The 144,179-nt window shown below is 43.2% G+C and overlaps 5 protein-coding genes across 30 annotated transcripts in view; all 5 read right to left on the minus strand.

Moving 5' to 3' along the window:
* Positions 1-4,441, minus strand: part of LOC118372217 (potassium voltage-gated channel subfamily KQT member 4) — a 152,677-nt gene extending 148,236 nt beyond the window's left edge. The window contains exon 1 of the mRNA XM_052472568.1: positions 4,236-4,441. Coding sequence (XP_052328528.1) covers positions 4,236-4,435 — 200 coding nt within the window. The 5' untranslated portion in view covers positions 4,436-4,441. The remainder of the gene's footprint in view (positions 1-4,235) is intronic.
* Positions 4,442-22,386: 17,945 nt separating this feature from the next.
* Positions 22,387-71,800, minus strand: LOC118399606 (nuclear transcription factor Y subunit gamma-like). 23 transcript variants are annotated; one of them, XM_052472583.1, is made up of 12 exons: positions 71,682-71,800; positions 43,095-43,198; positions 42,880-42,951; positions 38,437-38,550; positions 34,684-34,779; positions 31,620-31,778; positions 27,446-27,517; positions 24,850-25,002; positions 24,464-24,574; positions 24,085-24,138; positions 23,902-24,006; positions 22,387-23,565 (listed from the first exon to the last, which is right to left on the minus strand). In XM_052472583.1, exons 2-12 carry the CDS (start codon positions 43,191-43,193, stop codon positions 23,539-23,541), a joined length of 1,062 nt encoding a protein of 353 aa, XP_052328543.1. In that variant the 5' UTR covers positions 43,194-43,198; positions 71,682-71,800; the 3' UTR covers positions 22,387-23,538. The 23 variants fall into 23 exon arrangements, with proteins under 23 accessions (XP_052328543.1, XP_052328540.1, XP_052328539.1 ...); XM_052472580.1 differs by having other exon boundaries at positions 42,880-42,948; positions 71,644-71,800; XM_052472579.1 differs by having other exon boundaries at positions 71,644-71,800.
* A 1,932-nt stretch (positions 71,801-73,732) lies between these two features.
* LOC118399608 (uncharacterized) lies at positions 73,733-85,379 on the minus strand. 3 transcript variants are annotated; one of them, XM_035795831.1, is made up of 13 exons: positions 85,061-85,379; positions 84,859-84,927; positions 82,271-82,295; positions 78,179-78,265; positions 77,922-78,067; positions 77,660-77,779; positions 77,323-77,368; positions 75,960-77,154; positions 75,779-75,827; positions 75,187-75,264; positions 74,924-75,037; positions 74,529-74,769; positions 73,733-74,409 (listed from the first exon to the last, which is right to left on the minus strand). In XM_035795831.1, the coding sequence occupies exons 1-13, from the start codon at positions 85,118-85,120 to the stop codon at positions 74,159-74,161; spliced, it is 2,481 nt and encodes an 826-aa protein (XP_035651724.1). In that variant the 5' UTR covers positions 85,121-85,379; the 3' UTR covers positions 73,733-74,158. The 3 variants fall into 3 exon arrangements, with proteins under 3 accessions (XP_035651724.1, XP_035651727.1, XP_035651726.1); XM_035795834.1 differs by lacking the exon at positions 82,271-82,295 and having other exon boundaries at positions 85,155-85,379; XM_035795833.2 differs by lacking the exon at positions 82,271-82,295.
* A 223-nt stretch (positions 85,380-85,602) lies between these two features.
* LOC118399609 (regulation of nuclear pre-mRNA domain-containing protein 1A-like) lies at positions 85,603-100,357 on the minus strand. Of its 2 annotated transcripts, none has more exons than XM_035795835.2 (7): positions 99,924-100,357; positions 96,459-96,588; positions 96,063-96,169; positions 94,281-94,372; positions 93,846-93,972; positions 89,441-89,616; positions 85,603-87,164 (listed from the first exon to the last, which is right to left on the minus strand). In XM_035795835.2, exons 1-7 carry the CDS (start codon positions 100,072-100,074, stop codon positions 87,009-87,011), a joined length of 939 nt encoding a protein of 312 aa, XP_035651728.1. In that variant the 5' UTR covers positions 100,075-100,357; the 3' UTR covers positions 85,603-87,008. The 2 variants fall into 2 exon arrangements, with proteins under 2 accessions (XP_035651728.1, XP_035651729.1); XM_035795836.2 differs by lacking the exon at positions 85,603-87,164 and adding an exon at positions 88,794-88,878 and having other exon boundaries at positions 99,924-100,356.
* An 18,729-nt stretch (positions 100,358-119,086) lies between these two features.
* Positions 119,087-144,179, minus strand: part of grinaa (glutamate receptor, ionotropic, N-methyl D-aspartate-associated protein 1a (glutamate binding)) — a 26,426-nt gene continuing 1,333 nt past the window's right edge. Inside the window, exons 2-7 of the mRNA XM_052472587.1 lie at positions 130,380-130,769; positions 129,712-129,824; positions 128,822-129,022; positions 128,297-128,425; positions 124,690-124,833; positions 119,087-121,429 (exon numbers count right to left, since the gene is read on the minus strand). Coding sequence (XP_052328547.1) covers positions 121,280-121,429; positions 124,690-124,833; positions 128,297-128,425; positions 128,822-129,022; positions 129,712-129,824; positions 130,380-130,746 — 1,104 coding nt within the window. The 5' untranslated portion in view covers positions 130,747-130,769 and the 3' untranslated portion in view covers positions 119,087-121,279. The remainder of the gene's footprint in view (positions 121,430-124,689; positions 124,834-128,296; positions 128,426-128,821; positions 129,023-129,711; positions 129,825-130,379; positions 130,770-144,179) is intronic.

Below are 144,179 nucleotides of genomic sequence, written 5' to 3' on the forward strand. Positions count from 1 at the left end.
TGATGCTCCTGGTCCATCTCTACTCTCCCTTCTGTTCTGATGCTCCAGGCCCATCTCTACTCTCCCTTCTGTTCTGATGCTCCAGGCCCATCTCTACACTCCCTTCTGTTCTGATGCTCCTGGACCATCTCTACTCTCCCTTCTGTTCTGTTGCTCCTGGTCCATCTCTACACTCCCTTCTGTTCTGTTGCTCCTAGACCATCTCTACACTCCCTTATGTTCTGTTGCTCCTGGACCATCTCTACTCTCCCTTCTGTTCCCATGCTCCAGGCCCATCTCTACTCTCCCTTCTGTTCTGTTGCTCCTGGACCATCTCTACACTCCCTTATGTACTGTTGCTCCTGGACCATCTCTACTCTCCCTTCTGTTCCTTTAGCACAAAGACATCAATAATAGATGACTGGTGTATTTTCACCCTCCACCCTCCATGGAGTTAATCAATCACTCCCTCTGGTCAGTCCTGTCTCTGGCTCGCCTGCTTTTCCCGTCCCACACCGGACGGGAACATTGTGCTCATTGGTCTATGGTCCCCCCCCCCTCCCCCGCATCTCTGAGCCCCTAGCTAAAAAGATCAAGATATTGTTGCCTAACAGCCCCGGTCTGGGCCGTGGACTGGCATTCACTTGGCACCGACTGGTACATACAGTCCAGTCCGACCGCCAACAATAGAGCCACCCGCTTTTAGACTGTGGTCTGCGTCCCAAATGCCACCTTCATCCCTATTTCGGGCACTTATTTTAGGGTTCTAGTCAAAAGTGCCCTCTACAGGGAATAGGGTGCCTTTTGGGACACGAACAGAGTCCCCTGACCCTGCTGGTCCCCCTGTAGGAGGGCTGAGCTACAGGGACGAGACCATGTGAAACAACTATATGTGGCACGGGTGGGAATGGGTGAGGGGTCAAAGGTCAGGTGGAACGTAGCTGCGTGAACCTGATCCAGCTGAATGCCAGGCATCTGACGGATTGACACCACGCACACACTGTTTACCAAGGTCCCTGTGCTCCTAAGTAGCATCACATGCACACACACTCTTCTTACAACCCCCCCCCCCCTGAAGGGCAACAAAGAGGTTTCAGGATTTTATGTAAGTGGAGCTCCTGTTTTAAAATGTGGTACTTAACACAAACTTTCTCCGCGACATTTAAACGAAAAGCTCGTCGGACGTAAGGCCGTGTGTCTTAGCAACGGTTCAGGTTGGTGAGCACAGGAATTTGTTAGGACAACGTTGTCAGGAAGAGCAGCAGCACTTCACGGACTCAGTCTGCATCCCAAATGGCACTCTATCTATTCCCTATGTAGAGCACTACTTTGACCAGGGCCCGTAGGGATGCAGGCTGAGGCTATGTTTCAATGACTCTCCTTATTCTCCCAGGTTCTCACAGGGCACAAAGCGTTTAGTTCAGCCTCTCCCTCAGTCATCACCCAGGGCTCAGCCAGTTCTCTAGTCAAAACATCACCATTCTGGAATCAAGAGTGTGTGTACGTGCGTGTGTGTATGACCAGGTGCTGAAACCAGGGGAAGCCCCGTGAATGGTGCTGTGTGTCTCTGTATCTCTGGTTCAGCGGTTGTTCGACAGAAGCTTGTGAGAGGAGCCGAAGTGGGTGTCCAAGTTGAACGGTTTGGATAGAAGTTCTGGGATCAGCTTACCCGCTTGCAAATTCTAATCTCAAATATGAAAAGAAAGTAAAGCTGACCTTTGATCAGTCTTTAGGGAACTCGCCCTACTGAATGATGAGCCTCCATTTGACTTCCTTTTCCTATACATGTGACCCTGCCATGCAACTCTGCAACGTAACTCTGCCATGTGACCCTGCCACATAACCCTGCCATGCAACTCTGCCATGTAACCCTCCCTTTCTAGGAATGACACATCTGCACCAGCTGCCTGTCCGTGTTCGGAGCCCAGGCCTAATTAAACGATCTAGGGATATTAGCACTCGATGTGTACTCTATCTCCCCACGCAGCACTGTGTGGCTCGATTCAATTATGATAGATAGATTAACCATGTCTTAATGAGGCTCTCTAATAAAGCACTGATCCTGTACACAGCAATACTGTAGTTATTCTCATGCTACGTGACTATTGTAATTAATCACAAGAAATGCATAGCTCAGGTATAATAATATTGAGGAGGAAATGTGCTCAGGTAAGCACAAGTGTGGCTAATGGCATTACATGAGAGTTCATCCAACAACCCAAAGTGCACACACACACACAAACATGTAGGCAATTGTAGGGATGCGTGTTGTAGAGCAGAGCACATCAACCTTGGCTAACAGATTAATGCATATGTGCATGCGCGTGCGTGCGTGCGTGCGTGCGTGTGTGTGTGTGTGTGCGTGTGTGTGTTAAAAACACAGGAGTTGGGAAAGCGGTGTGATGACTTTAGTCTTAGTGCCTGGCAGAGAGGGAGAGAGAGAGACGGACAACCCCCTCTCTCCCGTCCATAAGAACAGTCCGTGAGAGTCTCAGACGGCCTGGCATCTGAAACATGAGCCCAGCAACTTAGCACTCTGCCCACCACTCTGAGGGAGAAAGAACAACAATAGAACTGCCAACATCCTCTCTCTCTCTCCCTCTCCCTCTCAGCTCTGAGATAGGCTCCAGAAATGCCATAGGGATAGCACCAGTACTGCCTGAGCACCAGTGAAGAAGGATCTTTAATGGGGGAAAGCCAGGGTTGTGATGGATTCAGAGTGCTGGTGGATAACCTCATCATTCACAGTGTTAATAGGAGATAAATGATTGGATTGGATAGAGCTATGTAGCCAATATATTGTATACACTTAGGGGCATATGTGCAATAGGACCCCGAAGCAATGAGCGATGAAGTCGGAACTCACAGTTAGCAGAAGTTTATTGTGGTACCATAGGAATACTGTGGAATATTGTGGTACCATAGGAATACTGTGGAATATTGTGGTGCCATAGGAATACTGTGGAATATTGTGGTACCATAGGAATACTGTGGAATATTGTGGTACCATAGGAATACTGTGGAATATTGTGTTCATACATACATACATACATACATACATACATACATACATACATACATACATACATACATACATACATACATACCATACATTTTGGTAATTACATTCTGTTTTGTATCATTTACCTCGACTGTCACCAAAACGCTGCTGTAAATTACATTTGTTCAGAGGAAATGTTTTCTTCTTTACACAATTGGCCCTCCAATGGTCCCTCTAACACACATGACAACTTGGGGATGCTGTATGTACCATGTAAACCAGCCATAATCCACATTCCCATCCACCACTTAATTTTAAATCATTGTTTTGGTCAACTGACAGTGAGCAAAACGTGCTAAAAGACTAGATAAATGTTCTCTAATTCTTGCAAAAATGTTTCAGATGGACAAGATATTTATTCATTAGATAGTTCTCACATCGATCGGGTTCCCACCTACAGAAATCTGGGCATTTGGATTGATTTTATGTTTAAAAAACATACAGAATGAACAAGTTAAAAAGCTAAGATTTAAAGTGGGTTTCTTTTTTAGAAATAGATGTTGCACCTCCCTAAATAGCAGAGGGACTTCAAGAGTTAAGGCGTCAGCATGCTTCAATTTAAGCACTGAAGAAGGGGCTTGCCTCCAGAAAAAAATGTGTGCCTGAACAGTTGAAAAAAAAGTTTAAAATGAACAAAAACGTCACAAATGTCATCATAATGTACAAACTCTACCGAACTGTTTCGGCTGGGAAGCACCTTTAACCAACCCTGCCACCTGGTGAGGTTAGCATAGGACTAACCCAACGGGCGGCAGGTAGCCTGTCCATAACGTCAATGACAAATGTCTCTGTAGTTACCGAGGATGTTTAGTGAGAGACTTTGAAAAAGGTCTGATAATTTACAGTTGGTTTTGGACAAAATCAATTTGAAAGCAAAGATCGAACTGTGATTTAATCAAGCGATGAAGGACAAAAATTGAGTGTGAGGCCCCATGTTGTATGTCGAATGTGTGAGTTAATTGCCAAATAAGCAACTCCACTGACTCCACCTGGCTAATTAGAAAACTACTCCGAGGAAAGCTTGGCTGTTGCGTTATTCAAGATACAACATGAAATGTTTCAATGCAAAGAAGTTAACAATGACGTAAAAACAAATAAAAATGTATGTAAATAAAAATAAGCCAACGTAAAGATGTACTTTCAGCAAATGTGATGACACTAGTAGCCTTCACTGTATTGAAAAACAATTACTTACATGAACGCATGGTAGATGAATGCCCATCCTCGTGGTCTCTCCAGTACGTTGTACAAGAAGTTCTGAAACTTTCTGTAGCGCTTGCTGGAGGCTGAGGTGGTCGCCCGTGTTCCAGGACGCCCCGGCAGCGGGGTACCGAGGAGCCCGGTGCGGTGAGAGGGGTGCGCGCGCTCTGGGGTCGATGGTTCGCTCCTCTCCATATGAACTGCGGTAAGAGCCACAAATTCAACCCGCCTTTCGTCGTTGGTTGCCGGGGGCACCAACATTCTAATGCCGCCGTTATTTGATGGGCTCCCTAACATGGTTAGCCAATATAGGCCTACCGATAGAAGTAGGCCTATTAAATACAATGGAATACAGTTTAAATCACCTATTTAACAGTGATCCCATATCTACGTTTGTGATTTAGCCAACTGAAATCGAAGTCATGATCAACTTGTCCGCGTTGAATAATAATTAGCCTACTTGGACTAGGTCATAATTTAATTCCTCCAATGTCAGGGTCTACTTCGAATTTCGTAAATAAGTGATCTATAAATCAAGTCACGACCACAAAAGAAAATGCTCATGGCATTTTGACATGTGCGGTATGTCAAATGCAAATTGAAGAAAATGTTAAATTGGTAATAAGATAATCCCAATTACCGTTAAACCTTTAACGTGAGGGTCCATCGAATAATATTATTACAATATCATTTGACAGCGGCAACAGTAACTTTGTAACCTATCCTATACTTTCGCTAATTTGCATTGTCGTCATCATAAATGAGCTTTTTGCTCGAAATTATTAAGAAAACATTTAAAGCGCGCAATTGAAAGCATCAAAAGTTTAGTGGACAAGCGTATTTATTATAGGTTTACGGTTAAATTATGTAAAGAACTGTCGATTCGTGATCCCTCTGCTCATTCCTCAAGATTTATGTTGGTATTAATATTTTCTTAATCGTATATCTGAGGTTCGCGGCTGTACAAAATGCCCACAGAACTGCCTCCTTTCCTGTGCGTCTCGCTGGTCCAGTGCGCTAGTGGTGAGGAGCGAAGAAGACCGTTCGAGGATAGCTAAAATCAAAGTCAACTCTAAACTTCAGTTATATGAGCGAGGACTCATGGGTAACACGCAGCAGGCTTGTCAGATGGTCCAGAGAGAAACGAGAGGTACAGCCCTACGGACGACTTCGAAGTTCTCACGCGCCAACCAAAAGCATCCGGTTAGCTTGAACACACGGGTTTGGACGCAATAAAGTGACAGAGAGAGTGGAATTGCGCACGGTGATATTGGGTGTGTAGCTAGCTCAGTGGTACGAGCAAGTTGTAATATATCAGAGCTAAGCATTCATACATTTGATGAGGCTGACAACTTAGAAATGAGGATGCAAACCTCACAATTACAGGGAAACGGTAAGCCTATATCATAGTATTTGGACCTTTACAAAGCTGTTTTGGGGGGAGCGCCACATTGATAGACATGGTTGTCACATGTACTGTATGTCATGCCTTTATCAGCGGTGACCAAATCAATTGTTTCAAGTAAGTATTTTTTAATGACTAAGGAGGCATGGGCACTGTAGGCCAATACAGAATCTCGATGAAAATGCCATGTCGCCGATTTTATTTTTTACATTTTATTTATCCGTTATTTTACCAGGTAAGTTGACTGAGAACACGTTCTCATTTACAGTAACGACCTGGGGAATAGTTACAGGTTTGAGGGCCAAATTGGGAATTTAGCCAGGACACTGGGGTTAATACCCCTACTCTTACGATAAGTGCCATAGGATCTTTAATGACCTCAGAGAGTCATATCTATGCTTAACGTCTGACAGCTGTCTAGTAACACTGGGCAGGGGTTACCAGATAAGAGGCACAGATAGTGGCCTGACAATAGATCACAGAACAGTGTTATGACCATAGAAATAGTATAGGAATTCCGGTTATGACACAGTGGGACAATAAGAATATAATAGGAATTATGGGAATGACACAGTGGGACAACAGGAATATAATAGGAATTATGGTAATGACACAGTGGGACAACAGGAATATAATAGGAATTATGGGAATGACACAGTGGGACAACAGGAATATAATAGGAATTATGGTAATGACAAAGTGGGACAACAGGAATATAATAGGAATTATGGGAATGACACAGTGGGACAATAAGAATATAATAGGAATGATGGTTATGACACAGTGGGACAATAGGAATATAATAGGAATTCTGGGAATGACACAGTGGGACAACAGGAATATAATAGGAATTCTGGGAATGACACAGTGGGACAATAAGAATATAATAGGAATTATGGGAATGACACAGTGGGACAACAGGAATATAATAGGAATTATGGGAATGACACAGTGGGACAATAAGAATATAATAGGAATGATGGTTATGACACAGTGGGACAACAGGAATAGAATGGACATTCTGATTATGACACAGTGGGACAATAGGAATAGAATGGACATTCTGATTATGACACAGTGGGACAATAGGAATAGAATGGGAATCCTAGTTCTATGGTATTGAGAGAAAAAGAGAGAAAGAGGAAACAGATCAAGCCAACCTGGAAACCAAGCACGCAAAATGGATCCAACATCAATGGTTTAAAGCAGCGTTTCTCAACTGGTGGGAGGTTTGAGTAAAACATTTATTTTATATGATGACAGTAGATTCAATATAGCACTATTAGCAACTCTAATTGGTTGATTTTGTGGTTTCAAAACAATTAGCAAGAATCAAGAATTTAGCAATATGGAATTATTGACAACGAAAATGTATTACAGTGGCTTGCGAAAGTATTCACTCCCCTTGGCATTTTTCCTATTTTGTTGCCTTACAACCTGGAATTAAAATATATTTTACACAACATGCCTACCACTTTGAAGATGCTAAATATGTTTTCTTGTGTAACAAACAAGAAATAATACAAAAAAACTGAAAACTTGAGTGTGCATAACTATTCACCCCCCCCGAAAGTCAATACTTTGTAGAGCCAACTTTTGCAGTAATTACAGCAGCAAGTCTATTGGAGTATGTCTTTATAAGCTTGTCAAATCTAGCCACTGGGATATTTGCCCATTCTTCAAGGCAAAACTGCTCCAGCTCCTCCAAGTTGGGTGGGTTCCGCTGGTGTACAGCAATCTTTAAGTCATGCCACAGATTCTCAATTGGATTGTGGTCTAGGCTTTGACAAGACCATTCCAAGACATTTAAATGCTTCCCCTTAAACCACTCAAGTGTTGCTTCAGCAGTATGCTTAGGTTCATTGTCCTGCTGGAAGGTGAACCTCCGTTCCAGTCTCAAATCTCTTTAAGGCTGAAACAAGTTTCCCTCAAGAATTTCCCTGTATTTAGCGCCATCCATAATTCCTTCAATTCTGATCAGTTTCCCAGTCCCTGCCAATGAAAAACATGGTGTTCTCGGGGTGATGAGAGGTGTTGGGTTTGCGCCAGACATAGCTCAATTTTAGTCTCATCTGACCAGAGTACCTTCTTCCATATGTTTGGGGGAAGTCTCCCACATGCCTTTTGGTGAACACCAAATTATTATTAATTATTTTTTTCTTCAAGCAATGCCTTTTTTCTGGCCACTTCTGGAAAGACCAGCTCTGTGGAGTGTACGGCTTAAAGTGGTCCTATGGACAGATACTCCAATCTCCGCTGTGGAGCTTTAACCCCTTCAGGGTTATCATTGGTCTCTTTTTTTGGCTCTCTGATTAATGCCCTCCTTGCCTGGTCTGTGAGTTTTGGGGGGCGGGACTCTCTTGGCTGGTTTGTTGTGGAGCCATATTCTTTCAAATATTTGCACCACTTTTCCATTTTTAGAATTTTTTTAAATAAGTCATTTTTTTCCATTCACTTCACCAATTTGGACTATTTTGTATATGTCCATTACATGAAATCCAAATAAAAATCCATTTAAATTACAGGTTGTAATGCAACAAAATAGGAAAAACTCCAAAGGGGATGAATACTTTTGCAAGGCACTGTACTTATCGATATAGGTTAGGAGGGAACATTTATCCCTTGTCATAATTGCTACATTTATTATCAATACAACATTATAAATAGTTTCCCCATATTGTATTTGTAGGATTTTTCCACCCTCGATTACAATATTGGGTCGTGACTGAGGCAACTTGAGGAAATTTGGGACCCAAAACAAAATCAGTTCAGAACTACTGGTTTAAAGTATAAAATCCAAGACAGGAACCCCAAAACATACACAAACTAAATTAAAGAGGTATATAACTTATGACCTTCTGTGCAGTGGCGGTTCTAGACCATTTCAACTGGGGGGGCCAAGCTGGGGCCAGTTATACTGTTAGAGGGGCCAGTTACATTAGACCTTATTGTTGTCACCATTTTCTTCACTGCATTGCAGGCATTAGCAGGCAAAAGACCATGTTCATAATCATCATCGTTGCCACTGTCTAATAACGGATGTAAAAAAAGAGCGAAAGCAAAAATCAGTTATGTAAAAATGATTTCATACACCACATTTAGGGGGTCCACAAGGGGGTCCAAAATTGTTGTCACAGGGGCACTGCTTCTGTGACTGGAAAACAAGGAATGTTTAGCCTAAGTAACCTACAATACAAGCACTCATTGTCACCGTTTTGGTATGTAGCTTAATGTACTGTGGTGCATAATATACACTCTCCTGGTCTGTGTCAGATTGTTTACATTAGTTTATGGAACATAAGTTGAGGAATTAGCAGGGGAATGCATGGTGGGGCCATTGCTGTACTGGAGTCACAAATCTTCACATTATTCCCAGACCGTCACCGCAGTGAGGACAGGGTCTGGCTCTCGACCCGAAACCTACCCCTCCGCCTGCCCTGCCGGAAGCTGGGTCCGCGGTTTGTGGGGCCATTTAAAGTCCTGAGGAGAGTGAACGAGGTATATTATAGGTTACAGCTTCCCCCCGATTACCGCATTAACCCCTCGTTCCATGTGTCTCTCCTCAGGTCGGTGGTGGCTGGCCCGCTCCAGCAGTCTGAGGTGCGGGAGGTTCCTCCACCCCCTCTGAACATCAAGGGGCCCCGGCGTACTCCGTTCCATCCATCCTGGATTCGAGACCTCGGGCGAGGGGCCTTCAGTACCTCGTGGAAAGGGAGGGGTACGGTCCGAAGGAGAGATGCTGGGTTCCGGTGGAGGACGTGTTAGATCCTTCCCTGCTGCAAGAGTTCCACCGTCTCCATCCGGATCGCCCTGCGCCTCGTCCTCTGGGTCGTCCCCGCCACGCGTCGGGGGGGTACTGTCACGACTTCTACCGAAGTCGATGCCTCTCCTTGTTCGGGCGGTGCTCGGCGGTCGACGTCACCGGTCTTCAAGCCATTATTGATCCATTTGTCATTTTCCATTGGTCTTGTCTGGTCTTCCTACACACCTGGTTCCAATCCCATTCATTACATGTTGTGTATTTACCCTCTGTTTCCCCTCATGTCCTGGTCAGAGATTGTTTGTTTGTATGTTCGTGTATTATGTATTAGTGCGCGACGGGTTCTTGTACCCACTTTTATTTATGTTGTATTTTTGATTATGTAGTTTTGTCAAGTCTATTAAACGACTCCATTTATACCAAGTTCGATTCTCCTGTGCCTGTCTTCCTTACCACCTACACACACAACATTACAGCTAAACTATACCCTAGTGGACTAAATCATCATTGGATGTCATCATTGGCTTGGTTTGACACTAGACTCCATCCATCCTGACTCTAGGGAAATATTGCACCGGTGAAGAAGGCCAGTTTGACCGAAAGCTTAGCCACAATAAAATCAGACATGCAAATGGACCCAGAGGCTCTCTGGAGGAAGATCCAGAACATTCAACAAGTGGGTCATACCCGTAGTCATAGTGGAGAGGCCATCAGCAAATCATAAACAGACCAATCTACAAACCTTCCTCTCCCTCTATCTCAACCCTTCTCGCTTTCGCTCTCCCTCTACTCGCTCTCTCTTTCCCGTCTCCCCCCTCTCCCTCTCAGCAGTCCCTCTCTGTGTGTCTTCAGGTGGCTAGGCAGTGAGTCCTGAAATCCAGCCAAGCGAGAGGAGAGAAGGTGATGATAGACAGCTTTGATCTGGGCCTGCACCAGAAGGTGATGATGGACAGCTCTGAACTGGGCCTGCACCAGGGATTAACATCAAAGTTTCACAGGGAAAAGCAACCCATGGACCCTCCACAAACCCTCCCATCTCAGCCACCCCCCATCACTACTTCCTCCATCCCTCCACGCCTCCGTCTATCTCCCACCACCCTGCTTGGACGGGGCCAAGCACTACCAGGGCTGACTCCTAGGCCGCTATAGTCTAGCTGCATGGTCTTCCTGTCTGGGTTGGTGCCCCCCCCCCTTGGGTTGTGCCGTGGCGGAGATCTTTGTAGGCTATACTCGGCCTTGTCTCAGGATGGTAAATTGGTGGTTGAAGATATCCCTCTAGTGGTGTGGGGGCTGTGCTTTGGCAAAGTGGGTGGGGTTATATTCTTCCTGTTTGGCCCTGTCCGGGGGTATCATCCGATGGGGCCACAGTGTCTCCTGACCCCTCCTGTCTCAGCCTCCAGTATTTATGCTACAGTAGTTTGTGTCGAGAGGCTAGGGTCAGTCTGTTATATCTGGAGTATTTCTCCTTTTGTATCCGGTGTCCTGTGTGAATTTAAGTATGCTCTCTCTAATTCTCTCTTTCTTTCTTTCTCTCTGAGGACCTGAGCCCTCAGGACTACCTGGCATGATGACTCCTTGCTGTCTCCAGTCCACCCTGGCCGTGCTGCTGCTCCAGTTTCAACTGTTCTGCCTGCGGCTATGGAACCCTGACCTGTTCACCGGACGTGCTACCTGTCCCAGACCTGCTGTTTTCAACTCTCTAGAGACAGCAGGAGCGATAGAGATACTCTCAATGATCGGCTATGAAAAGCCAACTGACATTTACTCCTGAGGTGCTGACTTGCTGCACCCTCGACAACTACTGTTACTATTATTATTTGACCATGCTGGTCATTTATGAACATTTGAACATCTTTGTCATGTTCTGTTATAATCTCCACCCGGCACAGCCAGAAGAAGACTGGCCAGCCCTCAAAGCCTGGTTCCTCTCTAGGTTTCTTCCTAGGTTTTGGCTTTTCTAGGGAGTTTTTCCTAGCCACCGTGCTTCTACACCTGCATTGCTTGCTGTTTGGGGTTTTAGGCTGGGTTTCTGTACATCACTTTGATATACAGTGGGGCAAAACATAATTTAGTCAGCCACCAATTGTGCAAGTTCTCCCACTTAAAAAGATGAGAGAGGCCTGTAATTTTCATCATAGGTACACTTCAACTATGACAGACAAAATTATAAAACAAATCCTGAAAATCACATTGTAGGATTTTTAATGAATTTATTTGCAAATTATGGTGGAAAATAAGTATTTGGTCACCTACAAACAAGCAAGCAATTTCTGGCTCTCAGAGACCTGTAAATTCTTCTTTAAGAGGCTACTCTGTCCTTCACTCGTTACCTGCATTAATGGCACCTGTTTGAACTTGTTATCAGTATAAAAGACATCTGTCCACAACCTCAAACAGTCACACTCCAAACTCCACTATGGTCAAGACCAAAGAGCTGTCAAAGGACACCAGAAACAAAATTGTAGACCTGCACCAGGCTGGGAAGACTGAATCTGCAATAGGTAAGCAGCTTGGTTTGAGGAAATCAACTGTGGGAGCAATTATTAGGAAATGGAAGACATACAAGACCACTGATAATCTCCCTCGATCTGGGGCTCCACGCAAGATCTCACCCCGTGGGGTCAAAATTATCACAAGAACGGTGAGCAAAAATCTCAGAACCACACGGGGGGACCTAGTGAATGACCTGCAGAGAGCTGGGACCAAAGTAACAAAGCCTACCATCAGTAACACACTACGCCGCCAAGGACTCAAATCCTGCAGTGCCAGACCCCCTGCTTAAGCCAGTACATGTCCAGGCCCGTCTGAAGTTTGCTAGAGGGCATTTGGATGATCCAGAAGAAGACTGGGAGAATGTCATATGGTCAGATGAAACCAAAATATAACTTTTTGGTAAAAACTCAACTCGTCATGTTTGGAGGACAAAGAACACCATACCTACTGTGAAGCATGGGGGTGGAAACATCATGCTTTGGGGCTGTTTTTCCTGCAAAGGGACCAGGACGACTGATCCGTGTAAAGGAAAGAATGAATGGGGCCATGTATCGTGAGATTTTGAGTGAAAACCTGCTTCCATCAGCAAGGGCTTTGAAGATGAAACGTGGCTGGGTCTTTCAGCATGACAATGATCCCAAACACACCGCCCGGGCAACGAAGGAGTGGCTTCGTAAGAAGCATTTCAAGGTCCTGGAGTGGCCTAGCGAGTCTCCAGATCTCAACCTCATAGAAAATCTTTGGAGGGAGTTGAAAGTCCATGTTGCCCAGCAACAGCCCCAAAACATCACTGCTCTAGAGGAGATCTGCATGGAGGAAGGGGCCAAAATACCAGCAACAGTGTGTGAAAACCCCATGAAGACTTACAGAAAACATTTGACCTCTGTCATTGCCAACAAAGGGAATATAACAAAGTATTGAGATAAACTTTTGTTATTGACCAAACACTTATTTTCCACCATAATTTGCAAATCAATTCATTAAAAATCCTACAATGTGATTTTCTGGATTTCCTTTTCTCATTTTGTCTGTCGTAGTTGAAGTGTACCTATGATGACAATTACAGGCCTCTCTCATATTTTTAAGTGGGAGAACTTGCACAATTGGTGGCTGATTAAATAATTTTTTGCCCCACTGTATCAGCTGATGTAAGAAGGGCTATATAAATACATTTTATTTGATTCTGACAAGACACAACAGCTAGACAAGGTCACAGTTACAACAGCAAGCACTGACTTCCTCTCTAACACACAGACATGCACGTGCACGCAGACACACTCTCTCGCTCGCTCGCTCGCACGCACACACGCACGCACGCACGCACACACACACACACACACAGAGTGGCACTAAAGAACACATTTACACACTTCATACACACCCAAACACACATGGACTCTTTCTCTCACACTCCAGTACTGTACACTTGAGAAAGCAACACAAATACACAGAGAGGCACTTGTGAACACACATATACCACAGACTGCACAACTATCCACTTTGGTATTACAAGCCAACACTCACACAATCAGAAACACTCCTTGTCTTCTTGTCTTCTTTATCTGGATGGAGTTATTTTGGGAGACACCATGTAACGTGAGGGGTCAGAGGGCACAGGTGACACCATGTAACGTGAGGGGTCAGAGGGCACAGGTGACACCATGTAACGTGAGGGGTCAGAGGGCACAGGTGACACCATGTAATGTAAGGGGTCAGAGGGCACAGGTAACACCATGTAACGTGAGGGGTGAAAAGGGACAGGTGCCAACGTGTAATGTACAGGGTCAAAGGGGATAGGCGTCAGGCTGGTATGGTTGTGCTCTCCTCTCCTCCATCCCGTTTCACTGTGCTCTCAGACCGCTATTCACTCACTCAGCCTAGCTGAGCTCCAGGAGTCGACAGCCGCACTGAGAAACTATGGGAACTTAAAAATACCCCCACATCAGCAGTACACAGTGCAGAACACTGCTCGCTCTCGCTCCGACAGACCCCACCAACCTTTTATATCGGCTGAGCAACTTGGAGCTTTACTTACGCCACTTAATGTCCTCTGCAGACCACACTATTGCTTGGTTTTATTTCACCTCTTTCTATTCCATTAATCTGCGTGCGTTTCCTTTCTACCCCAGATTCCACGTAATGGGATACATCAGAGGAAAAATGAGGGTGGGAAACACAGATGTATTTGTTGATACAGTGTGTGCTGTTGTGTTTGTTGCTTAATGTTGTGATAGACTTGGTAGTAGTCTTTGAAGAGATGCTGCTATCATTTAACCTACGTCTGAACTGGCTAAATCCACTCTAAGATTCACGTAGAGATGGAAAATGACAGACAGGCTTGAACCTCAAGATTCTATCAGTGATACACTGTTGTAACATTTATATTCATGATATTACATGGTTTTAAACAAGAACATACTAACTGAACAGTCTGTCTGTCTGCATTGGGAGGATACAGTCGGATGGGTGGAGGCCTCGCTAACTACCAACACATTCATTACTCGTGAAAAGAGTTTTTGTACCTTGCCTGCCTGCCACCCCCCCACCCCTTGCCTCTTATAAACTATGAGTAAGCAGGGCTCAGCTGTGGCAGTGTGAAGTAGTCTGCTTTCCTTTTCCTGCAAGAGAGCGTGAGAGGAAGGTTGGTTGTTCCAAAACAAATCTCACATCACTGCCTCCACTCCCCTAGCATATCTGCCACAGTCCCTAGATAGCACTGCACTATAAAAAGTCAGGCCTAACCACACACGAGCTAGGTGTGTGTGTGTGTCGGTGTCACAGCTCCAATTTAAACTCTGGACTCCAAACAATTGCCATCTGTAGAGTGACACCCCCAGACCATTTTTTACTTTTTTTAGACTAGTTTAGTACTATCTTTCTATGTATTTCACGTAAAGAGATTAAAGATAGTTACTTGCATCATGTCTAGTCTTGTTGCTCCTGATTTGACCAGAGATCCACAGCTTTGTCCAGTTACAAACAGGCCAAGTCGTCTTCAGAAGAAACTGCTTAGAAACAAATTGAGGGGATAATCTGATAATAGATAGATTAAGATTATAATTCAGGGCTTAATCTAACTATTATCAGATTATCCCCCTCAATTTATGTACATCAAGTATTTACATTATGTCCATACTATTACTGCTACATACTGAATCCTGGTTGGTTAATCATGGATTGACCCCTGACCTTCTACCTTGTAACTGTGATGCCTGAGCTCTGGATAACCACAGAATGAGCTCCATCACCTCACAGATCTCCCACACCTCAAGGAAAATAAATACCATCGAGCACATTATGATCCAGAACCCATCTAACTTAAAGTCAACTCGTCTTAATACGATCTGTGTGGTTAACTTGGTAAGAGGAGCTGGTGTGGCGGCCATATCACAAGTTACAGTGTGCGTTCCAAATGGCATCCTCTTCCCTATATAGGACACAACTTCTGACCAGATGGCATCCTCTTCCCTATATAGGACACAACTTCTGACCAGATGGCATCCTCTTCCCTATATAGGACACAACTTCTGACCAGATGGCATCCTCTTCCCTATATAGGACACAACTTCTGACCAGATGGCATCCTCTTCCCTATATAGGACACAACTTCTGACCAGATGGCATCCTCTTCCATATAGGACACAACTTCTGACCAGATGGCATCCTCTTCCCTATATAGGACACAACTTCTGACCAGATGGCATCCTCTTCCATATATAGGACACAACTTCTGACCAGATGGCATCCTCTTCCCTATATAGGACACAACTTCTGACCAGATGGCATCCTCTTCCCTATATAGGACACAACTTCTGACCAGATGGCATCCTCTTCCATATAGGACACAACTTCTGACCAGATGGCATCCTCTTCCATATAGGACACAACTTCTGACCAGATGGCATCCTCTTCCTATATAGGACACAACTTCTGACCAGATGGCATCCTCTTCCATATATAGGACACAACTTCTGACCAGATGGCATCCTCTTCCCTATATAGGACACAACTTCTGACCAGATGGCATCCTCTTCCATATAGGACACAACTTCTGACCAGATGGCATCCTCTTCCATATAGGACACAACTTCTGACCAGATGGCATCCTCTTCCCTATATAGGACACAACTTCTGACCAGATGGCATCCTCTTCCCTATATAGGACACAACTTCTGACCAGATGGCATCCTCTTCCCTATATAGGACACAACTTCTGACCAGATGGCATCCTCTTCCCTATATAGGACACAACTTCTGACCAGATGGCATCCTCTTCCCTATATAGGACACAACTTCTGACCAGATGGCATCCTCTTCCATATAGGACACAACTTCTGACCAGATGGCATCCTCTTCCCTATATAGGACACAACTTCTGACCAGATGGCATCCTCTTCCCTATATAGGACACAACTTCTGACCAGATGGCATCCTCTTCCCTATATAGGACACAACTTCTGACCAGATGGCATCCTCTTCCCTATATAGGACACAACTTCTGACCAGATGGCATCCTCTTCCCTATATAGGACACAACTTCTGACCAGATGGCATCCTCTTCCCTATATAGGACAACTTCTGACCAGATGGCATCCTCTTCCATATAGGACACAACTTCTGACCAGATGGCATCCTCTTCCATATAGGACACAACTTCTGACCAGATGGCATCCTCTTCCCTATATAGGACACAACTTCTGACCAGATGGCATCCTCTTCCATATAGGACACAACTTCTGACCAGATGGCATCCTCTTCCATATAGGACACAACTTCTGACCAGATGGCATCCTCTTCCCTATATAGGACACAACTTCTGACCAGATGGCATCCTCTTCCATATAGGACACAACTTCTGACCAGATGGCATCCTCTTCCCTATATAGGACACAACTTCTGACCAGATGGCATCCTCTTCCATATAGGACACAACTTCTGACCAGATGGCATCCTCTTCCCTATATAGGACACAACTTCTGACCAGATGGCATCCTCTTCCCTATATAGGACACAACTTCTGACCAGATGGCATCCTCTTCCCTATATAGGACACAACTTCTGACCAGATGGCATCCTCTTCCCTATATAGGACACAACTTCTGACCAGATGGCATCCTCTTCCCTATATAGGACACAACTTCTGACCAGATGGCATCCTCTTCCCTATATAGGACACAACTTCTGACCAGATGGCATCCTCTTCCATATAGGACACAACTTCTGACCAGATGGCATCCTCTTCCCTATATAGGACACAACTTCTGACCAGATGGCATCCTCTTCCATATAGGACACAACTTCTGACCAGATGGCATCCTCTTCCCTATATAGGACACAACTTCTGACCAGATGGCATCCTGACCTTCCCTATATAGGACACAACTTCTGACCAGATGGCATCCTCTTCCCTATATAGGACACAACTTCTGACCAGATGGCATCCTCTTCCCTATATAGGACACAACTTCTGACCAGATGGCATCCTATCTTCTGACCAGATGGCATATAGGACACAACTTCTGACCAGATGGCATCCTCTTCCCTATATAGGACACAACTTCTGACCAGATGGCATCCTCTTCCCTATATAGGACACAACTTCTGACCAGATGGCATCCTCTTCCCTATATAGGACACAACTTCTGACCAGATGGCATCCTCTTCCCTATATAGGACACAACTTCTGACCAGATGGCATCCTCTTCCCTATATAGGACACAACTTCTGACCAGATGGCATCCTCTTCCCTATATAGGACACAACTTCTGACCAGATGGCATCCTCTTCCCTATATAGGACAACTTCTGACCAGAGAACCATAGGAGCACTATGGGCCCTGGTCAAAAGTAGTGCACTAGATAGGGAATAGGGTGCCATTTAGGATTTAGCTCCAATGTGGAGCCAGGGCAGTCAGCCCTAATTCATCTCTCTGAGGTTCCCTTGATTCAAGAGGACGGGGCAGCAAAGAAAAATAGAGCTGGACAATCCTATTCACGCTTGACTTAAGCTCAAACATTTCTCGCAGTCCTCATTGCCCCTTATTAGACGGAGGTGAGCATGAGTCTGTACTCATTAATGCAGTTATTGTTCAGCAATTAAGTCGATTAGTGCAGGAACGCATCCCAATCCACCAGTAGGCTTACAGACCAGAATAGTGTCACTGTTTACCTGTGTCTCATAACCTAAACTGTGTCCAGCCTTAAAACTCTCACTGACCCAACCAAAGAAGGCCTAGCCCCTTAAAACCCTCACTGACCCAACCAAAGGCCTAGCCCCTTAAAACTCTCACTGACCCAACCAAAGGACTAGCCCCTTCAGAGCCTCACTGACCCAACCAAAGAAGGCCTAGCCCCTTAAAAACCTCACTGACCCAACCAAAGAAGGACTAGCCCCTTAAAAACCTCACTGACCCAACCAAAGAAGGCCTAGCCCCTTAAAACCCTCACTGACCCAACCAAAGAAGGACGAGCCCCTTAAAACCCTCACTGACCCAACCAAAGAAGGCCTAGCCCCTTAAAACCCTCACTGACCCAACCAAAGAAAGCCTAGCCCCTTAAAACCCTCACTGACCCAACCAAAGAAAGCCTAGCCCCTTCAAAGCCTGATTGACAAACATAGACCTAGCCCTGTTATTAGACAAGACAGATTTTAAATACCCACCCACAAAGATAGGGCTGGGTAAATCTTTCCATTAGCTGTAAATTAGAGTCGCCGGCCCACCTGGGGAAGAGGTTAGTAATAAGTAGAACCAGGAGTTTTTCATGGTCAGTCATGAAGACAGGAATAACTCTTGGCACTACTTATACATTACATAGATAGGGCTTGGTTGGGCCAAGTGATATTCCTGAGAAAACTCCTGGTCTTAGTAATAATAACTGATTCTTATAGGGAAATATCTGTAATATATTACAACCTTTTTTGTTGACAAGTTGCAGTTTTGGCCTGTGTGACAAAACCAATTCCTCAAGGTGTGAGGGAACTATGTGTCTCCCTAATTTTCTGTCCCAGCGTAATTACCTCTTTTCCTTTTAAGATTTAGGTCGGATAAGGAATGCTGTCTGATCTCTAAAGGGCTGAGCTGTCTCCAGCCAACTAACTAACGAACTCGTGATTCCATTGTTGCCCGCTTGCCCTTTCACAACGAACAGCCCATTCCAGAAGTAGAGAAGTGAGAAAAAAAACAGTAGGACCTACATTGTTCTGATCTTGAAGTATGGGACTCTAGGGGTAGAACTTAGATAAATGGACTTTTGCCCTAAAATACTACTGCAGTGCACTGCAAAAATGTGTTTGTTATGAAAATGTAGAAGCAACATGTAAAGTGCTGGTCCCATGTTTTAGGAGTTGAAATAAAAGATCCCAGGCTTTATTCAGACGCACAAAAAAATGCTTTTCTCTCAAATGTTGTGTACAAATTTGTTTACATCCCTGTTAGTGAGCATTTCACATTTGCCAAGATAATCCATCCACCTGACGGGTGTGGCATATCAAGAAGCTGATTAAACAGCATGATCATTACACAGGTGCACCTAGTGCAGGGGACAGAAAAGGCCACTCTAAAATGTACAATTTTGTCACCCAACACAATGCTACAGATGTCTCAAGTTGAGGGAGTTTGCAATTGACATGCTGACTGCAGTATGTCCAGCAGAGCTGGTGCCAGATCATTTAATGTTAATTACTCTACCATAAGCAGCCTCCAATGTCATTTTAGAGAATTTGGCAAAACGTCCAACCAGCCTCAAAACCTAAGACCATGTGTAACCACACCAGCCCAGGACCTCCAAATCCAGCTTCTTCACCTGCGGGACCATCTGAGACCAGCCACCTGGACAGCTGATGTACCTGTGGGTTTGCACAACTGAAGAATTTCTGCACAAACTGTCAGAAACCGTCTGAGGGAACCTCATCTGCATGCTCGTCGTCCTCACCAGGGTCTTGACCTGACTGCAGTTCCGCCGATGGACCCAACTTCAGTGGGCAAATGCTCACCTTCGATGGCCACTGGCACACTGGAGAAGAGTGCTCTTTACGGATGAATCCCCGATTTCAACTGTACATGGTGCATGGCGTTGTGTGGGCGAGCAGTTTACTGATGTCAATGTTGTGAACAGATTGCCCTATGGTGGTGGTGGGGTTATGGTATGGGCAGGCATAAGATACAGACAATGAACACAATTGCATTTTATCAATGGCAATTTGAATGCACATAGATACAGTGACGAGATCCTGAGGCGCATTGTCGTGCCATTTATCTGCTGCCATCACCTCATGTTTCAGCATGATAATGCACAGCCCCATGATGCAAGGATCTGTACACAATTCCAGGAAGCTGAACATTTTCCAATTCTTCCATGGCCTGCATACTCACCAGACCCATTGAGCATGTTCGGGATGCTCTGGATCAACGTGTACGAGAGTGTGTTCCAGTCCCTGCCAAAAATCCACATAAGTTACATGGACTCACTCTGCGTGAAATAATAAGGGTTGAAATGCTTTTTGAACGACTAACACTTCGTCTGTAAGATCCCTCAGTCAAGTATTGCAATTCAAGCATAGATTCAACTACAAAGACCAGGAAGCTTTTCGGAAGCCTCACAAAGAAGGGCAGTGATTGGTTGATGGGTAAAAAATAACAAATCAGACATTGATTATCTCTTTAAGCATGGTCAAGTTAAAACAGCTACGGAGGTCAATGGCTGTGATGGGAGTAAACTGAGGATGGATCTACATTGTAGTGACTCCACAATAATGACCTAAATGACAGTGAAAATAAAAATATAGAGAATGAAAATAGTCCAAAACATGCATCCTGTATGCAACAAGGCACTAAAGTAATACTACCAAAACACTTGTTATAGCACTGAGTAACTAGCACCACTGAGTAACTAGCACCACTGAGTAACTAGCACCACTGAGTAACTAGCACCACTGAGTAACGAGCACCACTGAGTAACTAGCACCACTGAGTAACTGCCTCCTTATTTTCCAGCATGGTGGTGACTGCATCATGGTATGGCTAAGCAAGCACAGGAAAGATCCTAGAGGAAAACCTGCTTCAGCCTGCTTACACCAGAAACTGGGAGAGGAATTCACCTTTAAGCAGGACAGTAACCTACAACAAGGCCAATCTACACTGGAGGCATTAACTAAGAAGACAGTGAATGTCTGTGAATGGCCAAGGTACAATTTTGACATAAATCTGATTGAAACATTATGGCAAGACTTGAAAATGTTTTGTCTAGCCATCATCCCCAACACCTTAACAGAGCTTAAAGAATTTTGAAAATAATAATGTGCAAATAAGAGACTTATCCAAGGAGACACAGCTGTAATCACTGCCGAAAGGTGTTTCTAACATGAATTGACTCAGAGGGCTGAATACTGATCTAAACCAAGGTATTTATTAGCATTTATTTTATAGAAATAAACACATCTTTCATTTTGACATTAGTCTATTTTTCATAGATAGTTGACAGAAAATGACAAATCCATTTTTTATTATTAACAATAAAAATATGAAGAAATTCAATAGGGTGAAAACTTAAGACACCTACTGTGTGGCCATAGAGCACTTACATTTAGGGTTGCTAAACTACTGGTAATCTAATCACCAGAATCTTCTGTCAATTTGGTAATGAACAGATAACCTATGGCAACATTAGTCAAATATATTAATATAGTATTCATTTTTTAAATCTGTGTCCATGAGTTTCTAGTGGATATACCATATGGGTCAGGAGAAAATACCAAAATGTATGAAAAAATGATCAACAATGGCATTATTTTCAATTAACACGGCAACTCTTACAATGATTGACTTCAGTCAAATAGATGTGCAATGGCTGGAGCAGAATGAGTGGAATGGTATCCAATACATCAAACACATGGTTTCCATGCGTTTGATGCCATTCCATTGGCTCCATTCCATTGGCTCCATTCCATTGGCTCCATTCCATTGGCTCCATTCCATTGGCTCCATTCCATTTGCTCCATTCCATTTGCTCCATTCCATTGGCTCCATTCCATTGGCTCCATTCCATTGGCTCCATTCCATTGGCTCCATTCCATTTGCTCCATTCCATTGGCTCCATTCCATTGGCTCCATTCCATTTGCTCCATTCCATTGGCTCCATTCCATTGGCTCCATTCCATTGGCTCCATTCCATTGGCTCCATTCCATTGGCTCCATTCCATTGATGGTTTATATTTAAGATGATATTTTAAAGCTTTGTTATTCTATTGTTATTTTAAAATGATCTTATTTAATTATTTGATATATTCTATGTGATAAGGCCGCACAGAAATCCGTAGATTATCACAGATGTCTGTAATTATCTGAAGTACCCAAAATGGCTATACGGTAAACCAATAGTTTATGAATAGATTTAAATCCTCTTACATAATCTTTTTTTATGCACACATCACAACAATACTGTTGGGGGGAAAAATGCAGAAAAACTTCTGTTGAAAAAAGATTGCATGTAATGTTTTTTATTTGCATTTTATTTTCTCACAAACCCAAAGTTTGCTTACAAAATAGAATGTCTACCCATCTATTGCATATCATGCTGGCAGTTTAAACTACATGCAAATCGACAATAATAAGAACAGCAATGATAACAATTAAACTTACTAAATAAGAAAGGGGAGGAGGGAGAGGGGTGATCATAAAAACAAATTAACATTGACAAGTTACAACAGGATTTCAAAATAAGAGTTTATAAAAAGAGGCCTTTCTCCCAGTGGAGTTGTTTTTATACAGGAGACTTCCTCAGAGCAGGCAGGAGAACCACAAACCTCTCTGGATACAGGAAACAGTAAAGGGAGAGAAAAAGAGAGAAAGAAGAGACTGCAGAGACAGAAAGGCCTAACCTCTCCCTGCTCTAACGATAGAGTGATCAGTGGAAATGAATGGAGAGACAGAGAGGGGAATAGAAGAGGAAATGGAGAAGAGGGGGCACTGAAGAGGTGAATAGGATCACTGGGCCATGGGGAAAGTATACTGCAGTAACTGCACAATATTGAATGACACACACACACACACACACACAATTCAAACTCAATCATACAGTTAGAAGCCCTTTCATCGATGGCAATGTCTCGTCAATGTGGAAAAACCTGCCAGAGACTAACATAACTTAATTGACCTATCATGGCTGGTCTCGTACAATTGACAATGATTTATTGTGAAATAAATGGGTTAGGTAAGAGTATGGCTTTATAGATTATTATTTGAAACGTCTACACATAAAAACATTACAAAGAAAGGATTTATGTTCTCTTGGCTTGTAGACAAAACAAGGGCCAAGCCTTCCATAGGATGCATCCCAATGCATTCTATTCCCTATATAGAGCACTACTTTTGACCAAAACCCTTTGGACCGTGGTCTAAATGAGTGCATTGTATAGGGAATAGGGAGCCATTTGGGACGTACCCATAGAGAACACAAGAGCCACCCATATGGTGTACTTCAGAGAGACAGAGAATATATAGAGGAGGTTTGTACATAAAGGGTTTACAGACATCGAGGATGAACAGCTGGTCACTAAAACGGAGGAGAGTTGGGTCCTGGAGGATTCAGTGTTCGGATACCCTGTGTGTAGCTCTCATGAATGGGGGCTTTTTTGGGGAACCTATCAGGTGAGAGTGGGTGCCTGGAGGAACTAACGGAGGCAGAGAGAGACAATATTAAATGGGAATGAGAGGGAGTTGTAGAGCAGTCCCTTTGGTATCTGACCCAGTATACTGAATTAAGAACTGTTGTTGTCAGACAGTTCCTTTTAAGTACTGATATCATGTCATAGACCAGTGTATTGAATGAGAGTAAGGGTACATCCCAAATGGCACCCTATATTGGGCTCTACTTTTGACCATTTTGGACGCCTCCTAGGAGGTCCCTTGGCGTTTGAGCCAGTGTTGTCCTTATGGATGGTAGCAGGTGGTGTGGTCAATGGTTTGGTGGTCAGGAGGATGCTTCCAGAGCCTCAGTCTGTGCTGACCTGTGTGGTGACCTGTCCATCAGCCGTCTGATTGGTGGACTGGATGAACAACGGCTGGCTCAGGTCCTGTCCCGCCGGCATCACCTGCTGAATCTGATACAACTGCTGTAAGGAGAGAGAGAGAGTAAAGGATGTGAGTGAGCGAGCGACAGGAGTGAGAGGTCACTGAGATGTTCCTCTTACCTGTCCATCAGTAAACTGGTTGAATTGCTGCTGGCCTTGCTCTGTCTGTGTAATCTGAGAACAAACCAGAGAGAGAGAGAGAGAGAGAGGAGTCAGTCAGTCACAGTGCTTCACACAGCCACTATTCAAACCTACACCTCTTAAAATGCAACTGAAGGAAATTAACAATATAGAAATAGATTTACAAAACAATATTGAAAACACACATTTTTAAGACGAATAATCGTATCATATTTAGAATGTTATCATATGTTACTACCTTAATGATATTTCCTAAACTAACAGTGATACGGTACCAGACACTACATTACAGAGGTGAAGTGTCTACACACATCTGATGCGATACTATGGATTTTTTTTAAAGGTCCATGTTCAGTACCTGTACCTGCTGAGTGTTACCCAGCGTCTGGATCTGTCCCTGAACCACCTGTGTGCCAGAGACAGGCTGTGCCAGCCGAATGTACTGCAACTGACCATTGTTCAGCTGCACCTGCACACAGTCACCACACGGGGGAGACACACTTTAGGATGGGAAGGTCATAGATACACAACGCAGAGGTTATCATGATCACTGAGCTAGTTAGAGCAGAGCGTCAAAATGGAGGACCGTATAAGGTTCACCAACTATAAGGAGATTTATCTCCAATATTTAACTGAAGAAAATGTTGTGTAAATATCATTAGAAAATGGAGCTTTACAATGATTATAATCTTTCCAGTAAGGTCATTCTAGGAGACTTTCCTCCTCTATATCTGTCTCTCTTACTGGTATCTGCTGGATCTCTGCGGAGTTGGTGATTATCTGCTGCATGACCTGCATGGTCTGTCCTGACTGCACCGTCTGGGTCTGGCCCTGGGACGATGCCTGTACTATCTGGACCTGCTGGTCTCCCACCTGCATGGTCATTGGAGCCCCTCCCTTCGGGGTGGAGAAGGAAGATTCATTGTTGAACGACTGAGAGTCTGGTGACTGAGACATGTAATGTGATGATTGTCCCAAAGAAAGAAGGAAAGAAATCCAGACGATCTAACGTCCCTAATAAACCAGCCGATCGGATCTAACGTCCCTAATAAACCAGCCGATCAGATCTAACGTCCCTAATAAACCAGCCGATCAGATCTAACGTCCCTAATAAACCAGCCCATCGGATCTAACGTCCCTAATAAACCAGCCCATCGGATCTAACGTCCCTAATAAACCAGCCGATCGGATCTAACGTCCCTAATAAACCAGCCGATCGGATCTAACGTCCCTAATAAACCAGCCGATCGGATCTAACGTCCCTAATAAACCAGCCGATCGGATCTAACGTCCCTAATAAACCAGCCGATCGGATCTAACGTCCCTAATAAACCAGCCGATCGGATCTAACGTCCCTAATGAGACAGCTAATCTGATCTGACTAACATCCCTAATGAGACAGCTAATCTGATCTGACTAACATCCCTAATGAGACAGCTAATCTGATCTGACTAACATCCCCAATGAGACAGCTAATCTGATCTGACTAACATCCCCAATGAGACAGCTAATCTGATCTACACTAACGTCCCTAATGAGACAGCTAATCTGATCTGACTAATGTCCCTAATGAGACAGCTAATCTGATCTGACTAACATCCCTAATGAGACAGCTAATCTGATCTGACTAACATCCCTAATGAGACAGCTAATCTGATCTGACTAACATCCCTAATGAGACAGCTAATCTGATCTGACTAACATCCCTAATGAGACAGCTAATCTGATCTGACTAATGTCCCTAATGAGACAGCTAATCTGATCTGACTAATGTCCCTAATGAGACAGCTAATCTGATCTACACTAACGTCCCTAATGAGACAGCTAATCTGATCTGACTAACATCCCCAATGAGACAGCTAATCTGATCTGACTAATGTCCCTAATGAGACAGCTAATCTGATCTGACTAATGTCCCTAATGAGACAGCTAATCTGATCTGACTAATGTCCCTAATGAGACAGCTAATCTGATCTGACTAATGTCCCTAATGAGACAGCTAATCTGATCTGACTAATGTCCCCAATGAGACAGCTAATCTGATCTGACTAACGTCCCTAATGAGACAGCTAATCTGATCTGACTAACATCCCCAATGAGACAGCTAATCTGATCTGACTAATGTCCCCAATGAGACAGCTAATCTGATCTGACTAACATCCCCAATGAGACAGCTAATCTGATCTGACTAATGTCCCCAATGAGACAGCTAATCTGATCTGACTAACATCCCCAATGAGACAGCTAATCTGATCTGACTAACATCCCCAATGAGACAGCTAATCTGATCTGACTAATGTCCCTAATGAGACAGCTAATCTGATCTGACTAACATCCCCAATGAGACAGCTAATCTGATCTGACTAACATCCCTAATGAGACAGCTAATCTGATCTGACTAATGTCCCCAATGAGACAGCTAATCTGATCTGACTAACATCCCCAATGAGACAGCTAATCTGATCTGACTAATGTCCCCAATGAGACAGCTAATCTGATCTACACTAACGTCCCTAATGAGACAGCTAATCTGATCTGACTAACGTCCCTAATGAGACAGCTAATCTGATCTGACTAACATCCCCAATGAGACAGCTAATCTGATCTGACTAACGTCCCCAATGAGACAGCTAATCTGATCTGACTAACATCCCCAATGAGACAGCTAATCTGATCTGACTAATGTCCCTAATGAGACAGCTAATCTGATCTGACTAATGTCCCTAATGAGACAGCTAATCTGATCTGACTAATGTCCCTAATGAGACAGCTAATCTGATCTGACTAATGTCCCTAATGAGACAGCTAATCTGATCTGACTAACTTCCCTAATGAGACAGCTAATCTGATGTGACTAATGTCCCTAATGAGACAGCTAATCTGACTAACATCACTAATGAGCCAGTTGATCTGACTAAAGTCCCTAATGAGACAGCTAATCTGATCTGACTAACGTCCCTAATGAGACAGCTAATCTGACTAACGTCCCTAATGAGACAGTTAATCTGATCTGACTAACATCCCTAATGAGCCAGCTGCTGCTGAGTCAAAAGTTAAACTGCAGACCTGGAGCACCAAGTGGAGATGAGATGGACAGGAGAGAAAGGAAGGCCCTCATGGGGTAAACTAACCTTCCTGATTAAATGTGGAGGGGTGCGCTCCGGGATGACATTTCCACTAGGTACAGATCTAGAATCAGCATCCCCTCTCCCAACCCTAACCTTAACTATTTAGTGGGGTAATTGCAAAACTGATCCAAGATCAGCATCTAGGAGCAACTTCACCCTACAACTAGGAGTACTGGGATGGGGAAGGGTGTTTCGGATGGGGGGGGGGTTACCGTGATAGGTGTGCCCTGTGACTGGGCTACCTGCACCTGCTGTAACTGTTGCATTGTGGTCCCCTGCAGCACCTGAAGGGGGGAAGGAAGAGAGAGGAAGAGAAAGAGGGAGCTTTACAAACATGACTACAAGCACATGCAGAGTGCAGAGTGCAGAGTGCAGAATGTAGAGTGTAGAGGAAAAAGTAGCGCACACACACACACCTGTCATCAGATCATACACACACAGTCAGACACCGGTCATCAGATCACACACACGGTCAGACACACACAGTCAGACACACACACAGTCAGACACACACAGTCAGACACCGGTCATCAGATCACACACACACACACAGTCAGACACCGGTCATCAGCTCACACACACACACACAGTCAGGCACAGGTCATCAGATCACACACACACACAGACACAGTCAGGCACCGGTCATCAGATCACATACACACACAGTCAGACACCGGTCATCAGATCACACACACACACACACAGTCAGACACACACAGTCAGACACCGGTCATCAGATCACACACACACACACACACACACACACACACACACACACACACACACACACACAGTCAGGCACCGGCCATCAGATCACACACACACACACACACAGTCAGGCACCGGTCATCAGATCACACACACACACACACAGTCAGGCACCGGCCATCAGATCACACACACACACAGTCAGACACCGGTCATCAGATCACATACACACACAGTCAGACACCGGTCATCAGAACACACACAGTCAGACACACAGTCAGACACCGCTCATCAGATCACACACAACAAACAATGAGCATGTGAACTGAATTATGGTTGGAAGAAATGCATAGAGCAGAAGGGATGCAGATTTAATGGAGAAAGAGCAGCTGTTAATGAAGATAAAGATGTATCCTACAGTAGGAAATGGGAGTTCCAATAAGACACTGTAGATGTGCAATAGAAATGGAGGTTTGGTTTCGTAACAGATCAGTCCGTTAGGGACTTTGTGGGAATGTGACAGAACTGGTGCAACAGTGACGACTAGTGACACCGAAAGCTCTTAGCAGGCAAGTCTGGCAAAGACACACACACACACACACACCTGTCATCAGATCATACACACACAGTCAGACACCGGTCATCAGATCACACACAGTCAGACACCGGTCATCAGATCACACACACACACACACAGTCAGACACCGGTCATCAGATCACACACACAGTCAGACACCGGTCATCAGATCACACACAGTCAGACACCGGTCATCAGATCACACACAGTCAGACACCGGTCATCAGATCACACACAGTCAGACACCGGTCATCAGATCACACACACACACACAGTCAGGCACCGGTCATCAGATCACACACACACACAGTCAGACACCGGTCATCAGAACACACACACACACACACACACACACACACACACACAGTCAGACACACACAGTCAGACACCGGTCATCAGATCACACACACACAGCCAGACACCGGTCATCAGATCACACACACACAGCCAGACACCGGTCATCAGATCACACACACACACAGTCAGACACCGGTCATCAGATCACACACACACACACAGTCAGGCACCGGTCATCAGATCACACACACACACACAGTCAGGCACCGGTCATCAGATCACACACACACACACACACACAGTCAGGCACCGGTCATCAGATCACACACACACACACAGTCAGGCATTCCGGTCATCAGAACACACACAGTCAGACACCGGTCATCAGATCACACACACAGTCAGGCACCGGTCATCAGATCACACACACACACACACACACAGTCAGGCACCGGTCATCAGATCACACACACACACACAGTCAGGCACCGGTCATCAGAACACACACAGTCAGACACCGGTCATCAGATCACACACAACAAACAATGAGCATGTGAACTGAATTATGGTTGGAAGAAATGCATAGAGCAGAAGGGATGCAGATTTAATGGAGAAAGAGCAGCTGTTAATGAAGATAAAGATGTATCCTACAGTAGGAAATGGGAGTTCCAATAAGACACTGTAGATGTGCAATAGAAATGGAGGTTTGGTTTCGTAACAGATCAGTCCGTTAGGGACTTTGTGGGAATGTGACAGAACTGGTGCAACAGTGACGACTAGTGACACCGAAAGCTCTTAGCAGGCAAGTCTGGCAAAGACACACACACACACACACACACACACACACACACACACACACACACACACACACACACACACACACACACACACACACACACACACACACACACACACACGAATTGAGCAATGAATTAGGACCTCATTACCCTCCTCCCTCAATCCCCAGGTATCTCACACTTTATCCATCTGTTTTTCAGATCCTTTCCCCTCTTCCATCCCACCATCCCTTTCCTCCCTGGCCTCTTAACTGTAACCCAGTAGTCTAAACTAGTCACCTATTCTAAGGTGCCAGTCATGTAGTGACCTCCCCTGCTCTGCTCGGTAACTGTGAGGGGACTGTGGTAGTAACAGGGAGCGAGAATAATGGAGCAAGAGAGGGAACACATTCAACAGGGAGCGAGAATAATGGAGCAAGAGAGGGAACACATTCAACAGGGAGCGAGAATAATGGAGCAAGAGAGGGAACACATTCAACAGGGAGCGAGAATAATGGAGCAAGAGAGGGAACACATTCAACAGGGAGCGAGAATAATGGAGCAAGAGAGGGAACACATTCAACAGGGAGCGAGAATAATGGAGCAAGAGAGAGAACACATTCAACAGGGAGCGAGAATAATGGAGCAAGAGAGGGAACACATTCAACAGGGAGCGAGAATAATGGAGCAAGAGAGGGAACACATTCAACAGGGAGCGAGAATAATGGAGCAAGAGAGGGAACACATTCAACAGGGAGCGAGAATAATGGAGCAAGAGAGAGAACACATTCAACAGGGAGCGAGAATAATGGAGCAAGAGAGGGAACACATTCAACAGGGAGCGAGAATAATGGAGCAAGAGAGAGAACACATTCAACAGGGAGCGAGAATAATGGAGCAAGAGAGGGAACACATTCAACAGGGAGCGAGAATAATGGAGCAAGAGAGAGAACACATTCAACAGGGAGCGAGAATAATGGAGCAAGAGAGGGAACACATTCAACAGGGAGCGAGAATAATGGAGCAAGAGAGGGAACACATTCAACAGGAAGCGAGAATAATGGAGCAAGAGAGGGAACACATTCAACAGGGAGCGAGAATAATGGAGCAAGAGAGGGAACACATTCAACAGGGAGCGAGAATAATGGAGCAAGAGAGAGAACACATTCAACAGGGAGCGAGAATAATGGAGCAAGAGAGGGAACACATTCAACAGGGAGCAAGAATAATGGAGCAAGAGAGGGAACACATTCAACAGGGAGCGAGAATAATGGAGCAAGAGAGGGAACACATTCAACAGGGAGCGAGAATAATGGAGCAAGAGAGGGAACACAAAAGAGAGACAGAGGGGTGCCTGGGGAACCACACTCAGAGAAGGAAAAAGACTAGGGATGAGGGGGCAACCCACCCATCTGTTTATTCATATGTTCCTCCTCTTCAGAGATAAGTACAGCTGAGTGGCAGAGAGCAGTCTCACAGGGAGTCTAGGTTACATCCCAAATGGCACCCTAATCCCTAAGGGCCCTGGTCAAAAGTAGTGCACTGAATAGGGAATAGGGTGACAGGGACTGTGTTACTGTACTGTTCTGGACATCCAGCAGAGAAGGGAGTGACTGAAGTGGGCAGATCAAATGGCCCTGTATCACTGCTTTTATAGCTGTGTGTTTGTGTGCTGGGTGTGAACGGGACATTCATCCCTGCTGGTGGGAAAGAGTGGAGGCCAGAGTGCGGTTTGTGCTTGCCAAGGATAATATCAATAAAACCCACTGTTATTACCCCATTCACACTGCTTTATAGTGGACAGGGTTGGAGAGGGTTGTTGACTGGGAGAGTGTTAGGAGAGCTGGTGATCTGCCAGGCTGTGTCACGGTGTGTGTGTGGTGTACACTACATCGTTGCCTAGGCTGACTGTTGGTAGCTTACCGGTTGTTTGTGGAGTAGTATGCTCCGTGTGTCTGGTGTGGTGCGTGTGTGTCTGCACACATGGTCTCTCCGTCTGTGTCAGTGCAGGTCTGTTCTCCAGTTTACCTGTCCTTGTTGTGGCTGTGCGATGATGATCTGTCCAGGCTGGATGGTGGTAGCCTGTTGTCCAGTGGCCTGCTGGCCCTGCACCTGGCCTGGCTGCTGAGCCAGGGTGAAGTAGTACTGAACCGGCTCTGCTGGGGCCACCGACTGACGCACCTCCTCCTGTACACATACAAAAGAGAGGGGGCAAGAAAGAGAGAGAGAGAAAAAAAGAGAGACATGGTGAGAGACAGAGCGAGAGAGATGGTGAGAGAAAGAGAGAGGGGATAACAGAAAAGCCTATCAGTCCATTACATCTCCATGAATTATTTTGCCAGTGTAATACAATAGGTAAGAGACCCAGATTAATAACTGATAGGGCCTGGATGGATGAGTAATGTGATTCTAAATAGAGGGTACATCCCAAATGGCACCATATTCCCTATTCAGTGCACTGCTTTTGACCAGAGCCCTATGGGAACCCTATGGGCCCTGGTCAAAAGTAGTGCACTACATAGGGAATAGGGTACCGATTGGGACACAGTCAGAGGATCCATTAGCACTGGAGGACCTTGATGATCCCCAGTCGACAACACTCAGGCTCAAGGCCTTATGGGTCTTCGTCAAGACAATGGGTTTTCACAACCCAACAACACTTTTCAGAACACAAGAACACTTCAGCAGACAGAAAGGGATCGTTTCCATTCATGAAAACAAGACCTTGGCACACTATTGAGAATGTTTTAATCATAAACTGTGAATGGAAAGCTCATTCAATGACACATTGGACATTTTGTCAGCCATTAACAAGCATGAAGGCTCTTTGTGTCTAGTCTGATATGGTCTAACAACTGCCAGCTAGAGCAATGCCACAGCACTACAAGCACCATGTTTCTTTGTGCTCAGAAAAGTCAACTCAAGGCCTCATCATTGTCAGAAGTACAAGGTAACAGTTCCCTAAAAGGTGTGGGTTGGTTGATCTTCCAGGGTACTGTAGGAGGTGGCAGTTTCCCCGTCACCAGAAGCGTAAACACCCCTCTCCCAGCTCGATGATGTCACAGCTGAGAGTGTAGGATGTTTACACCCCTGGCCACAGACTTGGTGAATCGGTCTATTTAGGTGGCCACAACTTAAAAAGCTTAGGAGCCACTGTTCAGCCTAACACACCATCAATCTGAGTCAGGACTGTAATGTGGTAGAGGGGGCAGCCGTTAACACAGTGGTGATTATGTTGATAGTGATTCAAATGGGGGATTGGTGGTGGTTCTGATGGAGATTAGAGGCTATGGTGGTATATTGGTGGTGGTTCTGATGGAGATTAGAGGCTATGGTGGTGGTTCTGATGGAGATTAGAGGCTATGGTGGTGTATTGGTGGTGGTTCTGATGGAGATTAGAGGCTATGGTGATGTATTGGTGGTGGTTCTGATGGAGATTAGAGGCTATGGTGGTGTTTCTGATGGAGATTAGAGGCTATGGTGGTGTATTGGTGGTGGTTCTGATGGAGATTAGAGGCTATGGTGGTGGTTCTGATGGAGATTAGAGGCTATGGTGGTGGTTCTGATGGAGATTAGAGGCTATGGTGGTGGTTCTGATGGAGATTAGAGGCTATGGTGGTGTATTGGTGGTGGTTCTGATGGAGATTAGAGGCTATGGTGGTGTATTGGTGGTGGTTCTGATGGAGATTAGAGGCTATGGTGGTGTATTGGTGGTGGTTCTGATGGAGATTAGAGGCTATGGTGGTGTTTCTGATGGAGATTAGAGGCTATGGTGATGTATTGGTGGTGGTTCTGATGGAGATTAGAGGCTATGGTGGTGTATTGGTGGTGGTTCTGATGGAGATTAGAGGCTATGGTGGTGTATTGGTGGTGGTTCTGATGGAGATTAGAGGCTATGGTGGTGTATTGGTGGTGGTTCTGATGGAGATTAGAGGCTATGGTGGTGTTTCTGATGGAGATTAGAGGCTATGGTGATGTATTGGTGGTGGTTCTGATGGAGATTAGAGGCTATGGTGGTGTATTGGTGGTGGTTCTGATGGAGATTAGAGGCTATGGTGGTGTATTGGTGGTGGTTCTGATGGAGATTAGAGGCTATGGTGGTGTATTGGTGGTGGTTCTGATGGAGATTAGAGGCTATGGTGGTGTATTGGTGGTGGTTCTGATGGAGATTAGAGGCTATTGTGGTGTATTGGTGGTGGTTCTGATGGAGATTAGAGGCTATGGTGGTGTATTGGTGGAGATTAGAGGCTATGGTGGTGGTTCTGATGGAGATTAGAGTCTATGGTGGTGTATTGGTGGTGGCTCTGATGGAGATTAGAGGCTATGGTGGTGTATTGGTGGTGGTTCTGATGGAGATTAGAGGCTATGGTGGTGGTTCTGATGGAGATTAGAGGCTATTGTGGTGTATTGGTGGTGGTTCTGATGGAGATTAGAGGCTATGGTGGTGTATTGGTGGAGATTAGAGGCTATGGTGGTGGTTCTGATGGAGATTAGAGGCTATGGTGGTGGTTCTGATGGAGATTAGAGTCTATGGTGGTGTATTGGTGGTGGCTCTGATGGAGATTAGAGGCTATGGTGGTGTATTGGTGGTGGTTCTGATGGAGATTAGAGGCTATGGTGGTGTATTGGTGGTGGTTCTGATGGAGATTAGAGGCTATTGTGGTGTATTGGTGGTGGTTCTGATGGAGATTAGAGGCTATGGTGGTGTATTGGTGGAGATTAGAGGCTATGGTGGTGGTTCTGATGGAGATTAGAGGCTATGGTGGTGTTTCTGATGGAGATTAGAGACTATGGTGATGTATTGGTGGTGGTTCTGATGGAGATTAGAGGCTATGGTGGTGTATTGGTGGAGATTAGAGGCTATGGTGGTGGTTCTGATGGAGATTAGAGGCTATGGTGGCACTGTTGGAAGTAATGGGCAGCCAGACGCTGCAAACATCCGACTGAAAGCCCTTGCTGTCCAAACCCCAGCTTCCAGTCAAGGATGTTTACAGCGTCTCTAGGCTGCCAGGAGTGGTACTCCACCCTTACGGGGTCCTGAAAGTAAATGTAGATAGACCCACACACACACACACACACACACACACACTACCTGTCGTTTGGGGGGCTTGAGCTCGTCCCGGGGCACAATGTCGATAAGGAAGTCAAACTGGTCAAACTTCGTTATCGCCATGGCAATGTCATTCCTCTGTAACACAGGAAATAAGAGTTGAGGCTGAATATTAGGCTCCTCATCAGTATGTGAAAAAACTAGGCTAAATATAAAACTGACTTTGTACTTCTGCTGCTGCTCCAAATATAGCCTTTTTGAAAGCGTTCGAAGAAAAGACTAGGTCAAACTCCAACAGCTTTGTAAACAATAGTAAAAAGGAGTTTGCTCTCAGTGGAACTGTAAAAAGCGTTGCCTACTTCAATCAACACATACCATGTAAAAACAGCAGAATTAGCCATAGAGCCATAGGCCCACTGTGAGCAGCACCAGATTAAGGACACCGGGAGTTGTGTGATGTATTCTTAGCATCACTGTCCTCCCGAGGCCCACTCCTCTAGTGTGTGTGTCATTTTCCACAGGATATTGGCATCTAAGTCCCCCCCATTGGGGCCCCCTACATATGTGTATTTATAGCGCTGTGAGATTAATATATCAGGTAACACCGGGTCACATCCACAGTTGTTATATTGATGAGCGTCGCCATGGAGACCCTGATCGGCGTGCCGTTGGCACAACGGAACCCTAGCACCGGCGAGAGCCGGAGTGTGTGTGTGTGTGTGTGTGTGTGTGTGTGTAAGAGAGATAGAATGAGTGTGATTGCAAGCAGAGCTGTCTTATTAATAAAACACATGTAACACCACCTGTGGTGTAAAAATGCAATTAACGTGAGGAACTTGAAACCAAATTGGCATTCTATTTCGAGGTTATTAAAGGGTAGGAAGCATTTGTTTTTACTCACCAAAGTAAAAACACAGTGTGGTCAAAGACTTAGTAACTTAGTTGTAGTCATGATATGGTTACCTATAACTACAAACATACTTATGTTGAGTTTTTTAAACATATTTAATAACTTATGTCCAGGGATATCTTCTAAACTACCCACAATGCACTATTTCTCAACGTTTTATGGAGAAACTACTCTGCGTTAGTTAGCTTGAGTTGGCTAACGTTAGCCACTAGCCATGCAGACAGAGTGTTGTCAGTGGTGAGATATAATCCACCAAACACAAGGCGGTGTTAAGTAAACAACCAATCAGATTTCCAACACGTGGGGGCCGCGTGATCTCCACAAAGTAGGGTACCAGAGTTTTTCAATCTTGGCTTAGTACTAGCGAGCTACCGTAGACGACTGACTGCCTGGAGTTTTCCTACGATCGCAGTCTTATTGTAGACTCTCCTCCTCATCTCCTGTGACCAATGCCGCCTCTGGATGATTGCCTCTGGAATCTTTCTTTAGATTTACCTCACTATATCGCTATTGGATTAGCAGACTCCCCCTCGGTTGGCGAAATGGCCTCTCCCTCTGAAGCACCTCTCTCCTTAGCCAACTCAGCTAGGTGATTATCATGAAACCAATGTTAAACATGTCTGCAGCAAATGGGGTTACAAAACCATGATGCATCTGCAACAATCAACAATTTTATTTATTTATTTGACCAGGCAAGTCAGTTAAGAACAAATTCTTATTTTCAATGACGGCCTGGGAACAGTGGGTTAACTGCCTGTTCAAGGGCAGAACGACAGATTTTGTACCTTGTCAGCTCGGGGATTTGAACTTGCAACCTTTCGGTTACTAGTCCAATGCTCTAACCACTAGGCTACCCAACAATCATGTTGTGTTACTTTAAATAGATTTCCACCCCAAATTCCCATTACCGAAATGCGTCTGAATTAAATTCTCTGGTAATTTTATACAATTTTACTTTAGAAAAACCTAATTTATTTGAATAAAACAAAATATCTTGCTGTAATTTGTTATTTTGATAATGTTATACTACTTTAAATTGACATTAAATTAAAATATTTATTACATAAAACCAGTGTGCGTGGTCTCATTACCGTAACACTCCAATCAGTTTTGAAATAAAGTTTAAGTTAAGTTATTCTCTTATATGCCATGCATATCGACATTTTAATAACCCAATATTACTTGTAAAGACCTTGGATAAACAGTTGCGGTAATTAACATTTTTGCGCAGGTAATTGTGGAGGGAAAATAAATCAATATATATATATATATATATATATATATATATATATATAGTGCGTTTTTGTGAAAAAATGCATAAAATCTGATCCTAATCTCAGTGAACCAAAAGGTAATTTCGTGAAAAATAACACTTGAGAATTTTGGGGTCGAATACCAGTTCCGTGAGAATGACCCAACCGTCAATCGTTAAGTCTCCGCTTTCTCTACTTCACATCTGCTGGCTTTTTTTGCGTGTGTTCAGTTGGTCCCTGCCTGTGCTAGACTAGTTGTTCTCTGGCTTACTACTTAGCTTTGTTGACGGTGGTGGTTGGCTAGATTACTTAGTTATTTTAGCCTGCTAGCTAGCCAGCTAACTTTAGCTAGCTGGCCAAGATAACTACATAAACCGGTAACATTATTTGATAACTGGTTAGATGGTTTAATTTAATACAGCTGTAAGATAGGTATTGATAGGAACTGGATGACTAATGCATTGCTAACGTAACGCTAGTCGACTAGCAACCTTGCAAATTGGAGTTGCTTACCAAGATGACATTGAACATTTCTGAGTGGCCTAGATACAGTTTTGACCTAAATTGGCTTCGAAATCTATGGCAAGACTTAAAAATGGCTGTCTAGCAAATATTGTACAATGCAGGTGTGCAAAGCTCTTAGAGACATACCCCCCAAAAAACACAGCTGTAATAGCTGTGACTCTAACATGTATTGACTATTATCTAATCAAGATATTAGTAGTTATTGTAATTTAAAAAAAAAAAAATTAAATGTTAGAATTTTTCTTTGACTTTGACAGAGTATGTTGTGTAGAAGGTTGACAAGACATTTCAATTAAATGTATTTGAATACCACTTTGTAACACAACAAAATGTGGAAAGAGTAAAGGGGTGTGAATACTTTCTGAAGGCTCTATGTGCATGGATGAAGAAGAGAGAGAACTGGGGCACTCTGCTTTAATGTTTCATTGTATGGCTGACTGGCTAGTCTGCCCTCCCTGACACACAGGTGCGACTAGCCCGGGCTTTCAAAACCACTCTGATCAACCCACTCTTTTCTCTCCCTCTCTTTTCTCTCCCTCTCTTTTCTCTCCCTCTCCCACTTTTCTCTCTCTCCCTTCCTCTTGCTTCTCTCACTCGCTCTCCCGTTCTCTTCTCTCACACTCTCTCCCCACAATCGCTTTCACTTTGTCTCTCTCTAGGTCTTCCCCATTCCCTAGCCTCACTCCAGGATCCATGTAATTCTCCTGGCTCTGGGATAAGAGAGCAAAATGGCGTTGCGAGTAAAAGTGGGTCATGGGAGCCAAGGTTTGCTTTCAGAGGGGACAGACAGAAAAGGATTTTAACAGAGCCGGTCCTCAGGGGATGGCGGTGTGGGGCCTCTACACACACACACAGGGACCAGCACAACTGCATGTGTTGTCTTTAAATGTAAAATTGGGTCAGCAGACTGCATGTGCATCTGCGTGCGCGCACAGGCGCGTGACCTCTTTACAGACTAGAGAAGATGCTTGCGTGACCTCTTTACACACTAGAGAAGATGCTTGCGTGACCTCTTTACACACTAGAGAAGATGCTTGCGTGACCTCTTTACACACTAGAGAAGATGCTTGCGTGACCTCTTTACACACTAGGGAGGGTGTAACTGACCTGTAAGGTGCGTCTCTTGTTGTCTTCAGTGTGAATCCAGGCCCTCAGCGTGAGCTCTGTGATGAAGATCTGAGCTGCCTTGGCAAACAGCACTGGAGCCTCCGCACTGATCATCTATGGAGACACAGTGATGACATGTTATAACTAGCGGGAAACAGGGAACACACACACAGAACAGACAAACTTGCACAACTAAATAGGGTTGTATAGATAGGCCGCCCGTAGCCTTTGCTACTAAAGGGAAGAGACCTAACCTAAACTTTTGAAAAGATTTCCACTGAGTGACATTTAGAAGTTGGGCATGTCGGGGAGTTCGCCCGGAAGGCAAGCAGCAGGCTACAGAGCTGCTGGGTCATGGCTAGCATAACAAACACACACACTCTGCGTCATGGCTAGCAGAAGGGTCCCTCTAGATGTGCAGCATGTCAGTGATCTGCTGATCTCCACAGCTTGGGTTATATGAAGCAACTTTCATGCAATTTTAGTTGCAAATTGCATCATCTCAAGCAACTTTGCTGTTACATGAAGGAACTCAAACGCAAATAAAATTGCATGCAACAGCCAATCATGTCACCTGCTGCCTTACATTGTGGTTTCACAAATAATTTGTTTATCCAACCGTTTGGTTATTGTAACAACACGGATATAGAACAGCCTGTACAATTTAGCTAGTTAGCCAAAATGACATCGCAAACACCAACACAGCTAGCTAGCTATGAGCTAACCAAGCTAGCAACAAACTACAATATATTTATTTTTATATTTTATATATTTTTTTGCATTACAAACAGAATCTCAAAAACACTAAAAATGTATAAAAGATCTGGCAAGTCTTGGGCGATGGTCTTCCACAGATTCAGATAAGGTGTTGTTCATGTAACCAATGTGAAATGGCTAGCTAGTTAGCAGGGTGCGTGCTAATAGCGTTTCAGTGATGTCACTCGCTCCGAGACCTTGAAGTAGTTGTTCCCCTTGCTTTGCAAAGGCCGCTGCTTTTGTGGAGCGATGGGTAATGATGCTTCGAGGGTGGCTGTTGTTGATGTGTGCAGAGGGTCCCTGGTTCGAGCCCAGGTAGGGGCGAGGAGAGGGACGGAAGCTATACTGTTACATTCAGACAAGCAGTTCAGGAAGGCTGGGCAGTAGCTTAAGAGGAGGGAGCTTCGATGGCACAGAGAGGGAGCAGTGTCAGTCAGTTACTTAGACAAGCCCAGAGATCTTCACCAGGCACCTGGTCTGTTGTCTCCTCCTCTGTAGGTAGGCTGGATAGTCCACTACTGAAGTGTAGCACCCATCTGGGTGATGCTTGGCAGCTATAAGCGCCAGAAAGACCGCTACACCTCGGCAGTAGTCAGGAAACAGTCCCCTGCGAGGCGGGCCCTCTCAACCCCTCACACTGCTGTATCAAATGGTAGGCCCATTTCAGTTGAAACTGGTAAGGGGGAAGTTTGGATTCACTTACATTTATTGACTGCTAAACCATGTACAATCATTTGTATACTTCTCCTGCTGTGCTAGTCTCTCTTCTGTCTACCCTGATTGCAGTTTGTGCAGCGCAGCACTGACAGTTGTGTTGACATGACAATTGGATCGGAATTCCGAACCTTAGAATGGATCCTGTGACAAAAGTGTCTGTTTTGATTGGCTGTTGCTTGCAACTAGTTGCACAAAGTTGAAAAGTTTCAACTGGGTGCAACCAAGTTGCAGATGAGTTGCAGAGGGGTGTTTCACGAAGCAGTCAACAAGCAACTCAGTTACAATCAACAAAAATTGCGTGCAAGTTGTAACTGCAGCCTTCAGTTCAGCTTCTTCCTCCACCCAGTTAAGCTGTTACTGCCTGTCTATTAAGCTGCTACTGCCTGTCTATTAAGCTGCTACTGCCTGTCTATTAAGCTGCTACTGCCTGTCTATTAAGCTGCTACTGCTTGTCTATTAAGCTGCTACTGCTTGTCTATTAAGCTGCTACTGCTTGTCTATTAAGCTGCTACTGCTTGTCTATTAAGCTGCTACTGCTTGTCTATTAAGCTGCTACTGCTTGTCTATTAAGCTGCTACTGCCTGTCTATTAAGCTGCTACTGCCTGTCTATTAAGCTGCTACTGCCTGTCTATTAAGCTGCTACTGCCTGTCTATTAAGCTGCTACTGCCTGTCTATTAAGCTGCTACTGCCTGTCTATTAAGCTGCTACTGCCTGTCTATTAAGCTGCTACTGCCTGTCTATTAAGCTGCTACTGCTTGTCTATTAAGCTGCTACTGCTTGTCTATTAAGCTGCTACTGCTTGTCTATTAAAACCTGTTAAGGATAGGGCTGACTACTGCTTGTCTATTAAGCTGCTACTGCTTGTCTATTAAGCTGCTACTGCTTGTCTATTAAGCTGCTACTGCTTGTCTATTAAAACCTGTTAAGGATAGGGCTGACTACTGCTTGTCTATTAAGCTGCTACTGCTTGTCTATTAAGCTGCTACTGCTTGTCTATTAAAACCTGTTAAGGATAGGGCTGACTACTGGTTGTCTATTAAGCTGCTACTGCCTGTCTATTAAGCTGCTACTGGTTGTCTATTAAGCTGCTACTGCCTGTCTATTAAGCTGCTACTGCTTGTCTATTAAAACCTGTTAAGGATAGGGCTGACTACTGCCCCCTTTGGAGGAATTGCGTGCCCATAGTAAACAGAAAAGAAATCTGTCCAAAATTGCTAGTATATGCATATAATAATTATTATTGAATAGAAAACACTCTAAAGCTTCTAAAACCGTTCAAATTATGTCTGTATGTAAAGCAGAACTCTCAGGGCAGCCATTCTCCCAAACGCTCTCTTGTCATCAGAAAAGTTGGCCCAACTTTGACGTCATCGCCCCCACCCTCCCAAGCAGCTACAGACCTGGGAACAGTTTCTATGTCTTCAGCGCGATGTCTGCTTTCAATGGGGCTTGTGAGAATCGCGCGCCCACAAGACTTTTGGCGGGCTGAAACCTTCGGGTCACGCGAAAAAACAAGTACTTTCATGCGCGCTGACGCTCCAGAGCTCTCTTTCTTCCAGGATTGACCAAACGATGTCGGTGTTTCTGTTCGTGCTAAGGATTGTTTTCCACGTTTATAACATGCTAAAGCTTGATTCTGCACTTAGTTTGACCAGTTTAGTCGACATATAATATGTAATTTTGAAGTTTTGGTGCGCATCCACTAGAATTTTGGCTGCATTTCGACCGGAATTTGTCGCGTTTGATAACCTAAAGACACAGACTTCAAAACCAAACAATGTTTTTGGTAAGTATAACTCCTTCCAGGTCTTCTGATGGAAGAACATCAAAGGTAAGGGAATATTTATGTGGTAAATTTGGGTTTCTGTGGACTCCAAGATAGAGGAGACGTAATGCTAATTTCTGAGCGCCGTCTCATATTATAGCCTAGTGAACGAATTCTGTAACGTTAAAAATAAATGTAACACAGCGGTTGTATTAAGAAGAAGTGTATCTTTCTATCTATGTGTAGAACATGTATATTTAGTTAAAGTTTATGATGTGTATTGCTTGTTATCTGACGTTATCTGACGGAGCTATCATCATTTCTCCGGACATTTGAGTAGCAATTTTGAACGTGGCGTCATTGTAAACAGAGATTTATGGATATAAATTGCATATTATTGAAAAAAACATAAATGTACTGTGTAACATGTTATATTACTGTCATCTCATGAAGATTTTCAAAAGGTTAGTGAATTATTTTAATTTTAATCCTGCGTTTGTTAATTGTATATTTTGTTCAACTTGGCTATTCAAATTAGCTGTGTCTTTGGTGGTGGTTTGACATAAATATGTGCTATGTTTTCGCCGTAAAACATTTTAGAAATCTGACTTGCTGGGTAGATGAACAAGGTGTTTATCTTTCATTTGAGCTATTGGACTTGTTAATGTGTGGAGGTTAAATATTTCTAAGAATATTTTTGCGTTCCATTGCGCCACGTTCCAGCTGAACGTGGGAGGGTTCGTTCCCAAATGGGAACCATAACCCCCTTCTGGTTAAGCTGCTACTGCTTGTCTATTAAAGCTGCTACTGCTTGTTTATTAAAGCTGCTACTGCTTGTTTATTAAGCTGCTACTGCTTGTCTATTAGCCACTACGGGATGGGTGTGTGTATTGTTGTAAATTGTTAGATATTACTGCACTGTTGGAGCTAGAAACAAGCATTTCGCTACACCCGCAATAACATCTGCTAAACACGTGTATGTGACAAATACAATTTGATGAAGTACGATTGCAAATAACATGTCTCCTCAAAGCATTTTCTACAGAATGAGCGAGTGGGTCCTGTGAATCCTCTTCATTTCAGCCAGCTGTGGACACCTCAGCTACACATTGCCATGTTTTGTAATCTGAATAGGGTGTTGATGAAGACATCAGAGTGATCACAGAGAGTGTTGACCTGTGATGTGAAAGTCCCGCCTCCTACCTTCACATCTTCATCCAGCTTCATGATTTTCTTGATTCGGGCGAGAGGCAACTCCTGCACGCGGAAATCCTTCTGAAACAGAGCCAAGGGGTGTTAGGGGCAGGTCATGTGGAAACCACTTGTGAGGTATGTATGTGTACCACAATGAAGGGTGTGTGTCTGCAACATCCATGCTTGTGTGTGTGTGTGCGTGACGGAGGGAGGGCGTGACGTACCACCGTGAGGTTCCTGATCTCTTCCATGACGCGTGGCCAGAACGACTGTAGGCTCTGCTGGGCATCGCTGCCCCCGGCGCCAAACGAATCTGCAGACATGCTCACTGCAGGGGGAGGGAGGGAGAGAGGAGGAGGAGGGAGAGACCGATAGACAGGAAGAGAGTGTGAAAGGGCAAAATATCAGATTCAGAAAAAACAACATATACACTATGATTTACTGTATGAATGAACAATGATTTACTGTATGAATGAACAATAATCTTGAGCAAAGAGTCGATCAATGAAAGGCGGATGAGTGAATCAAATCTACCAAGAACAGCACACCAGAGTTGACCGACAATGGCAGCCAAAGGCCCCACTGGCCAGAGCTCTAGCAACTCCATAGGAAAACCTTCAATTAGAATACATTGAATTTTAAATATAGGCCGGGCCGTTTCTATTTCTGTTGCCGCCCATCAATCCTTGACTTGCCTAACGACAGATCGCTGCATGGCACAACCACATTAGTAGCCTACAGCTACATCAAACTGCATCAAACAGAAGACTCTAGACTGTCATGTCACTGTGGGGTATTAGTGACCCCAAGTCTGAGGACAGGCCTGAGTGCCCCATTATTTAGACAGCAGGGATCTTGATCCTGCCATTTAGCTACTTAGCAAACTACATGCATAGCTGGAGCCCTGACTGAACATAACGTATCTGGCACATCTTAGATAGTTAACATATTATAAGCAGTGGGGTAGCACGCACCCCCCAGAGCTTTGGGACGCCCGCACATTTGCTTTTGACAAAAATCATACCGCAGGTAATTGAAAATACCCCGGTATACCGGCACAAGCCTAGCTCAGAGTACTCCACTCCCTGTAGTAATAACTCACCCCCGCACTCAATCACCAAAACACACACACCTCCATATCCACATAACTCTGCAACGTGAGGCCTGAGCCTGGCTCCCAGAAAGGGAACGCGCCAGGTTACTATGGCATGCCAGGAATTCTGCTGTGAACATTAGCCTGCCTGTCTGAGCCGGTCTACAGTGCAACCTCACCTCTCCCTCTCTTCTTTCCTGGGAATAATGGACAGGCAACAAGAGAAAAGGGAAACACTATAATAGCTGGGTGTGGTGTGTGTCCAGTCAGGGGTGTACACAGCGGAGCATCATTAACCCAACGCTGAGAAAAGGTGCCAGAGGCTGGAACAGTGGGAGGTAAGAGACAGAGAAGGAGGGAGGGAGGGTCGTTGCAGTCCGACGGCTATGCAAACCAGCTATGTGGGTCAAACATGATGATGAGAATATGAGAGAGAGAATGCAAGAGAAAGAAGAAATAATGTGAGAGAGAGCGAGAAGCATAAAAACATGACCACACAAAGACTCTAGTCCTGCCTCTCAGCCATTGGCCACAGCTTAGTCCTGCCTCTCAACCATTGGCCACAGCTGAGCTCACGTCCTCCATTAGTTCAAAACACAGACAGTATGACAATAAATCAGTTCTGAACCATGAGCATTCCTTCCTGTTATTTTCAAATAGAGAGTAAATCAATCAGAATGAAATCAGGGGGGTGGAGGGGTCGATTAATCAATCAGACCAGATATAATGGCAGGCCAGGATAGTTATTGTCCTCTAAAAGTGTTTGTGATGAGTTGGAGTGCCCAGTGTCCAGTTTCATTTCAAGGTTGATTGAAGTCCTGTTGCAAATCACTGACCCGCTTCCCCTTAGCCGACAAAACAATCCCCAGCATTCATGAGGGCACAGATGAAGATAACAATGATGGGATTTGTAGTCTTATGGTGGAGTCAGGCTAAGCCTACAATGAAGAACCAAATGCCCTTGTTTTTAGTTTACCATACCTGATCTGGTCTGAGTGGGAGAATGACAAAACAAACCATAAAGAACAGTATAATGATACGCCTTCCAGGAACACTGTTTCATTTGTCTACTTTGTACAGCTCCAAGGCAGCCCAGAGTTTTAACAGTGGCGCCAGGAGTTGATGCAGTAGGAGAGGACATCCGTGTATGCATGTACTGTATGTACACTACCGTTCAAAAGTTTGGGGTTACTTAGAAATGTCCTTGTTTCTGAAAGAAAAACACATTTTTTGTCCATTAAAATAACGTCAAATTGTTCAGAAATACAGTGTAGACATTGTTAATGTTGTAAAGCCAGTTTGCACTGTTCTGTGAAGGGAGTAGTACACAACGTTGTACGAGATCTTCAGTTTCTTGGCAAATTCTCACATGGAATAGCCTGACAAGTTTCAGAAGAAAGTCCTTTGTTTCTGGCCATTTTGAGCCTGGAATCGAACCCACAAATGCTGATGTCCAGATACTCAACTAGTCTAAAGAAGGCCAGTTTTATTGCTTCTTTAAATCAGAACAAAATATTTCAGCTTTGCTAACACAATTGCAAAAGGGTTTTCTAATGATCAATTAGCCTTTTAAAATGAAAAACTTGGATTAGCTAACACAACGTGCCATTGGAACACAGGAGTGATGGTTGCTGATAATGGACCTCTGTACGCCTCTGTAGATATTCAATGTAAAAAAAAAATATATATATATATATTTTTTTTATCTGCCGTTTCCAGCTACAACATTAACAATGTCTACACTGCATTTCTGATCAATTTGATGTTATTTTAAATGGGCAAAAAAATGTGCTTTTCTTTCAAAAACAAGGACATTTCTAAGTGACCCCAAACTTTTGTTTTTACGTATGCGTGTATGTGGGGGCAGCAGGTAGCCTAGTGGTTAGAGTGTTGGGCAAGAAACCAAAAGGTTGCTAGATCGAATTCCCGAGCTGACAAGGTAAAAATCTGTTGTTCTGCCAACTGAACAAGGCAGTTAACCCACTGTTCCCCGGTAGGTCATCATTGTAAATAAGAATTTGTTCTTAGCCGACTTGCCTAGTTAAATAAAGGTTACATTTAAATAAATAAAAAATGTGTATTCTCTCCAAATGGTAGCCAGATAAGAAATGATAATTAGACGATTCACTTAACACCATGACAGAGGACTATCTGGCTAATTACCACGGCAACAGTGGGATTTCTGTGGTGGCCCAGGGAGGAAATGGAGAGCGGGAACGGGAATTAAAAGAGCAAACACTTCAATTAATGAGTGATAAATTAATGAATTAATAAATAAATAAACAAGTAGGACCGAACCGCCACAGCTGTCTCCACTTACACACGCACACACACACACACCAAACCTCAGCTGACTGAATTAAATAGCTCCGGAGCGGGGCTTTGCTCTCTCGGGGAGAGCATGTGATACAATTATTAATCTCACTGTGTGACCCTACGACCTTCAATATACACACGACGCCCGCCACAGACCAGTTCTCACGTCAATAGACACTCTATGCATATAAGCACTGTAGGCAATAAACCAGTCTCCTTCTGCAGTCTTAGCCTAGCAGAAACCTGATCCTATATCTACGAGTGAGCCTCTCCAAATGGGGGCTGATGTCCTTGAAGAGGCAGTGACCAACACATGTTTATTTGGAGCGTCAGGCTGTGGTGTTCAGTGTGATGTAGAGGTAAAGAACAAAATAGTGCTATGTGGACATAGAGTCCAAGTAGAGAGACACACCCGTGCAGCCAAGTGTAACCAGTCACCGTTCACAATGAGTCATTTTAATAGATTTTTTATACGATAGGTGCTCACGCAAACTAAAAAAAGGTATGTAAACTGTGTTCTCTCTCCGCTACACCGCTGGTGGTGTTGACTGGTTACAGTTGGCTGCACTGGTGTGTCTCTCTACTTGGACTATATGTCCACATAGCACTGTGACATGATGTAATGTGCTGTACTGTAATGTGCTGGTCTTTGATATGTGTTCTTCTTCACTGCCATTACTCTGTTTTTTTACTGTGCTAAGCTGCACTGGCGGTGCTATGCTGCACTGTGCTGGCGGTGCTATGCTGCACTGTGCTGCACTGGCGGTGCTATGCTGCACTGTGCTGCACTGGCGGTGCTATGCTGCACTGTGCTGGCGGTGCTATGCTGCACTGGCGGTGCTATGCTGCACTGTGCTGGCGGTGCTATGCTGCACTGTGCTGGCGGTGCTATGCTGCACTGTGCTGGCGGTGCTATGCTGCACTGTGCTGGCGGTGCTATGCTGCACTGTGCTGGCGGTGCTATGCTGCACTGTGCTGGCGGTGCTATGCTGCACTGTGCTGGCGGTGCTATGCTGCATTGTGCTGCACTGTGCTAAGCTGCACTGGCGGTGCTATGCTGCACTGTGCTGACGGTGCTATGCTGCACTGTGCTGACGGTGCTATGCTGCACTGTGCTGGCGGTGCTATGCTGCACTGTGCTGGCGGTGCTATGCTGCACTGTGCTGGCGGTGTTATGCTGCACTGTGCTGACGGTGCTATGCTGCATTGTGCTGCATTGTGCTGCACTGTGCTAAGCTGCACTGGCGGTGCTATGCTGCACTGTGCTGGCGGTGCTATGCTGCACTGTGCTGGCGGTGCTATGCTGCACTGTGCTGGCGGTGCTATGCTGCACTGTGCTGGCGGTGCTATGCTGCACTGTGCTGGCGGTGCTATGCTGCACTGTGCTGGCGGTGCTATGCTGCACTGTGCTGGCGGTGCTATGCTGCACTGTGCTGGCGGTGCTATGCTGCACTGTGCTGGCGGTGCTATGCTGCACTGGCGGTGCTATGCTGCACTGTGCTGGCGGTGCTATGCTGCACTGTGCTGGCGGTGCTATGCTGCACTGTGCTGGCGGTGCTATGCTGCACTGTGCTGGCGGTGTTATGCTGCACTGTGGTGCTTTCCTCTCCTCTGCAGTTCTGTTGCCCGTCAGTGGTCAGAGAAGAGGAGATGACGGTGTACAGTTTCTCCTGACCTGCACAGTGTGCTTCGTCGGCAACACTGACCATCCGCTGCCACTTCTCCTCCTGCATCCGTGTCTCCCCTTTCTCTCCCCTCTGAGAAAGTAAAATGGTGTTCAGCAGCCGGATCTGCTGAATCAGCAGCATTGTTGTCCTGCCAAGCCCTGCCCCTCTGCTCTCCCCTGGCAGGTCGGCCACGGACACACTCACAGCAGTGTCATCAGCTTCAGGTCCAAACTGACAATGACACTCCATACCTGGGCCCTTCTGGGACTGAACTCGCCCTAGAATGTCAGAAACAACTGGATAGGGGCAAGGAAAATGGTGGAAACTCTTCATCTAGTCCTCTCAGATCTCGACTAGAGACGATATTACCATTTTGCCTGTACTGGTCCTGTTCTTGTAGATTCTGCAAGGGGAGAGTCCGAGGTGCAAGAAAGGAGTGACTTTTCAGATTGGAGTGATGCACTGCAGGTAGCTGTTTATGCATAGGGAGGTGTTCGCTGCTCAGGTAAATGCATCGCTTGACGGAAAGAAAATGAATGAGTAACACTAATGATGAACACTGAGTTCATCGCTTCCATAATGGCCTGGCTGGTGGATTTTAATGAGACAATTATGGTCATCCACAATTCCATGACAACACTAGATGGTCCTATTTCAAACCTCAAGCTTTAGAGTGCATTAACAACGTAATGCAACCACAGGGGAACTTCACAAAGGGAATAGATTTATTGACTAATGGACAATAAGTGTAGCCTAGCCTATAACCTAGCCTATAGCCAAAACTTGGCCTGAGTGAGGACAACATCCAAAAAGGTGTTTTCTAATGTATTCCAATAACATCAGTAGGATATCGATAATAGGCTTCCATGGTATGCAGTAGTCGGTATTGTTTCAAGTAAGGCTAGCATGGAGCAGGTTAAAGGATAACAATTTTGCAGTCATGGTACCATGACTCCTCCTGACTGGTTCAAAATGTTGACAGAAGTAGTTCTGGCTAACTCATTAATCCAGACTTGTGAAACTCCCCCAGGAGAGCCTGGACTGAATAACTCTGAAATGTTGAAGAAAAACAAGAATGCATTCAATGGTCAACTACATGCTCATGTGAGGGTTTATTTGGCTCTGGGCATTGTGATGTTTTAACACTAACATGATTTGACATAATGTTACTCCTGGATTATTTAGTCAACCTCTAACTGGAATGACCTTTCGGGAACAGAGGAATGTAGCCTACCCCTTTGCCTTTGGCCAACAACTAAAACATCTATTCCAAAAACAAAACATGTAGTTCACTGTTTAACAGCCTGGAACTTCTCCAGGAAATACATTCTTTGGTTACCAAATGATTACATATTCACAGATCTGTAATAGGTTGACAGGTGCTCAAAAGAGACATCTCGTGTCATTCCCACTTGCCACCTCCATTCTCCCCTCCTTGATTGTTGTGAAAATACTGAAGTGATGAGGGCAGATACAGAGTAATAGAGGTCACTAATCAGATCCTCCATCAGAGAAAGAGAGGAAAGAGAGAAAGAAAGGGAGAAAGAGAGGAAAGGGAGAAAGAGAGGAGAGAGAAAGAAACGGAGAAAGAGAGGAGAGAGAAAGAAAGGGAGAAAGAGAGGAAAGGGAGAAAGAAAGGAGAGAGAAAGAAACGGAGAAAGAGAGGAGAGAGAAAGAAAGGGAGAAAGAGAGGAAAGGGAGAAAGAGAGGCGAGAAAAGAGAGGGAGAAAGAAAGGAGAGAGAAAGAGAGGAGAGAGAAAGAAAGGAGAGAGAAAGAAAGGAGAGAGAGAGAAAGTGAGGAGAGAGAAAGAAAGGGAGAAAGAGAGAAAGAGAGGAGAGAGAAAGAAAGGAGAGAGAAAGAAAGGAGAGAGAAAGAAAGGAGAGAGAAAGAAAGGAGAGAGAGAGAAAGAGAGGAGAGAGAAAGAAAGGAGAAAGAGAGGAGAGAGAAAGAAAGGGAGAAAGAGAGGAGAGAGAAAGAAAGGGAGAAAGAGAGGAGAGAGAAAGAAAGTGAGAAAGAGAGGAGAGAGAAAGAAAGAAAGAGAGGGAGAAAGAGAGGGAGAAAGAAAGGAGAGAGAAAGAGAGGAGAGAGAAAGGGAGAAAGAGAGGAGAGAGAAAGAAAGAGAGGAGAAAGAGAGGGAGAAAGAAAGGAGAGAGAAAGAAAGGAAAGAGAAAGAGAGAAAGAGAGGAGAGAGAAAGAAAGGGAGAAAGAGAGGAGAGAGAAAGAAAGAAAGAGAGGGAGAAAGAGAGGGAGAAAGAAAGGAGAGAGAAAGAGAGGAGAGAGAAAGGGAGAAAGAGAGGAGAGAGAAAGAAAGGGAGAAAGAGAGGAGAGAAAAAGACAGAAGGAGAGAGAAGAGAAAAAGACAGAAGGAGAGAGAATTTCCTCAAAGGACTGCAACAGGATAGGATGGGAATGTTAACTTTTTGTGTTGACGGAATAAAACGATATCCTTATAATGATCATTAAGTTGAGCTACTGCAAAATGTCAGGTGCAAGAGCACACAAACTGCAGTTATTCAACCAAAGGCTATGGCTAGGCTATATAAGCTAGCTAGGCTATCAATAAATGATGTATGATAAGCCTACAGTGCAAACAGTAAGGGTACACATTGCACAAGCTGCATGCAACGTCAATAGCGGAGGTCACATTCTAGAAGGATGCCTTGGTCAACTCAAGGAAAGTCACTAAATTACAAGCCCTCTAGAAAAACACTGTCCCATTTTTGGGAATGTTATGGGGGGCAAATAAAACACAATTTCATGCTTCTTCTCCTCACGTTATGGATTGACATGGGAAGCTGAGTCAAGCTGCTTCATCCAGTGACATCAGCGGGGGAAAGACTGGGAAGAACAAGTGTGAACATGAACATTTTGAAATAAAGCATTGAAAAAAAATGTACTGACGGAAAAGAAACTGAAAAGAAAGAAATAAAACAGAAGAATCAATCATTGTTGAATCCTATTATGGGCAAAGCAGCAGCGGCATATCAAACCAAATGTACCTATATTCATTCAGGTCAGAGGTAAAAACCCAACCACACACACACACACACACACAAATAAGAGAACAGAAATTGGCAGTGTTGCAGCGTGCCGGGTAAATTATCTACTCAAGAACAAAATAGGAGCCCGGTTCTCGTTCTCAGCCAGTCAGTGAATTACAGACTAACCAAGAACACGTAGCTAGATCTGTATGAGCACGTTGTGATCAGTTTGCGGTGGATGCTGTGCTTGAAGAGAGCCGCGGCCTGTAATAATGTCTGACAGCCAGCCCTGACCTGTGTCAAAGTCGTCCATCCCACTGGCCCTGTGCTGTGCTCTGTCCCTGCAAACTTTGCCCTTGGTTCTGCTTCAAACCAACTCCAGGAAGAACTCGCTCCGCTCTGATCTCCCAAGGTCATTCAACAGAGGAGAGAGAGAAACCAGAGAGGGAGGGGGGAGAGAGAGAGCGGGAGGGGGAAAGAGAGAGGGAGGGGGAGAGAGAGAGCAGGAGGGGGAAAGAGAGAGGGAGGGGGAGCGAGAGAGCGGGAGGAGGAAAAAGAGAGGAGGGGGAGCGAGCGAGCGGGAGGGGGAAAGAGAGGGAGGGGGGTGAGAGAGCGGGAGGGGGAAAGAGAGAGGGAGGAGCGAGAGAGCGGGAGGGGGAAAGAGAGAGGGGGGGTGAGAGCGAGCAATAGAGAGAGAGCGAGACGGGGAAAGAGAGAACAGGTTTTTCAACTTTCACTGCAGCACTTGCATGGACGACCCCATTTTCATCACTTCTTTCCTTTGAGCGCAAAGAAAGACATCTCTGTCCGCAAGTCCCTTATTCCTCATCCCTCACTGTCCTTTCATCCCTCTCTCCGCTGACAGAAAGACTGCGGGAGTCAGTCTCACATTCTTGTGACCTTCATCGAACAACTAGGCCGAGGCAGCTCTGGCACCCACTGCTGCTACCTGCATATTAGCCTCAATAACATAACACCACCAGCAACCTTTACCTGGCAGTTTGGCTCATGTGTTGACAACACAAAATATTACATACACACTCAAAACTGGGCTGCCTGCAAGGGCAAAGGAATAAGGCACACAAGACCTGTGTGTAGTCACTTTAGCTGGAGAGCGTGCTTGCTGCAAGTATGTGTGTATGGTCGAGTGTGTCTGTGTGTATGTTTGGATTTTCATTTACTTTCCCAACCATTTTGCTTACGATGCAGTCCCGCTCACCTGCAAATGATATTCAAATCTCATGCAAACAGTGACGGGAGCTGGGATTTGGCAGCCAGGGCTTCAGCTCTGGAGTTATTGTCCTCCGTCTCCCCAACGGGACTTCATTTTGTCAGAGAGACAGGCACCAATAGAAACGTTCAATTAGGGAGGACAGAGCTAAAGATGTTAAAGATTCCATCTAAAGAGAGCTCACAATCCCACATCAAAAACCCCACAACTACGAGGTCTTGGATTGTCCCCCAAACATCCAGCAGTCAGCCCAGCAACCATCTTGCCCTCTCCATTGCATCACTGTCAGGCGAGTGTTAGCTACTGGCCAGAGCTGGCCCTGGTCAGCAACCGCATTCACAGCACCGCAACCATCCTGGATGACTTTGAAGTCTGTCTCCCTGTGAGTACAGTGCTGGGCCGGTCTACCACAGCGCTACAGAGTCAATAACCAACACAGCCCAGAGAGAGAGAGACTAACAGCTGCTAACGTTCTGCTGGAAAGTCCAAAGTCAAAGCACAGCAGTAGCAGGGTTTGTTCCACAGAACAAACAGCCTTATCCAATAGAACTTGTCTCAATATTAGTAGCCTACATTGTAGTGTTCATAGGAAAACATTAACATGACTCAAATCAACTGTGAAAAAAAAGATATACACATTCTCACCACTTTCAGTTCTGCAAAATGCTAACTAAAGATGTCAACAACACCGATCCTGTACTGGAGTGACAGTTGAAGGACATGAGGGTGGCCGGGCAGACTGCTGTCCGGTGCAGAAATAAACAACCAAAACACACACACACACACACACACACACACACAGATTTCTCTCAAGGAGAAAAGTAGAGGACAACAGAAGAGGAGGAGAGAGGAGAGAGGAGGTCAGAGAGAGCATCCCATCTCTGCAGAGAGAGAGAGAGAGATAGATAAAGACGAGAAGTGACAAAGTACACATGGGTAGTGGAGGAGTCCTGCTGTGGTCTAAAACACTGTGGTTACTAGTGTGTTTGAGTTGTCACACTTACCCTGTGCCCTTCATGCTGTGTAGTAGGCTGTGGAAGAGCAGGAGAGAGAAAGGCTGTACTCTACTCTGCATTGTAGAAGAGAGAGGGGTGGCTGGTTGACACACAAAATCTCTGTAGCCCTCAACTTCCTCGGGCCCCGGAACCAGGAACAGACAAAAGGCAGTCTGCCCGTCCGCTGCCTTTACAAAGCATATAGCTTGCACGACAGAGAGAAGAGCATTCACCACCACCCCTTTACCCCTCCCCCTCAAGTGAGTCTCCACCGCTCCCCCCACCACCCTCCTTCTCCTAAACACACACCCCTCTTTCCCGTTTCTCCTCTGACCAAGTCCCCTCATTTGCCCCACAGTCTCCCTCTTTTTCTATCACTCGTTTCCTCTCTCTCTCGCTCTCCAGGACAGCGACCCTTTCGTTTGTCATTCAGTTGACCCCTGCCTCAGCACACAGGAGGACAAAAAAGAAAAAAAAAAAGAGGTGAAGGAGCGACAAACGGCAGAACAGCGGCACTCCAGCGTCCCAGTTAAAAATCTCCTCCTGCCTCCTTGCCCTTTAATATTCAAAAGTAATCAATCTAGCCTGCAACATGATACTCAGACCCCGCCCCTGACCGGGCTCCTGCCCCGCTCTCAGACGATCCCCCAATGACAGGACAAAGATCTTGCTTTCTATTGGCCGAGCCACATGCTCGTAGGCTCTGACACTTTCCACGCTCCTCCCCCTTCCTCCACCCAACCACCCATTTCACCGCCAGCCAACTTCCTGTTTTAAGTTACCTTGAGCTGAAGGATAGGGGTCAAGGAAAGAAACGAGGAAGAGAGAGAAAGAAGAACCAGACAAAAAAGAAAGAAAGTTATTAAAAAAAAGTGCGTTAGAGTGAGTGAGGAAGTGGTGCGTTAGAGTGAGTGAGGAAGTGATGGAGGTAGCTTGCCTCTGCATTCTGTGTCCTCCAGTTGATCTTGCGTTTCTCATGGCTGTACGGAGAAGAAAGGAACCACTGGCTGCTCTCTCTGACAACTGTTCCCTGCTTATTTACAATGTCAAACTAAATGTCTCCCTGAGTCCCGCCTCCCCACAGCCCGGACTGGCCAGTGATGTAAGCAGCCCTGCCACCCCTGATTGGCCAAGGGGAGTGTCAGAATGGATGCCGCATGTTGAAGCCACATGATTTAAAGAGAAACGGCATATTGAGCAGACACTCCACCTGATACGTGTGCACAGGCATAAAGTGCACACCCACAGGCACACACGCCTGTCCTTTCGCTGTCACAGCAGGTAGAGAGAGAATCTCAACATCCAGGCTATCTACTACATCTTACGTCTGTTTAAGTGATAATAACACAATAACATAATTGAAAGGTATGCGTCCGTTCATTCACAAAAATGTACTAGAATAACTACTTATTACACAATGAACTTCATGTGAATTAATGAGACTACACATCCATGCTATCTGATAGTAAGATCCAGATTCAGCAATAGCTTAATGAAATACTGAATACCTAGCTCTAGGCTACTAATAAAAACAGGTTTTATTTTATTTTATAGGAGTAGTGGCTGGGAGTATATAAATGCTGTTGTTGATTAGGGGTTAAACAGACAGTCAGCCTTGCTGTTCTGTTATCTGGCCAGGAGTTAAACAGACAGTCAGCCATGCTGTTCTGTTATCTGGCCAGGAGTTAAACAGACAGTCAGCCTTGCTGTTCTGTTATCTGGCCAGGAGTTAAACAGACAGTCAGCCTTGCTGTTCTGTTATCTGGCCAGGAGTTAAACAGACAGTCAGCCTTGCTGTTCTGTTATCTGGCCAGGAGTTAAACAGACAGTCAGCCTTGCTGTTCTGTTATCTGGCCAGGAGTTAAACAGACAGTCAGCCATGCTGTTCTACAAAATAACCTTAACATTCGGATGATCAAAAGTAATGCACTATAGGAATAGGGTGCCATTTGGGATGCAAGAATGGTGTATGGAGGAGCACTGTATATGGTGTATGGAGGAGCACTGTATATGGTGTTTGGAGGAGCACTGTATATGGTGTTTGGAGGAGCACTGTATATGGTGTATGGAGGAGCACTGTATATGGTGTATGGAGGAGCACTGTATATGGTGTATGGAGGAGCACTGTATATGGTGTATGGAGGAGCACTGTATATGGTGTATGGAGGAGCACTGTATATGGTGTTTGGAGGAGCACTGTATATGGAGGAGCACTGTATATGGTGTATGGAGGAGCACTGTATATGGTGTATGGAGGAGCACTGTATATGGTGTATGGAGGAGCACTGTATATGGTGTTTGGAGGAGCACTGTATATGGTGTATGGAGGAGCACTGTATATGGTGTATGGAGGAGCACTGTATATGGTGTATGGAGGAGCACTGTATATGGTGTATGGAGGAGCACTGTATATGGTGTATGGAGGAGCACTGTATATGGTGTTTGGAGGAGCACTGTATATGGTGTATGGAGGAGCACTGTATATGGTGTTTGGAGGAGCACTGTATATGGTGTATGGAGGAGCACTGTATATGGTGTTTGGAGGAGCACTGTATATGGTGTTTGGAGGAGCACTGTATATGGTGTATGGAGGAGCACTGTATATGGTGTTTGGAGGAGCACTGTATATGGTGTATGGAGGAGCACTGTATATGGTGTATGGAGGAGCACTGTATGTGGTGTATGGAGGAGCACTGTATATGGTGTTTGGAGGAGCACTGTATATGGTGTTTGGAGGAGCACTGTATATGGTGTTTGGAGGAGCACTGTATATGGTGTTTGGAGGAGCACTGTATATGGTGTATGGAGGAGCACTGTATATGGTGTATGGAGGAGCACTGTATATGGTGTTTGGAGGAGCACTGTATATGGTGTATGGAGGAGCACTGTATATGGTGTATGGAGGAGCACTGTATATGGTGTATGGAGGAGCACTGTATATGGTGTTTGGAGGAGCACTGTATATGGTGTATGGAGGAGCACTGTATATGGTGTATGGAGGAGCACTGTATATGGTGTTTGGAGGAGCACTGTATATGGTGTATGGAGGAGCACTGTATATGGTGTTTGGAGGAGCACTGTATATGGTGTATGGAGGAGCACTGTATATGGTGTATGGAGGAGCACTGTATATGGTGTATGGAGGAGCACTGTATATGGTGTTTGGAGGAGCACTGTATATGGTGTATGGAGGAGCACTGTATATGGTGTTTGGAGGAGCACTGTATATGGTGTATGGAGGAGCACTGTATATGGTGTTTGGAGGAGCACTGTATATGGTGTATGGAGGAGCACTGTATATGGTGTTTGGAGGAGCACTGTATATGGTGTATGGAGGAGCACTGTATATGGTGTATGGAGGAGCACTGTATATGGTGTTTGGAGGAGCACTGTATATGGTGTTTGGAGGAGCACTGTATATGGTGTTTGGAGGAGCACTGTATGGCTAAAAATCTGGTTAACAACAGATTAAGAAAATATCCTGGCACTGAAGAGTGAGAGATTTTATGTGAGGGGGGGGGCAAAGCAATTTGCTGAAACAGTTGCTTTTAGCTGGCAGTCTGCACAGATGATGGTGGAATGACCTGAGGATTATCCTGCATATTACTGCTGCAAATCCCTTACTGTACTGAGAAACAAGCCAGAGAGAGAGAGAGAGAACAAACTTGCTTCATTAATGAACTAAACAGGGGGAGGGGAGGCGGAAGGAAGGACAGAGGAGAGTGTTGCTACAGGAAGTGGAGGGGTGAAGAGCGAGAGAGAGCAAACCTTCTCCAATAATTAACAATCCAGGGAAAGGGGGAGGCGGAAAGAAGGACAGAAAGGAGAGTGCTGTTACAGGATGGGAGGGATCTCTTTCATAAACCAGCTGTTTCAGAAAGGCATAGAAAAAAATAAGTAAAAAATAAAAATGTGGAAAAATAAAAGCAACCTAAAACACCTAGAGCAGGGCGGAACTAGAGCAGGGCGGACCTAGAGCAGGGCGGACCTAGAGCGGGGCGGAACTAGAGCGGGGCGGAACTAGAACGGGGCGGAACTAGGGCGGAACTAGAGCGGGGCGGAACTAGAGCGGGGCGGACCTAGAGCGGGGCGGACCTAGAGCGGGGCGGACCTAGAGCGGGGCGGACCTAAAGCGGGGCGGAACTAGAGCGGGGCGGAACTAGAGCGGGGCGGAACTAGAGCGGGGCGGAACTAGAGCGGGGCGGAACTAGAGCGGGGCGGAACTAGAGCGGGGCGGACCTAGTGCGGGGCGGACCTAGAGCGGGGCGGACCTAGAGCGGGGCGGAACTAGAGCGGGCGGACCTAGAGCGGGGCGGACCTAGAGCGGGGCGGACCTAGAGCGGGGCGGACCTAGAGCAGGGCGGAACTAGAGCAGGGCGGAACTAGAGCAGGGCGGACCTAGAGCAGGGCGGACCTAGAGCAGGGCGGACCTAGAGCAGGGCGGACCTAGAGCAGGGCGGACCTAGAGCAGGGCGGACCTAGAGCAGGGCGGAACTAGAGCAGGGCGGACCTAGAGCAGGGCGGAACTAGAGCAGGGCGGACCTAGAGCAGGGCGGACCTAGAGCAGGGCGGACCTAGAGCAGGGCAAGAAGAGAAGAAAGAAATCTGTTCCCAAGTATTCCCACGCAAAATAGAGAGACACGTGATCGTATACAAATGTAAGAAAGTTTAGAAATTATTATGTTTTAGTCAAACATATCTATTTGGGCATCTTGCGATCAATCTGCAGTCTACAAATTATTTGTATTTATATTCCTTCCCCCCGACGATCCGTGGCTGAATCTTGTTGATGATCCCTGAACTAGTGGGTCTTCACACAGACTTTTTTGCAAAGATACCATTGGCTACACAAATTACTGCAATGACACGTCTCGACTGCTACATCCGGAGTTAGAGCACGACACTAGCCTGACAGTTGCCCCCCTCTAAGCAGTGCAATGTAAATAGAATTGTCTCGTTGAGCCAACACTCAAAGTAAAAATTGTAATAGCAGAGAAATGTTTTTGAAACCGCTGAAATGTACAGACATTTACCTTGTTTTTAAAAATTATTTTATTTAGTTTTACCTGAAATTGTAGTAACAGCCCGTTACATTCTGAAATTGCCGTCGTAGCTTTAAATATCAAGTGGTATGTTTTGTTTTTCTTGACTGCACTGAGCCACCGACATCCACGTCCAGGCAAGAAGCAACTCCCAAGGGAACTACCAACGTTTTAGGTGCAATTTGCTTTCGCCTCTTATAAGGCCTAAACACTTCCATGTTATTTTTAAATAAAGCCTGGTTTGTTAATGTAACTTGAATTTGCTAAAGTTAGCATAATGTCAGCACGTTGATGTGAGAAATAAATTATTTTGTTCAGCCAGGTATCTAGCTTGCTAGCTAACGTTACCTAGCTGTGTAGCCCAGCGTTTCCATTAGCTGGCAATTGCTGGCTTTTGGTTTATAATAAAAATGAAAGTCAATAACTAAAACTGTTGCTGGCCATAATGACCCGTAGGAAAAAAAAGCTAAATAATTATTTTTATTCATTGATGGAAATAGATTGGATCGTCATGCATATCAGTCTATAAGTTATTTGCATCTAGTGGAATTCAAATTCTCACACGCACACAGCGTGTGAATGGGATTTCTCCTGCTGCTGGTTGCTGCTGAAGTAAAACATGTGCTTTTGTAAGCATTCAATGCGCAAAAATTCCAAATGCAATCATGTTAAAAACTATTTTGGTGTAAGATTAAAAAGAGCTACTATTTTTATTTCTCAACTGGTAATTGAAGCACACCTCCCATTCACCATCAAGTGCAGGCAACAGGCTGTCAGCACGTCACACAACACCTTACAATGTGAGCTGGAAGCAGTATGCATTTTGAAATCATACAGTACTTAATTGTTGTTTTATTTCATATTATGAGAAATGTCTTACTCTGCTTCAAAGTAGCCTATAGGCAAAATCCCACCATGGAAATGTGGAGGCAATTCAATTAGAAAGACTTCAAAGGCTGTCCGTGAATTTCAAGTTTATGGAAGCTTACAATTCATCCTACCATTTCTACCGTTCTGCATGCAAGTTATGATGGGCATTTTCGCAGAAAAGTTTCAATTCAATAATATGGTTTTACTTTCTCAAAATCCTTCTCACGTGGGTCATCATAAAAATCTGAATTAAAATGAGAAACATCTAAAAAAGTTTCAAAGTCAACTAATCTGAGATCACCAGCCTCTGCCATACGGACAGATTGATACACCGTGATCCATTGGCAGCTAAAGAAATGAGCGCATGGAACTCATAGCCTGTAGGAAAATGGCCAATGCAGCTATTGAACGTTTCCAACGTTGCAGGAGCGGTGTTTACTTTACTTTGTTCCGGGACAATGTGGACCGTGTTGACTTTCAATGTAGCAACTGCTTTCTTGCGGAGAACTACAGGAGCGAATTAGCTGCTCTTAGCGAGCAAGTAGCAAACCTACTGGGGAACCCACGCCCACCGACTTTTACTTTTTCTTCCACCCCAGTAGCCAGATGCTGCTCTGGTCTGGTGAAAGTTTCTCCGCCGTGTCAGCTCTCCACAGTTGAATGGCCGGTGATAGGCAGGGTTCCATCCCTGAAGGGTTCTCCCCCCTCCCTGGAGGATATCGCTGATCTCAACCCAACCAACCAGCCGTAGAAGTACGTCACTCGCCATGGAAGTCAAAGAAAGCATCCTCTGGCAACGGGGATCTCCATGGAGATGTTGAGCCCAGAACTGACACAGACCAGAAACAGCTTTGCCGCCCTGGATCCAGAGGTTCCGGCGCCTTCGTCCGTGTTGGCTTCCCAATTAAGATCGGATCCGGAGGTACCTGCGTCTTCGGTTCTGTCTCCCTCTCCGGTGGCTTCTACCTCAGGTTCAGATCCTAGGAGCTGCTTGAGAGACCGGGCCATTCAACATCACCAGCTGTCGTCATAGGCAGCTCTATGGTGAGAAAACATTTCGGAGTACAGGAAATAACAAGGCTTCTTCCGACTGTTCTACCACAGATGCCAGGAGCTGACACTGTTGTAGTCCATGTGGGGTCAAACGGCATCAGGAGGGCTAGCTCTGAACATTTGAAAATGGATTTTAAAGAACTGATTTTAGCATTTAAAGACTCCAAAAACAGCCAATCATTTCAGGTCCAGTACCATCGTTGGGCTGCGGGTGTGAAAGATTCAGCAGACTGCTGGGATTACACATCTGGCTAAAGGACTACTGTAGCTCTGCTGGAGTCACTTTTATTGATAACTTTGACACCTTCTGGAAACAGAAGATACTCTACAGGAATGTGTCCATCCAAATCATCTTGGCTCCTGGATTCGCATTGCAAGATAGAGTTGAAAAAAAATGACTGGTAAATGATCCAAGACCAGCTCAGTTAATCCCTACCACTGTGACAATGAGTTGTCATAATGCTACATCAAATGTACAGTTGAAGTCGGAAGTTTACATACACCTTTTGCCAAATACATTTAAACTCACAATTCCTGACATTTAATCAGAGTAAAAATTCCCTGTTTTAGGTCAGTTAGGATCACCACTTTATTTTAAGAATGTGAAATGTCAGAATAATATTAGATAAATATTTATTTCAGCTTTTATTTATTTCATTCCCAACGGGTCAGAAGTTTACATACACTCAATTGGCATTTGGTAGCATTGCCTTTAAATTGTTTAACTTGAGTCAAACCTGTCGGGTAGCCTTCCACAATAAGTTGGGTGAATTTTGGCCTATTCCTCCTGACAGAGCTGGTGTAACTGAGTCAGGTTTGTAGGCCTCCTTGCTCCCCCACACTTTTTCAGTTCTGCCCACAAATTTTCTATAGGATTGAGGTTAGGGCTTTGTAATGGCCACTCCAATACCCTGACTGTTGTCCTTAAGCCATTTTGCCACATCTTTGGAAGTATGCTGGGGATATTGTCCATTTGGAAGACCCATTTGCGACCAAGCTTTAACTTCCTGACTGATGTCTTGAGATGTTGCTTCAATATATCCACCATTTTCCTTCCTCATGACGCCACCTATTTTGTGAAGTGCACCAGTCCCTCCTGCAACAAAACACCCCCACAACATGATGTTGCCACGACCGTGTTTCACGGTTGGGATGGTGTTCTTCGGCTTGCAAGCCTACCTTTTTTTCCTCCAAACATAATTGTGGTCCTTATGGCCAAACAGTTGTATTTTTGTTTCATCAGACCAGAGGACATTTCTCCAAAAAGTATGATCTTTGTCCCCATGTGCAGTTGCAAACCGTAGTCTGGCTTTTTTATGACGGTTTTGGAGCAGTGACTTCTTCCTTGCTGAGCAGCCTTTCAGGTAATGTCAATATAGGACTCGTTTTACTGTGGATATAGATACTTTTGTACCTGTTTCCTCCAGCATCTTCACAAGGTCCTTTGCTGTTGTTCTGGGATTGATTTGACCTTTTTGCACCAAAGTACGTTCATCTCTAGGAGACAGAACGCGTCTCCTTCCTGAGCGGTATGACGACTGCGTGGTCCCATGGTGTTTATACTTGCGTACCATTGTTTGTACAGATGAACGTGATACCTTCAGCCATTTGGAAATTGCTCCCTGAACTAGACTTGTGGGGGTCTACAACTTTTTGGCTGATTTCTTTTGATTTTCCCATGATGTCAAGCAAAGAGGCACTGAGTTTGAAGGCAGGCCTTGAAATACATCCACAGATACACCTCCAATTGACTCAAAATGATGCCAATTAGCCTATCAGAAGCTTCTAAAGCCATGACATCATTTTCTGGAATTTTCCAAGCGGTTTAAAGGCACAGTCAAGTTGGTGTATGTAAACTTCTGACCCACTGGAATTGTAATAAAGTGAATTATAAGTGAAATAATCTGTCTATAAACAATTGTTGGAAAATTACTTGTGTCATGCACAAAGTAGATGTCCTAACCGACTTGTCAAAACTATAGTTTGTTAGTAAGACATTTGTGGAGTGGTTGAAAAACAAGTTATAATGATATAAGTGTATGTTAACTTCCAACTTCAACTGTACATGATCATAGAGGCATTGGCAAACACAATGCAAGTAATTAAATTTATTTACCCCTAATTGCACCGATAACATATGTTTATCCTACAGCTATTGTAAGCCGTAATCATGAGCCTATAAACCAGTTACACTGTTAGCACTGACCACTTTATGCAGCTCACCCTGCACTATCATCTCCAATGTAAATAACATGAGTAAGTCTATCTCTGATAAGCTTCCCAGTAATGCATTAAAAACAATCAAGCAACCCAGAAAAGTGCTTTAAAAAATGCCATATTAACATGTGTAGCCGAAGAAACAAGGTCCATGAAGTCAATAACTTGCTTGTAACAGATAGCATTCATATTCTGACTATCTCTGAAACTCACTTAGATAATACCTATGATGATAGTGGTAGCAATACATGGTTATAAAATCTATGGAAAAGACAGAAATTCCTACGGAGGCAGTGTTGCGGTCTATACTCAGATCCACATTCCTGTAAAGCTTAGAGACTATCTAATGTTAAATTCTGTTGAAGTAATATGCTTACTGGTTCATCTACCTCGCCTAAAGCCCATTCTTGTGGGAAGCTGCTATAGACCACCAAGTGCTAACAGTCAGTATCTGGATAATGTGTGTGAAATGCTTGATAATGTATGTGATATCAACAGAGAAGTATATTTTCTGGGTGATTTAAATATTGGACTGGCTATCATCAAGCAGCCCACTCAGGAAAAGACTTAAACCAGTTAGCTTCCCTCCAGAGTTCTATAAAGAATGTAGGGAGCTGTTGGTCCCCTACCTTATGGAGGTGCTTAAACAAGCCAGGGACGACAACTGCTTTCCAGAGTCTTTCTCTCAAACAGTGATTACTGTAATCCACAAGAAAGGGAAAACCCCGCTAAAGTGTGCCTCCTATAGACCAATCTCTCTCCTTAACACAGATTGTAAACTGGTCACCAATATGCTATCTAAGAGACTGGAGTCATGTTTTCCCCTGTTGGTCAACCCAGACCAGACTGGCTTCATAATTAATAGATTGTCCTCCAATAATCTCAGAAGGTTCTTTGATATAATTCACCTTGCTAACAAAAAAACAAAATACCTAGTGTCGCAGTCTCCCTCGACGCTGAAAGGCCTTTGATAGGGTTGAATGGCCATACTTCTTTCGTGTCCTGGAAAAGTTTGGTTTAGGTACCGTGTTTATAAATTTGATAAAATCACTCTACAAATCTCCTAAAGCTAGGATTGCTACCAATGGCATTACTTCCTCCTCTTTCCCTCTCTATAGGGGGAACAGACAAGGTTGCCCAATTAGCCCCCACCTCTTTGCCCTCGCCATCTGTTGGCTGAGGCTATTAGAACGTGCCCTGACATACATGGCTTTGAGGTGGGCCCGCATACCCATAAATGATCACTCTTTGCGGACGACATTATCTTATTTCTAACAAACCCAGAACACTCAATCTCTCACTTGCAGACCCTACTACAGTGTTATAGTTCTTTCTCTGGATATAAGGTCAATTTTGATAAAAGCGAAATCTTACCGTTGTCGGTATTTGACCATCATACCATCAAGCACAAGTTTTCTTTTAGATGGTCGCCTATGGGCTTCACATATTTGGGCATAATGTTGGAAGATAATCTGAACAACCTCTATAAACTCAATCTTGACAGTTTGTTGCAAAAGGTGGAGGGTGACCTTTGTAAATGGATGGACTTGCCTCTCACTCTACGGGGTAGAATCAATGGAACTAAAATGAATGTTCTGCCCAGATTTCTATATTTGTTTCAATCTCTCCCTATCCCTGTTCCCGCAGCATTCTTTTCCTCTATCGACAAGCTGATCAGACGGTTTATCTGGCACTTGATTACGGTCAAGGGGGCTTAAACCTACCCAATTTTAGAATGTACTACTGGGCTGCACAGTCTAGGTTTCTGGCTCAGAGGTTTGACAATGGTCCCTCTCCCTCATGGTTGAACATTGAAAAGCTAGAGGTAAATGATGACACTGGGGCAGAGTTGTTTTACAAATGGGACAGAAAATCTATAAAAACCATCACAGACAACCCTTTAATCATACATTCTGTCCTGGCCAGCCGTAGAAAAATGCTTCTTGAAATTCTCGATTATATTGGATTTATCGGTGGTGACATTGTTTCCTAGCCTCAGTGCAGTGGGCAGCTGGGAGGAGGTGACCATGTTCTCCATGGACTTTACAGTGTCCCAAAACTTTTTTGAGTTCGTGCTACAGGATGCAAATTTCTGCTTGAAAAACCTAGCCTTAGTTTTCCTAACTGCCTGTGTATATTGGTTTCTAACTTACCTGAAAAGTTGCATATTACGGGGGCTATTCGATGCTAATGCAGAACGACACAGGATGTTTTTGTGCTGGTAAAGGGCAGTCAGGTCTGGAGAGAACCAAGGGCTATATCTGTTCCTGGTTCTACATTTTTTGAAAGGGGCATGCTTATTTAAAATGGTGAGGAAGGCACTTTTAAAAGAATGACCAGGCATCCTCTACTGACAGGATACCCGGGCCAGGTCGATTAGAAAGGCCCGCTCGCTGAATTGCTTTGGGGAGCATGTGACAGTGATGATGGGTGGTCGTTTGACTGTGGACCCATTACGGATGCAGGCAGTGATCGCTGAGATCTTGGTTGAAAACAGCAGAGGTGTATTTGGAGGGCAAGTTAATTAGGATGATATCTATGAGGCTGCCCATGTTTACAGATTTGGGGATGTACCTGGTGGGTTCATTGATAATTTGTTTGAGATTGAGGGCATCAAGCTTGGATTGTAGGATGGCCGGGGTGTTAAGCATGTCCCAGTTTAGGTCACCTAGCAGCACAAGCTCTGAAGATAGATGGGGGGCAATCAGTTCACATATGGTGTCCAGGGCACAGCTGGGTGCAGAGGGTGGCCTATAGCAAACGTCAACGATGAGAGAGTTTCTGGAAAGGTGGATTTTTAAAAGTAGAAGCTCTAATTTATTGGGTACAGACCTGCATAGTAAGTCAGAACTCTGCAGGCTATCTCTGCAGTAGATTGCAACTCCACCCCCTTTGGCAGTTCTATCTTGTCGGAAAATGTTGTAGTTAGGGATGGAAATTTCAGTGTTTTTGGTTGTCTTCCTGAGCCAGGATTCAGACACGGCTAGGGCATCCGGGTTGGCAGTGTGGTAAAGCAGTGAATAAAACAAACGTAGGGAGGAGGCTTCTAATGTTAACATGCATGACACCAAGGCTTTTACAGAAGTCAACAAAGGAGAGCGCCTGGGGAATAGGAGTGGAGCTAGGCACTGCAGGGCTTGGGTTAACCTCCACATCACCAGAGGAACAGAGGAGGAGTAGGATAAGGGTACGGCTAAAGACTAAAAGAACTGGTCGCCTAGTATGTTCATAACAGAGAGTAAAAAGAACATATTTCTGGGCGAGGTAGAATAGATTCAAGGCATAATGTACAGACAATGGTATGGTAGGATGTGTATACAGTGGGGGTAAACCTGTGCATAGAGTGACGATGAAGGAGATATTGTCTCTAGGAATATAATTTAAACTAGGTGATGTCACTGAATGTATTAGAGGTGGAATTAAAGTGTTCACTAAGGTGTATTGAGCAGAGCTAGATGCTCTACTGTGAAATAAGGCAATAAATACTAACTAAAACAGTAATGGACAAGGCATATTGACGTTAGGGAGAGGCGTGCGTAGTCGAGTAATCATGGGAAGGGCCTTTGAAGAACGTTGCAACGGAAGAAAGTCTGTTGTGGCCCTCTCGGGCTGAACATGTTGGCAGACGGATCAGCAGGGCTCTGTGTGGTAAACCAAGCCAATTGGCAAAATAGGTATAGGGCTGAAGAATTTGTCCAGTGGGCCTCTTAAGCTAACAGTCCGGTGTGCTCTAGACAGCTAACGTTAGCGGGCCGCGGCTATCAGTGCCGCAGAGCCAGTTTTGAGGACCCACTCAAGCAGATGTCGTCGGTAGTTCAGTCGTGAAAGATCGGCAGGGTTCCGTGCCCCGTACCGGCAGTAGAAGGGGGTCCGGGCCAGTTGGCAAAAAGGGTATTATAGCCCAGGAGTGGCTGTTGGGCTTCTTCTGCTAGCCTGGATATGGGCCTAGCATGGGCTAGCGACAGGCTAATTGGTACTAGCTTCGGGACAGGGACGTGACGTTAAACCAGGAATAGTCACTCCGATTGCAGCTAGCTAGCTGTGGTGATCCAGGTGAAAAGGTTCAGAGCTTGAGGTAGGAATCTAGGTATATGGAAAGAAAATAGGTCCGGTATGCTCTATTTTGAATCGCGTTGTACAACCTGGAGGGAGCTTTTCGAGCTAAAGGTTAGCTGATGACCGCTAGCAGTGGTTAGCTGACTATTAGCTAGTTAGCTGGCTAGCTTCTGTTGGGGAATACCGGTTCAGAGGTGGATAAGAATACTTTAGAAGAGACAGATCCACACCACATTGGGTGAGGCAGGTTGCAGGAGAGTATTTTGAAGTTGAGGTTTAGAAAAATATAAAAGATATGGAAAGAAAAAATATATAAAAATATATATACATGGGACATACAGTGGGGCAAAAAAGTATTTAGTCAGCCACCAATTGTGCAAGTTCTCCCACTTAAAAAGATGAGAGAGGCCTGTAATATTCATCATAGGTACACTTCAACTATGACAGACAAAATGAGGAAAAGATATCCAGAAAATCACATTGTAGGATTTTTAATGAATTGATTTGCAAATGATGGTGGAAAAGAAGTATTTGGTCAATAACAAAAGTTTATCTCAATACTTTGTTATATACCCTTTGTTGGCGATGACAGAGGTCAAACGTTTTCTGTAAGTCTTCAAGGTTTTCACACACTGTTGCTGGTATTTTGTCCCATTCCTCCATGCAGATCTCCTCTAGAGCATTGATGTTTTGGGGCTGTTGCTGGGCAACACGGACTTTCAACTCCCTCCAAAGATTGTCTATGGGGTTGAGATCTAGAGACTGGCTAGGCCACTCCAAGACCTTGAAATGCTTCTTACGAAGCCACTCCTTCGTTGCCCGGGCGGTGTGTTTGGGATCATTGTCATGCTGAAAGACCCAGCCACGGTTCATCTTCAATGCCCTTGCTGATACATATATAGTATAAGCAGAAGCCTTCCCATGACATGTGCGACTGGTGCCTGCTGCCTGGGACATGTTCGCTTACTGACACTGTTTAGAGATAAACAAGCCAGGCTATCAGTTTTACAAATCCATTTTTACAACGAGCCGAGCTATCAGTTTTATAAACACACAACAGAAGAGAGCCCTCAGGGCTGCCAGGCTATGCCATGCACGCACACACCCCTGAATAAAATAGGCTTACCAACACAAAAATATGCACACACAATTTTCCATCCTAGATGTGGATCATAAAACAGTCTCACCGGCTTCAATCCTGGCTGCGCTCAATATGAAAAACTGATTCTAGATGTTGATGATTTACAATGGGGCATTTTCATTATTCTGAGCAATGATTTAGGAATCCTTGTGAGTAAGTATTAGCTAGGTTGCCACTTGTTGTTCTCCTATTGAAATTGAACTTCAGTTCATGAAAATAAATATCTATCCAGCTACTTAACCCTGTTGCCCAAAGCTAAAATTATAAGCAGCCAGCTAGCTTCATCTGGCTTGTGAGGCATGACCGGACTTGGTTGTGTTGTGAAGTTAGCCACAATAAGAATTAGGCACAATAGTGGAATTTGCAGTTTGCCTTCAAAATAATGTCATTAGCAGTGATGCAAATTAATAAAAAATGTTTATGACCAGTACTGTAGGTGCACGAGACAACTTTACCAGCATCTTAGCATATGTATCGATGAATCGTTGTGACATGATATACAAGCGATGGTGAAATCAATGTATAAAAATTAATGAACGCGTTCAATTATGTGACATGCAGTCATATTCAGGTCCGGATTGGGCAACAAGCTTATTTGACACGTCAAATAGCATTATCTACTGGTCATTGTTTTCTTTTTTGACACACAAAAACACAAACGGCGTTCCATAGAAATCCTGGTTGAGAATGAAACGACTGAACAACGAAACAGCACAGCAAGTAAGTGAAATAAATGGGTTTTGATTATGTTTTACTGGTAATGGGGACATATGTAAATGCCAACAAAATACCTTTTTGGTCAGTGTGGTGTGTGTGTGTAACCTTTATTTAACTAGGCAAGTCAGTTAAGAACTAATTGTTATTTACAATGACAGCCTACCCCAGCCAAACCCGGACCAATTGTGCGCCGCCCTATGGGACTCCCAATCACAGCCGGATGTGACACAGCCTGCATTCGAAACAGGGACTGTAGTGACACCTCCTGCACTGAGATGCAGTGCCTTAGACCGCTGTGTCCGCTTGTGTGTGTGTTAACTATTCAACTGTACAAGAATGCTTAAAAGGCAGCTAAAATTTAAAATATCGGTATCAGGTTTTTTTTTGGCAAGGAAAATATTGGATATCGGTATCGGCCAAAAATGTCATATCGGTGCATCACTAGTACATATACCAACCAGATGCCATGGATTGCAGACAACATCCTCACTGAGCTAAAGGCTAGAGCTGCCGCTTTCAAGGAGCGGGACTAATCCAGAAGCTTATCAGAAATCCCACTATGCCCTCCGATGAACCATCAAACAAGCTTCAATACAGGACTAAGGTCGAATAGTACTACACCGGCTCTGACGCTCGTAGGATGTGACAGGGCTTGCAAACCATTCTCTGATAAGAGTCAGTGCACACAAAAATGTGGTTCACAATAACTGGCAGTCAGTACGTGGAAATGTAAACAATGAATATGGTGCATATTTCGGTTAAATGGCCATTAGCAAAATGTAAAGAAAAATGTCTGGTGGAATTGGAGATGACAAAGCAAAACAGGTTTTAAAAATGCTGAAATATCACATTTACATAAGTACTCAGACCATTTACTCAGTGCTTTGCTGAAGCGCCTATGGCAGCAATTACAGCCTCAAGTCTTCTTGGGTATGACACTACAAGCTTGGCACACCTGTATTTGGGGGGTTTCTCTAATTATCCTCTGCAGATCCTCTCAAGCTCTGCCAGGTTGGATGGGGAGCGTCACTGCACAGCTATTTTCAAGTCTCTCCAGAGATGTTTGATCGGGTTCAAGTCTGGGCTCTGGCTGGGCCACTTGAGGACATTTAGAGACTTTTCCCGAAGCCACCTCTGCGTTGTCTTGGCTGGAGGGGTCATTGTCCTGTTGGAAGACAAACCTTCACCCCAGTCTGAGGTCCTGATTGCTCTGGAGCAGGTTTTCATAAAGCATCTCGCTGAACTTTGCTCAATTCATCTCTCCCTCGATCCCGACTAGTCTCCCAGTCCCTGCCACTGAAATACATCCCCACAGCATGATGCTGCCACCACCATGCTTCACGTTAGGGATGGTGCCAGGTTTCCGCCATACTTGACGCTTGGCATTGAGGCCAAAGAGTTCGATCTCGGTTTAATCAGACAAGGGAATCTTGTTTCTCTTGGTATGAGAGTCTTTAGGTGTCTTTTGGCAAATCCCAAGCGGGCTGTCATCTGCCTTTTACTGAGGAGTGGCTTCTGTCTTGCCACTTTACCATAAAGATCTGATGGGTGGAGTGCTGAAGAGATATTTGTCCTTCTGGAAGGTTTATCCCATCTCTACAGAAGACCTCCGGAACTCTGTCAGAGTGACCATCAGGTTCTTGGTCTCCCTGACCAAGGCCCTTCTCCACCGATTGCTCAGTTTGGTCAGGCAGCCAGCTCTAGAAAGGAGACGTGGTGGTTCCAAACATCTTCCATTTAAGAATGATGGAGGCCACTGTGTTCTTGGGGACCTTCAAAGCTGCAGAAATGTTTTGGTACCCTTCCCCAGATCTGTGCCTTGACACAATCCTGTCTCAGAGCTCTACGGACAGGTCCTTCGACCTCATGGCTTGGTTTTTGCTCTGACATGCATGGTCAAACTGTTGGACCTTATATAGACAGGTGCCTTTCCAAATCATGTCCAATCAACTGAATTTACCACAGGTGGACTCCAAACAAGTTGTAGAAACATCTCAAGGGTTATCAATGGAAACAGGATGCACCTGAGCTCAATTTTGAGTCTCATAGCAAAGGGTCTGAATACTTAAGTTTTTTATTTTTTATGAACATGCAAAAAAAATCTAAAAACCTGTTTTCTCTTTGTTATAATGGGGTATTGTGTGTAGACTGACGAGGAAAAACATTAATTTAATACATTTTAGAATAAGGCTGTAACGTAACAAAAATGTGGAAAAAGTTATGTGCTCTGACTACTTTCTGAATGCACTGTATATCCCAACTTTACAGAGGGTGGTAAATACTCATCAAACATACAGATAAACTTTGCTCCTTTTCCCTTATTCTCCATACGGGTCAAGCCACGTACATTAACTACTCCTGGAATTTTTGGTCTAAGATATTATTTATGTCCAACGGGATGCCAGAGATGACACCTTTTACCGATACCCTACTCCAAAAATCAATGTAGTCTACTTCATGCGTCGATAAGCCACAATTCACGCTCCTTTAGATACACACGATATCAACACCATACCACTCCTTTGTTGCTTTGACCGCATCCACTTTTCCCAACTCTCCCTTTTAACCATCCTCTTGAAATCAAAAGAGTTTCCAAAATAAACACCTTTATCCAAAGAACATATTCCAACAAGAAACGATTGACTCATTTTCCACAACAATCTTTGCCCTTTTTAAACCCTTGTAGGTTTTCAACCCAACCAGTTATAACTAACCTGATTCAATTGCTCAACCAAATAAGTATTAGAATCAGGTGCTTTAGGGTTGCAGCGAAAACCTACAGGAACGTAACTCTCCGGAAACAGGGTTAGAGAGCCCGGTCTCGGGTAGTTGTTTAAGCTAGTTTACTTATGTGTTCGATGGTAAACCCAACGCAGTCAATGGAAGACGATGATACACGCTACACATTGGCCCATGTGTTAGAGCTAATTCGCCACTGAACAACAGGTACTGCGGATCAATGGAAAGTTTACAAAACTGGGGTAAAGCTCTCTAACCAATAAAGACTACGTTTGGATCTGTCCTTCAGACCAATCAAACCTCGGACTAGATTCCACCAATCAAGGTTTCTACGGGTTCAGTTAGTTGTGAAACTGACGCCATTAGGGATCTACCAAAAATCGCCAGTCGTACGAGGCAGAATTTAGACAAGAGCCAACATGGCGGCCTCAGTGCGGTAGTTTCTTGGCCGCCTCAGTTCCTTTCAGCTGGCCACCAATAAGCGGCTCAGAGAGCTGGGAGGGAAATGGCGCCTATGTTCATCTTCCAAAACAATCGTCTATTGGACAAGAACAGCAATTGAAAATGCGCAAAGTCATAGACCCAATTCCATAGCGACACAGTATGGTTTCACATATAGATATTAACCATGTATATAATCTGATTTTTACTCACTTTGTTTTACGGGTTAGCACAAGTGAAGTTCAGCTCACCGTATTATTTATTTTATTTCAGTAGCAACGGGAAACAAGATGGCTGCCAAGTACTTCTTCTCTAACCGGAAACTGTGCTACGTTGGTGCGCTGACGTCAAGAACTTCACATTCTGTGCCTCAAACTACTTCACATAATTATTTTACAAACCCAGGAAGTCAAAGGGTGTGCAATGGTGTGTGAATAATTTAGGGACCTGCTGGCTGCTGGCCATAAATCTATGGTGCTGTTCCACCCCCTTTCCATAAGAGATTCTCTGCATCAAATATGCAGAGAAACGTGTATCTGCCACGGAAAGAACAAGTAAAACAGCTTATTCTACCACATCACTTATAGGATAATAACCTACATTTGAAAACCAAAATACTCTTGTGTTCCCATTCTATCCCAATGTCCATATTTTTCCAATCATTGTATGGAAAACTACACCGAACAAAAATATAAAATGCAACAATTTCAAAGCTTTTACTTAGTTATAGTTCATATAAGGAAATCGGGCAATTAAAATAAATCAATTGGGCCCAAATCTATGGATTTCACATGACTGGGAATACAGATATGATTCTGTTGGTCACTTCATGCAGCACGACAGATCTCATTCACATAGTTGATCATGATGTTGGGGCGGCATGATGTTAGAGCGTTGGACTAGTAACCGGAAGGTTGCGAGTTCAAACCCCCGAGCTGACAAGGTACAAATCTGTCGTTCTGCCCCTGAACAGGCAGTTAACCGCCTGTTAACCACCTGTTGAAAATAAGAATGTGTTCATAACTGACTTGCCTGGTTAAATAAAGGTAAAATTAAAACATTTAAAATGTTGATTCTGGCCTTGGAATGTTGTCCCACTTCTCGTCAATGGCTGTAAAAAGTTGCTGGATATTTGCAGGAATGCTGTCATACATGTGGATCCAGAGCATCCCAAACATGCTCAATTGGTGAAATGTTTTAATAATAAATAATAATAATATATGCCATTTAGCAGACGCTTTTATCCAAAGCGACTTACAGTCATGTGTGCATACATTCTACGTATGGGTGGTCCCGGGGATCGAACCCACTACCCTGGCGTTACAAGCGCCATGCTCTACCAACTGAGCTACAGAAGGACCTTTATTTAACCAGGCAAGTCAGTTAAGAACATATTCTTATTTTCAACTGGGACATTTTCACCTTCCAGGGATTGTATACAGATCCTTGAGACAATGCATTATCATGTAGAAAAATGAGGTGATGGCGGTGGATGAATGGCGCCACAGGATTTCGTCACGGTATCTCTATGTATTCAAATTGCCTTTGATTAAATATCATTGTCTGCCCATACCATAACCACACAGCCACCATGGGGCACTCTATTCACAACGTTGACATCAGCAAACCGATTGCCCACACAACGCCATCTGTCTGGTTTGCTGATGTCAACGTTGTGAATAGAGTGTCTGTCTGCCATGAAACCGGTATTAGTCTGTAAAGAGCACACTTCTCCAGTGTGCCAGTGGCCATCGAAGGTGAGCATTTGACGATGATCATGGTTACATCACCAAACTGCAGTCACGTCAAAACCCTTGTGAGGACGACAAACACACAGATGAGCTTCCCTAAGACAGTTTGAGCAGAAATTATTCGCTTGTGCAATCCCAGTTTCATCAGCTGTCCAGGTGGCTGACCTCAGACAATCCCGCAGTTGAAGAAGCCGGATGTGGAGGTCCTGGGCTGCCGTGGTTACACGTGGTCTGTGGTTGTAGGGACGGTTGGATGTTCTGACAAATTCTCTAAAACGATGTTGGAGGCAGTGTATGGTAGAGAAATTAACATTAAATTCTCCAGCAACAGCTCTGGTGGACATTCCTGCAATCAGCATGCCAATTGCATGCTCCCTCAAAACTTGAGATATCTGTGGCATTGTGTTGTGTGACAAAACTGTACATTTTAGTGACCTGTTGACACCAGCACAAGGTGCACCTGTGTAATGATCATGTTTATGGATTATCTTGGAAAAGGAGAAATGATCACGAACAGGGATGTAAAATAATTTGTGCACAAAATGAGAACCTTTTGGTGTGTATGGAACATTGAGGATATTTTATTTCAGCTCATGAAACAAGGGACGAACACTTTACATGTTGCGCTTATATTTTTGTTCAGTGTAATATTTCTTTAACCATCTTGTTTGGATCAGTACTGATTTGTGGTCACAAATGTTTTATTGTCAGTTACAATGCAGTGTTAAGTGAATAGAAGTTATTCAAAAGAAATAATTTTGTTTTCAACAATATGTCTACACCTTTCAAAGCATATTTTTGGATTACTAATGTCAAATAATTGCTACAAAACCTTTAACCCTTAAAACTAGCCATCAAGATGATCAATTAAAGCAAATAAAAGTGTAGAAACATTTCAAAAGCAAAATTCCAACAGAAATACAGTTGAGCTCAGATCAATACAAATATTTTTTACACATGGTGGTTCTACTGTAAAATCACTTTTTCCTTGCCACAAGCTCCAGGAGAGTGGAGGTGATTTTGTCTAGGCTGGTGGATTGAGGGCCACCCGTCCTGTACCCCCGCTCCCAGTGTATTGGGGGTGTAGGCTTGAATGGATTGTGAAGATCCCCTGCAGGTGGGTAATCACGAGGGTACATCGGCCCCTGACAACTCTCGTGGGGGTATGCCATTGGCTCCTCTGGACGAGCATGAGATTGTGGGTACATCTCAACATGCCCAAAGACCTCTGAAAGAAGAATGATGTAGTGGAATTATTATTATTTTAAAGTCCCACAAAAAGATATACAAAATGACTGTAATGAACTTCTGCAATTTTGTTGTGAGAAACATGCATACATAGTTTACCTTCATATTGAGCTCTCCTCTCCATTCTCATGTCTGTGTCTCTGTAAGGATCCTGTGGGGTCTCTGGAGTGTAGCGCTCCTGTGAGTGTTCCTTTGAGTGTCTGGGAGGATGGCCTTCGTAATGTCTCTCCTCTTGCACTTCTCTGTAGTTTCTTTCATAGTCATCTCTGGGATTTTCCAGGTGATCCTTGCTCATGTGATTATATTCTTTGGAAATGACTGTTGGATGTAGGCTTTTGTACTACAGTTGAAATGAGGAAAGGACCATCTTACTTACATAAACCAACTTTTTTGGGAAATGTTCGCTTTCTCAAGTCAGCCTATGATCCATTCATCATCAACTGACATCCGTAAAGAAACTGCGCAACATGCTGTGCAACACAACGAATACCTACCGCAGACATTACTGCTGTCTTCTCATATTTTTTGTCTTGGAACTCTTTCAGAAGGTTACACAGCTTGTCCTTCAGGAAGTTGGCCTCTTCCACATTCTCAACCTGTATGTTATTCTAGAGGGAAAGCAAGTACATTAAAGAACATGGTCAGTTAAATAATACAGTTTCTCTTCCCGAAAGTCGTCAACTAAAGGCTACGACAGTTGTCTTTATGCAAAAGGTATGGCATTTTGATTGGTGTTACTCTTTTATTAGGATCTTACCAGTACATCCAAAACATTCCCAGTGTCTGGAGTTGCCTCTGCCATTGGTCTGGAGCCTGCTACTCCTTGATAAGCACCCTAAACAATTAGAATAAGGTACTCAATAAGACATTACATAGACAATTAACAAACTTTAACAATTGTCAGTTGCAGCAGGTAGCCTAGTGGTTAAGAGCATTGGGCCAGTAACAGAAAGGTTGCTGGTTCAAATCCTGAGCCGACTAAACAAAATCTGTCAACTTGCCCTTGAGCAAGGCACTTAACCCCATTGCTCCTGTAGGTCACTCTGGATAAGAATGCCTGCTGAATTACAAAAAATTTAAAACATTTAAAAATGTCAGTTACTCTTAGCAGAGGGCTCCCGAGTGGCGCAGCTGTCTAACGCACTGAATCGGTGTTTGAAGTTACTACCAACACCTTGGTTCGATTCCAGGCTGTATCACAACTGGCCGTGATTGGGAGTCCCATAGGGCGGCGCACAATTGTCTCAGCGTCGTCCTGGTTTGGCCGGTGTAGGCCGTCCTTGTAAAGAAGAATTTGTTCTGACTTGACTAATTAAATAAAGGTTTAATTAAAAACATTATCTATATACCTGTGGCTTGGCAAAAGGTTCTGACCTTCTTCTATTGTCACCAGCTTGCCTGGAGGGAAGAAGATTTTGTAAGAATCATTATAGAACACCCTTAGCGTAATAGTTATCAAAACACCTTTCACCTCAGGATGTAATGATGGAGAAGTTTAACATGTGGTGATGTGTACTTATTCACACTTACATTAACTTCAACACGTCCTCCTCCTGTTCTGTGGCATCAGAGAACCTGCTCTTTCTCTTCCGTTTCCCGGGGCTCTTGTGGTCATCTGTGGCTCCTTCCAGGAAGCGCCGGAAAGGTTCGGGGATCTCTGTTCTCATTCTGCCACCCTCTGCTGGCTTCTGAGTCCCCCTCATTCCTGGTGGTCCCATCCCTCGCTCCATCTCTGGATGCTGCGGACCTCTCCCCTCCTGACGAATGGCCTTGACAAGGTCAAATAAATGCTCCCTGCTGCCTTGACCCCCTGTCTCCATTGGTCCCTCCATTTGATTTGGGAACCTCAAGTCTTCGTCAGCAGCTCCTTGCCCATCTGGCCCCTTGGGGTAGCCACGGCCGTTTGGATCCCTGTCGTGAGATCGCCTATGAGGGTTGCCTTCTGGATAGGCTGGCCCATGTTGTTCCTCATTGTACACCCTGCGTTGTGCCTCCTCAAGGTATCCACTTCTACGGGTATCCTCGGAGTAAGGGTCTTCATGAACAGGTGGTCCATGGGCTGCCCTTCCATGGGCGTGTTCAAAGCAGAGAGGAGCTTTGTCAGGATAGGCACGTTCAGGAGGAAATTCCTGCGGATAGGCCGGAACATGAGGATAGCTCCTCCCATGTGGTGATTCATCTTCTCGAAAGGCCCGCTCCTTAGAAGCTTCAGCAGCATGAAATGTTCTACGGAGAACCTCATCAGAATAGAACTGTTTGAGAGGATCATTCTCCGGGTAGACACTCCTGCGTGGATGTTCTTCAGGGTATGCTTGGCGATGAGGGATTTCCTCTTGGTGGATTGGCCTGGCCTCCAAAAACTCTCGTCTACGCATGTCCTCCAAATAATCCTGACCATGGATTTGTCCTTCAAGGTAGTGATCCCTTCTACGAAGGTCATCTTCATGATAGCCTGCTCTACGAAGCTTGTCTTCCTCAAAACCACGCATGCTGGGGTCTCCTCCTCTCAGGTAAACCTCTCGCACTGCCCCAGACAATAAGTAAGGATCGTCTTCATGGAAGGGAGGTCTATATAGATCATCTTCAGGACGGCCTCCTCTGTGGTGGTACTCCCCGTCCGGGAAATCCATCCTCCCTGGATGCAGGTGTCCTTCCCGCCTCATGTCTGATGGATGAGAAAGTGTTGGTTTTGGCTGATTCTTGGCCCCTCTTTCTTTCGGGGGAACTGAAAAAGAGAAAATAACATTGTCAATGTTTTCTGTTTGATATTGGACAAGTTGAGAATAAACACTACTAGTTCAATGACTCATGGTCGGAAAATGTTTAGTTTAGATTTTTTTTTCTTCCTGATTTTACTAATAGACGTGTCGAAAGAATTCTGAAAAGATCTTACCTCTAGAAATGTTCAATTTGCCCACATTTCGTTTTTTCCTCAAAGGCTAAAATAAAAACCAAAGATTAGGATCAGAAGATTTCAAATAGAACACAAATAACACTTGCAAATAAATGAAACAATTACTTTACGAGAGGCACATAGACTGGTATGTAGACGTACAGTGGCAGGTAGCCTAGTCGTTAAGATTGTTGGTCAGTAACCTAAAGAATGCTGGTTCAAATCCCTGAGTTGACTAAGTAAAAACAATCTGTTGATGTTCACTTAACCCTAATTGCTCCTGTAAGTCGTTCTGGATAAGAGCGTCTGCAAAATGACTAAAATATAAATGATTTACCTTTGGACTTCCTTTCCCATTCTGTCTTTCCACAATCTCCGCCAAGGCTCGTAAAGCCTTCCCTGATTGAGCCAGGGCATTGGTACTGTCCCATGTCACCAAGTCTTTCCTTTTCATATCCTAGAAAAAGGAAAGTACATCAATCATCACTATATTTAAGATCCTGACCACCATGATCCTTGCTTAGCTTTAATAAAACGTCCAGCAAGAGGATCATGCATGAGACGCATATCCAGGTTATGCCAGTAAATCCCCTCCTTACCAGGTAATTCTGTCGATGTCTGCGACCAATTAAATGATTGACCATGTTGGGTAAGGATGCCTCCAGATCGCATAATCTGCAGATGTATCTGGGGCCAGGCTGACGGTCATGGGAGACTGGCTCCACCTCCGCCAGAAGACTCAAACCTGACATGAAGAAATGAGACGTACAGGTCAGAAAGGGACACTTTAAACCGACAACTCTCTCTTAACTAATTGTGTGTTGAATTAGACATGGTTTTAAAATACAGTAGTTACCGATGATTGGCTCATCAAGTTTCAGGTATTGGAGGTAGTGTTTGATATCCTTGAAATCTGGTAACTCATGATCCCTGGTAGCCCGCCCTGTGAGATCCACAACATCAGAAGTTAGAGATCAATGCCACAATCAATGACATGGTCTTTAGATGACAAATAGTGCTTGAACAGACTACAGCGGTAAAAACTTAACAAATCGTAGCACTGGAAAAGTCAATAATTCACATACATACAGTGGGGTCCGGAATTATTGGCACCCTTGATAAACCCTAGCAAAAATGACTCATAAATATACTGATCTATATTGCATGCAACAAAGAGGGAAATTATATTATGCTAATACAATTGCTCAGATAAAGATTACTTGTTATTAAACAATCATTTTCTTTCAAAAGTATGGGTCAAAATTGACATCCCTGTTTTCAAAACTTTTTCTAAAATGTTTAATGAGTTGTAGAACACATTGGGAGGGTTCTTCGACCATTCCTCTATACAGAATCCTTCCAGGTCCTTCATCTGCGGATATGAACTGCTCTCTCTCCAGTTCAACCAACTGCATTCAAGTGTTTGTTTTTCACGAATGGTTAAAATTCATGGATAACCTGGCCATCATCCATGCGTGATATACGTTACGGATACATATTGAAATGATGGATTGGTCTGCTGAAGGAAATGGTTTGAGTCCTTCAGACATTCCACACAGACTGCGAGTCACTACCAAGAGACTGGTGTTTTCAAGTGTTTCTTGGAGAGTTCCTTCAACCAAATCAGCCATAGAGCATACAGCGCAGAAATCCCATTTCTGACAACTGCAGGAAAACCAGAAGTAGCTGTGGGTCCAAGGGGAGTGAACTGCAATCCTAATAGAATGGAGTCTCTTCAAAGAGATTGAAGCATGCTTACCAGGGACAGGATTGCGCAATTTTTGTCTAATATCTCAGCCGATTTTATTTTTTGCACACTGACCTGTGAGAATAGCAGGCACAGCTCAACACATCCACTGTTAAGTCTTACGATCTGTGCAATGTAGAACTCTTGAAGTGTCGATTAGGACATTCGATTGCAGAAAAATAGAAGGCAATAGTGACGCAAATCAACATCGAGGTGACCATTCATGTGTACGGCCCTCTTGCTGTTAATTGTAGTTCATACGATATATAAAGATTAAGCTTTTTAACATTGTTCAAAAATAAAAGGAAAATACTTCTACGCCAAAGGCCAGCCGAAAGAGTTTTGTAAAGTAACATTCAAGTGTGCATACCGATAGCTACAAGAGTGAGCACAATGCAAAGAGTCCCGGATTTTTTAGCAAGTGTGTGAAGGCTGTGGGACCACATGACGGCAGACTCAGAAAAGGTGCTTTTCACTCAGAAACACATCACCCAAAGTGTGGATTTTTTCAGTCCTCAGGGTGGGAGAATGGGACAACGCATAGCCACTTGCACTAAGCAAGGGACTTTGCTAAATCACATGTCTGGTTAAGGGCTGTGTGATTGCTGGCAGGTCAGTTGTGGGCCAAAGCCTTCACTGCATTCGTACTTAGGAGTTCCCTATATAGAGAGTCCTTTAAAGAAAGTGATTGAGGGGCTTTCCAATTCCATTGCCATGTCCTCCTCTTAAAAGCATAGACAACAATGGCCTTTGGATGTTTATTTTCCTCTGTCCAGCTAGCATCTTCCAGTACATGGAGAACAGGAGAACCACATACTTACTTAGACTCAAATCCCAGTTCACAGATTTGGATCCAATTGATTGGTGTGAAATTTCATTCCACATACAGACACATTTACTTTAGTCTTAATGGTTTCAGGTGGTAGACTGCAGACATACTATGGTTTAATGACCTGTTGAAATCCACCGGGGAGCATGGACTTTAATCCATTCTTATTTCAGCAAGAGCCAGCTAGATTGGTTTGACAAAACAGCTATTTTTTGCAGTAACCAACAATAAAGTTCTGTTTCTCTCATACCAATGAGTGGACTCACAGGAAATGGGAAGAGTATTTTTTTTTACATAATCAGGTGGAGTACCAGTCAAAAGTTGACACCTACTCATTCAAGGGTTTTTCCCACTATTTTCTACATGGTAAAAAATAGTGAAGACATCAAAACTATGAAATAACACATATGGAATCATGTAGTAACCAAAAAATGTAAACAAATCAAAATAAATGTTATTTGAGATTCTTTGAGGTAGCCATCCTTTGATGACAGCTTTGCACACTCTTGGAATTCTCTCAACCAGCTTCACCTGGAATGCTTTTCAAACAATCTTGAAGGAGTTCCCACATATGCTGAGCACTTGTTGGCTGCTTTTCCTTCACTCTGCGGTCCAACTCATCCCAAACCATCTCAATTGGGTTGAGGTCGAGTGATTGTGGAGGCCAAGTCATCTGATGCAGCACTCCATCACTCTCCTTCTTGGTAAAATAGCCCTTACACAACCTGGAGGTGTGTTGGGTCATTGTCCTGTTGAAAACCAAATGATAGTCCCACTAAGCGCAAACCACATGGGATGGCGTATCACTTCAGAATGCTGTGGTCGCCATGCTGGTTGTGTGCCTTGAATTTGAAATAAATCACAGACAGTGTCACCAGCAAAGCACCCCCACACCATCTCCATGCTTCACAGTGGGAACTACACACGCAGAGATCATCCGTTCACCTACTCTGCGTCTCACAAAGACACAGAGGTTGGAACCAAAAAAACAGATTTCCACCGGTCGAATGTCCATTGCATGTGTTTCTTGGCCCAAGCAAGTCTCTTCTTCTTATTGCTGTCCTATAGCAGTGTTTTCTTAGCAGCAATCGACCATCAAGGCCTGATTCACGCAGTCTCCTCTGAACAGTTGATGTTGAGATGTGTCTTACTTACCAACCCTACCTTGTCACAACGCAACTGATTGGCTCAAACGCATTGAAGGAGGAAAGAAATTCCACAAATTACCAAGGCCCACCTGTTCATTTTTGGGGCGGCAGCATAGCCTAGTGGTTAGAGCGTTGGACTAGTAACCGAAAGGTTGGATCGAATCCCCGAACTGACAAGGTACAAAATCTGTCGTTCTGCCCCTGAACAAGGCAGTTAACTCAATGTTCCTAGGCCGTCATTGAAATTAAGAATTTGTTCTCAACTGACTTGCCTAGTAAAATAAAGGTAAAATAAAAAATTGCACACCAGTTGACTACCTCATGAAGCTGGTTGAGTGTGTGCAAAGCTATCATCAAGGCAAAGGATGGCTATTTGAAGAATCACAAAAATAAAATATATTTTGATTTGGTTAACACTTTTTGGTTGCTACACGATTTCATTGTTGATGTCGTCGCTATTATTTGATCATATAAAAATAAAATCTGCAAAGAGTAGGTGTGTCCAAACGTTTCACTGGTACTGTATGTTCACAGAAACTGCTACCATGATGTGAAGCTATGGTAAAGCGCTCTCTCTCTGAAGGTAGAGTCAGTAATGCAAAGCAAACAGCCATATAGGACTGATTTCCCCAACAACTGAAAGCATGGTTAGTGCTATCCGGGATCCTTGGAACATCCATACCCTAGAGCTGGGACAATAAACCCGAGAATGATCGACACCGATCACTTATCGCAAGCATTTTGCTGACATTGTTCATTACGATAAGTAGCTTATACAAGAGAAATGTGAAGTTTGAAAATAAAGTTTGCTAATATGTATGATTGTTAATGGGACAATTGATGGCTCCAGCCATCAAACTAGTAGTAGTTCATAGGATAATAAATAAACGGGTGCACATTAATGTTAAATGTATTGCTCCATTTATATGAGCAGATACTCTGAGCACATGGTCTTGCATCACACATCTGATCTGAGGTGCTGCATAGTGCTCATCGTGGCAGGTTCATATCGCAGTCTCAGTTTAATTGAATTTTACTCAACAAAAATGACAATGTACCAACCCTTCCATACAACGTGCACTAACACTATTGGCACAGAGGGTAGTGAGCCTGTTTGAACTTCCTTTACCCCTGCCAGAAGGAAGGGGTAGCAACAAGACACTTACAGAGGTCCCAAGCTCATCGTCGACAATCAGTGAGTGAAGGGAAGATGAAATTACTTACCAGTTGAAACCAGGTGGTCCTCTTTCTGTCAGGAATGAAGGGAGACGCAACCGAGAAAAACAGGTTCAGTTAAGTCAATCAGCAATGGATCAGCGGGTAACTGGTTGGTGTAACCAGCAACCTTGCTATCAGAACTACAGATAAAGATGGGGTTAGGACCCGGGACGGAATCACATGCACACCATACACATATAATAGGAAGCCACACCTAAAGCTCGAGGTGCACTGATGGGCCATTTGGGAGTAATACTATACATCCCAATCTGGACTCTGACCTGGATCTTACCTGCCCCTCTTAATTTAGTACCTATACTTCTGTTGTTTGGGTTTGACACAAACTTAGCAACTGGGTGTCTTCATTTGATTTGAAAGCTTTTAAAAAATATTGGAGTACATTGGAATTTGTGTTTTGTTCGTTTGCTCTGTCCATCCTCTTATGATCACAAGCTCATTGTAATGCAAAATTGTGGTTTGAAAACTATGAAATATCTCCAAGAGGCATACAACGACTGAAAGCGGAATGTGGTTGCTTCAAACTATAATTTCTAGCATCAGAAATATTCCAGTGGAAGACACTCCGCATGCTTCAGAGGTGAATAAGAACCATGATACTATGGTGACAAAGTCCTGTAGGTAAGTTAAGGGCGAATCATTGCCCTAATAAATTGTCAAGATATTTCTCTATTATAATACCTCGCTCGAAGACGGTTCAATCCAAAGGACTCCGGATAGGGCTTCGGACTGAATTTGTACACTAAACCAGAGCATGCAGATCTGGTGTATAAAAATGTAAAAAATTATGAACAATATTCCATTTGAGACTAGTGAACAGCTTTGTACGGAGTTCACTTGTCTCACTTAACAGGAGCCAACAGTACTTCTTCGAAAAAATATTCAAATACTCAGTTATAAAGGACATTTTTGATTTTGATATAAATCACGAAGAGACCCAAGCAGGAAGACAAGACATAGGTGTCCCTTCTCGAGATGATCTGCTTTTGATGGCAAAAAGATCCGTCTTTGGAGCAGCAGTGAAGTTGAAGCGGAAAGTCAAGTTGTTCCATTAGAATGAAACATGGGGATTGAAGAACCAAACCTAACGGCAAAAGTAGACTCAACTTTGCATGGGAAAAGTAAAGGGATTAATTTGATCCTTTAAAGACAAGCATAGACATAGTCCTCTGTTGCTCAATTGGTAGAGCCTGGCGCTTGCAATGCCAGGATAGATGGTTCGGTTCCTGGGACGACCCATACGTAAGAAATGTATGCAAGCATGACGAAGTTGCATTTTTCCTTCTTCCAAATGACATAATATTAGACCATTTTCCCTTCTACCAACTCTCTCTACATTCCAATATTCCCACAAGTTGTCATGACGACTCAAACCCAGCAATATCCATCAGTATTTTACAGCACCTAAACAGGGGACATCTCCAAGCGTCATGAATACGGCACAGGGTAAAAATGAAGGGATTCGGTAAGTTCCAAAGTCAACACCTTTCCAAGAAGAATATAACCACAATTTTGCCTCTCGTGGCTTCTGTTCAACCATGACGCAACATGAAAAAGTATATTGTTGGCACACTCCCATCTTAAAGATGTTACTGGGAGCAAGAGGAATCAAGAGATAGCAGAAATAAACTAAAACAGTTCCAGTGTGCACATATTTGTTACACATCAAGAGGTTTTAGATACTTCATGGTGATTTGTTCGTTCATTCTTGTTGGCGTGGTGCCATGTTCATCAACTATATTCACTAAAACAAGAGTTTTATGGAACATACTGTATCATAAATCAGGTGCACCAGAAGGTGGTGGTACACCAAAGGTGAAAGCAAAGATGAACTTTATTTAAGTCCATACCTTGTTGGTTATTTGTACAAGCAGAATGAAGCCATCTGGAAAGAGGAGAAATATCATACGAGACCACGAGTGAACAATAGCTGCTTTCTGGAAGCTCTTGAACACAAAACACAGTACCTTGGTTCTGGAAAGAAGAGGTTAATAACAGAGGACGTCTATGTGCAATTTCATGGTAAAGGAATCATGCTGAGACGTATTTTTCAATTGTATACCAAACAAATACCATTGATTTCTATGGTTTGTTAAACTTTGAACTCTATGGATGATGCACAAGGACTACTTAACAATTTCCACAGAAAATTTTACAACACATTTGCAGGAAGAACTGTGCAGATAACAGAATATAACTGAGGGAGATTTTACCTTAACTCTGCAAAAATAATTATCCAGTCATTTGTTTTACTGTGTAAATTGTTCAAGTAATCAGTATGCATAGAGTTGTATGGTTTGTTAAACTTTGAAATCAATGGTTGTGTTGGCATACATTTTTAAAGTGAAAAAATAAATAATCACAAGTCTGTAAATCCATCACCATGGAATTGCCCCATTCAGCACATCCTCCTGCTTGAAATTGATAACTATTTTTAAACTTACCGTTGTGATTGATTTTGTGAACAGGAATTTTACTCATGATTTGTCTTGACCTTATTACTCTATTAGCTATAAGATGGTAACAGATCGTTGTGACTTGAGTAGTTAAAATATGACTGCAACTTTGCTTCTTACCCTCACGTGTAGTACTGTCGTCCGGTGGATCTTATACAGGGTTTCACCCCTAATGGATCTGGTACAGATCTGAAAAACAGAAGATTCTTCATGATGTGCTGGTGGAAAAAAACGGCTAGCCTAGCCTAGTAACGTCGTGAGCTTGTTACAAACATATTTTTGTTTAGCTTATTGTGCCTAGGCTACACTCAACCTTACTTACAGCACAATCAATGTAGTCCTCGGCATTAGAATCCTCGTATGTCGTTTCTAAACCTTCCATTGTTGCCCCGGAAATTTGAAATGTAGCCACTTACCTAGCTAGCTGAACCGACCTAAAGATACCCTGTTGTCAGTAAACGAACGTTAGCTGATGGGTGAATAACCAGCTAATGCTAATTTAGCGGGAACAAGGTTAAAAGACAACCGTATTTCACACAGTATAAATATAAGACAGTTTTTGCAAACTATGCTAGTTATTTTTCGATCAAATAAAAGAGAAAAATGGCTTGCTGGCTTTTAGAAACCCACTTCCTGTTTAATCTGGTTGACCAACATAATTCCCCATGTTGCTGGTCTAAATGCTATACCGCCACCTGCTGGACTGGTGCAAACATCGCTTTACAATGTGACATTGAAAGTACTGTATTTTTAGAGGTCATGTGTCACTGCAAGTACACATGCACATTTTAAAACTACAGGTAATAATCACCCCAAAATAAATAATTCTGGATTGATGCAGACAAACATGACAACAAGTATTGATAGATTATCCTCTGTTTTGCTGTTTATTTGGTTCTGAGAACTGAACGCGTTACAACAATGTGTTTCAATGAACACTTTCAAATCAGTCAAGTAAGTTATAAGGTATGGTTTTGCAAACAGTGGGCCCCTTCAAGTTCTTTAAAGAGCATAGCTGTCATAGGCGGCTGAACAACATTCACTAGAGGTTAAAGCCAAGGGGCAGTAAATAATACAGTAAACAAGCACACAACACTGATGTCTCAACTCACTTGTTCCAAAATGGGAAAGGCTTCAACTATTATGGAGACCTTCAACTTCTATAAAGCTGCATCTGCAATGAGACTCAAGGATTTTTTTGGAATGACTAGCAGGTTTTGGAGAGCCCATAACGACCATACAAGATAAAACCAATTGGTTCCTGGTATTTACATGCAACTTTGTCTATGTGGTAAAAATAAATAAATTGGTTATCCGCTTCAAGAACAATGTTTACAATGAACAATGCATGTTTCTGTTTTCTCAAAAGCTTTTCTCAAAACAAGTGAAACATATTCAAACCTGTTACTTTTAACAGTAACCTAACATTTCCCAACTATTTAATTTTGCAATTAAATCTGGGCAAGAGAACTTCTCTGAACATGCTTAACTATTTTAAGGCCATTGATATAGAACTTAAACAGAAACAATCCCTGCTATTAGTGAAGCACCCAAGAGCAAGATCTAAAACCCATGAGCTGTGTCCGCATAATGGGAATACTTTAGAACAGTTATAAAACAACACAAAGATAATCATTTGTAATAAAATACTGCAGCTGATTATAATGATACCATACAGAGGGGATGTATTCATTGGGACTACTTCAGTATACAATTTCTGGTGCTATCTAAATTCACTATACCTGTCGATACAAAAATAATATCACAACAATATCTTCCTGACCATTTTCGGGAGGTTGGGGTTAGGTAGAGAGGGGAAAACAGAAAAGGAATATCATGGGAAGACTGTCGGTAAAAGCCAAGAGGGAATCACTGTATCCATGTATTCAGAGGAAGAACAGAATAGGGGAAGAAAGAGAGTTCATTATGTATGGAAAACCTGGGTCATGCTTTTCAATAAATAGCAATAGATGTGAAAGCATAGGATATATCAATTCTATATATATTATATATCAGACAAATGATCTATCGTTGTGAAAAGATGAGAGATTATTGGCAAATAGGAGGGAGGGTTACATGATGACTGGTAAGAGAGGCATGGACAGTGTCGGTCAGGGAGCAATGATAAACATGACTACATGGGGAAAGATAGGAGAGAGCCTAGGTCAAACAGTAAGTAGTGCAATGAAGTCCAGATGTTAAACGATATGGTGAGAGATGTCAATCAGAGGGTGGGTGGTCAGTCATGGGTGAAAAGCACAGGTGAACTGTCAGGCTGTGGGGTCATAAAGTTCGACACCAGATGAGGGCAGGTGCAAATGTCCACTGGTCACACTGGGAAGCAGAGAGAGGTCTGGTAGATTGTTGAGACGAGTACGCAGCTCCTTCCGTACCTGGGTCACCCGTGCCAGCTTGCGCTTGTACTCCTGAAACAAGAGTAGGTATGAAGAGTGATGTGATATGTTTTGTAAAACATACTTCGAGTGGGATAAACTGTTCAATTATTAGACACAACCTTTTAGCACAATGGTTAGGGAAAGGGAGGGTTTACAAAGTAATTTGGGCACATCAGAGTAAACTGATGACATTCAATCATTTTGGTTTGATTGTGAAGTCCTATTTACTTTAAGTGGCAAACAGAACATATTAAAGTATAGATAAGTGAGTGAAAACTGTGCTGTGCATTCTTTCTCCATGGTTTTATATTACTAGTTTGTGTTAGGAATTGTTTCTTGAACTGAAAACCACCCCCCTACATCAACCTCTCACATCAGGATCACAGCTTTTATGGCAAAGGAAATATTTCTGAAATAACCTTCCTATAGCCATTCTGGCATTCGTTGTGAGCTATGAAATCCTTCCATTAAATTTGAAGTGACAGAAACTAGTGTTTGATCCAGTCATGTATTTACTACAGCGAAAAACCAAGGTGTTTCTCCTTACTGACTATTTTTAAGTCAGTTTAACTCAAACTATTCAAATATATGCAAATTGAGCATTAAATCAGTCAAATTAGTGTGGGATAAATTCATCCTAGGCAAGTCAAGGATATGTTAAGGCCTGTAACAAAGGCCCAGTTTGAAAACAACCCCTTAACTGAAGTGTATGACTCCCCTGCACAACTGGGTAAAAACTAGGTCAACCCCTATCCTCAGAGTGGAAGAGTAAAACTACCCACAAACAATGACTGTTTATACAGGCAAGCCCAATTCTGATATTTTTCAATTATTGGTCTTCTGACCAATCAGATCAGCTCTGAAAGAGCTCTGATTGGTCTAAAAACCAATTAGAGGAAAATAACAGAATTTGACTGCCAGTGTAAACAGCCATGGTAAGTCAGAAAATAGCCATAGACAATAGTCCTGACACAAAGAGGCATGTTTAGAGAAAGGTGGTAGGCAACTCAAGTCCTGGGGAGCTGCAGCATTCAGCTTTTTATTCCAGGCCGGCTCTTAACACCCGATTAAAGAAAATTGTCTAGGGGTGACCCAGTATTAGTGATTGTGTGTTAGTGCTGGGCTGCAACAAAAGCCTACACCTACTACAGCCTTCTAGGGCAAGTGGCCCATACCTGGTTTAGGGGCTTGACAATTCAAATTGAGAAAACCAAAGGCTAGTATAAATGGTCAATGAACACAATATACACCTGCTGAACATGCCCATTTCAGACACTTTCACTACCCCAGTATGAGTAAGAGTGTTATAACCTAACACTAACCACAACTAAATATACTTAAAATAAATATTTGAGCCCGTCTGTCATTACTTTGTGCATGGAGTAGAACTTTTAAACGGCATTCAATCCAATTTCTCTGGTCTACTTTGTTGAAGCTATGACCTCAATGGCTATTTCCAATGTAAAGTATTTGGTTTGGATATACAAAAATGTCATGTGTATGCGATAACATAACAGGTGAAGTTGAGCGTTATGCTTAAGAGTTGAATTTATTATTTAATACCATAAGTCAAGAGGTCTATCAAATAGGACTGGAGTCATTCAACCCACCACCACCAATATGCACACAAGTAAAGGCAAATAACAGCACTCAGATTCATTTTTATTCTCTTTTTTTTTCTTTATTACAAGAGATTTGTTGAACTGCAGATACATTGACCAGAATACTTGATCTTGCCGACTTCCTGTGGGTAAAGGCTGGACAGTTATGCATTCAGCAATTGCAAAAACACACATTTTACCTCCACTGTGTATTAGAATCCAATGGCAATAGATTGTAGTTCTGCAAGTAATGGGGTGAGAGATGTCATCTTCGCTAAAGCATGGTGGGCCTGTACTAATCATGTGAATGACAGCACTGGAAAGTGGAGGCATAACGACTTGAATCGTAACTTAAGGTAAACATCTAACTCAAACTGTTGTGCAAATCTCCCACTGACATCAATTCAGGATTAGAATGACCGTTCCAGTTAAGCGTGCATCTCAAGTTTGGACATGGCCAAATAAAAATATTTCTCCCATCAAAGTTTTACTCCGTAAGGGACAGATCATTATACTTCAGAAGTGTTGCTTGTGGCAAAATGTGAGTAGTCCACAGTCTATTCAATTGGAGACATTCAAAAGGCTGAGGGGATACAGGACACAAACTGAGGAAAAAGCCTGCTACAAAAACAGAACGTGAGAGAGACAGAATGAAGCTGGAGAATGACAAGAGTAGTGAAAAAATAAAGGTGATGATTTACGCACTTCTAGTTTCTGCTCGTTCTGGGCCAGGCCATCCCTCTGGCTGTGTAGAAACAGGGTGAGCATGCGTGTGAGCTGCCGCCGGTCATCGACCTCTGCCGCTAAACGTCCGCTGTTGTCTGCCAGCAACAAGCAAGCCTCCTCCACCAGCCTGGACAGGCGCTCGCCCTGCTCTTTATCTGAGACAGGGAGGAGAGAACGCTTTCACTTCAGCTGAATGGGTTAATTGCGACAAGTGAGTGTCTCCAATGATGACAAACGATATCAAGCACTGACAGGGTGGTTGTAATGAGCATTTAGGTAAATCGGGTGAGGACTTAAGAGCCTTGTTAAATCTCCAACCAAACAGCCCTTTGTCATTTGTGGCAAAGAACTTAACGTTTTTCCTAATTTTGCTACATTACAGCTTTATTCTAAAAGTGGATTAAATATTTTCTTCCCCTTATCTACACACCTTAATGACTACGTGAAAACAGGTTTAGAAATGAATTACAAATAAAACTTAAATATCTTAATTACATAAGTATTGAGACATTTGCTATGAGACTCAATTTACCTCAGGTGCATCTTGTTTCCATTGTATCTTTATTTAACTAGGAAAGTCAGTTAAGAACAAATTATTATTTTCAATGACGGCCTAGGAACAGTGTTCAGGGGCAGAAAGACAGATTTGTACCTAGTCAGCCCGGGGATTCGATATTGCAACCTTTCGGTTAGTAATCCAACGCTCTAACCACTAGGCTACCTGCCGCCCCATTGATCATCCTTGAGATGTTTCTACAGCTTGATTGGAGTTAGGGTTGCACATTTTGGGGAATATCCAGAGGTGGTAACTTTCCATGGCAAAGTATGGGAATTAATATTAATACCATTTAAAAATGATGATTTTTTTTGCATTGGATATATTTACCATATATGGAGACAAACATTTTACCTGAAGGGGACAGTTGCAAATGATTAAATCCTTCCAATAGAGAAAAAAAAAAGTTGTTACAAATTGAACTTTAATTAAATGAGTAGACTCTTCACATGGGATGATTTCCCTGAATAAAATACAATTTTGAATGATCCATCGCAACTCCAAAGTATTTTTAACATCTGTAAAATGATAGTTTAGAAACAAAAGCTTTGGTTGTCTTCCATGTCTTCGCCCTGGACCTCAATGTCCACCTCTTCAACATCAGACTGAGGCCTCATGTCCCTTTCCAACCTTGAGGGTGGCTCATTGTCAAGCTCAAAAAGCCTCAAATTTGCCTGGATGGCCACCGATTTTTCAACCCTTGTACTGGTCAGCCTGTTGCGTGCTTTGGTGTGTTCCCAAACAAGGACCAGTTGCGCTCTGAGGCGGCTGATGTTGGTGGGATTCAGAGTATGATAAGTGGCAACAGGGGAAAGAGCCTCAGATCCACAAAGTCCTTTCCACCAGGTGGCTGATGAGATATGTTTGCACGACTGCCATATTGCATCTCCATCCCACAGCCCTTGCTTGGAAATGTACTTCGCCAGACTGCCAAGAACCTTGGCCTGTGGCGAGACATGGTAGTGATGACACCATAGGCATTGTTGATCTCTGCAACAGACAGGAGGATGCTCGTGCCAGCACACTTAGGGTCCAACACAAACACTGTGGCATGTATAGGCTTCAGGCAGAAGTCTTCACACTTTTTTAAATGTATTTCAGAACTGCAGTTCTCTGCTTGGACCAACATTGAAGTGGGCAGGGCAGTTCAGATTTCTCTTACATCTGTAAGCAGAGTCTGAAAATCAGACAGGATGAGAGAAAAAAAATCTTCCAATACACATTGCCTGTGAGCAGAGGTGAGTTGCATACACAGCTTTAGCAAGACATTCATCAGCATTTCTCTGACTACGTACCTCTTGAGTTAAACAAAAACAACTTTGATTCCAGGAGGACCATAAGCTGTTGCTATTGATAAAGTGTCTGATTCATCATTTTCACCTCGAATAGAAGTAAAGGGACTTTTTCCAGAGGTTGCTTGTTGTGAGCGCTGAGGGAACTTTATGCACTTGGCCAGATGATTCTGCGTCTTTGTTGCATTCTTCACAGTATTTGCAAATGTTCATAGCTTTTCCTCCTACATTAGCTGCAGTGAAATGTCTCGACACATCAGATCGTGCCAGTGGCATTTTCCTGTAAAGATAAGGGGGGAGAATGAGAAAAAAACAAAAACAATTCCATGTACAGATATATAGTTAGGCAGTTAGATTAAACAACTCCTTTGTAAGATGGATGTTCCAAATTAAACATGTATGGAAACAGGTGAATTAACACTCAGTTAGCAGGCTCACGCAAGCTAAAACCCACAAGGTAGCAAAAACTAACCAGCAGAAAATATTTAAACACACTTTGCTATAGGCTACTATTTACATTTTTTTTTTTTTTTTTTTTAATCTAGTCTTAAAATATATTCACCTCTCCCAGTATTGTAATCAAAACTTACCAGAAAGCAGGTAGTCCTTGGCACAGAGTGTAGTGTGGGCTCAATAGCATCTCATTAGTGTGCAAGATCTTGAGAATCAGCTGTACATGATGGAAGAGAGCACTGTGCATGCAGAGGGTTGCAATTCCATTGAATTGGGGATAGTTTAACTAAAATAAGCCACAACTAGAATTGCCTTGTGTATCCCACTTCTGATTAATTAAAACAAAATTCCCTAAACTTCAAGGAAAGCTTCCGGAAATTTAACAGCGTTTCCGACAATTTGCAACCCAAATTGGAGTCCACCTGTAGTAAATTAAATTGATTGGACATGATTTGGCAAGGCACACCTGTCTATATAAAGGTCCCCCAATTGACAGTTCATGCCAGAGAAAAAACCAAGCCATGAGGTAGAAGGAATTGTCCGTAGAGTGCCGAGACAGGATTGTGTCAGGGCACAGATCTGGGGAAGGGTACCAAAAAAATGTATTCAGCATATAAGGTCCAAGAACAGTGGCCCCCATTCTTAAATTGAAGTTTAGAACCACCAAGAATCTTCCTAGAGCTGGCCTCCCAGCCAAAATGAGCAATCGGGGGAGAAGGGCCTTGGTTAGGGAGGTGACCAAAAACCAGACGTTCACTGACAGAGGTCCAGAGTTCATCTGGTGATGGGAGAAACATCCAGAAAGACAACCATCTCTGCAGTACTCCACCCATCAAGCATATTTGGTATAGTGGCCAGACAGAAGCCACTCTTCACTAAAAAAAGGCACATGACAGCCCACTTGGAGTTTGCCAAAAGGTACCTAAAGGACTCTCAGACCATGAGAAACAAGATTCTCTGGTCTGATGAAACCAAGATTGAACTCTTTGGCCTGTATGCCAAGCGTCACATCTGGAAGAAACCTGGCACCATCCCCACGGTGAAGCATGGTGGCAGCATCATGCTATGGGGATGTTTTTCATCGGCAGGGACTGGGAGACTAGTCAGGATCGAGGGAAAGATGAACGGAGCAAAGTTGAGATCCTTGATGAAGTCCTGAGTGCTCTGGAGCAGGTTCACCTTCCAACAGGACAACAACCCTAAGCAAAGACAATGCAGCATTGGCTTCGGGACACGTCTCTGAATGTCCGAGTGGCACAGTCAAAGCCCGGACTTGAACCCGATCGAACATCTCTGGAGAGACCTGAAAAGAGATGTGCAGAAACGCTCCCCATCCAACCTGAGCTTGAGAGTTTCTACAGAGGAGAATGGGAGAAACTCCCAAAATACAGGTGTGACAAGCTTGTAGCAGTAACCGGAAGGTTGCAAGTTCAAACCCCCGAGCTGACAAGGTACAAATCTGTCATTCTGCCCATGAACAGGCAGTTAACCCACTGTTCCTAGGCTGTCATTGAAAATAAGAATTTGTTCTTAAATGACTAAATAAATGAAGGTAAAAATAAAATCATACTCAAGACTGTAATCGCTGTCAAAGGTGCTTCAACAAAGTACTGAGTAAAGGGTCTGAATACTAATGGGATATTTATAAAACATCCAAAAACCTGTTTTTGCATTGTCACGATGAGAGATTGATGGGGGGGAACAATTTAGTCAATTTTAGAATACGGCTGTAATGTGACAAAATGTGGAAAAAGTCAAGGGGCCTAAATACTTTCCAAATGTACTGTATGTGATTGAGAACCTTGCTAATTGTAGGGCCAACTAATATATTGTTTAACTGTTGAACTGACTAAGTATGGTTTATGTGTAGCATGGCGTCTGTCGTAGATTTCAGAAGACACTAACACGTTCCCCGAAACATCAAAAACAACTAGGGCACTTGCAGGGGTCAGCACAGCAGTAGTGCAACGGCCAAGCCACACTCTGGAGTAGAACCACACCCCCAGTGGCACTAGGGAGCATTCCGCAGGGCTGACTGTAGCTGGTGCAAGAGTGTGGGATAGAAGTGTATGCCAGGGCCCACCTGTGATCCTGTGCAGTAGTGACGTGTCCAGCACCTCAGCAGGCAGGCAGGAGATCCGCTGACACAGCGCCGAGTCCCCAGTGGCGGAATTCTCCAGTTCCTGCAGGGCCCGGATTAACTCTGCCGTCTGAGAGTGAGGGGTAGAAAAAGAGGGAAGGGGGAGAGTGAGGAAGAATGGGAGAAGAGAAGGAAGAAATGACAGATGGGGACAGACTCCCACATTGCAGTTAGAAAGCAGGCCAAACATCCGAGAAAATAACAAAGAAACTTCTTAACGCCATGCGGATACAAAAAAAACAAAAAACATAAAGTGGGATACAAAGAGGTAAATGCAACAACAGAAAGAACCTCAGATCGGTTGAATGAACATAGCCATTAAACAGCCCACTCACAGTCCACGCCACCCCCCCTGTGAGGTGTTGGGTTGGCCTGTACCTGTGGGGGCTCTGCTGGGGAGCTCCGGGAGGCCATGTCCTGGTCATCCAGTTGAATTTCCTCATACGGCCTCTTCTTGGCCTTCTCTCCCACTGTGGAACATTGATACAGGGTGAGCGCTCATGTGAAGATGACAACATACTGATATGAATACTATGTCACATCCTTTGACACTGGCCATGTCTGAATACACATACTTCCGTCCGAGTAGGCCAATTGAGTACGCTATAAAAAAAAGTCTAACAGAACACAACATTGAAAATCTAGTATAAATTCAGTCACTCATTTCAGCTGAACAATAAGATACAGGGATGCGCTGCAGAAATCAACACCTCCAGGAACTTCTCATTTCCAGTAAAAAAATTACATACATACACAATGGGAATTTTCTAAAATCAAGTGTTTTAAAATGCCATGATGTTCTACCTATTTCATCTAGTAGAATTTGACACACTTTTCCACAATGCATTGGAAGAGTTGGGCTGCCCTAGTGCTTGACGACTTGAAGAGAACTGAGGCTTAATAACAAAAACTAGGCTAGAGGCAGACTAGGCTAGAGGCAGACTGAGTCGGCCTATAACTCAATTCCTATTCTATTCAGAGTTTAGAGAAATGAACCAGATTGGAAGTGAGCTATTATCAGGCTGGTTAACGCAATGCACGTCTGTCAAAATGGGGGATCCACCCCCACTTAGCACTGCCCCTCATTAAGGATCCCTCTACTTTCCACCGTTCATCTTGCTCTCGATCCCGACTAGTCTCCCAGTCCCTCGCGCTGAAAAACATCCAAAGCATGCTGCTGCCTGCCACCAATACCACACTTTACTGTAGGGATGATGCCAGGTTTCCTCCAGACATGACACTTGGCAATCAGGCCAAAGAGTTCAATCTTGGTTTCATCAGACCAGAGAATCTTGTTTCTCATGGTCTGAGAGTCCTTCAGGTGCCTTTTGGCTAAATCCAAGCGGGCTGTCATGTGCCTTTTACTGATGAGATTCTTCCATCTGGCCACTACCATAAGGGTCGGATGGGTGGAGTGCTGCAGAGATGGGAGAAACGTCCACAAGGACAACCATCTCCACAGGAACTCTAGAGCTCTGTCAGATTGCCGATCGGGTACTGGGTCACCTCCCTGACCAAGGACCTTCTCCACTGATTGCTTAGTTTGGCCAGGCAGCGAGCTCTTGGAAGAGTCTTGGTGGTTCCAAACTTCTTCCATGTAAGAATGATGGAGGCCACGGTGTTCTTGAGGACTTTCAATGCTGCAGGCATTTTTGGTACCCTTCCCCAGATCTGTGACACAATCCTGTCTTGGAGGTCTACGAACAATTCCTTCGACCTCATGGCTTGGTTTTTGCTCTGACATGCTTTGTCAACTGTGGGACGTTATATAGACAAGTGTGTGCCTTTCCAAATAATGTACAATCAATTGAATTTACCACAGGTGCTCCAATCAGGTTGTAGAAACATCAAGTATCAATGGAAACAGGACGCACCTAAGCGCAATTTCAAGTCTCATAGCAAAGGGTCTGAACACCTAAGGTATCTGTTAAAAAATGTTTTTAAATTACATCAATTAAAAAAAGTGCAAAAATTGTGTATAGACATGAAAATAATATTTAAACCATTTTAGAATAAGGCTGCAATGTAACAAAATGTAGAAAATGTGAAGGAGTCTGAATACATGTTTTCAGATCAGAGTACATGGAAGAGGCCAGGACAAGGAAGACACTTAAGACTATGAACACACCCGAGGTGTCCGTTAGTTAGGAGGGTACTTACGCAGAACGTGTGAGAGCTGGTCCAGCAGGTTGTTCTCATACACCGCTCTCTCCTGCCAGATTGACAGAACCCGGCCCAGCTGTTTCTTACATCCATCCTCTCCATCCCTGCACACACACATCCAATTACCATCAGAAGGCTCATGTGACAATTTTTTTTATTTTACCTTTATTTAACTAGGCAAGTCAGTTAAGAACAAATTCTTATTTTAAATGACTGCTTAGGAACAGTGGGTTAACTGCCTGTTCAGGGGCAGAAAGACAGATGTGTACCTTGTGAGCTCGGGGATTTGAACTTGCAACCTTCCGGTTACTAGTCCAACGCTCTAACCACTAGGCTACCCTGCTGCCAACCACGACAATAACTAAAACAGCGGGAGCCAGGTTTGATTCTCACCTGGACACGTGTTTGAAGGAATCAACGATGACAGGAGCAAAGTCCTGGGTGAACTCGGGTCCTTTCTTCTTGCTGTTCTGGATGACATCGTTGGCAAGGTAGAGGAAGGTGAGCTTCCTGGATACCTTGGCTGCAGACAGATCACAGTCAAGTGTGGGAAACAGTCAAAGCAGAGTGATCTTACACAAAGCAACAGAGGCAAGTGTCAAATGCTCCTGCTGGGTTTCAAATCAGGATACCTTTATCCCTTATTTTACCAGGCAAGTTGAAAGAACACATTGTCATTTAGAGCAAGGACCGGTGGAATAGTTACAGGGGAGAGGACGACTCAGGCAGACTACACATGACTAACTTAGAACCCAGTTAGTCAGCCTGTGTTGTGTTATGACCTAACAGCAGAACAGTATGACGCTGCATATTCAAGCCAAAACTCCACTGCCCATACATCATTATGCAGTTGACAAACAGGTGTTATGTAACTCTATTGTAGGAAGTGGATCTGCCTTTAGGGTTTCTCCCCCTGAGCGATCAGCCGAAGTAAACAAAAAGCTGGACATGCTTTGGTTTATGACTTCAAGCCTATCAACTACCGAGATGAGGCTGGTGTAACCGAAGTGAAATGGCTGGCTAGTTAACACGCGCTAACTAGAGGGACGGAAGCTATACTGTTACACTGGCAATACTAAAGTGCCTATAAGAACATCCAATAGTCAAAGGTTAATGAAATACAAATGGTATAGAGGGAAATAGTCCTATAATAACTACAACCTAAAACTTCTTACCTGGGAATATTGAAGACTCATGTTAAAAGGAACCACCAGCTTTCATATGTTCTCATGTTCTGAGCAAGGAACTGAAACTTTAGCTTTTTCACATGGCACTTTTACTTTCTCCAACACTTTGTTTTTGCATTATTTAAAACAAATTGAACATGTTTAATGTAAATGTAATGTTTCATTATTTACTTGAGGCTAAATTGATTTTATTTATGTATTTTATTAAGTTAAAATTAAATAGTTCATTCAGTATTGTTGTAATTACAAATCAACCGATTAATCGGTATCAGCTTTTTTTTTTGGTCCTCCAATAAATCGGTATCGGCGTTGAAAAAAATAAATCATAATCGGTCGACCTCTAGTACACAGCACAAAAGACTTTGTAGCCATTCATAAAGACTTGAAGCCAGAGCTAACCCTGTGACATTGTTAGTGAACTCATTCAAAACACAAATGACAAAAGAAAGTTATGACAGAAACCTACAAAAATGAGAGCACAACTAACCATGAGTAGACTACAGGCAGGGCAATGCTAAGACATCAGATGCTATTCCCAGTCCACAGAAGTATGAGCAGCTCCCAAAATACCGAGGCCCAAATGGGATATCATTGGGTTCTTTTAACCAAACGAAAAAACAGACCGCATCAAATACCACAAAAGCTCAGATTTGTATTTAGGCAGTAGGCTTTAAAACGAGAGACATCTACAAGTATCAGTAGGCAATGTCATACACAATGCAGATTGTCCCCTTCCCAAACACATTTTACATAACATCTCATCAATTTCACATGGCAAAAGACCAAAATAATTAGCCACCCTACAGCTGAATGTGGCAGTCATTGAATACCTGTGGGAACCTGTTGTAATCATTGAGACCTTGTGGTAGTGTAGTGTAAGAAAACCTTTAAAAAAATACAAGTTCCATTGGTGTTTCCGTGTAATTTTATTGTGAACATTCCTTGGCAAAGCAGGCTAATTCCAGTCAACTTATTTCAGATATAGCCCATCACTCATGTGCAGTGATGTGATGCAGAGATACATTTTTGGAAAACGTTTCATAAGAGGCACTTTGCAATCATTTTGAACAGATGCATGAAGCATATAGGCTATAACCTACCACTTGATCGCCATTCCACAAGTTATTGGATGAAGGGGTCTTCTGTACAGGGGAGTTTAGTTCATGTCTTAACATTAAAGTGCAGCGCCTGAGGTACGGTTTTGGAAGCATAAGGACCCGATCTTTCATATCAGCGAGAAATAACAATTTAATCTAAAATTAGATTGATACACACCTTCATAGGGTTAGTGTTCCCACACAGCCATGTCACAGCGAGTGTTAACGGAAAACCGAGGGATTAAATAGCACACTGATCACCTGTGAGAAACATGCTGCAACTGAAAAATACATTTGGCTGCAACCGCGATAAAAGGTGGTTAAAACAATGAGTTTGTACAATTATTTTGATGTGATGAAAGCAAAAAGGGGACTTGCACTGAATAAACAACAATTTCAAAGATTTTACTGGTTTTAGGACTCAAATGAGTAGCGAGCTAATAGTTACTGCATTCTCATTCACTATCAGAGCAATCACTCCAATGACCCAACTTTGAGATATAGGGAATTTATAAAGTATTCATATCCCTCGACGTACAGCCCAAATTCAAAGTGGATTTTTATTCCCACCCATCAAACACATACAAAATAACCCATAATCACAGTTTAAACAAGATTCTGTTGTCCGAGACAAATTGCACTCCTTGGCCTGAATGCAAATCTGTGTAAAGAAGATTCCCCTTCCCCACCGCTCCCCATCTAAATTCAGAGTCTGAGTAAATATGCAAGGAAGACCGTTGAAATCATCGAATCCAATTCTGCAAAGCTGATTCATACCCAAGACGACTCAAAGCTGTAATCACTGCCAAATTTGCTTCTACAAAATACTGACTCAGGGGTGTGAATACTTGAGAAATCAGACATTTCTGAATTTAATGTAATACATTTGCTACAATCTATTTGGGATTCAGGCTGTAACAAGAAGATGTGGAATAATTCAAAGGGAATACTTTCTGAAGGCACTGTATTAACTAGGCAGGTAACTAAATTGCAACTTCATAAAGGACTCGAGGTACCTAGCTAGCCGCTGGCTGGCTTGACTGGGGCCTCGTGCCAGTCCTGTTGTCCATTCCAGCAATACCTTAGCAGGTTGATTGTTCACCGACTATCCCCAAGTACCCTTCCGGGGAGCTAGAACTAACGTTAAACGTAAAGTTTGATAACTAGCTTGTTAGCAAGCCTTTATTTGCACTTAATTAAGTAACTACTGTAAGCTAGCTACACAATTGACAAACAAGTTAGCTGGTAAGTAAAGTATCCAACCGCCAGTAGCTGACAAATTTACGTTATTTAGATTAGATCAATTGATGACACGGTTAGTAGATTGTGATGCAGCCGACGACATTTGGTGTTTGTTTACTTGCAACGGTTAGCCATCTAGCTAGCTAAGTTGCTAACATTGCTTGTTCAGCTAACAGTAGCTAGCTAAAAAGCTTGCAAGCTAGCTAACCTTCGCAATTGTTCGTTAACATGTTAGCTAACTACACTTGATATGCATGACTACACGGTCATATCTAAATAGAAGATACATGTTAATATTGATGAACATACTTCACCTAACTAACTAACATTACCTTTTTTCAATTCGTTGAACCAAACGTTGACGATGGTCTTCGAGTGTTTTCTATGATGGATAAGCCAAAGTGACAGTGTCTGAACACTTTGTTGGGAGTTGCTAAGCTCCGATAGTTTCTTCTCCAACGCTGCCTCTGAAAAAGCTGACATGTCGACGACTTTTGGGGAAAACAAATATTGGATGCTAGCTAGGGCCTACAGCTAGCTAAATTAGCAATTGGGCTAGCACGCGATATGCTTGTGCAAACGCTGCAGCCCTGCAAGTGTGTACGAACGGAGGCAGGGTCACTTTACCCTCTCTATTTACGTGCACGTCTGTTTCTGTATTTTTAAAAATCCATCCCTGCAAGTGTACGGACAGAGGTAGGGTCACTTTGTCTCCTTTATTTCCGTGCACGTATGTTTCTGTGTTTCCATTGGTTCATTCTAGAATGAAGGCGGGATGTGGCTTGTAAAACATACCAAGTTGCATTATTTTTACATTCTCGTAACAATCTCATGAACTGTGTTAGCAGCCTGATCTCATGGACTAGACATATCATAGTAAACGTAATTCCGGGATACCAATTAGTCTCAAATGTTATGTTTGGTATGGTTACAAAACACAGCAAATTACTTTTAACCCCTCTGTCTGTAAAGTTCAAGATATGGCTTGGAACTTGGAAATCAATCAATCTACCATCGTTAATACAATGGAAATATCTAATGATTTATTATTTAAGTATTAAAAGTGTGTGGGCTACAGAGAGAAATAAAATGGTGCAGTTTCAGGCCATGTAGCAGAAAGTGATGCGGGCATTGAAGATGGGTGTGTGTGCTAGTGGATCAAGGCAGTTGTGATATAGTTGATGTTTGAATGATGTTGTCGTTTGTGTGTATTTTTTGTATATTTTATCAAACATAAAATAAAAAGTATAACAAGACAAAGGGTTACTTAAAGGTGCAATATGCTCTGTGTAGTTGTTTTTGTCGCACTGCTTTGCTTTATCTTGGCCATGTCACAGTTGTAAATTAGAACTTGTTCTCAACTGGCCTACCTGGTTAAATAAAGGTGAAATAAAAAATTCAGAAATTGCTCTGTCATTTCCTGGTTGCAAACATTCATGTTTTTTATTTTATTTCACCTTTATTTAACCAGGTAGGCTAGTTTAGAACAAGTTCTCATTTGCAACTGCGACCTGGCCAAGATAAAGCATAGCAGTGTGAACAGACAACACAGAGTTACACATGGAGTAAACAATTAACAAGTCAATAACACAGTAGAAAAAAGAAAAAAAGAGAGAGTCTATATACATTGTGTGCAAAAGGCATGAGGAGGTAGGCGAATAATTACAATTTTGCAGATTAACACTGGAGTGATAAATGATCAGATGGTCATGTACAGGTAGAGAGAGATATTGGTGTGCAAAAGAGCAGAAAAGTAAATAAATAAAAACAGTATGGGGATGAGGTAGGTAAAAATGGGTGGGCTATTTACCGATAGACTATGTACAGCAGCAGCGATCGGTTAGCTGCTCAGATAGCAGATGTTTGAAGTTGGTGAGGGAGATAAAAGTCTCCAACTTCAGCGATTTTTGCAATTCGTTCCAGTCACAGGCAGCAGAGAACTGGAACGAAAGGCGGCCAAATGAGGTGTTGGCTTTAGGGATGATCAGTGAGATACACCTGCTGGAGCGATTGCTACAGGTGGCTGTTGCCATCGTGACCAGTGAACTGAGATAAGGCGGAGCTTTACCTAGCATGGACTTGTAGATGACCTGGAGCCAGTGGGTCTGGCGACGAATATGTAGCGAGGGCCAGCCGACTCGAGCATACAGGTCGCAGTGGTGGGTGGTATAAGGTGCTTTAGTGACAAAACGGATGGCACTGTGATAAACTGTGACAAATCAAGCAATGTATAGTGTAGAGAATCAATGTATGATCTACATCTGAAATATATATTCAATAACCAAAAATGTTTTATTTTCAACTGTTTGAAGCTGGTGAACAAAAACCAAAAGTAAAAGACACAAAAACTAAACTTAAGAACGGGAAGCATAGAAATAGGTCACATAGAACATATCTACCTCTTCTTAGACTTACTTTCAATGAGAATGACAGCTCTATAACTCACACTTCTATGTGAATTTGGTCAGGTCACCCAAAAAGTTATATGTTGCAGCTTTAAGGCAAAAACGAAAGTAGGGTGGTTGGTCGGAGTGGTTGGTTGCATATTCAAATCTCATCACGGACAACATTAACAATTGAGCTATTTAGCAACTTTGCAACTACTTACAAATGTTTTTCTATTTTGCAACTACTTAACATGTTAGCTAACCCTTCCCCTTTAACCTAACTCCTAACCCTAACCTTAACCCCGCCCTAACCCTAACTACTAGCATAGCTAACGTTAGCCACCTAGCTAACATTAGCCACGACAAATTGGAATTCGTAGCATATCATACGTTTCGAAAATTCGTAACATATAGTACAAATTGCAATTTGTAACATTTGTATGGATTCAAATTTCGGAACATATATGAATTGTAATTTGTAACACATTGCATAACATGGATTATGGACATCTCGGATTTAAATGTACTATGTTATGTCTACCACTGAGTCCCGGTTAGTGTTAGATTCCTACTGTACAGTGGCTTGCGAAAGTATTCACCCCCTTGGCATTTTTCCTATTTTGTTGCCTTACAACCTGGTTAAAATAGATTGATTTACACTACATGCCTACCATTTTGAAGATGCAATTTTTTTTATTTATTGTGAAACAAACAAGAAATAAGACAAAAAAACAGAACTTGAGCGTGCATAACTATTCACCCCCCAAAGTCAATACTTTGTAGAGCCACATTTTGCAGCAGTTACAGCTGCAAGTCTCTTGGGGTGTCTCTGTAAACTTGGCACATCTAGCCATTGGGATTTTTGCCCATTCTTCAAGGCAAAACTGCTCCAGCTCCTTCAAATTGGATGGCTTCCGCTGGTGTACAGCAATCTTTAAGTCATACCACAGATTCTCAATTGGATTGACATCTGGGCTTTGACTAGGCCATTCCAAGACATTTAAATGTTTCCCCTTACACCACTCGAGTGTTGCTTTGGCAGTATGCTTAGGGTCATTGTCCTGCTGGAAGGTGAACCACCGTCCCAGTCTCAAATCTCTGGAAGACTGAAACAGGTTTCCCTCAAGAACTTCCCTGTATTTAGCACCATCCATCATTCCTTCAATTCTGACCAGTTTTCCAGTCCCTGCCGATGAAAAACATCCCCACAGCATGATGCTAACACCACCATGCTTCACTGTAGGGATGGTGTTCTCGGGGTGATGAGAGGTGTTGGATTTGCGCCAGACAATGCATTTTCCTTGATAGCCCAAAAGCTCAATTGTAATCTCATCTGACCAGAGTACTTTCTTCCATATGTTTGGGGAGTCTACCACTTGCCTTTTGTAGAACACCAAACGTGTTTGCTTATTTTTTTCTTTAAGCAATGGCTTTTTTCTGGCCACTCTTCAGGCTTAAAGTGGTCCTATGGACAGATACTCCAATCTCCGCTGTGGAGCTTTGCAGATCCTTCAGGGTTCTCTTTGGTCTCTTTGTTGCCTCTCTGTTTAATGACCTCCTTGCCTGGTCTGTGGGTTTTGGTGGGCGGCCCTCTTGGCAGGTTTGTTGTGGTGCCATATTCTTTCCTTTTTTTAATAATGGATGTTCAAAGTTGCTGAATTTTTTTTTGTAACCCAACCCTGATCTGTACTTCTCCACAACTTTGTCCCTGACCTGTTTGGAGCGCTCCTTGGTCTTCATAGTGCCGCTTGCTTGGTGGTGCCCCTTGCTTAGTAGTGTTACAGATTCTGGAGCCTTTCAGCACAGGTGTATATGTATGTATATATATATTTACATATATATTTACATATACTGAGATCATGTGACACTTAGATTGCACACAGGTGGACCTTATTTAACTAATTATGTGACTTCTGAAGGCAATTGGTTGCACCAGACCTTATTTAGGGGCTTCATAGCAAAGGGGGTGAATACATATGCACGCACCACTTTTCCGTTTTTAAATTCTTTTGAACTTTTTGAAACAAGTATTTTTTTCATTTCATTTCACCAATTTGGACTATTTTGTATATGTCCATTACATGAAATCCAAATAAAAATCCATTTAAATTACAGGTTGTAATGCAACAAAATAGGAAAAACACCAAGGGGGAGAATACTTTTGCAAGGCACTGTATATGTTGCAACGTGGAAAGATAGTCACAGTTGAAGCATAATATTGGGGATGGCAACATGATTTGATAAAGACTTGGGTGTAGAAGACCAAATTAATGATTTCAAGAGATCATTCAGAAAACAATCTTAAAAAAACACGCAAAGACATTTGATTGTAGCGTTCCAACAGCCGTGGGGAAAAAATAACCCTGGCTGTGATGAGTACTGTAAGTGGATGAGTAAGGGAAGGATTGAACAGTCCTATCACCAACTACACTGTGGTCAGATGTTTACTAAAATACAGTATATGATTGATTGAGCAGCAGTCCAGAACCCTCATGTTTTCAGTCACTTTTTGACAGCACCCCTTTTGATTTGAACGAAACCTGTACCCCCGCACATTGACTCTACTGGTACCCCATTGACTCTACTGGTACCCCCCTGTATATAGCCTCATTAATGTTATTTTATTTTGTTACTTTATTTAATTTTTTACTTTAGTTTATTTAGTAAATATTTTCTTAACTCTATTTTCTTAAAACTGCATTGTTGGTTAAGGGCTTGTAAGCATTTCACAGTTGTATTCGGCGCATGTGATAAAATAACATTTGATTTGATACGTGTTTTCCATGGTAGAAGGGCTCAGAAGTGACTGTTTGCCCATGCTAGAAGGGCTCAGAAAGTGACTGTTTGCCCATGGTAGAAGGGCTCAGAAAGTGACTGTTTGCCCATTGGTAGAAGGGCTCAGAAAGTGACTGTTTGCCCATGGTAGAAGAGCTCAGAAAGGGAGTGTTTGGATCTGGATGCCAAAACAATCAGTTGATAAAGGTCCTCAAAGTTTACCTATTTTGCATATCCCACCATACCATGAGACGTCCATGTCTTCATCACCAGAAGAGATAAACGGTTGAGATTGACATGATTTAAAAGCTTACAAACAAGGTTTCTTGAGAAAAAATCTGAATAAAAACTTTAATTTTTGAACTTTAAAAATCAATTATCTAAAAACATGTAATCTCAGATTTGCTTAAAATGGATTTAATTCAAATGGATTTACCCAATAGTCATTACACTCAGCAATGATGCCTCACATTTCTCTGAGAAGCGACTGAACTTGCTCTTTTGTATCCATCCAGCATCAGCTTATACATCAGCAATCCCTGTCCTGAAATGATGTCATAAACATTAATTAGCCTGCAGTGCCTTGAGATATAGCAGACATACCAGTCTGTTTTCTGGACATCCATTCATCCATTCATCCATCCCTTCACTTTTGTTTTGATTATCTCAGCATCAGTTGTCCATGACTGACCTTCACCCAGAGACATGAATGAAGGATCACAATGCCCCATTGACGGTGATAGAATAACAGTACGTAGCACCTCATCAATCTTCTGTGTAATCATGCATACAGTGCCTTGCGAAAGTATTCGGCCCCCTTGAACTTTGCAACCTTTTGCCACATTTCAGGCTTCAAACATAAAGATATAAAACTGTATTTTTTTGTGAAGAATCAACAACAAGTGGGACACAATCATGAAGTGGAACGACATTTATTGGATATTTCAAACTTTTTTAACAAATCAAAAACGGAAAAATTGGGCGTGCAAAATTATTCAGCCCCCTTAAGTTAATACTTTGTAGCGCCACCTTTTGCTGCGATTACAGCTGTAAGTCGCTTGGGGTATGTCTCTATCAGTTTTGCACATCGAGAGACTGACATTTTTTCCCATTCGTAGCCTTCATGTCGCTCAGGAAGAAGATGCGTTCTGTCTCTTAGAGATTAACATACTTTGGTGAGAAAAGTGCAAATCAATCGCAGAACAACAGCAAAAAACAGGTACAAAAGTATCTCTATCCACACTAAAACGAGTCCTATATCGACATAACCTGAAAGGCCACTTAGCAAGGAAGATGCCACTGCTCCAGAGCTGCCATAAAAAAAGCCAGACTACGGTATGCAACTGCACATGGGGACAAAGATTGTACTTTTTGGAGAAATGTTCTCTGGTTTTATGAAACAAAAATATAACTGTTTGGCCATAATAACCATCTTTATGTTTAGATGAAAAAGGGGGCGGCTTCCAAGCCGAAGAACACCATACCAACCGTGAAGCAGGGGGGTGGCAGCATCAGGTTGTGGGGGTGCTTTGCTGCATGAGGGACGGGTGCACTTCACAAAATAGATGGCATCATGAGGCACAAAAATTATGTGGATATATTAAAGCAACATCTCAAGACATCAGTCAGGAAGTTAAAGCTTGGTCACAAATGGGTCTTCCAAATGGACAATGACCCCAAGCATACTTCCAAAGTTGTGGCAGAATGGCTTAAGGACAACAAAGTCAAGGTATTGGAGTGGCCATCACAATGCCCTGACCTCAATCCTGTAGAAAATGTGTTTGCAGAACTGAAAAAGCATGTGCGAGCAAGGAGGCCTACAAACCTGACTCAGTTAGGAGCTCTGTCAGGAGGAATGGGTCAAAATTCACCCAACTTATTGTGGGAAGCTTGTGAAAGGCTACCCGAAACGTTTGACCAGAGTTAAACAATTTAAAGGCAATGCTACCAAATTCTAATTGAGTGTATGTAAACTTCTGACCCACTGAGAATGTGATGAAAGAAATAAAAGCTGAAATAAATCATTCTCTCCACTATTATTCTGACATTTCACATTCTTAAAATAAAGTGGTTGTCACGACTTCTACCGAAGTCGATGCCTCTCCTTGTTCGGGCGAAGCTCGGCGGTCGACGTCGCCGGTCTTCTAGCCGTCGCCGATCCATTTTTCATTTTCCAATTGTTTTGTCTTGTTTTCCCACACACCTGGTTCTCATTTCCCTCATTATGTGTTGTGTATTTAACCCTCTGTTTCCCCCATGTCTTTGTGTGGTATTGTTTATTCTGGATTTATTGTATGCTCACGTTAGTTATGTTAAACCCGTTTTGTTATTTCGTTCATTGTGCCGTGTGCTTTTGTTTTGCCTAAATGAAAGGCTCCGTTTGCTACCAAATATCTGCTCTCCTGCACCTGACTCCCTTACAGCCATTTACGCATACCTGACAGTGGTGATCCTAACTGACCTAAGACAGGGAATTTTTACTAGGATTAAATGTCAGGAATTGTGAAACTGCAGGGGGCCCCTGTAGCATAGGTGTGAGTGGATGTAGTAGCGGTACTCCTCCCTTAAGTAGCATTTTTTCCACCTGTGGGTTATGGGATATTGTTTATGTTTAGTTGCCTGTTAGCACTGCATTGTCATCACAGTTAATTTATTCTTTATTGTTTTGGTTTTTCTAAGTTTCACTTTCTTTAATAAATAATGTGGAACTCTATGTACGCTGCGCCTTGGCCCAACCATTATTACGAAAAACGTGACAAGCAGTGAACCTTTCCCAATGTTTTATGCAGGTATTCAAGAAAAACACTGTAATAAATCATATCATATTATCATCAACCAGCAAACCAGCTTTAATGGAACATCTGGAAAAAATAAAAATAAAAATAAGCAGTGAAATAGAAATTAGAGGAGTAAACGATAGATCTCATAGTGAATGGTTAACTCGGGCTGTTTTTGATCTTGTCTGTGAGTGCTTGCTCAGTGGTGTTGTACTAATGGTCCCAAGTGCCAAAAATCCCGATAGTCATCGTGCTAACAGTCAAAATGGAGAGGGTCACATGAATCTAGATGCTGCACTATACTCACACTTGTTATTATGCATGTATTTCTTAGTCAAAAATACATTATGTACCCAATACTGTAAACAAATCTTAACCTTACGCCTCCTACAATACAAGTACATTGACAGCAATAGGTTGTAACGGTAATCAGGTAATTTATGTTGTCTGATAACATTCCAGAGCCCCAGGTGTTATATTCTTAACCTGAGCTCCCCTAAAATAGAAAGGGCTCATAGCTGGTATGTCTCACAACGTACTCTATTCACAATGATTGTCAGTAGTTGCAGTTTTGCTAAATCTGTCCTCAGAGAGTTCAATTGGATATGGTAGAGTAGGGAAGGAGAGTGTGAGCAGTTCAATAGCAAGGGACTATTATAGGGGACTGTTATAAGAAGTACATAGGAATCATTTCTCAATGGGGCTGCTGCTTCATGTTGACTTATCAGTGTTTTCGCTGCCCCTGTGTAGTGAGACAGCATTACCACCATAGACATTAAGGGTTACCACTGTCAAGTGAACACAACAGAGGCAACAGAACCAAAACCTGAAGGGAGATAGCAAACTACATACAACATGCATGCATTGTTATCATTAGCCACAAAACATTGATCTTGAAGACAGATAACAGAAGATGACTCCATTTGACCTACTTGGAGAACAACACCTTTCCTTGTGGATATGTAAGACATTTAAGCGTATTAACCCCCAACTGCCCTGAATGATTAGCAAGATGGCGCCAATAGAGATGGCAGCTTCACTTCTAGTCCTTTGGAAACTGTGCAGTATTTTGTTTTTTTTAATATATTATTTCTTAAATTGTTAGCCCAGAAAACCTTAAGTGTTACTACATATAGCCGGGAAGAACTATTGGATATCAGAGAAACGTCAACTTACCAGCACAACCAACACTACGACCAGGAATACGACTTTCCCAAAGCGGATCCTTTGTCTGCAGCTCCCAGGGCATTTGAACTGATTCCAGAGGCTGACCCAAAACAATGTCGCCGGAGGAGAGGGTGCCAAGCGGTCTTCTAATGAGGCTTCGGAATGCGCGCACACCACCCACCGCTTCCGAGTATATTACTCACTAATGTCCAGTCCCTGGTTAACAAAGTCGACGAAATCAGGGCAAGAGTTGCTTTTCAAAGAGATATCCGGGATTGTAACATACTTTGTTTCACGGAAACATGGCTAGCTGGGGACATGCTGTCGGAGTCCGTACAGCCAACAGGATTTTTAGTGCATCGCACCCACAAGAATAAACATCTCTCCGGTAAGAAGAAGGGCAGGGGTGTATGACTCATGGTGTAATTGTAACAACATACAATAACTCAAGTCCTTTTGTTCACCTGACCTAGAATTCCTCACAATCAAATGCTGACCGTATTATCTCCCAAGAGAACTCTCCTCGGTTATCCTCACAGCCGTGTATATCCCCCCGCAAGCGGATACCAAGACGGCCATCAAGGAACTTCACTGGACTTTATGCAAACTGGAAACCATATATCCTAAGGCTGCATTTATTGTAGCTGGGGATTTTAACAAAGCTAATTTGAGAACAAGGCTACCTAAATTCTATCAGCATATCGATTGCAGTACACAAGCAAGAAACACGCTCGACCATTGCTACTCTAACTTCCGCGAATGCATCCCCCACCCTCCTTTCGGCAAACCCGACCATGACTCCATCTTGTTGTTCCCCTCCTATAGGCAGAACCTAAAACAGGTAGCGCCCGTGCTTAGGTCTATCCAACGTTGGTCTGACCAATTGGATTCCAAGCTTCAAGATTGCTTCAATCACGTGGACTGGGATATGTTTCGGGAAGCCTCAGACAATAACATTGACATACAGTATACGCTGACTCTGTGAGCGAGTTTATAAGGAAGTAAATAGGAGATGTTGTACCCACTGTGACTATTAAAACTTTCCCTAACCAGAAACCTTGGATTGAAACCTTGGATTCATGCAAAACTGAAAGCACGTACCATCACATTTAATCATGGCAAGGCGACTGGAAACATGGCCGAAAACAAACAGTGTAGTTATTCCCTCTGTAAGGCAATCAAACCAGCAAAGCGTCAGTATAGAGACAAAGTGGAGTCACAATTCAATGGCTCAAACACGAGACGTATGTGGCAGGGTCTACAGACAATCATGGATTACAAAAAGAAAACCAGCCCCGTCGCGGACTTCGACGTCTTGCTTCCAGACAAATTAAACTACTTCTTTAGGCGCTTTGAGGACAATACAGTGCCACCGATGCGGTCCGCTACCAAAGACTGTGGGTACTCCTTCTCCATGGCCGACGTGAGTAAAACATTTAAACGTGTTAACCCTTGCTGCCGGCCCAGACGGCATCCCTAGCCGCGTCCTCAGAGCATGAACAGACCAGCTGGCTGGTGTGTTTACGGACATATTCAATCAATCCCTATCCCAGTCTGCTGTCCCCACATGCTTCAAGATGGCCGCCATTGTTCCTGTTCTCAAGAAAGCTAAGGTAACTGAACTAAATGACTATCGCCCCGTAGCACTCACTTCTGTCATCATGAAGTGATTTGAGAGACTAGTCAAGGATCATATCACCTCCCCCTGCCTGTCACACTAGTCCCACTCCAATTTACTTACTGCCCCAATAGGTCCACAGACGATGAAGTCGCCATCACACTGCACACTGCCCTATCCCATCTGGACAAGAGGAATACCGATGTAAGCTGTTCATTGACTACAGCATTCAACACCATAGTACCCTCCAAACTCATCATTAAGCTTGAGACCCTGGGTCTCGACGCCGCCCTGTGCAACTGGGTCCTGGACTTCCTGACGGACTGCCCCCAGGTGGTGAAGGTAGGCAACACCTCCGCTACACTGATCCACAACACTGGGGCCCCACAAGGGTGCGTTCTCAGCCCACTCCTGTACTCCCTGTTCACCCACAACTGTTTGGCAATGCACGTCTCCAACTCAATCATCAAGTTTGCAGACGACACTACAGTGGTAGGCTTGATTACCAACAACTACTAGACAGCCTACAGGGAGGAGGTGAGGGATCTGGTGGAGTGGTGCCAGGAAAATAACCTCTCCCTCAGGAGATGATCGTGGACTTCAGAAGATAGCAGAGAGAGCACGCCCCCATCCACATCAACGGGGTCGCAGTGGAGAGGGTGAAGAGCTTCAAGTTCCTTGGTCTCCATCCATATATCTGTCTGTCCGTTCGTCACACACGACATCTCAGACAGCACTGGCCCGATTTTGACGAAGCTTGGGTGAATGATGCGTCTTGCCATTTGCAAAATTACACTGATTGGCCCAAGGCGGGAGATCCAGTAATTAACTTTAAAATGTGTTTGTCCCTTAAGGTCCTTGTGTAATGTGAAATTGTACCCCCTAGCACAATTGTCCTTATATACACTTGTGTTCCCACATGTACTTCCTGTATTGAGTTGTTGTTAATAAAAAATATATTTTTAAAAATAAATAAAAGGAGGATTTAAAAAAAAACTGAAATGTGTGAGTCACACCAGAGAGGAAGAGGCGAAGCGAGAAAGATCACTGAGCTACAGTATAATAAGAAAGGGTTATAAATGGGCCCAAAATCACCACCATAACCCCACTTACATACTCTCTTTGTATGTATTTCACCCCTCCTCTTCGGAGGGCAAAAGTAACTTTGTTTAACATTTGTTTGTGTTTTTACAAATATTTTGTTGCATATACATTATTCATAAACTTCACATACATGGTACTTTTATACACAGCATTACATGAAAGGAATATAGTTTTACAACTAAAATGGTACTTACATATTCTTGCAATAAGTTCCATGGGATCTTTAGTGACCACAGAGTTAGGACACCCCTTTAAACTCATTTTACTATTCCACTTCTTCTCAATTTTTCCAATGTAGTCATATATTTCAAATCTGATATGCCTACTTTTCTCTTAGAAATTGTATTATATTCATGGACAGTTTTGAATGAGTCATACAGATAAGCATAGGATATATTACATGTTCCAGCAAACAAATATAATTCTTGACATTTTAGTATTGTGCACATGCTAGGCAGAGATGGTAGGGGGACTCACAACTCATAAACACATTTTATTTGGTTAGGGTGTAATTCAATGGTGTTCCATTTTCAAGACACAAAGACATACTTTATGAATGCCACCAGGGGAAAAGACAGATAAACAAAAGCCAAAAATATGCTGCTTAAATTAAATGAACAAGGAAGTAAATTCAAAGACAGATCACTGTAATTTATATCATACACTTTTACAACATTAATTTCATTTTAATTATGATGAATTACTAGCTAACAATGAAATGTTTCTCAATAAAAATGTCAGAAGATCATTAAAAGTGTAAAAGAGAAACACCGAAATGTACAGTTGATTTGTCAGAAAGTAGCACTAAGGTCTAGGAGCATGAGAACAGATGCAGAGCCTTGGTCTGACGCCATTAAAAGGTTATTTACCACCTTCACGAGTACTGTCTCAGTGCTATGATGGGGTCTAAAACCAGACTGAAGCTTTTTGTATAGATAGTTAGTCTTCAGGAAGGCAGTGAGTTGCTGCAACAGCCTTTTCTAACATTTTTGAGTGGAATGCGAGATTTGATATAGGCAGATAGTTTTTTATATTTTCTGGGTCATGTTTGGCTTTATCAAGAAAGGCTTTATTACTGCCACTTTTAGTGAGTTTGGTACACATCCGGTGGATAGGGAGCCATTTATTATGTTCAACATAGGAGGGCCAAGCACAGCAAGCAGCTCTTTCAGTAGATTAGATGGAATAGGGTCCAGTATGCAGCTTGAAGGTTTAGAGGCCATGACTATTTTCATTAATGTGTCAAGAGATATAGTATTAAAAAACTTGAGTGCCTCCCTTGATCCTAGGTCCTGGCAATGTTTTGTAGACTCAGGACAACTGAGCTTTGGATAAATACGCAGTTGCTTTCTAATGGTCATGGTCATCTTTTCATCAAATAAGTTCAGAAATGTATCACTGCTCATGTTAATGTTACTACTTAGCTTCGGCTGGTAGATGTCCTGTAGAACCATCTACAGATATAGCGTTCGGGATGAAAAAGTTGAAGGAAAAAAGTTAAGCGAAGGACAATCTAAAAATATAAACGGTTATTAAAAACAAATGTCTGTTGAATGTATATATAAATCTATCTATAAAATCAGAACTGGAATTTTTCCTCAAAAAAGGTTATAAAAGTATTGTAGCGACCCGCACAGACAGCTGTGTGTTATGTGTTAGGCTAGGAGGTGGTTGTGTTGTACTGACCAGTACCCGGTGTTCGCGGGGTCCGACATGTCAATCAACCTGCTATCTGCCAATCACGGGAATGCCTGGAATGTTCTGATGCCGGGCATCCTGGTGGTTGGCGGAGTGGCGTGGAGGGGGGTTGGGCAGGGGGGTGGAGCATTGGAAGTTAAGACCAGGTTCAGCCTTTGTTCTCAATTCAATTCAATTCAAGGGCTTTATTGGCATGGGAAACATGTGTTAACATTGCCAAAGCAAGTGAGGTAGACAACATACAAAGTGAATATATAAAGTGAAAAACAACAAAAATTAACAGTAAACATTACACATACAACAGTTTCAAAACAGTAAAGACATTACAAATGTCATATTATAAATATATATATATATACACAATGTACAAATAGTTAAAGGACACAAGATAAAATAAATAAGCATAAATATGGGTTGTATTTACAATGGTGTTTGTTCTTCACTGGTTGCCCTTTTCTCGTGGCAACAGGTCACAAATCTTGCTGCTGTGATGGCACACTGTGGAATTTCACCCAGTAGATATGGGAGTTTTTCAAAATTGGATATGTTTTCGAATTCTTTGTGGATCTGTGTGATCTGGGGAAATATGTCTCTCTAATATGGTCATACATTGGGCAGGAGGTTAGGAAGTGCAGCTCAGTTTCCACCTCATTTTGTGGGCAGTGAGCACATAGCCTGTCTTCTCTTGAGAGCCATGTCTGCCTACGGCGGCCTTTCTCAATAGCAAGGCTATGCTCACTGAGTCTGTACATAGTCAAAGCTTTCCTTAATTTTGGGTCAGTCACAGTGGTCAGGTATTCTGCCGCTGTGTACTCTCTGTGTAGGGCCAAATAGCATTCTAGTTTGCTCTGTTTTTTTGTTAATTCTTTCCAATGTGTTAAGTAATTATCTTTTTGTTTTCTCATGATTTGGTTGGGTCTAATTGTGCTGTTGTCCTGGGGCTCTGTAGGGTGTGTTTGTGTTTGTGAACAGAGCCCCAGGACCAGCTTGCTTAGGGGACTCTTCTCCAGGTTCATCTCTCTGTTTGTGATGGATTTGTTATGGAAGGTTTGTGAATCGCTTCCTTTTAGGTGGTTGTAGAATTTAATGGCTCTTTTCTGGATTTTGATAATTAGTGGGTATCGGCCTAATTCTGCTCCGCATGCATTATTTGGTGTTTTACGTTGTACACGGAGGATATTTTTGCAGAATTCTGCGTGCAGAGTCTCAATTTGGTGTTTGTCCCATTTTGTGAAGTCTTGGTTGGTGAGCGGACCCCAGACCGCACAACCATAAAGGGCAATGGGCTCTATGACTGATTCAAGTATTTTTAGCCAAATCCTAATTGGTATGTTGAAATGTATGTTTCTTTTGATGGCATAGAATGCCCTTCTTGCCTTGTCTCTCAGATCGTTCACACCTTTGTGGAAGTTACCTGTGGCGCTGATGTTTAGGCCAAGGTATGTATAGTTTTTTGTGTGCTCTAGGGCAACAGTGTCTAGATGGAATTTGTATTTGTGGTCCTGGTGACTGGACCTTTTTGGAACACCATTATTTTGGTCTTACTGAAATTTACTGTCAGGGCCCAGGTCTGACAGAATCTGTGCATAAGATCTAGGTGCTGCTGTAGGCCCTCCTTGGTTGGTGACAGAAGCACCAGATCATCAGCAAACAGCAGACATTTGACTTCGGATTCTAGCAGGGGAGGCCGGGTGCTGCAGACTTTTCTAGTGCCCGCGCCAATTCGTTGATATATATGTTGAAGAGGGTGGGGCTTAAGCTGCATCCCTGTCTAACCCCACGACCCTGTGTGAAGAAATGTGTGTGTTTTTGCCAATTTTAACCGCACACTTGTTGTTTGTGTACATGGATTTTATAATGTCATATGTTTTACCCCCAACACCACTTTCCATCAGTTTGTATAGCAGACCCTCATGCCAAATTGAGTCGAAGGCTTTTTTGAAATCAACAAAGCATGAGAAGACTTTGCCATTGTTTTGGTTTGTTTGGTTGTCAATTAAGGTGTGCAGGGTGAATACATGGTCTGTTGTACGGTAATTTTGTAAAAAGCCAATTTGACATTTGCTCAGTACATTGTTTTCATTGAGGAAATGTACGAGTCTACTGTTAATAATAATGCAGAGGATTTTCCCAAGGTTACTGTTGACACATATTCCACGGTAGTTATTGGGGTCAAATTTGTCTCCACTTTTGTGGATTGGGGTGATCAGTCCTTGGTTCCAAATATTGGGGAAGATGCCAGAGCTAAGTATGATGTTAAAGAGTTTTAGTATAGCCAATTGGAATTTGTTGTCTGTATATTTGATCATTTCATTGAGGATACCATCGACACCACAGGCCTTTTTGGGTTGGAGGGTTTTTATTTTGTCCTGTAACTCATTCAATGTAATTGGAGAATCCAGTGGGTTCTGGTAGTCTTTAATAGTTGATTCTAAGATCTGTATTTGATCATGTATATGTTTTTGCTCTTTATTCTTTGTTATAGAACCAAAAAGATTGGAGAAGTGGTTTACCCATACATCTCCATTTTGGATAGATAATTCTTCGTGTTGCTGTTTGTTTAGTGTTTTCCAATTTTCCCAGAAGTGGTTAGAGTCTATGGATTCTTCAATTGCATTGAGCTGATTTCTGACATGCTGTTCCTTCTTTTTCCGTAGTGTATTTCTGTATTGTTTTAGTGATTCACCATAGTGAAGGCGTAGACTCAGGTTTTCCGGGTCTCTATGTTTTTGGTTGGACAGGTTTCTCAATTTCTTTCTTAGATTTTTGCATTCTTCATCAAACCATTTGTCATTATTGTTAATTTTCTTCGGTTTTCTATTTGAGATTTTTAGATTTGATAGGGAAGCTGAGAGGTCAAATATACTGTTAAGATTTTCTACTGCCAAGTTTACACCTTCACTATTACAGTGGAACGTTTTACCCAGGAAATTGTCTAAAAGGGATTGAATTTGTTGTTGCCTAATTGTTTTTTGGTAGGTTTCCAAACTGCATTCCTTTCACCTATAGCATTTCTTAATGTTACTCAGTTCCTTTGGCTTTGATGCCTCATGGTTGAGTATTGCTCTGTTTAAGTAGACTGATTTTGCTGTGGTCTGATAGGGGTGTTAGTGGACTGACTGTGAACGCTCTGAGAGATTCTGGGTTGAGGTCAGTGATAAAGTAGTCTACAGTACTACTGCCAAGAGATGAGCTATAGGTGTACCTACCATAGGAGTCCCCTCGAAGCCTACCGTTGACTATGTACATACCCAGCGTGCGACAGAGCTGCAGGAGTTGTGACCCGTTTTTGTTGGTTATGTTGTCATAGTTGTGCCTAGGGGGGCATATGTGGGAGGGGATGCTGTCACCTCCAGGCAGATGTTTGTCCCCCTGTGTGCTGAGGGTGTCAGGTTCTTGTCCGGTTCTGGCATTTAGGTCGCCACAGACTTCTCTCTCTCTTACGTCTGGGCTTCACAAGAGAAGGTCACGATTGGCTTGTGGGTTATCTGTCATCTATTTGGCGTGTGCTACGGTCCAAACAGTAGCCTGTGTAAAGTTGGTTTAAGAAACCGTCAATTCGCAAACTCAAGCCTCTGTCTGGACAATTGTTCATTTCTGATCTAGTCAGGTCATTACAGTATGCTAGACATTTATATAATAAATCATACATAGTTTGATGTTTCTGTGACAAACAGTGAATTAGTTAGATTTTTACCGCTTTAAAATTGCATTTTATAGATTTGACGTATTTCTATTAAATCAAAACGAACTTTTCCTCAAAACACAGGTTGTATAAAGTATGCCTGACATTTATAGACTAAATCATATCTAGCTTGATGATTCTGTGACAAACGGTGAATTAGTTATTGGTTTTTACATTTTAAATGGCTTCTGGCGAATGTCTGATGAATGTCCGAATATGTGAATATAAAACCAACTTTACCTAGGTTACACTTTTGGGTTCACGGTCGGTTAGACAAAATAATTGTCATAGTTACAAATCAGGTCACCGTACCAAACTTCCCTGCTGAACATACTGTAGGTCTCTATCTGCTGCGTTTTCGTTGACACAGCCTAAATGCCAATCACCAAACGAGGGGAGTAATGCAAGTGTGGATTAAATCAACCAAATTATGTTGAACACACTAGACATAAAACAGCAATACCGTGCTAATATTTTTAGCTTTATAAACTCAGCGAATAACGTTCTCTCGATTCAACCCCACTGTTATTGAGAGGCGTTTCTTTAAGACATGCATCCAATCCCCTTGGTCCCTTACGTATCTAGACCAATCATATGCTTCAATGTGCCGCGATTTATAGTGATGTGAAAGGTCAGGAAAATTATAGAGGTTTCTCTCGTTAGGTCAAAATGTAGGCGCAGATGCTTCGATTTCAAAACGATTTGGAGCAAAGCTGAAAGGTTATTGGACTAATTAGAAAAATAAAAGCAGTACTTTTCAATACAAGATATATAGTGTGCCGTGAGAGCGCGAGAAAAAGGTACGTGTGCTTCCGTGTATGATGAGTGTCGCTACCGAACCGAAGTGTGAATAAAGTCAATACAATTTGCCCCACTATTTGAATTAAGTTACAGCGTATAAACATATCACGTAATCATAACACAATTCTCAAATCTTAGATGTTCAGAAAAAGACAGGAGAGCATGAAAATAGGCTACAACTGCTTCTCCAACAGAAATCCCCGATGACAGTTATGATGATAACATGGCGACGTTGGCTAGGCAAGCCCATGCGCAGAATCCGTCATCCTGTATAAGGCTCGTCTCGTTCCGAACTGCGCAAGTGCCAGCCGACAACTCAAAGGCACTCCAATATTTAAATACGTTTTTTACTAAAATAAAATCGTGTCAGTTTGTCACTTTCACGAGGTTGGACTAACATGTTCAAATACTTAAGACATTGGCTCGAATTTAGGTTGTGCCTTTAGGGCTTCCGAGTGGCGCAGCAGTCCAAGGCACTGCATCTCAGTGGTAGAGGCGTCACTACAGACCCTGATTCGATTCCAGGCTGTAGCACAAACGGCCATTTTTGGGAAACCCATAGGGCGTTCTTTAACTGACTTACCTAGTTAAATATTTTAACTTTTTTTGGAAAAGTAACTCAAGGAATTATTTGTCACTTCTCTCATTGACTTCTAAAAAAAACCCTGGTTCTCAGAACTGCACAATGTTTCATATCTGGGGTTAGAAAGTCTGTGGTTCAGTTCAGTTTCTCTCCTGTCAAGCGTGATACCATGTTCAAACCACAAACAATCCAAGACAATTACCACAATGTGCATTGACCAATACTTTTAGTTTGTAGGATAGGTGGAGCACAGTCCCTGAAAGGTCTGTGCACGGCCCTGGTGTCTCCGTTAAACTGTGGCAAGCAATGACTCAGCAGCATTCAAGTGCGCATGAACCACACTTCATGTAATTATCCACAACAAGGAGGAAAGAGGACATGGAGAGGCATCATTGTCATCAGCAAGCAGTGCAGCCTGCCATTAGACTGCTGCTATGGAGATGGGAGAAGCTGGTCTGGGAAATAAGCAACTACTTTGGATTCATCCCAAAAGGCACCCTATTCCCCATGTAGTGCAGTACATTTGCCCACAGCCCTATGTGCCCTGGTCTTAAGAAGTTCACTGAAGTAAATAGAGTGCCATTTGGGATATAATTGTAGGCCTCTCAGGGATAGTCAGGTGGTGGGGGAGAGCAGTGGCTTGTGTTAACAATTAAGATTCTTCTTCCACATGTTCAGGTTGCCATTATTGGTAATGTGTAGCCTATCAATAATGCCCAAGTTGAATAATTATACTTGTCTCATGCCCCTTGTCTATGAATTTGCCCCTTATATTAAAAGCAGTTTAACGTGTAAGCACTATTATAGTGTTAACATCAATCAGTGGTTCAAACCCCACACAATCCAAGACAATTTTTCTGTTGTAACTCTGATGAAAAGCAAAACAGCAGTGTAGAGGAATGCAATTTCAGTTCAATTTTAATGCGAATTTACAGTGCAAACAGAACTACAAAGCCCAAAATTACTCAACACATCAAACCACTAAGGAGTTGTGTGTGTGTGTGTGTGTGATATATATATATATATGTTAGGTAAAAACAAGTTAAATCAACATGGTTAAAACAGGGCTCTAGGCAGCACTATAACACTATCATTATATCATTATGATTACTCTTCATTCCACATGTCTCAAAGAAACAGCTAGTGCACTGCCCAGTGTGCAATCACAACACATGCAACAACGGGAAAGGGTCGTGCAACAGGAGTCAAAACATAACTGAACTCAGAGTTTCAAAGCTTTGATGTGGTTTTCAAAATGGTATTCATGTTAGTAGATGTAAATTAAGCATCTTGTGTTCTGTTTCAATGGAGAACATCTCAATGGCTTGGTCAGCATTGGTAGTAGTGGAGTGTTAAAACTAAGAATGTTCTCTCTAGTGACTAGTGTTAATGATTCTGTCCTTATTCTACATTTGAGTCTTCAAGTATTTCATTTAATCCTTCACGTTTGAGCAGGAAACCTCAGAATATACATCACTCTGCATCTCAAAGCCCACCTGATTTACAATTTAAAGCACTCCTTTTGACCAGAGAACTAAGTAGGAAAGTAGAACACTAAGTAGGAAACAGGGTTCCATTTGGGACGCAAATGGTGAATAATAAACTTCCCTTTCTTAGGAGGACCTTTCACCATGCATCATTCAGAAGGGCAGAAAATGTAGTGTTGAGTATCCTTCTCATTCACTTTCAACTTCACAGCAGCCTTGCCTTCTACAGCAACTTCAATAAATAGATCATTAATAACTTATGTCCTTCAATCTCTGTGTCCATCTATCTACTACAGCATGTCAGGTTTTTAAAATCACAAGCAACTAGTGATATTTTTGTAACATCTGTATAAAAGTGTTCAGAAATTCCAATACTTCAACATTTCACATTAGTAATAATGGAGAGAAAAAGATCAACACGAGTATTTACTATACATAAAGACAAGGAGACAAATTAGGAATTAGTAAGAAAAGGGGAAAATACGAGGGGGAAAATACATTTTAAAAAAGCAGATGGTACATTCCACACTTAGCTTAGTGTGGGTGGGAGGGAATCAGGGATTCCATAAATATATTAATGTGTATTAGTGTATAAGTCACACATCCATGTTAACAAAAATAACGTCAGTCACATTTTATTCAAGTTTTGGTCTTTGTACTGGTTAGCTATGCGTAGTGATGTCATTAGTCATATACTGTACATTGAGTGAGCATATTGTTCTCCCTTCAAGCATCACAGGCACACACTCCCCGGGCATGCCTAGAAAGAGCTAGTTAGGGAACTAAGTGTCATATTCAGTTCCCATAGATCTATGTACAGCTACGTAATAAGAAGGCCAGGAGAGGTATCATCCCTCTGGAGGGTTTTTATTAATCTATTCAGCTCATCTCAGCTGTGTTTCAGGTGCCATGCAGAGTTCATTTACATTGGCAGGAAAAGGAGGGAACACCAGAGGGAGAAGATATAGCAGGAAAGGTGTTTCTAGAATGGTTTCTTCCTTATAAAGCGCTTGCCTCAATCACAGCACTGCTCTCAATTAGATAGCATAACTCTCTCTTCCCACTCAATCTCTCTACAGCACTTAACCTACAAGGCAAGGCAGAGCGCCAAGGAGAGTTCCATAGTGTTTGTTCAGCTAATGTTAAGAAGTGCTGTACTAGCTAGCTACCATCTGTATAAGTAGAAGCAGATTGCCAAGGATGACAGAGCAAGCAGAAGGCATTAAAAACAAAACAAGGAATGTTAAGGTGTAACTTCTGTCACTGTAGTAACATACTTCAAAGGAATTTCACATAAATAAATTAAAGTATGCCCTTTGCGGCACTCTATGACAGACCTGCTGCTAAAGTAGCAGACTAAACTAAATTCCGATTTACACTCAACCGAGTTTAATCCGCTACTGCTAAAGGTGACAGAACATATTTTCTGTCACCCAATTCGTCTCCTGAAGGGTGTGGGGTGAAGGTGGGGGAGGTGTAACAGAGGAATGAGAGCAGGAACAAATCATACAAAGACAGCGAGGGGAAAGAGCATCATTCATTCTTCCACACTGAGGAGAGGTTCCTGGATGCCTTCCTCTCCCTTTCCCCTAAGGGGGCCACTCCATCACTCGCGGGAACGGCCTACGATAGCCAGGATGTAGAGGAAAATGTTGATGATGTCGGTGTAGAGGTTGAGAGCGGCAAAGATGTACTCCTCTGGACTCAGAGCCAGCTTCTTGTTGCCCAGGAGGAGCTGGGTGTCCACAGCCAAGAACTACAACACAGAACATAGTCAGGAATAATTACTTTGAGGCAATCAGTCACGTAAGAATGAATCGTAACTCATGCATTCAGATCTGAGTATTTTGGTATTTTATTAGTATCCCCATTAGCTGGTACAAAAGCAGCAGCTACTCTTCCTGGGGTCCACACAAAACATGACATTTTCTGTATTAATATACAAGAACAGCTCAAGGACAGAAATAGCACACGTAGCCTACATATCAATAGATACACACAAACTCTCAGTCAAATAGGGGAGAGTAGGTACATCATCAGGATTTGCAGGTTAGGATTCAGCCCGTTATGCTGATGTTTTTCTAAAGCCTCAAGTTCTTAAAATGTTACCAGTGATGGTCTGCCATACTGCATTAGCCTGAAATCATCATATACACTATACTGAATAAAATATCAATCATTTAATAATGTTCTCGTCTTTAAATTGTCTTTCTTCATCTCCGCTCTCCTTCGCGTCCCACAACCTTATGTCACCGTTTCCTTGCTTTCCTCCAGGCATCATTACAGGTCACTGGGCCTGCTTTTCCACCCCTCTTTTCCAGATGTCCTTCCTTATTTTTAAAATGTAACCTTTAACTAGGCAAGTAATTTAACAACAAATTATTATTTACAATGATGGCCTACCCCGGCCAAACCCGGACGACACTGGGCCAAATGTGCTCCGCCCTATGGGACTCCCAATCACAGACGGATGTGATTCAGCCTGGATTCGAACCAGGGACTGTCGTGACGCCTCTTGCACTTAGATGCAGTGCCTTAGATCGCTGCGCCACTCGGGAGCCTTATTCCCCCATCCTCACCAACAGGCTGTCCTCTCCCCCATCCCTCACTCACCAACACGCTGTCCTCTCCCCATCCCCTCTCTCCATCCTCACCAACACGCTGTACTCTCCCCATCCCCTCTCTCCATCCTCACCAACACGCTGTCCTCTCCCCATCCCCTCTCTCCATCCTCACCAACATGTCCTCTCCCCATCCCCTCTCTCCATCCTCACCAACATGCTGTACTCTCCCCATCCCCTCTCTCCATCCTCACCAACACGATGTCCTCTCCCCATCCCCTCTCTCCATCCTCACCAACACGCTGTCCTCTCCCCCATCCCCTCTCTCCATCCTCACCAACACGCTGTACTCTCCCCATCCCCTCTCTCCATCCTCACCAACATGCTGTACTCTCCCCATCCCCTCTCTCCATCCTCACCAACACGCTGTCCTCTCCCCATCCCCTCTCTCCATCCTCACCAACACGCTGTCCTCTCCCCATCCCCTCTCTCCATCCTCACCAACACGCTGTACTCTCCCCATCCCCTCTCTCCATCCTCACCAACATGCTGTACTCTCCCCATCCCCTCTCTCCATCCTCACCAACATGCTGTACTCTCCCCATCCCCTCTCTCCATCCTCACCAACATGATGTACTCTCCCCATCCCCTCTCTCCATCCTCACCAACATGCTGTACTCTCCCCATCCCCTCTCTCCATCCTCACCAACACGCTGTCCTCTCCCCATCCCCTCTCTCCATCCTCACCAACACGCTGTCCTCTCCCCATCCCTCTCTCCATCCTCACCAACATCCCCATCTCTCCATCCTCACCAACAGGCTGTACTCTCCCCATCCCCTCTCTCCATCCTCACCAACATGCTGTACTCTCCCCATCCCCTCTCTCCATCCTCACCAACAGGCTGTACTCTCCCCATCCCCTCTCTCCATCCTCACCAACACGCTGTACTCTCCCCATCCCCTCTCTCCATCCTCACCAACACGCTGTACTCTCCCCATCCCCTCTCTCCATCCTCACCAACACGCTGTACTCTCCCCATCCCCTCTCTCCATCCTCACCAACACGCTGTACTCTCCCCATCCCCTCTCTCCATCCTCACCAACATGCTGTACTCTCGCCATCCCCTCTCTCCATCCTCACCAACATGCTGTACTCTCGCCATCCCCTCTCTCCATCCTCACCAACATGCTGTACTCTCCCCATCCCCTCTCTCCATCCTCACCAACATGCTGTACTCTCCCCATCCCCTCTCTCCATCCTCACCAACAGGCTGTCCTCTCCCCCATCCCTCACTCACCAACATGCTGTACTCTCCCCATCCCCTCTCTCCATCCTCACCAACATGCTGTACTCTCCCCATCCCCTCTCTCCATCCTCACCAACATGCTGTACTCTCCCCATCCCCTCTCTCCATCCTCACCAACACGCTGTACTCTCCCCATCCTCACCAACACACAGTCCTCTCCCCATCCTCACCAACACACAGTCCTCTCCCCATCCTCACCAACACACAGTCCTCTCCCCATCCTCACCAACACACAGTCCTCTCCCCATCCTCACCAACACACAGTCCTCTCCCCATCCTCACCAACACACAGTCCTCTCCCCATCCTCACCAACACACAGTCCTCTCCCCATCCTCACCAACACACAGTCCTCTCCCCATCCTCACCAACACACAGTCCTCTCCCCATCCTCACCAACACACAGTCCTCTCCCCATCCTCACCAACACACAGTCCTCTCCCCATCCTCACCAACACACAGTCCTCTCCCCATCCTCACCAACACACAGTCCTCTCCCCATCCTCACCAACACACAGTCCTCTCCCCATCCTCACCAACACACTGTCCTCTCTCCATCCCCTCTCTCCATCCTCACCAACACTGTCCTCTCCCCATCCTCACCAACAGTCCTCTCTCCATCCCCTCTCTCCATCCTCACCAACACTGTCCTCTCCCCATCCCTTCTCTTCTTCCCTCAGATTCCCTTTATACTGCCTTGGTTTAAGGTGAATGAGACTTTTGGTGAGTCTGACTGGCTCCCATCACTGACTGATGGCATCACTAAGGTCATTTTCTTCCCTTTTCGAGTTTCCAAAATGTAGCACCATTTTTTAAATTCTTGCTTCGTTCCCACTTTTCCACGCAGATGACATTTTATGCTGTTTAGAGCTCAATGTGTATAGCCCTGCCTCAACCTTCTCATTTTGCAACCATCCCATTGACCATACAAGAACAATTACAGATGTACTTGATAAACAATAGAGACCCTCTATAATAAAGCTGTCTCTTCCTGGGATTAAACTATGCCACGTATCATTAATATACTTATGCAGGTGACACAGTGGTGGATGAGTTGACTGCCCACCCCATACAAAGCTGTTTGAGCAATTTGTATGAAAACTGCTATTCATATGCAGCCCATTATTGATGCAGTCAAGTGACTACTTACACAGGTAAAGAGCAGGGCTCCCAGGGAGGCGTAGACGATGTGGAGGATCCTGTGGCGGATGAAGATGCAGAGGATGGAGAAGAGCAGCAGGACGATCAGACACACGAACAGAACGCCCCGACAAGAAGTGAAGTCATACTTGCTCTGGATAGGGGTAGAAAACAAGGAAATTAGGGATTGTCAAGGATTGTTATTGAGTTGAGGTTAAAGCCTCCACAAGTTCCTCAATTCTCACAGGTTCAAAACATAGTTCCTCAATTGTCAAGGCTATGGGCTAGCATGTGTTAGTTATAGCATGTGTTAGTTATAGCATGCGATAATACATGATAGTAATAGCACGCGATAGTATGTGATATTTACAGTACGCGACAGTAAGTGATATTTTCAGTACGCGATATTTACAGTACGCAACATTACGTGATATTGACAGTACGTAATATTTACAGTACGCGACAGTAAGTGATATTTTCAGTATGCGATATTTACAGTACGCAACATTGTGATATTGACAGTATGTGATATTTACAGTACGTGACAGTAAGTGATATTTTCAGTACGGGACAGGAGATCTTTACAGTAAGCAATATTTACAGTACGTGACACTACGTGATATTGACAGTAGTAAGTGAAATTTACAGTACGCGATAGTGATAGACAGTACGCGATATTAACAGTACGCAATAGTAAGTAACATTTACAGTACGCAATATTTACAGTACGCGACAGTGACATTTTCAGTACGCGACAGTAGGAGATCTTTACAGTAAGCAATATTTACAGTACGTGACAGTACGTTATGTTGACAGTACGTGATATTGACAGTAGTGATATTTACAGTACGTGATAGTAAGTGATATTTACAGTGCGCGATAGTAGTAAGTGATATTTACAGTAATTGATAGTAAGTGATATTTACAGTACACGATCGTAAGTGATATTTACAGTACGTGACAGTAGTAAGTGATATTTACAGTACACAATATTTACAGTATGTGACAGTATGCAATATTTACAGTATGCAATATTTACAGTACGCGATAGTAAGTGATATTTACAGTACACAATATTTACAGTACGTGATATTGACAGTAGTAAGTGATATTTACAGTACGCGACAGTAGGCGATCTTTACAGTACGCGACAGTACGTAATATTTACAGGTGATAGTATGTGATATTTACAGTACGTGATAGACAGTTCGTGATATTGACAGTAGTAAGTGATATTTACAGTATGCGATATTTACAGTATGCAATAGTAAGTGATATTTACAGTATGCGATAGTAAGTGATATTTACAGTAGTAAATTATATTTACAGTACGCGATAGTGATTTACAGTACGCGATAGTAAGTGATATTATCAGTATGCGACAGTAAGTGATCTTTACAGTACGCAATATTTACAGTTTGTGATATTTACAGTACGTGACACTACTGTCAATATCACAAACTAAGTGATATTATCAGTATGCGACAGTAAGTGATCTTTACAGTACGCAATATTTACAGTTTGTGATATTTACAGTACGTGACAGTAAGTGATTTACAGTAGTAAGTGAAATTTACAGTACTCAATCTTTACAGTACGCGACAGTAGGCGATCTTTACAGTACGTGATAGTAAGTGATATTTACAGTGCGTGATAGTAAGTGATATTGACAGTAGTAAATTATATTTACAGTACGCGATAGTGATTTACAGTACGCGACAGTAGGCGATAGTGCATGATATTACGCAAATATTTACAGTACTTAATAGTAAGCGATATTTAAAGTACGCTAGGTGACAGTAATAGTGATAGTAATACTAAGTGATCATGATAGTAATTGATAATAGGTGATAGTGATAGTAATAGGAAGTGATAGGTAGTAGTAATACAGTAAGCAATATTACAGTACGCGATATTTACAGTACGCGATATTTACAGTACGCGACAGTAATTTATATTATCAGTATGCGACAGTAAGTGACTTTACAGTACGCAATATTTACAGTACGCGATAGTAAGTGATATTTACTACTATTTGATAGTAATAGTAAGTGATAGAAAGCGATAGTAGGTGAAAGTAAGTGATAATAAGTAATAGTAGGCGATAGTAATAGTAGGCGATAGTAATAGTAGGCGATAGTAATAGTAGGCGATAGTAAGCGATAGTAATAGTAGGTGATAGTAAGTGATAGTAATAGTAGGCGATAGTAAGCGATAGTAATAGTAGGTGATAGCAAGTGATAGTAATAGTAGGCGATAGTAATAGTAGGCGATAGTAAGCGATAGTAATAGTAGGTGATAGCAAGTGATAGTAATAGTAGGCGATAGTAATAGTAGGCGATAGTAATAGTAGGCGATAGTAATAGTCGGCGATAGTAATAGTAGGTGATAGTAATAGTAAGTGATAGTAGGTGACAGTAAAAGTAGGTGATAGTAAGAGTAGGTGATAGTAAGAGTAAGTGATAGTAATAGTAGGCGATAGTAATAGGTGATAGTAAGTGATAGTAATAGCAGGCGATAGTAATAGCAGGCGATAGTAAGCGATAGCAATAGCAGGTGATATTAAGTGATAGGCGTTAGTAAGTGATAGGCGATAGTAAGTGATAGTAGGTGCTAGTAAGTAATAGTAAGTGATAGTAATAGTAGGTGATAGTAATAGTAGGCGATAGTAATAGTAGGCGATAGTAATAGTCGGCGATAGTAATAGTAGGTGATAGTAATAGTAAGTGATAGTAGGTGACAGTAAAAGTAGGTGATATTACATGATATTTATAGTAGGTGATAGTTATAGTAGGTGATAGTAATAGTAGGTGATAGTAATAGTAGGTGATAGTAATAGTAGGTGATAGTAATAGTAGGTGATAGTAATAGTAGGTGATAGTAATAGTAGGTGATAGTTACAGTAGGTGATATTACATGATATTTATAGTAGGTGATAGTTATAGTAGGTGATAGTAATAGTAGGTGATAGTAATAGTAGGCGATAGTAATAGTAGGCGATAGTAATAGTCGGCGATAGTAATAGTAGGTGATAGTAATAGTAAGTGATAGTAGGTGACAGTAAAAGTAGGTGATAGTAAGAGTAGGTGATAGTAAGAGTAAGTGATAGTAATAGTAGGTGATAGTAATAGTAGGTGATAGTAATAGTAGGCGAAAGTTACAGTAGGTGATATTGCATGATATTTATAGTAGGTGATAGTTATAGGTGATAGTAATAGTAGGTGATATTACATGATATTTATAGTAGGTGATAGTAAGTGATGGTAATAGTAGGTGATATTTATAGTAGGTAATAGTAATGGTAGGTGATAGTGATAGTACGTGTTAGTATGCATGTATGTTTATTTTTTTACCTTTATTTTACTAGGCAAGTCAGTTAAGAACAAATTCTTATTTTCAATGACGGCCTGGGAACAGTCGGATAGTACATTATATTTATAGTACGCAATAGTAATAGTACGCGATAGTAAAACTGAAACAAAAGGCCACGGAGGCAGAAAAAGACCACATAGTATCATGGTTCACAACAAAGGAAATGTGGGGGACTGGTACTGACAGCAAGGTGGGAGTAAGGACAGAGAGTGTGTGTTCATGCCTGTGTGGGGGGTACTACTGACCTGTAGTGAGAAGAGGACCACGGTGAAGCAGACCACAGCGGTAATGCCTACGGCCATGATGACCGTCTCTGTGTCATAGAAGCTGGCGATCATCCCCACCATGTAGGAAAGACTCAGGGTCAGGATGGACTGAGGACAGACACAGAGACAACGTCAGGATTACAACCACAACACATTCCTCTCACAGAGTCAAATACAACAAATATGTAGACAGTCAGGTCATCACTCAAATCTGTGTTCCATCTTATAGTTGATATGAATCCCAAACTGCACCCTATTCCCTACATAGTGCAATACTTCAAAAGTAGTGCACCATTTACAGAATGGGGTGATACTTGGGATGCAGTCAGAGTAAGGCCATACCAATGCCACCAGGTTCCAGGGGTGTTTAGTATAATGAATAGGGTAGGGCCGTACCAATGCCACCAGGTTCCAGGGGTGTTTAGTATAATGAATATGGTAGGGCCGTACCAATGCCACCAGGTTCCAGGGGTGTTTAGTATAATGAATATGGTAGGGCCGTACCAATGCCACCAGGTTCCAGGGGTGTTTGCGGCGGAACTCTCCACAGCAGCTGAGGGTGATGAGAGACACGAAGAAGATGGCGTAGGACACGTAGTATGTCCAGGGGTTACGACGCACAAACAACTTGGCGTCGTCCACAAAGGTGAAGACGGCCACGAAGGAGAAGGTGACCATCAGCTGAACGGTCAGCACCAGGAACACCTGGGAGGGGGAGAAGGTTGGATAGACAGATGTTAAGGTCAGTCAACACATAACATTGGCTTTGGAAATAAAATCCTGAAACTTTTCTAGCTTACGGTGACTTGCGCAACCGCGTCACTCAAACGAGGCTGCAATGAAAACGAATGGGACTGTAGCGACTGTGTCGGCATCAATATCTGTGGTGTGAACTACGTTTCTATTCAAGTGTTGGTTGACATGGTAATAGCTCAATAGTATTGGAGAAAATGTTTATAAAAATAGACTCCTCCGACGCTGTACGTTAAATTGTGACGTGTCATGACGTAACGTATGAAGCAACTCATTCTGTCTTACAGCCTCTCTCCACCAGATGTAGCGCTTTTCTCACTGTTTAAAAACAAGACAGGGACAGGGTAAGGGGGATATCTAGTCATTTTTTGCGTCATCACAGCAAGCCATCATGACTCTCCAAAGCCGCTGTTAACTTTAGCGCCGCCCTTCAAAACGGTTTCAAATTCGACACAAATCTAGGTATGCAATGACACATTATAGAAACTCTTTATAGTGTTTTATTTACATTTAAGGCGATAAGGTGGACAGTTCGGGAGAAAAAAGCAGTTTCCCCAAACGACATCTCTCCTTTTCACTATCATGCAATAGGGTAAGCTTCTATTCTGTTCTCATTCATGCAGTCCCCTCTCCTTCCTCACCTTTCTAATGAAGGCCTGTCGAATGCTCTTGTCCTCAAAGCCAGAGTTGGTGAACTCCTCATTGTCGTAGTAAGATGGTGGCACATCACCATGGTAACCATCACCCATGGAAGCTGAAAACCCCCGACAACAACAACAAAGTATTGGCAATCAAATGCTTGTCAATTGTTAGACCACCGCATGGGTCGTTACTAACACAGGTCATTGAGTGAGTTCTAGATTGATAGTCATTGATCTGTCAATCAGTTAGTCAGATAGTGTGCTAAAAAAGACAAACTTGGTTAATGAAGGACAGTGAAATAAAGACGCACAGGCAGCAGCTTCCATGGGCAATTATACATCCATCGAAGTGGAAAACCAAACCACGACCTAAACAGAAAGAATTTCCAAACGTGCCTTTTAAAACAGAAAACTGACATAGCTTTATGGCACATAAGCGGGAGTGAAGACTTTCGTAACAGAATTAATTTAACTGTAGCCGAATAATGATGGAATAATGATGTGGAACACATGGGTAGTTAAGATTCCCAAACTGCAGTATAGCCTGAGAGTTACCTACAGTGTTACAGTGTAGGAAAGAAGACTCCACTCGCCTAAACGATGACCAACAAAAAGCAGTCTCTGAAAACATATTCTGTATTAGTAGATGTCAACTTCCTTCCACTCACCGTTGGGGTCACCAGGGAACCCTGGCTGTGCAGGTTGCTGGTAAGGCCCCGCGGGGTACGGGGCCTGGGGATAAGGCATCTGAGGGTACGGTCCCTGTCCAAATCCAGGGCCTCCCTGGGGGAACCCGGGCTGACCATAGGGTGCAGGTTGTTCGTAGGGTGCAGGCTGGCCGTAGGGTGCAGGCTGGCCGTAGGGTGCAGGCTGGCCGTAGGGTGCAGGCTGGCCGGGGTATGGAGCTTGCACTGAGGCCTGGGTGTAGTTGGGAGGGGGTATCCCAAACCCGGGCTGGGGCGGTCCGTAGACATTGTTGTGGAGGGGGTTGTTCTCCCCCATCAACCCGGGGTAGATGTTCTTGTCCTGAGACATGGTTTGTTTTGCTCACTGTTGGCCTGAGGAACAAGGAAACAAAGCAAAAACATGAGTTAAACCTGTATGGCATTTACATGCACATACTGTGTTGGGTGAGAGTTTGCATTTGAGATAACATGACTAGCTGGAGTTCTGGAAAGTGTGGAAGTGAAATTGTGAAACATAGTGAACTTAGACTATGATGATGTTCGACATCTTCTCTAATTTGTCATACCGGTTAGCCAGTTGTCAGCATTAAGGTTTAACAGACATCTTAGGCCAATAACATGAGGAAGTGATGTTTTTTTCCTTGCTTGTTTTACTCCCTCCCTCTAACAAGAGGCACCGGGGAAAGTAATGAAAGTCTTAGCACAGTTTTGGCCACACTGCTAAAGATACAAGCACTGCATCTGTCCGTTTACAAAAAGAGTGATGAGAATGAGGAAGCAGGCTGGCAAGAGGCCCAGGCAGCAGCCCAGTGGGTCTTCCTGAAACCCCCAGAGTTTTCACACAGTATTGACGGTATGTTACATGAAAAATGTTTGAATTTTTAAAAAAAAGTTTTTTTTTTTTTGTTTTTTTTTTAAATCGGGCAATGTTTATATTACCCCCTTCCAAACAGTCCCATTATTACCACTTTCTTGCCGGTTTACACCTTTTATACATCCCCGTTGCACAGCCGGCACCGGTGACGGGTGAGAACAGGGGTGTGCCGATGTGGGTGGGCGTGTGCCGATGTGGGTATTCTATTCAAAAGAATAGAATAGCATATTTTAAATGTAAATATGTCACTGGTTTGTGCAGCCTAGGCCATGGCTGTGCCATTCAAATGAAATCAATATAGTTCATTAAAACAGACAAGACACAATTACATTCTCCTGCCCTGATCACAGGCAACACACATATTTTATAAACAACTTGAGTGTCGCAGGAACAAACTGTTTTTCAACCAAAAAAGTGATATCTTTCCGATCGTGTATAGGAATCAAATGTCTGACCTGGATGAACCTCTGTAGGATCCAAATAGGTCAGATCAGCTTTGCAATAAATAACTTCAACCAGACCCCTCTCACCCACAGAGGGGGAAGGAGGGAACTGGTGGGGGTTAACACCTCACACCCTGTTGTAAATCAAGGACAGAACATTCAGGTTTCCCTCTCCAATGTTCAGAGGAATGTGCCTTTGTTTCAGACTTTTCCCAATGAAACTAACACGTTCTAAAGCGAATACTGGAACAATATTTTGAACATAGAACATGGGGTATGGTCTGAGGCGATCTAAAGAACACTAATGTAATTGCGGTTGTTATTTTGATGTTTTTAAAAATGTTATAAAGGAAATACTGTAAATTTGAAGTATACCCACGTTTACATCCGCGTTGTGCATGAAATATGAACAATGATGAAAGTGTTTTTGTTAAGAAAGGGAAATGATTTTAGGTGCCATAAGAGATAATTGTTTACATAAACTTTGCACAGTGACAAGTCACGCCCTGGAGTGTGTCAGCCTGACGGAACCGCCCTTTCTAACAAACTGTATAAAATTATTGGTTAATAATTAACATATCAGACCAGAGAGACGTACAGCTGCAGCTAACGTTTAAAGTGGTTTGAACTCTGCAGCTCTACACGAGGTAAAGACGATAAATTCACCTCCCGGACAATCACGGGTACGGCTGATTAGCTGTCCTAAGTAAAGTATCTAGAAAAGTGAATTTAAGTGGGACCATTCTACTACTCTTCTTAAACCACCATAGTACGCTACTCTCATCACCCCACTGGGAACCATCGACACGGCTGGCTAGCCTATCTTCAAAGAAGCATCTTCCAGAGCGAATGGAAGTAGAATAAACTCTGGAGCTCTGTTCAGGACTACACGACAAGTCACCGAATACCAGACGACTGCAGAGGAGAACAACAGAGAAAACTCTTTTGGAAAATCAAAGCTTTAAAAGAATGCCGCGAAAAGGCCCCAAACACCCTTTCCAAGATGGTACGATTCTGAGAAGAGACACAGCGAACCGAGGAATTTCACGTAAATACATTCATGATTTCTTACTCCAAGCGGGCGGCGGGTTTGTGTGTAAAGTATAGGAGTGCTATAAGTGAGAGTAGTTTCTAAAATGTACCAATGTTAAGTGTCTCTGTCCCTCTTTCGCCCTCTCCATATCCTTTGTAACAAGCAGCCATATTGTTGTTCGTCTGCTAGGGACCTGTTTTTAATGTATTAAGTGGGTATGTTTATCCTGTGTTACCATTTAGTTAGCTAATAAATAAATAATTAAACCAATTTCTGTAGTACTGAATCATACGTAAGGCTCGGGATTTTGCAGATGCAAGGGGGTTACAACTGTTCAAAATGATGATATGATACGAGTTTATGATTAAAAGTTAACGGATGTGATAGGTGAAGACATTTAGAGTTTAATTTGGGTGATGGCAACTCTTTAAAGAACCACTCTCGCGGTGCCCCAGATCCTAATGCGCCAGTACATCAGGAGACGTGGAGGAGGCCGCAGGAGGGCAACAACCCAGCAGCAGGACCCCTACCTCCACCTTTGTACAAGGAGGAGCAGGAGGAGCACTGCCAGAGCCCTGCAAAATGACCTCAAGCAGGCCACAAATGTGCATGTGTCTGCTCAAACGGTCAGAAACAGACTCAATGAGGGTGGTATGAGGGCCCGACGTCCACAGGTGGGGGTTGTGCTTACAGCCCAACACCGTGCAGGACGTTTGGCATTTGCCAGAGATCACCAAGATTGGCAAATTTGCCACTGGCGCCCTGTGCTCTTCACAGATGAAAGCAGGTCCACACTGAGCACATGTGACAGAGTCTGGAGACGGCGTGGAGAACGTTCTGCTGCCTGCAACATCCTCCAGCATGACCGGTTTGGCGGTGGGTCAGTCATGGTGTGGGGTCGCACAGCCCTCCATGTGCTCGCCAGAGGTAGCCTGACTGACATTAGGTACCGAGATGAGATCCTCAGACCCCTTGTGAGACCATATGCTCGTGCGGTTTGCCCTGGGTTCCTCCTAATGCAAGACAATGCTAGACCTCATGTGGCTGGAGTGTGTCAGCAGTTCCTTCAAGAGGGAGGCATTGATGCAATGGACTGGCCAGCCCGTTCCCCAGACCTGAATCCAATTGAGCACATCTGGGACATCATGTCTCGCTCCATCCACCAACACCACATTGCACCACAGACTGTCCAGGAGTTTCTTTAGTCCAGGTCTGGGAGGAGATCCTTCAGGAGACCATCCACCACCTCATCAGAAGCATGCCCAGGCGCTGTAGGGAGGTCATACAGGCACGTGGAGGCCACACACACTACTGAGCCTCATTTTGACTTGTTTTAAGGACATTACATCAAAGTTGGATCAGCCTGTAGTGTGGTTTTCCACTTTAATTTTGAGTGTGACTCCAATTCCAGACCTCCATGGGTTGATAAATTTGATTTCCATTGATAATTTTTGTGTGATTTTGCTGTCAGCACATTCAACTATGTAAAGAAAAACGTATTTAATAAGAATATTTCATTCATTCAGATCTAGGATCTGTTATTTTAGTGTTCCCTTTATTTTTTTGAGCAGTGTATGTCCGAACTCAAACTCAAATATGCTTTCCAAAGAGAACATGGTCACTGTTGTAGAACGTTTATTTTGATTGGCGATTTTCTGCAATAATCAAGGGTGCAATTGGGTAGCCTGATTTCATTTAAAAAGGCAAAGCATGTAAACGTTTTAATCAAACTATTATATTTATCCGACTCTCCACAATAATCATATTATTGTGTGCATGTAACCGCACTCACTGGCTGCTATACAAGTTAGCTAGTCTTGGCGCTCTCTCCCTCTCCAGATGGAAGCTGCAACAATAGAGTACCGGCCTCTCTCTATATCGCTTGCTCAGCAGTGCACAAGTTTAAAAAACATACGTTAAAAAAAATGGAATATCAGTCAAAAATTCATGATACTATTCGAATAGTGACATTATTTCAAACCTCAATTCCAACTGACAACATGATTCTCGGTAGACAAATGGAAGGATGTAGAATGACAGACCACTTTGTTCACATCTCGGCATAATCCAAATAATACACTCACTGGAGAGAATGCTTTGTGCCCTGCCACGAATTGATGTCACCTTGCTTTGTTGCCCCCCCCCCAATACATTTTTTACACCACCATCATCAGGTCATACTAAAATGAATCATACTGGCTGGCGTAACATTTGATAACTGGTTGTACAGCATAAGCAAAAAAAATCCATGTTTATCAGAACCTGAAAGGATACTTCTGATTAATGTACTTTGCCTACAGCTCGGCATTTAACACCATAGTGCCCTCCAAGCTCGTCATCAAGCTCGAGACCCTGCCCTGTGCAACTGGGTACTGGACTTCCTGACAGGCCGCCCCCAGGTGGTGAGGGTAGGCATCAACATCTCCACCCCGCTGATCCTCAACACTGGGGCCCCACAAGGGTGCGTTCTGAGCCCTCTCCTGTACTCCCTGTTCACCCACGACTGCGTGGCCACGCACGCCTCCAACTCAATCATCAAGTTTGTGGACGACACAACAGTGGTAGGCTTGATTACCAACAATGACGAGACTGCCTACAGGGAGGAGGTGAGGGCCCTCTGAGTGTGGTGTCAGGAAAATAACCTCACACTCAACGTCAACAAAACTAAGGAGATGATTGTGGACTTCAGGAAACAGCAGAGGGAACACCCCCCTATCCACATCGATGGAACAGTAGTGGAGAGGGTAATAAGTGTTTTGCTCTTATTCTCCATGGACTTTACAGTGTCCCAGAACTTTGAGTTACTACTACAGGATTCAAATTTCTGTTTGAAAAAGCTAGTCTTTGCTTTTCTAACTGCCTGTGTATATTTGTTCCTAACTTCCCTGAAAAGTTGCATATCACGGGGGCTATTCGATACTAATGCAGAACGCCACAGGATGTTTTTGTGCTGGTCAAGGGCAGACAGGTCTGGAGTGAACCAAGGACTATATCTGTTCCTAGTTCTACATTTTTTTGAGTGGGGCATGCTTATTTAAGATGGTGAGGAAGGCACTTTTAAAGAATAGCCAGGCATCATCTACTGACGGGACGAGGTCAATGTCATTCCAGGATACCCCGGCCAGGTCGATTAGAAAGGCCTGCAAGCAGAAGTGTTTTATGGAGCAGCAGAGGTGTGTTTAGAGGGCGAGTTAGTTAGGACGACATCTATGAGGGTGCCCGTGTTTACTGATTTGGGGTTGTACCTGGTAGGTTCATTGATCATTTGTGTTTGATTGAGGGCATCAAGCTTGGATTGTAGGATGGCCGGGGTGTTAAGCATGTCCCAGTTTAGGTCACCTAGTAGCACGAGCTCAGTAGATAGATGGGGGGGCAATCAATTCACACATGGTGTCAAGGGCACAGCTGGGGGCAGAGGGAAGTCTATAGCAAGCGGCAACAGTGAGAGACTTGTTTCTGGAAAGGTGAATTATTAGAAGTAGTAGCTCGAATTGTTTGGGTACAGACTTTGATAGCCTGCAGAGTTCTGTATTACTATCTCTGCAGTAGATAGAACTGCCAAAGGGGGCGGTGTTGCTATCTTGGCAGAAAATGTTATAGTTAGCGATGGAGATTTCAGGGGTTTTGGTGGTTTTCCTAAGCCAGGATTTTGGTCCTCCAATAGTCGGTATTGAAAAATAATCGGTCGACCTCTAGTACAGGTGCATCAAAGCAGGGAACGAGAGACTGAAAAACAGCTTCTATCTCAAGGCCATCAGACTGTTAGACAGCCATCACTAACATTGAGTGGCAGCTGCCAACATACTGACTCATCACTAGCCACTTCAATAAACAATGCCACTTTATATAATATTTACATACCCTACATTACTCATCGCATATGTATATACTGTACTCTATACCATCTACTGCATCTTGCCTATGCTGTTCGGCCATCGCTCATTCATTATTTATGTACATATTCTTATTCATTCCTTTACACTTGTGTGTATAAGGTCGTTGTTGTGAAATTACAGGTTAGATTACTCGTTGGTTATTACTGCATGGTCGGAACTAGAAGCACAAGCATTTCGCTACACTCACATTCACATCTGCTAACCATGTGTATGTGACTAAATAAAATTTGATTTGATGCGTTTCACAAAAATACCTACAAGGAAAGACAGTCATCAAGACCTTCCAGGAAACTGTGCCCCCAAAGGATGTTGTTTGGTTTGTTAAATGTGATACGCCGTAAGTATCGCCACATTTTTATAGTTTACTTCGCTACTTTCTCATTTCTCTCCATGCCACTTTCCACACAAGCCTAGCCCCACCCTGTCACTCAAAGAGCGCATTTGTCTTCACTTGCGTTCAGACTGCATGGTCAATGCAACAATGTTGATGATGACAACGATGCTGTTTTCACTTTTTAATATAAATCTACTAGCGTTCTATAATGTCACTATTAGTTTGTGTTTCTTACATGTGCAAACAGCTACTTTGTCTTTTCTTGTCAAATTGGGCCTAAATCGCTAGTTAGGGGGCTAATAAAAGTACAAACGTAATTAGCAATACAGCCAGATAATGGTGTGGACCTAAAATCAGAATGTTTGTGCAACAGTATCTTCTAAATCAAAGAGGAATACGCGAAGCATGAATATATGTTAGCTACATGAAGTAGCTAAGAGAAAAGTGTTCAATGTAGCCAAAGATTATAGGGTCCCCTTTGCTTGTACAATTAGGCAGTGTACAGCAGTTAACCCACTGTTCCTAGGCTGTCATTGTAAATAAGAATTTGTTCTTAACTGACTTGCCTAGTTAAATAAAAGGTTAAATAAAAGAAAGAAAAAAACACACACAGCACTAATCCTGTCTCTCACACTCAATCTGACAAGCAAGAGAAAGCAGCAGATCACTAGCATCAGGTGCAGTCCCCCTCCCCCCTCTTTTAGGCCACATTGAATAATGGTGTTATTATGAAACACTGACTGTCCCATTTCCTCTGGCTGCCAAAGCCTGTCTGTCCTGATCCTGTCTCACTAGTCTGACCACAGAGGGCCGACCAGATGGGTAACATTCATTGGCATCCTGCTCCACAACATTCACATTAAAGAGCATAACAGATTACAATAGTACACTCTTCCCTATATAATGCCACTACTTTAAGGAAGAGTAAAAAAAAAGTAGTCACAAAATAGTGAATAGTGTGTCATTTCAGACACAGGCAATTTTTATCATCTGATAAGTCCTGGCGGCTGTGCTAACAACCGTAACAATGCTGGTTACAATTTCAATTTTATCCTCCAGAATCTCAAATATACTGATGGATGAAAAAACAATTCTTTATGGATTTAAAAAATAATAATATATATTCATTCCATTAATTAAATTATATTACGAATAAGAATGGTGGGGTTGTCAATCCAAAGTTACAGCCAAAAGCTGTAAAAAAGAAAAAGAAAAAAGAAGTACCCTTTGTCCTCTGAAGGGGGATAAATGGGTATAAAAAAATAAAAAAAATAAAAAAAATAAAAAAAAGACTACTGTAGACAAATCCATGGATAGGCTCAGTTAGGGACAGTCTGGGACTAAATAGCAGCTTTGCTGACAGCACAAGCTTTCAACGACACCGGTCTTTCTGTCATCCTCGCTCTTTCACACGCATACATATATTTACCGGTAAACCAGCTCTAGGAAATAGCCCAGCGAGCACACAACATTGTCACTGATGTTAGCTAGAAACATTGATCAAGAACACCCAAGGCGCACCCATGTTATTTCCCAAACCTGTGTGACAAAACTGATCAGGTTACAGTGCTAGTTATAATATTTGGTTACAGTCTAAGATGCTTAGTCACTTCCCGTCTTCCAGGGGACTGTCAGTGAAAGAAAACCGGCACTTCTCTGCAGCTCTAAACATGCTAATTTAATTTCAGCCATCCATAACAGGAAATAGGCTCGACAACAATGATTAATTTAGCATTTTACCTATTTAGACCCATTGATGCTGTGTTATTCACACACTACTGGCCCATATATGTAGTGCAAGCAAAGGCAAGGCCAATATTAGCATAATGCTGTAATCTACAGCTAGAGACAGCAGCCAGACAGTAGTAGACACCTGTCTCAGTCCTATCCAGATGAACAACACAGTAACCCAGAGCCCCCGACTAATCAAAATGTGACAGTGATACACAATCACATCATGTGATCAACTCACCGTTAGTTCATGTAATGGTAAATGTTCCACCAGCATGCTGTCAGCTAGCTGGACAGCCATGGTTGGGGCACATCACAAAATTGTGTGTTTGGGCTTATTGTCAGGGCTGTGACGAAACCAGTATCGCAATATTTTTTTCATGGCAAAAATTCAAACATGAAGCAGATGAAACTTTTTGGTCTTTCAAAAACCTGTATGTAAAATATTGTGTGCTATAGCTTGCAAAATAAAGACATGTGACTCTGGATGACAACATAATGATGTTTGTTTCCAACATTAGGGCTGTTTTCCTGGAGAAGTAAAATCCGCTTCGTGTTTTGTTTCCTTGCCACGATACTAACGAGTATCGCGATACTGGTATCGTCCCGGCCCTACTTATTGTCACAACAAACAATGTCATTTCCATCACAGCTTCCAACATGCAACCAGTTTAAGCCTCAATGTCACAATGACCAGTGGTCTACTGTAAACTTCATTTTTTTGGAGCACGATTGAGTAGAATGATTAAGAAGAGAATTCCTACAACACTGTTGAGTTCCATAAACTGAAATATCCTCTTAGGAGGGAGTTGCCTCATGGACGAAGAGAGTACCACTATCCCTGGCTCCTACCGATATAGGGTGATCCCCAAATGGCACCCTATTCTCTATGTAGCGCAGTACTTTTGACCCGGGAACAATATGGAGCCATTTGGGATGCAGACATAGACCTTGGCCGCAAGATGCCTTATGCTGGTGGGGTGGGGACTTGTGTTTTCTTTGATGTTTTAATTTAGATATATATATAAATTAGAGGTCGACCGATTATGATTTTTCAACGCCGATACCGATTATTGGAGGACCATGAAAGCAGATACCGATTAATCGGCCAATGTTTTATTTGTGTGTAATAATGACAATTACAATACTGAATGAACACTTATTTTAACTTAATATAATACATCAATAAAAATCAATTTAGCCTCAAGTAAATAATGAAACTTGTTCAATTTGGTTTAAATAATGCAAAAACAAAGTGTTGGAGAAGAAAGTAAAAGTGCAATATGTGCTATGTAAGAAAGCTAAAGTTTCAGTTCCTTGCACAGAACATGAAAACATATGAAAGCTGGTGGTTCCTTGTAACATGAGTTTTCAATATTCCCAGGTAAGAAGTTTTAGGTTGTAGTTATTATAGGACTATTTCCCTCTATACCATTTGTATTTCATTAACCTTTGACTATTGGATGTTCTTATAGGCACTTTAGTATTGCCAGTGTAACAGTATAGCTTCCGTCCCTCTCCTAGCTCATCCCTGGGCTCGAACCAGCAACACAACGACAATTAGCGTGCGCTAACTAGCTAGCCATTTCACTTCGGTTACACAAGCCTCATCTCGGGAGTTGATAGGCTTGGTTGATAGGCAATGCTTGACGCACAACGAAGAGCTGCTGGCAAAACGCACGAAAGTGCTGTTTGAATTCATGTTTACGCGCCTGCTTCTGCCTACCACCGCTCAGTCACGATACTTGTATGCTCAGCCAGATTATATGCAACGCAGGAAACGCTAGATAATATCAAGTAATATCATCAACCATGTGTAGTTAACTAGTAATCATGATTGTTTGCTAGCTAGCAACTTACCTTGGTTTACTGCATTTGTGTAACTCCTTGTGGAGTGCAACGAGAGAGAGGCAGGTCGTTATTGCGTTGGACTAGTTAAGGTTGCAAGATTGGTTCTCCGGGAGAATGATTTATTTCAGCTTTTATTTCTTTCATCACATTCAGAGTGGGTCAGAAGTTTACATACACTCAATTTGTATTTGATAGCTTCACCTTCAAATTGTTTAACTTCCACAAGCTCCCCACAATATGGTGGGTGAAATTTGGCCCATTCCTCCTGACAGAGCTGGTGTAACCGAGTCAGATTTGTAGGCATACTTGCTCGCACACGCTTTTTCAGTTCTGTCCACAAATGTTCTATAGGATTGAGGTCAGGGCTTTGTGATGGCCACTCCAATATCTTGACTTTGTTGTCCTTAAGCCATTCTGCCACAACTTTGAAAGCATGCTTGGGGTCATTGTCCATTTGGAAGAACCATTTGCAACCAAGCTTTAACTTCCTGACTGATGTCTTGAGATGTTACTACAATATATGCACAATTTTCCTTCCTCGTGGTGCCATCGATTTTGTGAAGTGCACCAGTCCCTCCTGCAGCAAAGCACCCCCACAACATGATGCTGCCACCCTGTGCTTCACGGTTGGGATGGTGTTCTTAGGCTTGCAAGCCTCCCCCTTTTTCCTCCAAACATTACGATGGTCATTATGGCCAAACAGTTCTATTTTTGTTTCATCAGAACAGAGCACGTCTCCAAAGAGTACAATTTTTGTCCCCATGTGCATAATGCAAAACTGTAGTCTGGATTTTTTTATGGCGGTTTTGGAGCAGTGCCTTCTTCCTTGCTGAGCAGCCTTTCAGGTTATGTCGATATAGGACTCATTTTACTGTGGATATAGATAAATTTGTACCGGTTTCCTCCAGCATCTTCACAAGGTACTTTGCTGTTGTTCTGCACTTTTCACACCAAAGTATGTTCGTCACTAGGAGACAGAACACGTCTCCTTCCTGAGCTGGATGATGCCTGCGTGGTCCCATGGTGTTTGTAGTTGCGTACTATTGTTTGTACAGATGAACGTTGAACCTTCAGGCGTTTGGAAATTGGTCCAAAGGATAAACCAGACGTGTGGAGGTCTACAATTTCTTTTCTGAGGTCTTGGTTGATTTATTTAGATTTTCCCATGATGTCAAGCAAAGAGGCAATGAGTTTGAAGGTAGGCCTTGAAATACATCCACGGGTACACCTCCAATTGACTCAAATTATATAAATTAGCCTATGAGAAGCTTCTAAAGCCATGACACAATTTTCTTGAATTTCCCCTGATGTTTATAAGTACAGTCAACTTATTGTATGTAAACTTCTCACCCACTGGGATTGTGATACAGTAAATTATAAATGAAATAATCCATCTGTAAACAATTATTGGAAAAATTACATGTGACATGCACAAAGTAGACTTGGCAAAACTACAGTTTGTTAACAAGAAATGTGAAGTGGTTGAAAAACAAGTTTTAATGACTCCAACCTTAGTGTATATATATATATGGCAGGGATCCATCATGGGTTAGTACACTGGATGGTGAACTAGGCTATACAATGCACAAGAAACAGTAATGACAGGACGTTTCATGTCTTTGAGACTAAGGTATCGGGTCGCTCAAATTATAGATATCTAATGTGCAAATATTTAGGCTTGAGTGATGAAAATGTCCACCATATTCTAATTTAACATGTAGTTAATGGAAGTTCAATCAGGAAGTCCTGGTCTGAATGCATCTTCTTGCATTACACTTTGGTTCAGTTGTACAATGTAATTTACATTACTTCCTTAATCATGGGCACAGCGGGAACGTTCTATTTGTTTACAAATAGTCTCATCAACAGCACAACTTCATGTCACTCCTCCTCCTCTATCAATTAACCATGTGTGAAATGCTAGTCACTTATCCTCTAGCCAATGAGCCGCAGGAAAATAATGCAATTCCACCATGCTTTCTAATAGACCAACAGGCATAGCTGTTTAATTATCACCTTCCTCTTCACTCATGGGTGGAAATCACGAGAAATACATTTAAGCTAATGGTTACCCCTCATCCCTCTTACTTGTAGCAAAAGTGTCCACCGTCAACCCTCCACCCAAACCCACCAGCTGAAGGTCCCGTCATTTGAACCTGCTTCAACCAAGCTGTGCGGGTTCTGATGCCAGCTGCCCATCAAAGGGCTAACTTCCATCCCAGCATCCATCCCCCGGAAGACGGGGCCATCCCCCAAAATGTATATTTTAATCAACTGTAATATTTGCATTCAGTCGCTGTTGTTCATTGGGGCGGCAGGTAGCCTAGTGGTTAGAGCTTTGGACTAGTAACCAAAAAGTTGCAAGATCGAATCCCCGAGCAGACAAGGTAAAAATCTGTCGTTCCTCCCCTGAACAAGGCAGTTAACCTACTGTTCCTAGGCCATCATTGAAAATAAGGATTTGTTCTTAACTGACTTGCCTAGATAAATGAAGGTACAACATTTTTTTTTATTCAGTTAGGCTCTAAGGCTCTCCTCTATGTAAACCTGCATACACCCCCCTTGTACTTTCCCCTCTCTCCAATAGTAAAATAACTAATAAAAATCAGAAGTGGTTAGAGCAGTTATTTCCATGGCTGCCATAGAGATCCAATAAATGGCTGGACCTGATTCAAGCCCATCACATAGAACGATGTTGCATGCTTCAACCACATAAAGAGCCAGAAGGTATTAGCAATTGCACCCTCCTTCTCATACTTAATGTTTCCGGAAGCACGGTAGATAAAAAGTATGATCAATTTGTAAGTCGCTCTGGATAAGAGCGTCTGCTAAATGACTTAAATGTAAATGATCCAAATTAACCATAATACAATTCATTAACGTAATGCACAGAGGAGCTCTCAAAAGGCAAGCCAGGAGAGTGAAGTGTTCTTGTTTGCAATGAAATTGAATGCATGCCAGTGTTAAATTCATTTGCTCCACATTTTCCTAACGCAGCATCATGCATGTCCAGAAAACAGCATGCATCCCCAGGAGGACAGTGTTCCAGGAATATTCCAATAGTCAACAGCTAGGGCTAGGCCATAAAAGGAAAACAGTCCAGTCCCAACTTCAACTGTAAAAACAGGAAGAGACAGTAAAATAAAGTCAGAAAAGATAGCCCTAAACGACCTGTGACTGCAACAGCAAGTTTGAGTCTTTTCTTGTTGAGTACAATTGAAGACCTTGAAGTCGATCACAATGAGACTAAGTCTGAGACTGGTCCATTTTTTAAATACATTTTTAAAATTATTTTTTCATTTTGAATTGTGTGCTTGTTGACATTTACTGCATCGATTTACAGAAACATAAGCATTCTGCTGGGTCCGCCATAACACCTGCTAAAAAGTGTACGTGACCAATAAAATGCGATTTGGTTCACATTTCTAGAAATAAATAAAAGTCAGCTGCATGAACTGACAGCAATTGCTTGAACCCAGGGGCCACGTTTGATGATATAACAGCACTAATAGGAATCTACTATATGCATTGCAACAAAGTAAACAATTGGACAGTAGGCCTATCTGAGAACTTAAGCCCACACTGCCTGGTGCATTCTTTTCAGCTAACTGGCTGCAACC

This window comes from Oncorhynchus keta, chromosome 20 (assembly GCF_023373465.1).
Source record: "Oncorhynchus keta strain PuntledgeMale-10-30-2019 chromosome 20, Oket_V2, whole genome shotgun sequence".
Classification (NCBI taxonomy): domain Eukaryota; kingdom Metazoa; phylum Chordata; class Actinopteri; order Salmoniformes; family Salmonidae; genus Oncorhynchus; species Oncorhynchus keta.

Coding starts and splice junctions, on each gene's coding strand:
- LOC118399606 (XM_052472569.1), bottom strand. CDS start 48,195: ATGGAGTGTCATTGTCAGTTTGGACCTGAAGCTGATGACACTGCTGTG. Junction 25,003..27,445: donor CACAGGGCACACCTATCACG/GTAACCCCCCCC, acceptor TCCACCCCGAAG/GGAGGGGCTCCAATGACCAT. Junction 24,575..24,849: donor CAGAGATCCAGCAGATACCA/GTAAGAGAGACA, acceptor GACTGTGTGCAG/GTGCAGCTGAACAATGGTCA.
- LOC118399609 (XM_035795835.2), bottom strand. CDS start 100,074: ATGTCAGCTTTTTCAGAGGCAGCGTTGGAGAAGAAACTATCGGAGCTT. Junction 89,617..93,845: donor ACTACTGCACAGGATCACAG/GTGGGCCCTGGC, acceptor TCCCTGTCTCAG/ATAAAGAGCAGGGCGAGCGC. Junction 87,165..89,440: donor AGAACGAGCAGAAACTAGAA/GTGCGTAAATCA, acceptor CTCTTGTTTCAG/GAGTACAAGCGCAAGCTGGC.
- LOC118399608 (XM_035795831.1), bottom strand. CDS start 85,120: ATGGAAGGTTTAGAAACGACATACGAGGATTCTAATGCCGAGGACTAC. Junction 77,155..77,322: donor CAAATTGAACATTTCTAGAG/GTAAGATCTTTT, acceptor TCTCTTTTTCAG/TTCCCCCGAAAGAAAGAGGG. Junction 75,038..75,186: donor GGAATGTTTTGGATGTACTG/GTAAGATCCTAA, acceptor CTTTCCCTCTAG/AATAACATACAGGTTGAGAA.